The sequence below is a fragment of the Gobius niger genome (assembly GCF_951799975.1).
Source record: "Gobius niger genome assembly, chromosome: 12".
Taxonomy (NCBI): domain Eukaryota; kingdom Metazoa; phylum Chordata; class Actinopteri; order Gobiiformes; family Gobiidae; genus Gobius; species Gobius niger.
Genome location: NC_136863.1, coordinates 28,387,038 through 28,508,933, shown reverse-complemented (window position 1 = coordinate 28,508,933; position 121,896 = coordinate 28,387,038). Strand labels below are relative to the sequence as shown.

The 121,896-nt window shown below is 42.8% G+C and overlaps 1 protein-coding gene across 1 annotated transcript; it reads left to right on the top strand.

Moving 5' to 3' along the window:
- Positions 1 to 7,165: 7,165 nt before the first annotated feature.
- On the top strand, positions 7,166 to 91,489 carry hgfb (hepatocyte growth factor b). Its single transcript, XM_079567817.1, has 18 exons — positions 7,166 to 7,341; positions 28,633 to 28,792; positions 33,545 to 33,657; positions 37,096 to 37,210; positions 49,434 to 49,582; positions 58,749 to 58,869; positions 61,688 to 61,806; positions 67,080 to 67,242; positions 68,957 to 69,090; positions 70,899 to 70,992; positions 74,946 to 75,076; positions 78,591 to 78,620; positions 81,884 to 81,989; positions 82,710 to 82,784; positions 82,862 to 83,011; positions 85,211 to 85,317; positions 85,433 to 85,575; positions 90,821 to 91,489. Exons 1-18 carry the CDS (start codon positions 7,290 to 7,292, stop codon positions 91,001 to 91,003), a joined length of 2,145 nt encoding a protein of 714 aa, XP_079423943.1. The 5' UTR covers positions 7,166 to 7,289; the 3' UTR covers positions 91,004 to 91,489.
- The last annotated feature ends 30,407 nt before the right edge of the window (positions 91,490 to 121,896 follow it).

Genomic DNA, 121,896 nt, shown 5'->3' with positions numbered 1-121,896 from the left:
TGGAGGTGGTCCCTGACGACCCGAGGGGTGGATAGAGACTTAAGAAACTCCTTCAGAGGAGTAGGATCAAAACCTTGCGTGCTAGCCATCGTGGCCTCGAAGAAGAGATGATTTTCTCTCCTTTCCCATTACTCTGGTCTCTACTGTCGCCCATTTCTTCTGTATGATTTGCTTTGGTGATGAATTAATGTACTGTCACTGTCATAATAAAAATGCGTTGGTTTTATATAGCGCTTTTCTGGACACTCAAAGATGCTTTACATTGCATTATTCATTCACTCCATACTTGGTGGTGGTAAGCTACTCTTGTAGCCACAGCTGCCCTGGGGTAGACTGACGGAAGCGAGGCAACCAGTCTGCGCCATTGCCCCCTCCGACCACCACCAACCACTCACTCACTCACTACATTCGCCAGGCTTCCTGGTGTTCCCAAAAAGTCTCCTATCCAAGTACCAACCAGGCCCTTCCCTGCTTAGCTTCAAAGGTCTGACGGGATCGGGCAGAACAAAGGCGGTATGTCATGACTACATACTAATATTGCAGTGTTCATGCAGTTTATGTTTGCTGTCATGTTATGCTTCTGTACTGTCATATTTTGCTACTACAGAATGGCTCAGTATCTTTTGACTGCATTAACCAATCTGTGTCACCAGCCAGCCAAATGTCTGCTGCCCGAGTTTACATCTTTATTTTCCACAATAACGCTCAAAATAGTAAAATGTCGATGAGGGTTTGGTCGCTTAGCTAAAACATCAAGAAGAATGAGAGGAGAGACTGCCTTACCTCCATAGAACACACAATTCCTCAAACAAGTGAGACAAAACATGTCCCCAGGCCAGTTTGTGACAAGCCAAGAACTTCACTGCCAGACAACTCAACAAAGTTCATTGCAACTGTGACTTTGGCATGTGCACCTCGTGGAGGGAAGTTCTTCTGCTTCTGCAGTTTGACAAGTGTTTGTGACCCCTACAGCTAATCAGCAAAGAAAGCAAAAAAACATGTTCAGTATGTCCCTTTGAGGTGTAATGTATATGAGCAGAGGAGATGTTTGTAGCTCCTGTGAAAACTCACACTTGCATAGACTTGTATTCTGTGGTTAACAGTGCTGTCTTGAAGTGTGGGGTTTGCCTACTTTCAATGCTATTTACTATGTTCTCGTTTGTTTTAGGTATTCCTTGGCCACGTCACGTTGCGGCCACATTTGCGAAAGACTGCCAGATGGAAATCCCACTTATCGATGCTGTTCTGCATTGAGTTGCTGCCCACCGCTTTGTCCGGATAGCGATCTGAAAGCTGTGTTTCTACGGCCCCAGTGAGAGTGTGTGACTCACTGCTTCTTATTGCTGCAGATGACTGTGCGCTGTTTTCAGGAAGCCAAAGTCGGATTAGTCACTCGGAGCTGCTCTTCCTCCTACATCTGCATCTACCTCTGCGGCATGTGTGGAACAAGATGCCCAGATTGACATTACAATGCAAAAGATCTTGGCACAGTAGTATCATTCGTTTGACTTTCAGTGGAGAATTTGCTACTGATTGAATCAAGTGGATCTCAGAATTGTTTGTAAGTGTATAGCAGTCATTTAGAATTTCCAGCATCGTCATGTCGTTGGCAAATGAAGACTCAGTGTGCAATACTACCTCATGATTGGCTTGAACCACCTGTGAGACCAATTGTATCAGTTTGAGCCTTTCGAAATGGATTTTTGTGAGGCTGAACAGCATTTCATCAACAAATCTATTCAAGGAAATTCCAACAAATACTGGAGAAAACTATGACGCCATCTGTGGAAAAACCTAAGCAAATGACATCTACAAATGGAGAATGATCGTAAAACACACGTCAAAATCCATGATGGACAACCTAATAGGCCACAGTCTGAAGGTTAAGCCATGGCCTTCGCAGTGTCCTGACCTAAACGGCATTGAAGATCCCGCCCCAAAACTGCCGTTATCCTACCACGATAGCAACTGTTGCTATCCGTCATTCTCCCAATCTTCTACCATTGAAAATAGCAAAATGCGGCACAATGACGCTCATACTTAATCAATTACTGGACTAACATACTTACCGGGTAGTGCAAGAGCGCAACTACACATGACTGTGCTGGCTACATTAAATGTAGCTTGAAAGTGTGATAGTTGTAGTGTCCTCTTCGTTGCATATTGTATATTCCTCCACTGCACATGGCAACCCATTTGGCCTTGATCTGGAGGATATTGCGCTGGTATTACCCAGAAAAGGCTCTGAGTAGGCATGTAATGATGGATATGCAACCCCTAACACAGTCCTGGGTTCGACACATGTCAACTTTCTTTTTGGTCTATTCAAATACATTTCTTTTCAATAGAGTACATTTTTTGATGAGGATGGAACAAAATAATTAACAAGGGTCCAGTTTTTCATTACAATTGCGATCCTTCCACTGCTGCAGTTTTCCCAATAAGCCGTAATGCTGATGATTGTTTCGTCAGCAGGACTTGCCAATGTTTTTTTTTTTTAGCATATTGTCAAAGAGGGATTTGTCCTGTCGGGTTATCATCCGCCCGCCAGATTAGCCTCAGCAAAATGTCAGCCGCACATTAGGATTTAAATGCCCGATGAGTTTCCTCCATTGACAAGGCGCTGCCAATATCCGTGTGCGGGCTGCTGAGTGCACTTGGAACAGGCCGGAGCTGTAATGAATTGAGCGGCCGGCAAAGAGACGGAGAGAGATGGATGTGTGCGGAACACTGCAGTGAGGCACTACATATAGTAGAAACAAAAAAAAGTGCACTGAACAAACGATGTTGTGGATGTGACAAAAGGTATTCGGTATATTTCGGAAAGTGCCTCAATATTCTGTTTCTAAGCTAAGTAAACTTAAGGGGAGACACTACAGGCAAAACTCATTTTTTTCAGTTTTCAGGTTTTGGGCCAAATAGGTCTCTGAACATACAAGCTTTCACCCGGAAACAGAAAATATGTCTAATCTTCACAATAACATGTTTAAATATTGCGCTGATTCAATGTTCCCCCATAGACTTATATGGGACAATGCAATTTCAAGGGCCTTTTTCTGAAAACACATTTTTCTGTCATTGTGGCGACACTATGTCCACGTCACTCGGACCTAAAGACTTCAAATTTTCCAGCCTTGGACTGAACAATATTTGGAAGATTTTTTCGGGGGGATTTTTTATTATTTAATCCCTAGCCCCATTTATTGAGTTTTGAATGTCAAAAAATAAGGCGAATATTAAATTTGTACAAGCTTTTCCACTAAAAAACAGCTTATTTTAAAACTAAACAAGATATCCAAAATCCCCTCTGAAAAAGCCTTGGTAACTCATTCATCAATAAAATGAAACCATGAATTTGAATGTAGCTCTATCCATTATTCAGATTTCGTCGCCAAAAAGATGGGAAATTTGGGGCATTTTTAGGCATAAAACACCTTGTTCTTATATAAAAAGATAAAATGACAGAAAACTTGCAATGTATTTTTGTTCTCACATTTATGCCAGTAATCTACAGCAACAGTTTCAAATTGATATCTGTAAATATATCTTTTTTCCCTATTCACCTGCAGTGTCTCACCTTAAAAACCAACTAAAAACAATGTGTGTGTGAATCTGGACACTGACAGGAGAAGATGAAACACGGGAAACACATGATTATTATGATATAGTTTAATTGTCAAAAGAAGAGATAGACCAAACTCACATTTCAATGTTAACACTGTATGCCAGAGTTGGTCAGGAAATCATTACAATATTGCTGCGCTTTGCCATGTTTCCCACATTTTCTGTATTGGTGTCGTGTATGGAATCTCCTCGACAAGACTCTGTCATCCAAGCCTATACGGTAGCCTGTAAACGTCCCTGGAGGTTTACATTTGGACACATTACAAAACTTAATGGCATGATTTCTCAAAAAGAGGTTTTCATTACACTCTTGCCACCAACTCACCACTTTTTGTACACGAGGAGCAACAACGCAAAACGGTAGGGTGAGGCTTATTTCAAAGACCCTCGCTGATGCTCTTCATTCATCAGGAGGTAAACACAGATTTTTCGAGGTAATTTCGTTTTTGATTGGACATGATGGCCTACATGGATTCTAAAGGAAGAATACAGGGCAGCGCAATGTAAAGAGGAAAATAATGTGAACGTTGCCATAGAAGAGCAGCGCTCCAAGTGCTGCTTGTCTTGAACCACGCCTCAGTTGACATCTTTTCTAATAAGACAATAAAACCAGCGCCACCTGCGGATGTACCACGTTAAGTTTTGAGTTGCGCACGGACTGCAATAGGCGGAAGATCTGGCCCTATGACTCCAAGACATGAAACATTTTATATAAACACAATGGACCAGAAGCCCCTTATGAGAGATCAACAGGCCCGGTTAGAGTCGTGAGGCTGCCCTCCCGTGGACCCACCACCTGCAGAAGGAGCCATTGGGGGCTGGTGCAAACGACCCGGCAACGGACAAGTGGAAGAAAATGGATGGATGGATGGACAATAGACCCATTTCTCTCAAATATTGTTCACTAATCTGTCAAAATGTTTGTTATTGAGCACTTCTCCTTTGTCAGAGAATCCATCCCCCAACAGATGTGGCATATGAAAATGCTGGTTAGACCACATAAATATTGCACAGGCCCCTTAGGCTGTCTACAATAACAGGACAATGAAATGTTCAGCTGTACACATCACAATACCACAGATGTCGCATGTTTTACGGCAGTGCGCTATTGTCATGCTGACCGTGCATTCAATATTAATATCTCTAACACTGGTAGAAGATAACATGAAAAAAAGACGTCTCCAAATGCGTTTCAGATTTTGGTAGTACATGCGACCAGCCTCACAAACCACAAACCACGTGTAAACACACCAGGACCTCCACATGCAGCATGTTCACCTCCAAGATCTACCAGAGGAGCCTCAGCTTTTTCACTATAGAGTAAATACCGATCATTCCTTGGCGTAGGATTTGCATACTGTTCCTTGTTGAGAAAGTTGTCAGTGTCACTGTCTCATAACTTCAGGGCAGTCATTTATCACTCTTACGTTGTATCCGGTGTGTGATGCATCAAAAGAATCCTGTCAGTCTTGTTCTATGACCAAAAAAAGACATGCAAAAACCATAAACGTAAATAGTTGTGCCACATACAGTAGTAGACAGCGCAGTCACTCAGACACAGCTCATTACGGTGAGGAGGGGATAAGTGACTGTGTCAGTAACAGAGTTCAAATCCAAACCGGGTGCTCTTCAGGATCGGGTGGAGTGAATCCATAAAGTTGAGAAAAGAAAAGGAAGGGATTCTGAGGAACATTTTTATTTTTAAGTTGTATGAAAGCATGGCATCCTTTCAGACTGGCAGGGGAAAGTAACAGGTATACTGGCCAGAAAATGAACGTTTATAAAAAATATCTTTTTCACTACTCAAATTAAAACAACTTTAAGGAAAACAAATGTGAGTATGTTTATTTTCAGATGTTTGTCGGTCATTTTTCTCTTTAACAAACCAAAAAATCTTGATGTTGCCAAAGTGGTTCTGGGTTTGCAGGAGACAGTTACTTAGTAATATTTGAAAACAAGTAGTGGTGTGTTGAGCTGACCAGGTGAACCAGTTTCTTCCAATACTGGCGGGCTTATGCAAGCAGCTCCATAGTGACTCTGTGCTGTTTATGGTTGCCCACAATGACACGGTGTGCCTCACGGTCGTCTCCATCCGCAGTGAGTGCAGAGCTGAGGGCTCTTCAGCGGACCACCTCTGGTTTTACGTCCCCGTTATCTCTCACCGCAGAGCCCAGATGCACAAAGCTCTCCACTGGCTCAACAATCTCGCTGCAGAGATGAAGAGGTGGATCCGGTCCGTCACAGACATACGTACATACGACTTGGTCTTTGTCCAGCTCACTTGAAGGACAGGCTTCTCTGCCTCTTTACAGAACAGAGAGTACCTCTCAGCTGTAGGACGTGCGGAGCAGGATGTACCATCAGCGTCAGTCAGATGGTAACTTCTGAAGGACACTCTGAGGACACACTCACAAACCCTGGTCACCAGGTGGTTAATGATGCAGTTGAAGAGATCGAGAGCAGCCGCAAATGATAATCTATCAAATATTATATTTACTATATTTGTTTTATAATTGCACATGGTGGCGCAGTGGTTAGCGCTCGTGCTTCACAGTGAGAAGGTGCCGGGTTGACCTTCTGTGTGGAGTTTGCATCTCCTCCCCCTGTCTTCAGCCACAAGGGCCCCGCATCTCAGTCAAACGACGGTGTTGTTTCATTGATTAATCAACGCGTTCTTACGGGGTCGGGCTCTCTGACAGACAGGCAGTTTTAAATAGCGGTTCCCAAACTGAGGTGAGAGAATGGGACCATTTGCCATTTACCATTTTAAAAAGTGAGGGCAATAGACTAGTAGTAGTCCTAAACCCCAGTCTCACAGTGGCTTAGTGGTTAGTGGTTCTCACACAGAGGGACGGGGCCTGAATTGTGGTTATTATGTTCCCCTTCTGCCCTGCACTACTGACCAGTGGAACTGTTTTTTACCGTAAACGGATTCGCTCTTCGTCGAATAGCCACGGGATGCGAACTGAAGGGTCAGCACCGGCTCTGCATGTCTTGGTAGGTTTCCTCCGGATACTCCGGTTTCCCCTACCACTAAAAACAACTACAATAGGCTAATCCTCCAGCCATGGTGTTTCTGACCATCTGCCTGGCTCCACATGGGTCCCGAGCCCCGGCTGCCCACTGCTCCTACAGGTTGGGGATGGGTCAAATGCAGAGAACGAATTTCCCTTAACCTTATTATTATTATTATTTTTTCTTTCTTTTTTTAGAGTCATAAACAGTTACAAAACATCCTAAACATTTAATAGGCCAATAATGCAAAACAAGTCTCTTTACCCCGCTCACCCTGACTGTGAGAGAACTCCAACAAGTTACGCATGTACTACCCCTTTCTGGTGAGACGTGTTACTCTCACGCCTGCTTCTCCAGAGCTGAATGGAGAGATGAGCCAGAGAGAGAGAGAGGGAGGGAGGGAGGGAGAGAGAGAGGGAGGGAGGGAGGGAGGGAGGTGTGGATCGTACTTAGGAGCAGAGTCGCATCCTCCGCGCAGTGTGGAGAGACCAGTCTGACAGAACGCACGGCGCGATTGCTGCAGGCGCTACTTCAACACAAAATTACTCACTCTTTTTTTTTTCTTTCATTTTTTTTTTTTTTTAACCGCCCGTCGCGCTTTCATTCCGGTCCATTTCCACCCCGTCCCGCGCCAACAAGACAACAACAAAATGTGGATTTATACTTTCGTGCCGGGACTGCTGCTGGTCATGTGTACGGCGGGTAAGTCCCACGCAGAAGTTGTTGGGGTCTTTTACGCAGCGCGCATTCTGGCTCTTACGACAGGACGTACATGTGTTGATTGCTAGTTTAATGTTCCTAGCGTTTGTTTGTTTGTTTGTTTGTTTGTCTGTTTGTTTTTTCGAATGTGTCAAAGAGCGAGCATGCGTCAATACTTTTTATTGTCCATTTAAAGTTACAGCATGGTGAATACACAAATGTATGAGAAAAATATGGGACTTATGCGTTGCATTTAAAATAATAAATACATATTTAGTCATGTTTTCGGGTTTGGGCCACTTGAAATCTTCACTTTCAGCCAGGACCAAACAATTCAAAAGTCTTATCTACGCAATAAGTCTGACTAACTTTCATGTTTCTTCCCATTACTGTGGGGAATTGAGGAGTCAAAGGGAGTTTTGTCCAAATTCCTTCTTCCCAGACAATACAGGCTCCAAATTGTTCAGTCACATTGTACCTAACTTAATGTAATACAATGTAATGTGCTCTGTAGTAATGTGCAATAACTTGTACCTATGTAGCATGTACACAATGGAATAACTTGTATTAATGCTTTGTAAGTACATAATGTAATAGGACCCGAGACCCTTATGGTTAGGGCTTAAGGTTAGAGTTAGAATTATGTCTTGTTACATTATGTACCTACAAACTACACATACATATACATATTATGTATCTAACCCATAGGTACAAGTTATTACACATTGTTACAAAGCACATTACCTTGTACTACATTTAGCTTGGTACAATGTACCAAGGGTATAAAATAAAGTGCTACTGGGATTTGTATCCACTTTTTGCCAAGGATTTTGGATATTTGGACGTTAGAAACGTTTGCATGTGAAACGTCAACAACTTACATTTAATCCTTAAAGCCACATTGTGTAGAATTTTACCATCCATCCATCCATCCATCCATCCATCCATTTTCTTCCGCTTTATCCGGGGCCGGGTCGCGGGGGCAGCAGTCTCAGCAGAGATGCCCAGACTTCCCGATCCACACACACCTCCTCCAGCTGTTCTGGGGGGACCCCGAGGCGACACCAGGCCAGCTCGGAGACATAGTCCCACCAGCGTGTCCTGGGTCTTCCACGAGGCCTTAGAATTTTACCCAATAAATAAAATTTAGGTACAAGCATTGATTTTATGACAGATATTTTTATCATTGAAAAATACCTCATAAATGTACAAACATGTGCCTTTGCTGTGAGCGGCTCAGCTCTCCTAAGACATGACAGTAACTCTACCGGGAGTGGGTACGTCTCCAGCTCGTCTCCATGGAGATATTGACTCAAGTCAGCAGAATATGATATTTCAACAGGTTAGATTCTTGATCCTTTGTACTGATGGCAGTACAGTATAGTCCATAGGCCTTTAACATGCATTGTCCCAATGTAATATACAAAAAAATTAAAGGTGCATTATGGAACTTTTTATGTGAAGAAAAACAAAAATCTGCGACGTTTGAGTGACCCATGTGGCTGTATGGGCGGCTAGCATAGTGCTTGTTGTGTTTTTAGGTTTCTGGTAGATTTTGGCTGTGTCTGCGCACCAGCAGTAAGCAGCTAGCGTTGGCAACTTTTCACCGTACCCATTTGTATTCAAGTAGTTTATTCATGTCAGTTTTTGCAAGTTTTTGCAGTTTTGAGCACAAATGAACTAAGGTCCAGTTGTTTTTTTCTTAATGGCGTCCAAAAGTGGTGACAGCATTAAAAAACACAGGCGTAATGATGAGCAGCTGAAAGGACTGTAAGTCAAGAATTTATGATGGCAGTTGTAATATGGCCTAATCCCTGTCTATTTAATGTTTGGAGATTTCTGTCCAAAACAGCATCCCTCCTGTAGAGTTGTAATTGTACGCTGCCCTCCATCTCACATAGAACGTGAACGCAACCTATTGATCCAGGAGTGTTGTGGAAAGGTGCTGTGCTACCACCCACTCAGCCGCTGGGCCACTAAAATATGTAAATGTGCATTGGGGAACTCTTTAAGTGAAAAAAAAAAAAACACAAAGCAATGTATTAGTGAGTATTTGACCTTTGAGTGACCCAGCAGCTGTACGAGTGTTCAGCTTGGAATCTCTACTTTTCATCACGGTGGCTTCAGGATCAATTTACAGTTCTGGAAGGGTCTCACTGCTGACGGAGCCTCTCACCAGAAAACCCACGAAACAACTGATGTTGGAGTGTTGTAGAGGCGCGGTGATGGAAAGTAAGGTGTCACACTAACCACTCATACAGCCGGGTCACAAAAAGGTCAATTACAGCGAGAACCATATGATTACATACACATAAAAAGACACATTTGCATTTTTTCTCACTGTCTGACATGAAACCAGAATTAAGTTTTTAGTTGTAAGTTTTTTTTAGGTCAATAAGAATGAAAAAAATATATTTCTGTTTGCCAAATTCCAAATTTCTACACATTTTTGTATTACTTTTTACAAAGCCAAAAGTTGACATCCATCCATCCATCCATTTTCTTCCACTTGTCCGTTGCCGGGTCGTGGGGGAAGCAGTTGGAGTTGCCCAAATCACATTGCACCAGCCCCTATGGCTCCTCCTGCAGGTGGTGGGTCCACAGAAGGACGGCCTAATGGATCTAACCGGGCCTGTTGGTCTCTCACAAGGGGCTTCTGAACCGGTCTTTGTCTGACCCGTCACCTAGGACCTGGTTGCCATGGGAGACCCTACCAGGGGCACGAAGCCCCCAACAACAGAGCTCCCAGGATCATTCGGGTGCTCAAACCCCTCCACCACGTTAAGGTGGCAGTTCCAGTTGAGGCAAAAGTTGACATACATTTCATTAATATTTAGTAGCATTGGCTTAAAACTGTATAACTTTCATTTCATTTCATTTCATTTTTGATTTATTTCAATTGTTCTGAATATTCATTTTTACAAAAAAAATAATAATAATAATAATGCTGATAAGAACAATCCTCATCCAATTGAAAAGGAGCACAAAGAAGACACACTTATATTATGTGTTCCTTTCTCCCCAAAAAAAAAGAAACATTTACAAGATGGTCTGATGGAGCAACACATCAATCACAAAAAAACAACAATAAAAATAAATGTTGATTCTGGTTTCATGTCAGACAGTGAGAAAAAGTGTGTTTTTATAAGGTATATGCAAACATATGGTTCCCGCTGCAAGCACAAATATCAAGGTTTTATTTTTGCCTGACAAGTTTCATAATGCACCTTTATTGTTTTCATATAAAAATAAGACCTTTTACGTGTAGATTTAAAAAAAAAAAAATTTAGAGACAAAAGCGGAATAATGGATGCAGCCAGATTGAACTTGACTAGACTTTTGCACAGTCGGGGTGCACTATGTGATGCCTTCAGCCTCATGGTGCAGTTAGTTCAAAGACCTGCTGTCCGGGGGCTGTACCTGTACATGTTCTGAAGTTCTGTACAATAGCGATCCCTCCCCGAGCTTTTTCTTCCAAATGATCAATGTTTGCTCTTCAATACCAGAGCCAGTGCTGTGTTTTATGCCTTACTTAGTTCTTCTATTAATTATCAGTGGAAAATGGTTAATACGGTGCAAGTGCAGATGTCTTACTGTCCTGGTAGTGAATAAGTATTAAGAAATAACTATAACTAACTGGATTAAAAGTGCAGATCAGCCAGTTTTAAACGGATGCCGTTCTCCCCGTACCGCTCCCGTTCGTGTTGATTTGACTCGCCGTGCTTCATGTAGTAACAACATATTTCTGTCAGCGCCTTTTACTGCTGTGCCTGTGTGCTGCTCCTACCCCTGACCGGTTAGACACAAAGCTTACAGTGCAGAATCAATGAAGCAGACCTGGAGCGGGACATGTCCTGGCTCCGTGCCCGACTCAGCGGACAACAGCGCTTTCAAAGTGATCGTCCTGCACGGATGTTTTTTTAAAATGAAGAGTCAGTCATTCAGGAGGATTATTAGCATTTCTACTGGAGCAGATTGAAGCTGTTCTTAACCAGAGCTGTCCTTAACCAGCTCTGTCCTTATCCAGCTCTGTCCTTAACCAGCTCTGTCCTTAACCAGCTCTGTCCTTATACAGCTCTGTCCTTATCCAGCTATGTCCTTATCCAGATATGTCCTTATACAGCTCTGTCCTTATCCAGATATGTCCTTATCCAGATCTGTCCTTATACAGCTCTGTCCTTATACAGCTCTGTCCTTATACAGCTCTGTCCTTATCCAGCTCTGTCCTTATACAGCTCTGTCCTTATTGAACTCTGTCCTTATCCAGCTCTGTCCTTATCCAGCTCTGTCCTTATACAGATCTGTCCTTATCCAGCTCTGTCCTTATACAGCTCTGTCCTTATCCAGATCTGTCCTTATCCAGATCTGTCCTTATCCAGCTCTGTCCTTATACAGCTCTGTCCTTATCCAGATCTGTCCTTATCCAGATCTGTCCTTATACAGCTCTGTCCTTATACAGCTCTGTCCTTATTGAACTCTGTCCTTATCCAGCTCTGTCCTTATCCAGCTCTGTCCTTATACAGATCTGTCCTTATACAGCTCTGTCCTTATACAGATCTGTCCTTATCCAGCCCTGTCCTTATACAGCTCTGTCCATATACAGCTCTGTCCTTATCCAGCTCTGTCCTTATTGAGCTCTGTCCTTATACAGCTCTGTCCTTATACAGCTCTGTCCTTATCCAGCTCTGTCCTTATACAGCTCTGTCCTTATCCAGCTCTGTCCTTATAAAGCTCTGTCCTTATACAGCTCTGTCCTTATACAGCTCTGTCCTTATCCAGCTCTGTCCTTATACAGCTCAGTCCTTATACAGCTCTGTCCTTATCCAGCTCTGTCCTTATACAGCTCTGTCCTTATAAAGCTCTGTCCTTATCCAGCTCTGTCCTTATCCAGCTCTGTCCTTATCCAGATCTGTCCTTATCCAGCTCTGTCCTTATACAGCTCTGTCCTTATAAAGCTCTGTCCTTATCCAGCTCTGTCCTTATCCAGCTCTGTCCTTATCCAGATCTGTCCTTATACAGATCTGTCCTTATCCAGCTCTGTCCTTATCCAGCTCTGTCCTTATCCAGCTCTGTCCTTATCCAGCTCTGTCCTTATACAGATCTGTCCTTATCCAGCTCTGTCCTTATACAGCTCTGTCCTTATACAGCTCTGTCCTTATCCAGCTCTGTCCTTATTGAGCTCTGTCCTTATACAGCTCTGTCCTTATCCAGCTCTGTCCTTATCCAGCTCTGTCCTTATACAGCTCAGTCCTTATCCAGCTCTGTCCTTATCCAGCTCTGTCCTTATCCAGCTCTGTCCTTATAAAGCTCTGTCCTTATACAGCTCTGTCCTTATACAGCTCTGTCCTTATCCAGCTCTGTCCTTATACAGCTCTGTCGTTATACAGCTCTGTCCTTATACAGCTCTGTCCTTATACAGATCTGTCCTTATCCAGCTCTGTCCTTATCCAGCTCTGTCCTTATACAGTTCTGTCCTTCTTGAGCTCTGTCCTTATTGAGCTCTGTCCTTATACAGCTCTGTCCTTATACAGCTCTGTCCTTATACAGATCTGTCCTTATCCAGCTCTGTCCTTATACAGCTCTGTCCTTCTTGAGCTCTGTCCTTATCCAGCTCTGTCCTTATCCAGCTCTGTCCTTATACAGCTCTGTCCTTCTTGAGCTCTGTCCTTATTGAGCTCTGTCCTTATACAGCTCTGTCCTTATACAGCTCTGTCCTTATACAGATCTGTCCTTATCCAGCTCTGTCCTTATCCAGCTCTGTCCTTATACAGTTCTGTCCTTATACAGTTCTGTCCTTATTGAGCTCTGTCCTTATACAGCTCTGTCCTTATACAGCTCTGTCCTTATACAGCTCTGTCCTTATACAGCTCTGTCCTTATACAGCTCTGTCCTTATACAGCTCTGTCCTTATACAGCTCTGTCCTTATTGAGCTCTGTCCTTATACAGCTCTGTCCTTATTGAGCTCTGTCCTTATCCAGCTCTGTCCTTATACAGCTCTGTCCTTATACAGCTCTGTCCTTATTGAGCTCTGTCCGTATACAGCTCTGTCCTTATACAGCTCTGTCCTTATCCAGCTCTGTCCTTATCCAGCTCTGTCCTTATCCAGCTCTGTCCTTATACAGCTCTGTCCTTATACATCTCTGTCCTTATCCAGCTCTGTCCTTATACAGCTCTGTCCTTATACAGCTCTGTCCTTATCCAGATCTGTCCTTATACATCTCTGTCCTTATCCAGCTCTGTCCTTATACAGCTCTGTCCTTATACAGCTCTGTCCTTATCCAGCTCTGTCCTTATCCAGCTCTGTCCTTATCCAGCTCTGTCCTTATACAGCTCTGTCCTTATCCAGATCTGTCCTTATACAGCTCTGTCCTTATTGAGCTCTGTCCTTAACCAGCTCTGTCCTTATACAGCTCTGTCCTTATCCAGATCTGTCCTTATACAGCTCTGTCCTTATCCAGCTCTGTCCTTATACAGATCTGTCCTTCTTGAGCTCTGTCCTTATACAGCTCTGTCCTTATAAAGCTCTGTCCTTATCCAGCTCTGTCCTTATCCAGCTCTGTCCTTATCCAGATCTGTCCTTATACAGATCTGTCCTTATCCAGCTCTGTCCTTATCCAGCTCTGTCCTTATCCAGCTCTGTCCTTATCCAGCTCTGTCCTTATCCAGATCTGTCCTTATCCAGCTCTGTCCTTATACAGCTCTGTCCTTATACAGCTCTGTCCTTATCCAGCTCTGTCCTTATTGAGCTCTGTCCTTATACAGCTCTGTCGTTATACAGCTCTGTCCTTATACAGCTCTGTCCTTATACAGATCTGTCCTTATCCAGCTCTGTCCTTATCCAGCTCTGTCCTTATACAGTTCTGTCCTTCTTGAGCTCTGTCCTTATCCAGCTCTGTCCTTATCCAGCTCTGTCCTTATACAGCTCTGTCCTTCTTGAGCTCTGTCCTTATTGAGCTCTGTCCTTATACAGCTCTGTCCTTATACAGCTCTGTCCTTATACAGATCTGTCCTTATCCAGCTCTGTCCTTATCCAGCTCTGTCCTTATACAGTTCTGTCCTTATACAGTTCTGTCCTTATTGAGCTCTGTCCTTATACAGCTCTGTCCTTATACAGCTCTGTCCTTATACAGCTCTGTCCTTATACAGCTCTGTCCTTATACAGCTCTGTCCTTATACAGCTCTGTCCTTATTGAGCTCTGTCCTTATACAGCTCTGTCCTTATACAGCTCTGTCCTTATACAGCTCTGTCCTTATTGAGCTCTGTCGTTATACAGCTCTGTCCTTATACAGCTCTGTCCTTATACAGATCTGTCCTTATCCAGCTCTGTCCTTATCCAGCTCTGTCCTTATACAGTTCTGTCCTTCTTGAGCTCTGTCCTTATCCAGCTCTGTCCTTATCCAGCTCTGTCCTTATACAGCTCTGTCCTTCTTGAGCTCTGTCCTTATTGAGCTCTGTCCTTATACAGCTCTGTCCTTATACAGCTCTGTCCTTATACAGATCTGTCCTTATCCAGCTCTGTCCTTATCCAGCTCTGTCCTTATACAGTTCTGTCCTTATACAGTTCTGTCCTTATTGAGCTCTGTCCTTATACAGCTCTGTCCTTATACAGCTCTGTCCTTATACAGCTCTGTCCTTATACAGCTCTGTCCTTATACAGCTCTGTCCTTATACAGCTCTGTCCTTATTGAGCTCTGTCCTTATACAGCTCTGTCCTTATACAGCTCTGTCCTTATACAGCTCTGTCCTTATTGAGCTCTGTCCTTATACAGCTCTGTCCTTATACAGCTCTGTCCTTATTGAGCTCTGTCCTTATCCAGCTCTGTCCTTATACAGCTCTGTCCTTATACAGCTCTGTCCTTATTGAGCTCTGTCCTTATACAGCTCTGTCCTTATACAGCTCTGTCCTTATCCAGCTCTGTCCTTATCCAGCTCTGTCCTTATCCAGCTCTGTCCTTATCCAGCTCTGTCCTTATACAGCTCTGTCCTTATACAGCTCTGTCCTTATCCAGATCTGTCCTTATACAGCTCTGTCCTTATCCAGCTCTGTCCTTATACAGCTCTGTCCTTATCCAGCTCTGTCCTTATCCAGCTCTGTCCTTATACAGCTCTGTCCTTATCCAGCTCTGTCCTTATCCAGCTCTGCCCTTATACATCTCTGTCCTTATCCAGCTCTGTCCTTATACAGCTCTGTCCTTATACAGCTCTGTCCTTATCCAGATCTGTCCTTATACAGCTCTGTCCTTATCCAGCTCTGTCCTTATCCAGCTCTGTCCTTATCCAGCTCTGTCCTTATACAGCTCTGTCCTTATACAGCTCTGTCCTTATCCAGATCTGTCCTTATACAGCTCTGTCCTTATCCAGCTCTGTCCTTATACAGCTCTGTCCTTATCCAGCTCTGTCCTTATCCAGCTCTGTCCTTATCCAGCTCTGTCCTTATACAGCTCTGTCCTTATACATCTCTGTCCTTATCCAGCTCTGTCCTTATACAGCTCTGTCCTTATACAGCTCTGTCCTTATCCAGATCTGTCCTTATACAGCTCTGTCCTTATCCAGCTCTGTCCTTATACAGCTCTGTCCTTATCCAGCTCTGTCCTTATCCAGCTCTGTCCTTATACAGCTCTGTCCTTATCCAGCTCTGTCCTTATACAGCTCTGTCCTTATCCAGATCTGTCCTTATACAGCTCTGTCCTTATTGAGCTCTGTCCTTAACCAGCTCTGTCCTTATCCAGATCTGTCCTTATACAGCTCTGTCCTTATCCAGCTCTGTCCTTATACAGCTCTGTCCTTATCCAGATCTGTCCTTATACAGCTCTGTCCTTATCCAGCTCTGTCCTTATACAGCTCTGTCCTTATCCAGATCTGTCTTTATTGAGCTCTGTCCTTATACAGCTCTGTCCTTATACAGCTCTGTCCTTATACAGCTCTGTCCTTATACAGCTCTGTCCTTATCCAGCTCTGTCCTTATCCAGCTCTGTCCTTATACAGCTCTGTCCTTATCCAGATCTGTCCTTATACAGCTCTGTCCTTATTGAGCTCTGTCCTTAACCAGCTCTGTCCTTATACAGATCTGTCCTTATACAGCTCTGTCCTTATCCAGCTCTGTCCTTATACAGCTCTGTCCTTATCCAGATCTGTCTTTATTGAGCTCTGTCCTTATACAGCTCTGTCCTTATACAGCTCTGTCCTTATCCAGCTCTGTCCTTATCCAGATCTGTCCTTATACAGCTCTGTCCTTATCCAGCTCTGTCCTTATCCAGATCTGTCTTTATTGAGCTCTGTCCTTATCCAGATCTGTCTTTATTGAGCTCTGTCCTTATCCAGCTCTGTCCTTATCCAGCTGCATTAAACTGCATTATATCAGCTGCACAGTGCGGGCTGGGCTGTAGGATGCCGTTCCGCACCTGTAACGCTGAAATGTTGTTGAGGGACAGAGGGAAGCGTGGGTTCAATTCATCAGAAGTCGGCCTTGAGCAATTTACAACTGACCCAGCTCTGCGACACGCTGAGCGGCTCCTCTCACTGTAAACTCCACAGACAGCCTCCTGCAGACTGGCTGAGGGAAGCACCTCTTAACCCGGGCCACTCTCCCAGGAGGAACCGCTGTGAGGCAGAGTGTCAGGACCTCTGAGGTGGCCACTGTTTTCCGAGAGGATTTCGAGTGAAACTTCTACTATAAATAGGCTTTGTGTTCGACCCCAGACAATGATATTTTTGTTTCCTTTTTTTTAAACAATTATTTTGATTTAGAGTTGACTTCAATGTGTTCCAATGCTGCCCCAAAAACAGAATCTGCTTCTTCAAACCTACTACTAATGGTGACATGGAACACACATACTTTGCGACAGAAAATTTAAGTTTGGTACAAAACATCCTAGAGAAGATCATAAAAAACCCAGCCGCCAAATGGCCATTGTCCAATCATGCACCCTAGCAACTGTTACTATGTCGGTAAAGGCCAGCCATAGAGATCAAAAGGAAACGTGGTGTCCAATCCTAACATGTGTGCAGAGTTAGCAAGTTAAGGATTCAGATGTTGTCCACATTTAGGCAAAGCCTCGTTAGAAATCATCAAAGGACAGGCCTTTTGAGATTTTACTTCAGATACAAATTGGTTTAAAAGTGTCCTGAGCGAAATGCTGAAACAACTTCAAGTTTCTGCTTTTTGTGGGGACAGATGCACAACCAATGGCCACTAAACATCTTCAATCAATGATAATAAAAACACAGAAATTCTATAAATGCTATAAACAGACAAAACATACCTCACCATACGTTAGTATTGTGCCTGGCTTCCTTATTCATGAATGGGGAACGTTTTTTTTATGTGAAAAGAGCGTTTTAATAGTGGGCAGTTGACCTTTTAGTGACCCAGTGGCTGCATGGGTGGTTAGCATGGTGCCTTTTTCCACAACAGTGGCCTCTATAATGCTCAAAGATCAATTGTTTTTAGAGTTTCGGGTTGGTTTTCTATTCCATTGTTACGCATGCATTCTGGAACCCTGGAAGGTTGTTGCTGCCGCCGTAATCGAAGGTAAAAACGCCAGGCAGCCATTGAGTCACAAAAAGGTCAATTGACCCGTGCGTAACGTTAAACCCGAGCTAACGGTAACTATTCCGCCCAAGGAGTGACATCTGGTTTCGATCCAGCACCAGAATTAAAGCACACCTCTCGTCTCACTCATAAATTCAGCAGGTACTTGCAACATTACAAGAATGTAATTAAATAAACACATTTTAAGTGCCACTGTAAAGCTAACGAGACACATGTCCACTCTGACTTCATTCGGTGACAACAATAAACAAAGAGGAGAAGCTCAGCAGCAGCTTTACGACAAGGACCAGTCTTTTCAGAGCCAGGTTTGCACTTGTTGCAGCGTGAGCAGATAAACTGTGGATTTTAAAGCCCGATAAGCACTTTAAAGGAACAGGCCACTGTTTTTGCATCTGAGATTTGTTCTTACCTGAGCTTAGACGAGTGGATGCGTACCGTCTTTCAGCGTGCACTCAGTCAAGCAAAAAGACCAAAGATGTTGTTTGTATTTAGCCTCTCCTCCTCTATGAGGTCAAATAGGGGTGAAGTAAGAAGCGACCAAGCTCTACCATGTTTTCCCTATTTAAATACGGTTACATGAGTAGTTACACGGTCCAAGCCTAGTTACTCAAAACTAAGCATGCAGATTTTCTAAGTGGATAAAAAGGGGTACTATATTGTAAGGTGTAGTAATACCTTAACCTCTTAACTCCCGCCTGAACCGAGAGGATCTTTTTCCTCACGCCATCAGATTTTTTTCCCATCATTTTTTTGTTGGGTATTCAACTCATTTTTGTAGCTTTTTTGTAATTTTTTGTCACATTTCTGTCATTTTTTCATCCATTTTTATCAATTTTTTGTCATTTTTTTGTCACATTTTGTCACATTTTTGTCATTTTTTTGTCACATTTTTGACATTTTTTTGTCACATTTTGTCAAATTTTTGTCAATTTTTTTGTCACATTTTTGTAATTTTTTGTCAAATTTTTATCACATTTTTGTCACATTTCTGTCATTTTTTCGGCCATTTTTTTAATCATTTTTTTTGTCATTTTTTGTCCCATTTTGGTCATTTTTTTTGTCACATTTTGTCACATTTTTGTCTTTTTTTGTCACTTTTTGTCACATTTCTGTCATTTTTTCGTCCATTTTTGTCATTTTTTTGTAATTTTTTGTCACATTTTTGTCATTTCTTTGGTCAAATTTCTGTAATTTTTTCGTCACTTTTTTGTCAATGTTTTCTCACTTTTTTTGTCACATTTCCATCATTGTCTTCGTCTCAGTTTTGTTGCTATTTTCACAGCTTTTTTCCAGAAGCTTTTGGACTGGGGTAAAGCCAAACTGGAGAAAATGTAATCGGTTCAGGTGGGAGTTAAGGGGTTAAAGGGACTATACAGAGTTTAAAAATGTTAAAATTAAGTATTTTCCTCCACCTACACGTTGCAACAATGTCCTAATGTGTAGAATGAGCCCAGACCTGTTCACCACAACTGCCTCTAAAATCCTGCCCTGTCACTCAAAAAGGTGTTCTCAAACAGTAGGCTAATACAGCAATAGCTTAAAGTTGAGGCATTTGCGCTAGCAGCAGAATTAAGTTAGCATTTGACCTGTTGTACAAAAACAACATCTTAGATAGGATCCATCATATCACCCATCCATGGGGCAAAGGGGCAAAAAGTGTCCATGAAGATCCCAAGGCTTTTATTATCGCAGAGATTTCAGCCAAGGCCGTGCTTTGAGGATATGTTTGAGAGAGAGGGGGGGGAGAAAGGGAGGAGAGTGAGGGGAGAGAAAGTGCAGACCGGAGAGCAAGGTCACATCACCCATTAATAATTATTAAAAAAAAAAAATCTATTATTTCTACACTTCTTTCAGTTGTGTTTTGTTTCGTAATAGTTAGGCATAAAGAAAGCTGAACTAATGAATGAGATGCTTTTATCTTTGGCGTGCTGGATCAAAACCAGCACATAAAGTAGTTTGATTGCTATTTAACGCTCATATTTGAAAAATACTCGACTGGCTTAAGACGGCAGCAAGAGCGTGTCTGTGTCCAATTCAATTCTCTGTAACTGCATTTGCACTGAATACCTCCAACGAAAACATTCGTCTTTCCAAGTACCACCTTAAATGAATTGAGTTAGTCTGGATGTCGACTAATCCAATGGTCTAAATTAAATAGTGAGTGTTTGGATTTTTCACATACCACAGGGATAAATTGTTTCCAGAATGTTCAGATTATTTTCTCTATTTTGGACAAATATGGAACAAGTTCACGTCTAAGTCTTTTGATCTAATCTGTTCCATCTCATGTTCTCCTCGGGCCACTACAGTCATCCGTTTGCTCCTCCAAACTCTGGATGTGCAGCTGTTGAAGTAAAGTAGGGAGATTTCCAAAGAGCTTATGGAGCAGAGCTTCTGAAGAGGCAAACTGATCCAGACCCAGACCTTAGAGCTCTCAAACTCCACCTTGCCCTCTCTCTGTCTCTGATTTGGTATTGGAAGCTTATTTCTATAGCGCTTTACACATGACCAGGGGCGGACTGGGACTGAAAAACAGCCCTGGACTCTGACCAGCCTGGCCCAAATTAGCGCAATTGTGCACTTCCACAAATACATATTTTAACCTTTTACCGCACGCCCTAACAATAACGAGTGCATTTTCCCCGGTTCGGCTTTTTATTATTATTTTTTTTGATCAGTATAATCAGCAAAAAGAACGGGAAAGGTGGTCGTAGAAACAGAAGCAAAATCATTAATAGCCTATAAATAATAAATAATAATGGTCCCAAAATTGAACCTTGTGGTACGCCATGCTCCACGGAATTCCTTTTAGATTCATGTTTTTTATACTGGGCTTTACTCAAATCTTAACGACTGGAGAGCAACAATGTAAACGCCTTATTTGAAAGCTAAGACCCTCAAAAGTGATGGAAACTTTTTGTCACGTCGCCACATTTTTGTCATATTTTAGTTGTTTTATTAATGATTTTTTCTATCATTTTTTGTTGTGTTTTTCTCACGTTTTTGTAGGGTTTTTTGTCCGTGTTTTTCTCATGTTTTTGTTGACTTTTCATCCTCTTTTTGTCGCTATTTTGATGCTTTTCCTTTTAGCTTTTAGATTTGGGTAAAGCTCGGTTGAGGCAGGACTGGTGGCCCTAGAGCCAGTGGCCCTTCTGTGCTCTTCCAGAATGGACATATGGCCAGTCCGCCCCTGCACATGACACAAGTCACCCTAAAGTGCTTCACACAAGGGGAGGGGAGTTTGACAGAAATATCAGATTGCACTCAATTTTATCTGCTTAAATTAAAAATGTCTTAGGAGAGGCTCCCCACATATTGTACTTTAGCTCACTGGAGCTCACAGACTATTGCTGGGTTGCAGGTTCTAGAATGTGATGATGTCATCGGGCCCAGCAGGGGGCAGGAGACAGTTTTTCCTATTAACAGCATTACACTTTCACAAGTCATAGCTCAAAAGAAAATGTATGAATTACAAAAATGATCATTAATATCAGTCACTGGGTCCATGATCTCTCTGTACTCGACCAGAAATTTCCTCAAAAACAAAATCATGTTTCCTCCATACAATATTATTGGCCTTTAGAACGCTGTGATGTCACCTGCAACCCAGCAATAGGCCAGTGTAACGCCTCATTTGAAAGCTAAGACCGACAAATCTGATCTAAACTTGTTGCCTTTACGTCACTTTTTTGACGTGTTTTTGTTGCTTTTTTTTATTGTGTTACATATTGTTATTTTCATGGTACACTTTGTCACATTTTTGTTGCTTTGTTGTTTGTGTTTTTGCTGTTTTTTGTGGAGTTTTTGTTGTGTGTTTGTGGCTTTTTTGTTGCCTTTTGGTCATGATTTTGTTGGTGCTCCAGAAGACGTCAATAAATGATCCGCAGTGAACTTGGGATGTACCGATCCGATATTCAGTATCGGTATCAGTAGCCGATCCGGGCATTTTGAGAGTATGGAATTGGATCGGATTTGATGACTGGACGGGTCCGATACAAGATGAATCTGCGGTCATGGATCCGGTTTACCGCACTGCAGTGTATCGCAGCACTGTGGCAGTGGACCGGAGCCGCTGCAGATCCAGGACCACAGATTCACGGCCTTCATGCTATCGCTAAGCTAGGACACCGATTTGATTTATTGTTATTATTGTGTCTTGCACATCAGTAAGTGCCAAGACACATTTCAAAACAGAATTCAGATGGCTGCCAAAATAAACTCACAGAAACTGGACAATCAATCATATCAAAACAGCATCCACATCACACAGGAGGATATTTCAGTTTTTTTTTTAATCATTTTTTTATTTATTTCAATCGTTCTGAATATTCTTTAATTTTTTACATACAATAATGCTGATAAAAACAATCCACAGACAATTGAAAAGGAGCACAAAGAAGACAAGCTTAAATTATGTGCCCCTTTCTCCAAAAGAAACAAACAACATTTACAAGATGGTCTGATGTAACAACACAGTCACCAAAAAATATAATCACACCAACAGCAACAAGCAGTCGCAAGTCATATGCCACAAGCAGGGTTTGAACATTAAAACAAACAATCTTCTTCTTTCATTTAATTTCCAGTTCATATGATTTAATTATTGTTTCCTTAAATAGTCGTTTAAACTGAAACATATTTGTGGTATTTTTTTAAAGTATATGTCATGGAGTTCCACAGCTTGACTCTGAGATGGCCATTCGCCTCTGGGTGGTACTGGCAAAAGGAGGAGTAAAGTTAAATTTGTGTCGGAGACGGGACTCTTATTTAAATGAGAAAAGTGTTTGTACAGTTTGAGGAAACAAATGGTGTCTTGCCTTATACATTATTGTGAGTGTTTGGGATTTTACAAGGTCGAGTACCTTTAGTAATTTGGATGTTATGAATAATTGGTTCGTGTACTTTCTCCCATGGACTTTATGAATGAACTCTAATTGCTTTCTTTTGTAATGTTATCAAAGGCTTCAATGTGGCTACATACGTATTTCCCCAAACTTCCAAACAATAAGAAAGACAGGGCAATATTAACGTAACGTATTGTAGCCTCAAACATTAATTCGTCTACTATCGTAACCTGCCGCTAACACCTGCTTCTGAAAACGGAAAATTCAAAGCTAAAGCCAAAACCTCTTGTATGTTTATAAAAAAAAAAACTAAACTAGCAAAACTACTGTAATATATAATAGTATTTTATATATGGGTTTGAAAAGTTAATACAAGAAGTGCTCCTTCAATTGGAACATTGTCAAAGCAATGAATGTATTGTCATCTTTGAATGACTGAAGCTCATCAAAATTGTAGAGAAGTCAGTGAAACTCACGGACAGCAAACTTTAAATGACATAACAAAAAGTGCTTGACTTAACCAACGTGCCAGGCAAAATGAGTTCAGTCCGTGAGCAGATTTTTGAGGAAGCAGAAAACATGTGGTCGGGTGAGTAATGTTGTCAAAGCTTCGAACTGCTGATGGTTCCTTCAGGAAACAGACTATTCTCATGACTCGGCACCATCTAAGTTTGACTCGTCTGTGCCAAACCTTTCACTCACTTTCCGTTGTGGTTCTGAACAGGGCTGCACCATCCAACTTTTATCGCTCCGATGTTGAGGTTTGAGCTACTGCCGTAACCTGACCGCAAAAAGGCTGAGGATTTTTGTCGTTGGCCAGCTGAAAGTGGCTACAGGAGAGTGGTGTTTGAATGCTCTGCCGTGAGCTGTAAACAAACTCCACATGTGTCTGGCGCTGAGCAGACTTTCAACTATTCCCACCGCAAGTAATTGGGTCACGAAATCATCATTTCATCGCGGAGTGTGTTGGAGTGGGGGAACAAAAGCCGATTGCCTCCACTCATTGTCGTACTCGTGTAGCAATGTAGTGAGCCCCGTCTAATTGGAGCATCTTTACAGACGGTTGTTTGGCGTAAATTTGAGTTTTGTAGCTTGTGATTCAGAGAAGGCTTATAATGTGGCTGAATAGTCCCTGTTTTCATAATCTGTCCCGCTGTGAGTGAGTTGGTTTTGGCGAGTGTAGGAGCGCCAGGCACGTTTATGTGAGAATGATTATAACCAAAGATGTTTTTCCGCCAACTCCTTAAAACGACTCTTTGCCAGGACCCTGGTGTTTAACAGCAGTAATATGAGAGTCAACTGAATGAAAAACATAGGCTGTATATAAAATATTAAAACTGCTAAATGAATAGTGATGTGGGTCAGAAAGATCGCTATAGAGTTCAGGATTGTGACGTCATGAGCATCATGAGATTAGCAGCAATAATAAACTAATGGAGATTTTAAAAGGTAAAATACTGGAGTTATTGTTCACATTAAAACACTTTAACACTGCAGTGTGTCGGATATATTTAGTAGTGACTCTTTTGATACTGTTTTTGCAAGTCATCTCAAGTTGCAAACGTCAGCGTTAAAAGGGACTATATGGAGTTTAAAATGTTTAAAATGATGTATTTTCCTCCCCCTAAATGTTCCAGCCATGTCCTAATGTGTAGAATGAGCTCAGACCTGTTCACCACAACTGCCTCTAAAATCCTGCACTGTCGCTCAAAAAGGTGTTAATTCGGGTCCAAAGTGCTGTCATGCACGAGCTTAATATAGAAGGTGCAGTTACACATGTGACCTGAGGTGGCAGTAGTGAGTATGAAATAGCAAATTTGCATCTAGCCCCTTTAAGCCTAATTCTTCTTTTCAAAATGTGTTAAATCTACTTGAAAATATACGGTGCTTTCACAAGATTTAGCGATTTTGAACATTAAGGCTAAAATCAAACTTTTTAAAATGATGGATTTGGATTTAAATTCAGATTGTCACAAAATTTAAACTATATATAGAAATGGAAACAGATTATTTTAAACATGAGCTGCTTTTCCAGTCTGAAAGATGAATCTAAAATAATATTTTTATTTTCGAGTTTCTGTCAGTGGTTCCCCTGTAATGCCCCAGCCCCTGTATACTCGGATTCGCCCCTGCTCAAAGTAGATCCTGCATCACCTTCAGTCCCGCTGTCACTGGGCTCTGTGTGGCTGCGGAAAATAGCTAGTAAACGCTGTAACTTTCGAGAGAACGCCTTAAAACACCGAAAAGCCCCCGAGATTTCTGTCATTAATGCAGCTCTTACACATCGTCGTTCTAGAGGCTTCTGTCTCCGCAATATCTTCAGTCATTGTTACGAACGCTTTCCTGTCCTTAATAAACGTCTATGAATCTTCACCTCTTCACTCACTTTAGAAAACTTTTAATACATTCAAAGAAACGCGGCGTATTTCCTCCTGCCTTTTCGGACTCTATTGATTAGACCAGGGGTGTCCAAAGTGCAGCCCGGGGGCCAAATGCGGCCCTCAATTTATGGTGGCCCTCGGCCTCTTGCTGTATCGGTACACATCACCAGAGATGGACCTTTTTATTTGAAATGTAATAATTCTATACAATTCTAACCTAACAACTAACATTTTATTGTGAGACAGAGCTGGCATGGTTTTAAGCTTAAATAGAGGTGTGGGGCACAATTTAAACCTCTGCTAGTCGAAGGTTTTGCGGCACTAACTACTGATCTACGGCCCTTCACCCCGTGTACGCTTCAATATGCGGCCCCCCATGAAAAAAGTTTGGACACCCCTGGATTAGACGCTCTGTCTGAAGTCAAAAAATCATGTGGCCAATTATCATAATGCAAAAGTAGCCGCTTATACACAATGAATCCTGATCTTTCAACAAGTTCACTCAATTAAATGAATGAATGAAGGTTTATTCGGTTACGAAGCACAAAACAAAATGTATGTACTGCAAATTCATTGCAGACAAGGCGGGTAACCGAAAAGGTGTAGGCTGAAGCCGTGGCTTATTTTGCCTACGCTATTTACAAAACAACATCTACCCATCCATCGAAATAATAACCATAAAGTCGCAGCGAGTCATTGAGAGTCATTGGCCTCAAGTCCAAGTTAAGTCTCGAGTCGCAAACAGCAACTCCTAAGTCAAGTCAAGTCTTTTTGGAGCTTTGGTCAAGTAAGTCTCAAGTAAATGCTGGCACTTCCTGTCCTAAATAATTTCCGATTACAATTAGCTTAGCCCCTTTTGTAAAATCATATTGTCTAAATATTCCCATGAGTTCTGAGTAGATGATCACTCACTGCGTGTTTACTTGATGAACGAGGAGGAGACGTCTTGTGTTTAGAAAGTTTGTCTGGAAGCTAAAGGCTAATTTGTTAATTTGATGAAATAGCATTTTGAAATAGCGCCGTAAACATCTGCCCGAAAACAATCATCCCGTCTTAATGCTCGAGCAGGCCTCCGTGGTTAAAGCTCGGTGATTGATTTCCGAGGGTCTTGGCTTTTGAATGACCCAGGTGGACTTGTGACTGTTGTCTGTAACCAGAGCGCCTGCTACAAACCCTGCAATTAGGCACAACAATGAAAGGACTGGTCTAATGACGGAGAGACAACCTCACTCAGCTAGACGACTTCAATATCTGTCAATGAAGCAAAGAAGCACTCCAAGCGAAATTCCAAGGAGCAATCATTTGAAAAGAATGCCCTTTCAGAAACTCACTCACGGAGAGGTGTTTTGTTTCAGTAATCCTGCATGTGTCGTCCATCTCTTCCACTCTCAAACTACATTTTTACAGACCACATCAAGGCGTCCTCGTCCCTTTGCACCAAGCGCTTTCCTTCCAGTCAAGTCAAGTTTGTCTAAAGCACTTTCAAAAACAACTAATGCTGCCTAAAGTGCTGTACACATGACAAAATGCTAGACTTAGACTTAGGGACCATAGATGTAATATTTAGAGATGGATTATCTGCATTCCAGAACCATTCAATCAAAGCATCAAGCTAAAACCTTTTAATTTCATAAAACAAAAAACAGATAATACCAGATAATATGATGATGCCCTTCCCAGAGTCACATGAATCACAGCGTCTTTAGAAAGTGAAAACTCTTTGGAGCCACGCTTTTAAGCTGTTTTTGGGAGGTGTAAAGTCTCCATTTGTTTCTGTTGAAAGAGTTTCTTTTGGAGTCGCCCCTGGCCACTAGAGGGTGGTGTTGCAGCAATGTCAGCTCCCCGCCATAAGGACCAAAGAGAAGTTCTTGTGTGTGTGTTCCAGTTTTGCTTGTTTCGTAGTTACTCAGAAGCTAATGCTAATTGGCTGAATTGCATACTGCTAAACTGAAATCACTTTGAATAGATATGTGGATATTTTCAGTATCGGCTATCAGCTAAAATCGGCCGATTAAAAGGCCGATATCTCCTGGACTGAAAGGGATAGAGACTTCACGTTTTCTGCACCGGAAAGAGCTCAGTCAAACCTTTAAAATGAGCCTCCTTAGGCCTCAGGGGAGCAGAGAAACATCACATTGAAAATTGTTTGTTCACCTATTTTACATATTTTGGAACCATAAGAGATAGAGACTTATGCTGCGTCCACACCAAATGCGTTTTGGGCGGCAAAAACGCACCTAAAGCCCCTGGTTGAAATACGTTTTCTTGCCGCTGCTTTTAATCCTGGTGTTTAGATAAAGAAACACTGATGTGTGTCTTAAGTCCCAGAGCTGCTGTAGCTCCGGTTCACAATGAAGCTAAACCTCCGTGACTTGTTTACATCTGAGGGCCGGCGTAACATCTGCCACGGTGGCTCAGCTACAGCGTACGTCCCTGTTGGGGAAAGCTCCTGATTGGTCGACGCTCGCGAATTTCTCCAAAAAGTTCAACATTTCCCAACTCGAGTGTGGGTCGCGCTGGACGCCCTGGAGGCGCGTCCAAAGCTTACCAAGCGCGAAAAGCTTGAAAACGCGCCGCACAGGAGGCACGTGAGGCGCTGCGGGACCTCTTGACGCCCCCTCGAGGCGCGTCCTCCATGTGTTTTAAATGTAAACCTGACACTTTGGAGGCGCCGGCCGCGTTTGGTGTGGACGCAGCTTTACCGTTTTTGTTTTGGAATCTATTGATTTTTGTCTTTCAAACAAGCTCCCTCTGAAGTAACTACTAAACATAATTATATAGCGCCCCCTGCTGTCACAGTTCAACACTGACACATTTAGAAGCATCACGCACAGGATTATAGACAGTTCTAAAATTTGGCCAAAAATATCAGTGATACATACCGGCATCGGCCAATCAAAATACCCGATTACTGTTTAGTAGTTTAGTTAAATTTATTGAAAGGACAGTGTGCAGTTACATTAAAAAGATGGCTGCAATTAAATTACTTACAATATCGGCCATCTCGGTATCGGACCCCAAAAATCCATATCGACAATATTTCAAAAAGACTTTTCTAAAGTTTTGCAAGTCAAGCTTGTTGAGTTCTTACGATGTTGCATCATGTGACCCAGTCACATTCATAACGCATGTTTTATAAAGTATCGAGCGTCCTAATTCTAGTGTGTATGCATAGTGTAGATATTGGGACAGGGCAAAGTATAGTAGAACCAAGATTACCTCCAGGTTCAATATAGTGCATTATGCAATAAAGGCAGGAAGCAGGAAGGAAGTACTATCCTGTCGAATAAGAGACCTCATAATAAACTGCAGTATCCGGTCTTGTACGAATGAAGTGAAATACTCCAGGTTTGATTTTGAAGAATTACAACAAAGTTAGAATTTTTTAAAAAAGGCAATCTTATATACAGTATGTCCTCTTTAAAGGCACAATAATGGGCTTGGACTAATATTGTTTGTTTTGTGTTTTTTAGCCTGCTGTATGTGTTTACCCCCCGTGGTTTTGTGCTTTTCAGAGGGAAAGAGGAATGCGCTGCAGGACTACCAGAGGACAGACAGCATCAAACTGGTCCTCGCCTCTCCGGACCCCTCTCACCTGACCAAGAGCCGGAAGCTTCCCATGGCCAGGTGTGCGAGAGCCTGCAGCCGCAACAAGAAACTGCCCTTCACCTGCAGGTACCCCCCCCCCCACACACACACACACACACACACACACACACACACACACACACACACACACACACACACACACACACACACACACACACACACACACACACACACACACACACACACCCCACCCCCACGTCTGCATGTCTGGGATTCTTCTCAAAGTAGAAAACAGACAAAAGCTGTTCCGTCGCGTTCATTTGGGGTAGGACGATTCCTAAAAGTCACGAGTGGATCCAGTTTGACAGCCATCTTTGGTCACTAAGTGTATATCCTTTATCCGTTATTTTTTATCATATTTATCTGACATATTTATCTTTACAGCAAATCGTTTCTACGTACCTACTTTCCCGCTCACTTTCTCCGTCAATAATGGTCCAATTGACACAACTAAACACTGAGGCATAGTGTGAAGTGTTATTATCTGTGAAGATGATGCGGCTACTCCACAGCACTAATGCCTGTCTCTTCTGTGGCCAACGTAAACACAGCGCTGGAGGAGGAGACATGGATTGAACTGAAAGGCCGGTTTGAAAGGCCATAACTTAGCAGACTTGTCAAAAGTCTCAGCTTCAGTTGTTCGATCTGCTCTCATCTGTCTGCTTTAGCGGGTCAACTGTCCTCATTTGCACATTTTTGTAGATGTGTGTAGATAGTTATGTGAGAAGGACCTTTACATAATTTTTTTAAAGCGATACCTGAACAAACTTTTTTCCGATACTGGAATATCTGAAAATGTACAATATCAGGTTCATCTCCAATGTCAAGAAATGTGTGAAAAATGGGAACTAATTTTGGGGGGAAATTGGGAGAAATTGTGGCACAAACAAGGACTAAAATTGGGAAAAATTGTGGGAAAAAATAAAGAATCTGGGAAAATGGGGAAAACATTAAAACCATGGGCAAAAATAGGGAAAATTGGGAGAAATTCAGGACATTCAGGAATAAATTCGGGGGACAATTTGACCTGAAACAACAAGTCACTTCCTTTTGTGCTGTCCCTGGACATGTCCACGTGATCACAGCGCCGCCAAGTGGTGTTCCAATTCACTTGGACCACTCGCACCTTTGCAGCTCGACTCCTCCTTTAGGCTCATTTTTACGAGGGACACACTGAAAAGCTGATAAACTGCAACATCTTTTTTTTTTTTTTTCTCACAAAACTATTTGTGTGTACTCACTATAACAGGTTTTGTTCCACGTTTGTGCAAAAAAAGAATTGTAATAATACAATCATTGGTAGAAGTGCGAGCGAGTAAAGATGTAAACACGAGATCTATATAAAGTTAATCTAATAAATAGGCCTATTTATTGAGAAATTCATAAGTGCGGATTTCTTAAGAAGAAGTTCATGAATGGGGCCCAATATTTGTTGGAGCCAGGCTTTTAAGTTGTTTCACGGAGAGGTAAAGTCTGCCAAGGATTCCATATCACAGAGCCCCTTCTGGAGTCGCCACTGGCCACTAGGGGGTGGCATCGAAACAATGTCAGCACCCTTCCATGAGGATGTGCCTTCCTCGTCCATTGAACTGATCGGTCCTTGGCTCGAGGCAAATCAGTCACCTTGTGCGCCATCTGCTGGAGAGGGCATCACATTTAGCATACAATCATAAACCACAAGCCCACTTTCAGATATAACATAGTTTACTTTCAAAAATCCACAAAAGTTCACATCAAAAAGGAAGAAAAGATCAGGGAAAAGTCTGCAAAATTATAGATTTGTTGTCACACTTCTCTGAAATATCACATTTATATTGGTCTCAGTCAAACATCCTGCATCAACGTGCCTGGAACAATGACAGACTTTTATTTTCTTGAATGAAGAATGCATTTAGCGGAGCGAGATTGTGACACTCCAAAGATTTATGAAATCTGTTGTTCTGTGTGTCTTAAGTTTGCTGGCTCTGATAGCGAACATGTAAATATATTCCATCTGCTTTTGCACTTCTCGCTGAAACAATGATGACGAGAGGTCGGAGGTTAACGTAACATCTGCATGTAAACATAAATCACAAACATAATGGTCCTTCTCGACGACTGCCCTATCGTTTGTGGAAATGACTCTGTCTGCATGATTCATTTTTGATGCAAAGATCGTTCAGAGCATATAGACATGTCTCTCGTATAGTTTTCAAACCAATAACAACCCTGAACTGCTTTTTTATGAGTTTCAACGCCTTGATCTTTGCACCAAAATGTCTCCTTAGTGACAGAGTAAGCAGTCATCTTTGGTCTGTTTCATTTGGTCTGTTCCAATTCATAAAATATGAATTGGATCCGATCCACTGGTCTGTCCATGAGCTCAGATGTTTAGCAATGTCCCGATTCCCTATAACAGCTGCAAAATTGGAAAACTCTGCTCAAAACTTGAAGTTTCGTACAGCTGCTGTGTTTTGTGCCATGAAACCTGTATTGTTTAAAGTTGCACTATGGAACTTTTTATGGACGCTTCAGGATCAGTTGTTTTTAGGGTTTCTGGTAGGTTTTCTTTGCTGATGGAACTGTCTCCATGGTTACACATACATTCCATCAGCAAAACCATAGAAATAAAAAGGAGAAATGTCCGCAGTGGCACAGACGGCATGCTGCCATCTTGGTCTGGCATATGTTGTTATGCCAATGTAATGTAATGGAACTGACACAATGATAAATAAACAACAAATGCAAGTCTGATTCTAAGGATTGAGGATTGCTACTAATCACAGTTTGATATTTTGCTACATTTAAAAATATATACATTTTTTTAAGTTTTACAAACAGTAGATGGCACTTTTGTTCGATCGATGAATCATGTTATATTTTAAGTTAACCAATGTTTTATCAATCAATCAATCACTGGTTTGGTATAGCCCAATATCACCACAGGAGTTTTCCCACAGGGCTGCACCGAACATTAAGGCATTCAAAAAGAACAGTTTTATGTTAATAATTATTTGTATTTCCTAATGGGCTAATTTTGATGATCAGTAAACACACCAGCAATACAAAGTGCCGTTAAAATGTGTCAAACAAACGTTATCCAAATCTGATTGTAACACCCTATAAAGTTACCAATAATAACAATATCACCTTTAAATTATATTTCATACCTGGGAAAGGTCATTCCCTGCAGTTTCATAGTGACTGTCCTTTGATTAGAACAGCCCCAAACTGCATAGGAATGTTTACTCAGGTCGTGAGCCGTAAAGCTTTTGCTTGAAACCCCATAGTAACGCTAACTACAGCTAACTGTAAGGAGGAGGTGAGGGACAGGAGGGTGTTAGCCAAGCTCGCCTCCATCATGGACAACACCTCCCACCCACTGCAAGGGACTGTAGAAGAGCTGAGCAGCTCTCTCAGTGGCAGACTGAGACACCCTCAGTGCAGGACGGAGCGCTACCGCAAAGCCTTCATCCCCACTGCTGTCAGACTGGACAATAAGACTGTGATGTAATGCCGACTGTAACAAGTGAATTTCTCCTTTGTGAGATCAATAAAGGTTTATCTTATCTTATCTTATCTTAACTACAGCTAACTATTGCTAACTACTGCTAACCACTGCTAGCAACAGCTAACTACGTATAAAAAGACAACCTAGTATGGCCAAGCATGACATATTTCACAGTACTTCTATACTTTTCTGTGGTTTCTTTATCATGTACATATCACATGGTAATGTTTAATGTCTATTACATGTGTAATTATCAAATGACGCTTCTCCTTTTTTTTTCTATGAGCAAAACCTACCAGCCCTAGCAAGTAGGCTAGTCCAGTTAACTTTTGCAGTGCTCGCTAGCATTAGCCATCAATCATCGAAAATGATGAACGGTCCAGAGGTTTTCAGCTGTTATCAACCGTCGACCACATTTAGGTATCAATGTACTGATCGTTTTAGATTTTACTTTAGATACAAATTAGCGTCTAAAACTGTCCTCTGAGCTGAAGGCTAAATCATAGTCAGTTTTTGTGGGGTCCGATGTGTTCCAATGGCCACTAAACAGCATCTGGTTTAAGATTTTTAGGACAAATGAACCACGGAAATGATATAAAAGCCATGAAACGACTGACAAAACTGACAAAACATACAAGATTATTTTATACTTTTTAGTAGAGTTTTAGTTTTAGTAGAGACATAAATTATTAGAAACAAAACATATCCCATAAAAACCTATAAAGAGAAATCATTATGAAGAATGTTGTAACAAAACACATAATATTATGCCACAAAATGAAGATTTGTCACTTAAAGATTTCATGAGTTATTATTTTTTTTAACACAAGTAAAAGTACAGATACTTTATTACTCACGTAGAAGTAAAAAGTAGTGTATGAAAAACTTGTAGAAAGTACAGTTTCTTCAAAATGTTACATGTACTTGAGTAGATGTAATGAAAACATACCTCCCCATATGTTAGTATCGCGCCTGTCTTCCCTGTTCATTTGTATGGGGGATAGAACAGTCATTTTAAACTGTTTGCAAACAAAATGAGCACATTTCTAGGAGCAGACTCAGAGGTAAAGGCATTTCCAAGTTCTAGTTCAGAAAAAAAAACAACAACCCAACTTTAGAAATGATTACAGAAGTGATTGCTTTTACAATGTCATTCAGTTCATTATCTTCAGGACGTAGTTGGAAATATTATTATACTATGGCCAGAGAATTTAGTCACCAAATAATAATGTTTTAATCTGGCTGAGCCAATGTTTTAATCTGGTGAGCTGTGTTTGTGCATTCTCCCCTCTCTAATTACCCACTCCTGGGTTTCCTTATCTCCCCAGAGCCTTCCTCTACGATCATAAGAAAAGGAAATGCCAGTGGCTGTCGTTCGATCGGAACTCTCCAGGAATCCAGGCCGTTCAGAACTTCAACTTTGATCTGTACCAAAAGAAAGGTGCGTATCAGGCTTCGAAGTCGCAGCCCTGTGCTGTTCCGAGCTCATTTCCAAGTTCAAATAGAAACGAGTCGATATGTTTGGGGCATTGGAAAGGAAACACTGATGAAGGGCCAGGACCAGCGTGGTGTTTGTCGCAAATCATGTTCCTTATCTGTTATTTGGAGCTGGGCATAAACTATGGAAGTCCCCCAAGCAGTTCACACAAGTGCCTGACGGAACGGGACAGTGTGGAAGAAAAGGACTGGGTACTGGTGTAGACTGGCCGACATTAATATGAGGAAAAGGTTTAAATGTATAGTTTTATTTCATTGATATATAGTACCCGTCAAATGTTTGGAAGCACTTTTATTATGTGTTCTTATTTTATGATTTATTATTTACATTGAGGTGTCACTGAAGGCGTTTATGAATGAACACATGTGGGATTATGTTTTAAACCAACAAAGTTTTAAATACATTTTTGCTTGGATTTCTGCTCTGCACTTCTGACATGTTCTCAATGAGCTTCACGATGTCGGCACCAGAAACGTTTTTGACTTCACAGACTGTGAAATCATTTCAACCTGAAGAGACTCACAAAGACAGGCTGCGTTAAAGAGGTTTTATTGAACATGAAACGCGATTGGGGCTCGGACCCCGGCGGAAGATTGCATTAAAGGGGCTAGATGCAAAGTTAGCCATTTTATACTCACTACTGCCACCTCAGGTCATACGTGTAACTGCAACTTCTATATTAAGCTCATGCATGACGGCAATTCGGATCCGAAGTAACACCTTTTTGAGTGACAGTGCAGGATTTTAGAGGCAGTTGTGATGAACAGGTCTGAGCTCATTCTACACATTAGGACATGGCTGGAACATGTAGGGGGAAGAAAATACATAATTTCAACATTTTTAAACTCTGTATAGTCCCTTTAATGATATGGAATACATGGCATCGATGGATGATGGCCAGAATCTTCCCCCGGAGCCCGGACACTGGTGGTGGTGGGCGAGACCCAGGGCAGCCGGTCGACCTGATGAGCAGCCTGAGGAGAGGCCAGGTGGAGGAGGGGCGGAGGAGGGTCACAGCGCGGCTGGGAAATGGTCAAGTGATTGACCGGCAGGCTTAAGAAGGGGATCCTGGGCAATGAGTGGCTGAAGCAGGGAGAAGCAGCTACGATGATTGGCTGACGTGAAGGCGTGGCTTGAGCTGGGGCCGTGATTGGATGATTGAGTGAAGGTTGCCGTTGATGAGGCGATCAATGAAGGCTGCAGGTATGTCCCCCCAGGTTGAACTTGCACTGAAGCTTCATTCAGGGACAAGGACATTATGAAGCTCATCGAGAAAAGGCTAAGAACAAAGGGCGGCAAAGAATTTAGAATATAAAACGTATTTTGTTTCCTACAAAATCCCATGTGCTCTTTCAAGGTTTGATGCCCTCAATGAGAATCACACAATGTGAAAAGAGAGAGCCGGTACATAAAAAGAAACTGTACAAATTCAAATTTCAAAAAATATATCAGGCAGGAATTACATATTAACAAAATAAGACAAATTAAACAAAAAAACAATTCAATATATTCAAGACCAAGACTGAGTAAAAGAGTAAAATGAAAACCGCATTTTGAGAAAAGTCTTCTGCGCGTGACTGTCTCCCATAAAGGAAATGACCATATTTGGATTACATTGTCATCACGGTCGTGTTGTGTTCGAGGTCGTATTATGTTCATAGGGAAAACTGCAATTGTATAGATCTGTGTAAAACAAATAAAGAATTAAAGCCTGATGATCTGTTTTGTATCACAGGCCTCGCAACAACATACTGTCTTCCATGTTTTATCATTTGAGTTAACGTTGCGACTACACCTAAGCGTTTTAAAAGAAGTCGATGTGTCTGTGTCCTCAAAGGAGCAGGAGGACGAGGAACCGCGGGGTCAGAGAGTCTCCAAATGGACATGTTTGCTGCAGACCTGCTGGCAGAGCTTTTTACTCGTCTTGTGCAAACGTCAAGGACATATTTGGAAAACAGATCCATCTCTTGGCATTGTCTTCTGTGGTGAACCTTTCCAAACATCTCCTGTCTGCTTTGGCCATTAATCTGGCTCTCTCCCTCTCTGCTCCACCGCCCTCTCTCCGTCCTAATCGTTTCTACGAGTTTTGTAAAGATCGTTGCGGGTCATAAAAGGTTTTATTTTGTGAAAATGACGACCTTAAAGTGAACATTCATGCGCGATTGTGGCCCATAAACCTGATGTAGGGCAGGGCAATATTAACGTTTTATCATCAGAGCGCACTCCACTGGTCGCAAGGGGAATTAATAAGAAATACAAGCCACCGTTTGTAGCCAACAACAGGCTAACAAATTAGTGGCACCATGATGAACACACCGAACTGCTCAGAACTGGTCCAATGACAGGAAATGGGCTTTAAAGATGGAGAAGACACTTTTGGATTGTATCTGTGATGCAACAAAACCCAGGAAATACAGATCGGAAAGCTTCAAACCACCAAAGTAAACAGGATTAAGGCTGGGTAGCATTAAACAATACCTGAATGGAATAAAAAATGCTATTGAAAGCAGGTACCGAAAAAGGTTTTTTTTAATGCCGTTGGTCCAGGGACGCAGAAAATAAAGTTACTTTCAGATCAAATGAAATGCACAAATAAAAAAAAATATATATATATAATTTTAGGAACTAGAGACTGACCAAATGAAGTCTTGCAGTGAGGAATTGTGCTGTTGTGAATGACGGAGCCTCTGGTGACTGATTTGTTTCTGTATTAATGAGCTGAGTGGCTCAGGTGCAGATTATTGATACATTTGAAAGTTAGTTTGAAAACATAAATTGCCAAAGCTTTCAAAGTTTAAGCATGTATACTTCTGAAGAATATTGCAATGATGGGATTGAGATGATGGGACTGGCTTGTTGTCCATACTTTTGTACAGTTTGATTGTATAGTGACCATATGTGTTTTGTTGCTGGGGGAGTGGCCTGAGCCCATGCTGTTATGCAGTATGACATATGTGAGAATATCATAGCGTCCATGTACAGGAGGGCGGTGTGGTTCTATGGTTTACCAAGTACTGGTTCATTGCTGGTATAAAAAAAGAAAAGAATCCAGCCCTAAACAGGACAACTCAAAACTGCTTGAATCGAGTGAAATTTGTCTCCTATTTGCTTTCAAAGGAACAAATTCAGCTGAATTTATTCTGTGCTATAACATTCTAACCTCATAAATGCTTCTCAAGTCCTCAAAAAACTCTGCTCCACTTGTTGATATCATGAGATGGTGCTCGACTTCTCCAATCCAGCAGGTATTGGTAATTGGCCTGATTTGAACGGGCGTTAAGCAGGTAGACGTCTTGGTAATCTAGGCTCGTTCTGTGCTTGAATAAGGACAATGTGATAATGTGATCTCTATGTGTAACCCTCCACTGTCCTCCTTGGCAGATTACGTGCGGGAGTGCATCGTGGGCACGGGGCAGAGTTACCGCGGGCGCCGCTCGGTGACAGTGGACGGGGTCCTGTGCCAGGCCTGGGCGTCTCCCGTCCCTCATGAGCACAAGTAAGTCCCCCTCTCCCGAATGAGTTTGTGGAGTTAGCCACTTCTGTGGAACAGCACCAGACTGGACCATGTCATTCATGCAGATAGCTTTGCTCTATAAGCCCTCGGTCGAATGGGCTGGAGGCTGCGGTCTCGTCCTAGATATGAGGATGTCCAAGGCTGCATCTTAAAAGCCTTCTTCTTCCTCCTTTTCCTTAACCTGTGAGGCTGACGTCATGAGGTCGACCTTGAGGAACTTTGGCGGTCAGGAACTGGAGCTTCAGCTGCTCCTTCGATGTCAGGACAATCTTGACCTTCCTAACCCAGCGGAGGAACAACCAGGAAGTTACGTCGTCCTGGAACAATTTTAACAACATTTACCAACCAGACAAATAGAATCTGAGAAACTGCACAAGCGTCAGAATGATGTGTTCAATAAACCACTCTTTAAGTCTTTTTCAACACCACTGTTTAATCACGGACTCAATAGTTTCAATAGGAAACTACACGGCCTGACGATGAATCGACTGTTTCATCTCCAACTCTGCTGCTACAGTTTAGTCACAGAAATAACATGCTCTGGTGAAACATTCGCCAAATCCTGTCCTTTGGTTCACCGCCGACAGCTGCATTAGCGTTTGTTCTGTCACAGCGGGCTTTATGCTAATGATCCAGGTGGCTTCAGTTTTTAAAATGTAAACAAAAGTGCGTAATGTTGCCTTCAGTTCATAGGTTTCCCATCATAAAACGCTCAGATGCTGCTGTGGCTCCCGCGCTGCACCACCTGCTTTATACTTTCATATATTCAGGACAAAGCTCATGCTTTTATTGAAGGAAACAAACCGTGACACATTTGGATGCTCCTTGTCACGGCTGGAGATGAGGCACGTCCGGGTCAACGATAAGGGGAAGGAAGCTCCGATGCGCTTATTTATACTTTTTAGATGCAGCAACATTATTCCCTTTTTGTTTCATGTTGATGCTCCCAGTATTTGAACATATTAGATCCAAACATCTGCATTTGGACGGTTGATATTCACAGTAAATGGTGAAACCACATTATACTCTAACACTAATCGTTCCTGGCGTTCCACTAAGTGTCCGCACACCCCCGCTTGAGAATCCCCGGTGTATATATTGATGCGTAATTAGCCGGTAGCCCCGGGCCGCGGTGTCAGCGTTAGCATATGATGCATTAGCCCTTGATTGGGCTCCTGTTAGCGCTCACTCATCAGCGCTGACCTCATGCCGGCGTTTTTTTCACAGCCTCGCATCATTTCCTCCCGCCAACCGTTCTGTTTATGTAGGTGTAGGCGCACATGTGTGGACTCCGCCGGCAGTTATCATTATTCAATCACTCGGGGCTCAACGCGAGAAGGCGACAGATTTTCAGATGAGCGATAAAGCTCCGAATAAAATGAAAAGGTTGAAAAGGTCAAACGGACGGCGAGTAATTCAAGAGGAACACCGCCTGAACCGCCTGCATTAGGGCTTGATTGGAGTTTATCGGCTGTCGTCGGTGATCCGTAAAGGCCGATTTGTGGAGCGATGAGATTAACTTAAGGGGTTTTGCGGATCCATTTCACACCTCGAGCATGACTGATGCCCCTCCGAGCACCGCCGATCGCGCAAGTCTCGACGAGAAAGTCCACCGCCGAGGACGGAGGACGGAGATCGATCTTTGCATTTGAAGAAATCAGTGGACGCTTGAGGTTTAACCCCTTGACTCCCACCTGAGCCAAGCACGTTTTCTCCAGTTTGGCTTTACCCCAAATCCAAACGCTTCTGGAAAAAAGGTGTGAAAATAGCAACAAAACTGAGATGAAAACAATGATGAAAGATGTGACAAAAAAGTGACGATAAAATGACAAAAATGTGACAAAAAATGACCAAACAAAATGACAAAAAATGACAAAAAATCACCAAAAATCACCAAAAAAATACCAAAAAATGACAAAAAATGACCAAAATGTGACAAAAAAGTGACAAAAAAATGACAAAAATGTGACAAAAACTTACCAAAAAAATGACAAAAAAAATGACAAAAAATGACAAAAATGTGACAAAAAATGACAAAAAAATGACAAAAAATGACAAAAAATGTGACCAAAAATGACCAAACAAAATGACAAAAAATGACAAAAAATGACCAAAATGTGACAAAAAAGTGACAAAAAAATGACAAAAATGTGACAAAAACTTACCAAACAAATGACAAAAAAATGACAAAAAATGACAAAAATGTGACAAAAAATGACAAAAAAATGACAAAATGTGACAAAAAACAACCAAAAAAATGACAAAAAATGACAAAAATATGACAAAAAAGTGACGAATAAATGACAAAAATGTGACAAAAACTTACCAAAAAAATGACAAAAAATGACAAAAATGTGACAAAAAAATGACAAAAAATGACGAAAAAAAGACAAAAAATTGATTAAAAAAAAAATGACAAAAAGTTACAAAATGAGTTGAATACCCCCCCCCCAAAAAAGATGGGAAAAAATTTGATGACGTGAGGAAGAAGATCCATTTAGATGAGTTTTGTAGATCTTAGCTTTCAAATGAGGCGTTACACTGGCTTACAGGATTTGGGCAAAGTTGAACTGGAGAAAATGCTCTCGGTTCAGGCGAGAGTTAAGAGGTTAAGGGTCTTTCTCGCTGAAGAGGGTTGGGGAGACGTTGCGGAGACGTTGCGGAGACGTTGCGGAGACGGCTGTTTGTTTTCACCCGAGGCTACCTGGAGCCTCGCCTCATCTCCAGGGGACGTCTCGGGGGCATTTCCGTGACCAGCGGCGACTCCAACTAGTCTCCCGGCCTTTTCGAGAGTAAGTTTTCCTGTTCTCCACTTTGCTCACTTGTTCTCCTGCGTCCTCGATTCCTCCGCCGTAAATCCCGCCCACAGTGGAGACGCCATATGGCAAGTCGCAAATCTTAATCAGGCAAAAATGTAGCTGCCGTCAAAATGCAGACGACGAGTGGCGAAAAGCAAAGAGGATCTTCCATGTCTGAGTGAAAAATGTAAAGGCTGCAAGCTCAACGTAAGGAAAACACAGATAATGACAACAAATGACGTCAAGGATTTATAAACTGGGAAAATGGAGTCTTGAAATTGTGGAGAACTTTCATTTCCTCCAAAACATGATCTATCAGGTCAGTTTTAACAATGAAGCGATGTGTTAGATTTCATCTTCAAATTTTGAGTCCTTATCCAACCAGGGCTCACATTAGCATTTAGGGAGCAGCATTTCTCCCATTGTTACTGTCCGTTCAGTCCACGCTAGTAGCAGCTGCAGCTTTTCCCTACAGTATATTCTAAAAAAAAAACATGAGAGAAAACTTGCTAGTCAGATGGTCTTTTTTTAATTAATAAAGAAAAACAGGACAGCAGCGTAGCCAAAAGAACATTCTACTGACTGAAAAGGAGGTATGAACCAGGCTGAGGGGGGAAATAAGGCTGAGCTTGAAAGTGCATTAACGTATATTACAGTTATATACAACAGTTGGCTGTTGACGTGACTGAGGTGCGGAATTTCTTTTTGAAAGTTTACAGATAAATGTGACGTTATTCCCTTCCTTGCTGACCTTGACATAGAACTCTTTTAAATGTTCATATGACGAGTCCTTCCTACCTGCTGCAGAGCCACTCGCCTCCATGCTGCTTTTTTGTTTTGTTTCGATGCCGCTCGTGAGATGAGACTCTGATGGTTGTTGCCAGGTTCACAGTTTTCATGTTAAATATCTCGCTGTTTTGGCGCTAAATACTAAGGGCTCTTTGCAGTGTGCCAGGATTTTGCTTGGAACGCTAAAGAAATCTGGCACCCTATTAAACAAACGTAAGTAGATGGGGAATGCCGTGGCCGAGCGATGTTCCCCAAATGTCCAGCCCAGTGTCCAATGACCTCTAGCCCAGTAAAAAAATATGATTGAATAGCCCTGATACCCATTATACAGAAATACCCAAAAGATCCAGAATACACACTTTATACGTACAAAGATGTGTGGGGTCAAGGGGCGATTTCTTCCCGAGAGGCCTGATTGACAAAAGTATTAACCAGTCAGAGAAAAATATGGTTTTCCTGATGCATCAGCCAGAAGACCGGAGGCAAATGTGACCGTTTTATGTTGTTTTTTGCCGCAAAAACGTAAGGAACAAGGAGTCATTAGCAACTCGGACCAGATCTTAAAGGAACAGGCCACCGTTTTTCCATTCTGTGATAAGTTCTTTCCTGAGCTTAGACGAGTTGATACGTACCTGTCTGGTCTTTGTGTGTACCCGTGGAAGAGTGTGGTAGCTTCTAACTTCACCCCCGTTTGGAGCTATAGGAACATGCTGGGAGAGGCCAAATGTTAACAACATCTTTGGTCAGACAGGTACCAGACAGGTACACATCAACTCATCTAAGCTCAGATAAGAACATATCTCAGTATGGGGAAAAAAAAACGGTGGCCTGTTCCTTGAAACGATGGAGACCGTTTCAATCAACGTACGTTTGGAGCGGGACAAAAATACTTTAGATGCAAACAAGAAAAAAAATCCTCCTTGAAGAACACATTCACTAGTGGTTAATTCGGTTCCTGTCGTGACAACGTGCTCTGTGATGGCATCGATATAAAACTTTTCAAGATTTGATCGGCTGTGAGCCCCTTCACTCCCAACCGGCCCCGACACTTCGACAGTCCCGAACAGGTCTCTAGTACTGTCTGTACTTTGAGAAAAAGTCGTTGTTATTGTGTAATTCTACTCTTGTACAGTAGCCCACACATTCTCATAAACCAAAGATGGATATTCATCAAAATCAGTCATTTTATTCCTGTACAGCTCAGATTCTCCTGCTTTCGAGAAATTGTAGGACTGACTGACTAGTCAAGCTAATAAGCAAAGGAAACATTGTTCCTCTGTAGTGTGAGCAATGTATCCTTTTGATTTGTTCTGCACTTTTCTTCCACAGTGGAGTGACTCACTGCAGATAAGTGGCTGTGATTTGTCCACGGGCCAAAAGAAACGGCTTACTACGAGTGAACTCCCAGACTCTATTGCTGCAGGAAGAACGGCACTAAACAAACACCAAATAACATCATTTTAATCTGCCTCAATCATTACAAACAACTTTTACAGATCCGCATTGGATTTCACAAGATGTAGATAATAACGTTTATGACTTCCATTCTTCAAATGTTTCAGCCGACCCAGACAGCAAACTCTATTTCTGAGTGTAAACAGAGGCGAGCGACCCGGGGGCTGACGCGTCCCCCGCTCTGGACCTGTTTATCGAGCCGCTGCTAAGTGAAGCCATGTGCCTTTATTTGCTCGCATCCCAGTCTTCCGAGTCACGGGAAAGCCGGCGGCGCGCTCTCCTCAGCCCGCAGACCAGAGAAGAGGTCAGAGCGCTGTTTATTTACCCGCCGTGTGTTTGTAAGTGAACCGCGGGCCAAGCCAGGGGGAGCGGTCACGAGTCAGCAGTAAAACAATATCCCCGGGGGGCGTCTCTGCTTCTGCGGCCGCCCAGAGACTGTGGGGAGGGCTGGGCGCTGCCGGTATCGTGAAGATTAAAGTACCGAAAGCAGGTACTGAAAATAATCTTATATCTTTAGATCCGAGTTCTGAGGCTGTTGGTCCAGGGACAGCACTAAAGGAAGTGACTACTACATATTACTCTGTCAAAATGTAGCTGAGTTACACTACTTTGAGTTACTTTTTAGTTACTTTTGGCAAAATATAAACTGAAAATAGTAATAATAGAGCTTCAGGTAGCTAGCTTCAGGTTAAACAGTGTAAAAGTGAAATAACTCCTGCCCAGCTCCCGGCAAATGCACACTGTCATTGTGTCCTTGGGCAAGACACTTCACCCTCCTTGCCTCCAGTGTCTGCGTACACTAGTGCATGAATGGGAGAGTGAATGGCTGACTGGTTCCTTACTGTAAAGCGCTTTGGGCCTGATTAATGTACAAAAGCGCTATATAAGTTTAGACCATAATGCTACTGAGCTAAAGAGCAGTCAAAGACTTCCTTGTGTCCAACTTGATTTGGTGCTGCATTATATTTGGGGAGAGTTTGGCATTTTAATGCAAACCATTTAAATGCACTTGTAACATGAGAATTGTAACGGATATATTACCATATATTGTTTAAGTCAGGGGTGTCCAAACTTTTTTCATGGGGGGCCACATATTGGAGCGTACATGGGGTAAAGGGCCATGGGTCAGTGGTTAGTTCCACGAAACCTTCGAGTAGCAGAGGTTTAAATTGTGCCTCATGCCTTTATTTATGCTTAAAGCCTTAATGCCAGCTCTGTCTCACAGTAAAATGCTAGTTGTAGGTTAGAATTGTGTAGAATTACTACATATCAAATAAAAAGGACCATCTCTTATGATGTGAACCGATTCAGCAAGCAGCCCGAGGGCCACCAAAAATTGGTCTGAGGGCCACATTTAGCCCGCGGGCCGCACTTTGGACACCCCTGGTTTAAGTAATATGTTATTTTCCTTAGTTACTGAAAAAAAGTAATATATTTCTGTAACTCGTCACTTTTGTAATACGTTACCCCCAACTCTCATTTCCCCCCATTTTTCTGCCCAGGGTTTTCCCCATTTTTACACTATTTTTTTCTAATTTTGCCCCATTTTTTTCTTGTTTTCCCATTTTTGCTCATTTTTTTTTTACTACCAATATTTTCCCCCATTTCCCCCCATTTTTCAACACAATGTTTTCCTAATTTTTGCCACAATTTCACCCAATTTTCCTGCATCATCTATTTCCCATTTGTCACACATTTCCTGTAAATGTGCAGATCTTCCACACAGTATTGTTCTGTTTGATGGTTCTAGAGGACAAATATTTTAGTGTAGGCATCGGGAAAAAGACCAAGTATCGTTAAAGTCGTATGATTGTAAAAAAATGAGCAGTGCCCACCCCATTTGTGAGGACAAGGGGATGACAGAAGTTGAGGAATCGTCGTCTTTCTGCGAGTTGCAAATGCTAACCTTATTGCTACTGTATCCCTGGTTTTACAGACTGTTTCCACGCTCCTCTTCACTGTGGTTTGATCACATTGAGACCATCAAAGCGGTTCTACTACTCATTGTTAGCCGTGTAGTCCAATTAAATCCATGTATAATGTGCTCGTAAACCCAGAAGAAGCGCCGATGCTACAAAGAGTTAGCCTCTTGCTGTAAACATCTCCGGGTCACTCTGCCTCCTGAAAGCAGACGCTCGTAAACAAATCCCCGCAAAGAATCGGCATGTTAGGAATGCGTTAGGAATGAGTTTGGACCACAACTAACCATTTAACCGGCACTAGCTCAATTCTTCTGTTCCTTAAATGCCGATAATTAGAAACAGGGTAGTTGATTTTTGGCCGACATTTGAGAAAAGACACTGTGCCTCTAATTATGAAGAACTAAAAGGCAAATTGCTGTTTTCATTATTGTGACCGTGATCCTGAAAAGTGACCAGAAATGTTGTAAAACGTGCTGATAATGTCACCTCCATGAAGAACTCGGATGTTAGAAATGTATTAGAAGAGTTAAGGATTGTTTTGGAAGCAGTTTGAACTTTAGGAATTATAAAAAGGAAGCAGCGAACACAACAGCAATGCCCAGAGCACATGGCTGATTTTATACGATCAACAAAGTCTGCACTATGAGAGATTTGCTGTTCGATTCCTCAAAGGTTCTTCTTCCACTTCTTCCACCCAAATGTATATGCTGTGATTATTAGAGGTTTTAGTGTCTGCAGAACCACCTCACGGCCAGTGTTAAAGCTGAGGTGAGCGTTAGCGGCACCTCGGTCCAGGAACTTCCTTTCTCGACCGGCTTAATGAGGTGACAAGGTGTAGGAAGGTGTAGGAAGGCGTAAAGGCCATTAAACAGAACTTATTTACTATATGTACGAAGAGGGAGTAATGTTTGGGGGTCTCAGCTGTGGCGCCGTGGAGACGGATCGAGACAAGGCGGGCAGGAGGAAGCTTCCAGGTGTCTCCACTCTGGTGAAATGACAGCCCGGAGAGAAGTCAATCGGAGGATGACCTGCACAGGGAAGGAGAAGGAGGAGCGACTGTGGGAACAAACTCACCCCCCTTCCCGCTAGGCCCACAGGCTTAAAGAGCCATGCAGAGCCGTTGTATTGCCGATACGATACCTAAAAAAAACCTGTAGTATTGGCAAATCCGACGCTGGTATACAACTCTACTGTGGACCCATCTCCAAATAAATGTTTATTCGCAAAAAACGATAATTTTAGTTGGAAAAACTCAATGTATGCTTTAATTTCTCTTTACATAGCAGACTTTTTTCATTACTACAACTGTTTCATCCATAAAAAACCTGAAGTCACTTGGCAGGAGGATTTTCACTGTTCATCACTACATTGCCCTGCAGGAAGGCTTGCTTGTCCATATAAACAGATATATTTTGAAGGGGGACGAGAGTGCCTCACTGGGTCAGAGAAGTGCAGTAAGAACTCTTCCAGGACGTCGGTCGAACATACCAAATTATAAAAAAACGCTCGCCTTCCTGGACACATAGATGTGCAAAGCCCTGGTTCTCACGCCTCGTTGTACAAACTGGAGTTTCTTTCATGTGCAGTCAGAAGGGGAGGAACTTTGATTTCACTCTCACTCCCTCTTTTGTCAGCTGTGGTAAGGAGACTGCATCTCGGTTCTGTCGGTCCCCAGGAGGGGCCATACGTGAACTGGGTGGTTTTACAACAAGTTTGTGGAAATGGCAGTTCAAATAGTGAGTGGCTAATATGTGTGAGTGACTCAAAACAAAGTGAGTGCCGCACTGTCTTTGGGTTTTAGCTTTTCAGTGCCAACAATCCAGACCATTTTTAATGATATTTGTAGCATCACAGCATATTCTATGTTATAGCTATGGACACATGCTATGGCTCGATTGAAAGACGAGACTCTAAGCTCTCTGTAGGTGAAAACCATTTAATTCTACGCTTCTCGGTTCCTGAGAAATCCAAAGCTAAACAGAGGCTAGTTTCTAGATTCGGCGATAACGGGGGTTTTATGCAACACTCTCCTTTCTGATTAGCTCCTCTCTCCTCCTCTCTCCTCTCTGGACAGACACTAACATTATGTGAAGAGGCAAATGCCTTAATATGACCGTTTCAAGTCAATTTTCAACAACAACACTGTTGACACGTTTTGAAACACCGCGTGTTTTCGATCTCTTTCACTAATTGTGTGTGCATTTAAACAGCCTGGTTCTCAGATTGAAGACTTTAACAGGATGTTTCTCCGCCGCCCATGGACCAATTTTGACCATTTAAAAACTCTGAGAAATGTTAAAATCTCAACTGTTTCGATCTGTCCATGGGAAGCTGCTCTGCTTTAACAAACGCGCCCTAGAGAGCGAGAGAGAAGTGTTGGGTTTACAGCTGTTCACTGCGCAACAATACGCCCCCTCGGACAAAAAAGAAAGAAAGAAAAGAAACGCATAACACATAAGCACACATAAGGTGGATTAGAGTGTCTAGTTTTGTAATAATAATTAAAAAAAACAATGCAAAAACGGCACTCAACGCATGGGAGCGAAAAAGAAGTCTTTCCCTTTTTGGCACTCAGTGTGTTAAATGGGATTAAAAGCAACAAAAACACCACAATAAAGTGCCCCAAAAAAACGATGAAACGGTGACAAAAAAAGCTACAACAATGTGTTGAAAACGCTACAAAAGATGACGAAAAAAAGCAATGAAAAAGTGACCAAAAAGCAACTATATAACTTTTCTAATTTGACGACAGCACAACAAAAAAGTGACAGAAGAGTGATGCTTAAAAACAGGTCAAAGTGACGGCAACAACGCGAGGAAAAAAATCAGTTTAGATCAATTGTGTAACTTTCAAATGAAACGTTACTCTGGCCTGTAGGCTTTGAGCTCCAACAGTCCAAAAACAGTCCAAATCAATTCACAAATTATCTTTTTTCCTTCTACTTCTTTACAGCATCATAACATGGCAGGTAGCTCTAAAAAAGTTGATTTTGCATGACCACCCTTTCAAAAATGACTTGCCTCCATCTCAAGGCTGGTTACTGAACAGCTTCTATACAACTGAGAACTCACTTCAGCCGCCCATTTCCAAGGACACGCCGGTTCCATTCACTTCAGGACATTATTCAAACTCAGAAAAAGAGAAGCTATTTCACAAGCTTTGGTGCACTGGAAATTAACCGCCATCGAGGGTCAAATTATTGATAAAAAAGAATGCATGTGTTTTTTTTTGTCCAAGCCGATCGATGGAAATGAATAGATCTCGCGGCAGCAGAAGTTTGCCTGTTATTGACTTGGTAAAGTTCCGCCGCTGAAGATGAGTCACAAATGCAGAAGTGGTGGGTAACAATCCGCACGAGGCATGAGCTGCGTCAATACTTACGTACTTAGCATTCATCACCATCTACGGGGACGCAACTGGAGGAGTCACAGGGAGCAGTGATGGCTTTGGCAGATGGAAAATGAGACTTCAATTAAAGCCACGCTGCGGAACATTACTGATTATATTCTGCGACGTGTCAGAAGGGAAACTGAACTGTCGAAGAAAACACGAGGTGGTCTTGACACTGACACTGTATGGCTTTAAAGCGAATGTCTGTGAGATTGCAAAGTGAATGTAGGCACCTGTTGTGGGCAGACGGAGGGAGCGTAAGAAAAAGCAGGGTAGGGCAGCATGTTTTTGTCCATCATTAGCACGAGAAAAGAGCTTATGGTCTGGGTGAATACTGGATTCTGATTGGCTGGTGGGGGCTAACATGCGTGCATTATTTACGTATAACCACACACGTAGTCCGGTAGTTAAATCACTGGGATATCACTCCGCTGTGGGCATCGCCATAGCAACACATGACACAGCAGAATCAGATAAACACTTAATTAGTGACTGACAGGAACGTATGAGATGGATTTTGTGTTAATTTCAACGTTTTTGGCTAAAAAAAAACTTTTGATAAATGGGAAGTAGAGGAAAGTAAGCAGCTAGGTTAGCCTACTGTTAATAAAATACGAGCTTTCCATTTCTATTGAAAACAGTTAAGGTACTATTCATTATTTTCAGACGTACATAAAATGATCCCTGCACTTAAGAATATTGGCTGGATTAGTAAAGTCAAACAAAACATTTTGGGCCAGGTATAACTTTCTACTGCAGCTATTTTCATAAACAGTTGAGCTCGTTGAGCTACAGGTTGCTAGCTAGCTTTAGGTTCAACAACGTAGAAAAAAAGTGAAATAACTCCTGTCCAGGAAAAATGGAAAAGTGCCGGGTTATGTTGTGATTCTGGAGATGCAGCGTGTGTTGATGTTGTTTCGTTGAGCCTGACTGAGATCCTCGTAGCAGCGAGAGAATGGCTCACTGTGATGAGCGTTCAGAGTGACCGGCTAAAATCCCACATAATATAGTCCCTGCAGTTTGGCATATTTAGCGAGTTTAGTAAATGAAAGCAACATATTTGGATGGATTTAAAGTTTCAGTTTGTGGGACCAAGGTATAAACGACTCCACTGCAGCTGTTTCGATAAACAATTGAGCTTCAGGAAGCTAGCTAGCTAGCTTCAGGTTTAACAGTGTAAAAGTGTTTAACCTGAAGCACCACTCCGCTGTGAGTCATGGTTTCTTGACTCCTCATCGTGCATTAGAGCTGTCTAATGCACAGCTCCTCGCTGTTTAATCATTACTTAACCTCCTAACCCCCACCTTAATACAGTGCATTTTCTCCACTTCATTTTTAATCTAAAAGCTTCTCGACTGGAGGACAGCTTACTGCCGATAGCCCAGTGTAACGCCTCATTTGAAAGCTAAGGCCTATAAAAAAAATGTTTTTGTCTTGTTTGTGTCGACTTTTGTAACGTCCCCATTTTTCACAACCCATACGTCCTTGGCAAGTGTGGGTAAAAATATCCGCCAAGGCTTGGAAACTACAAAACAACGCGCTGCAGCACCGTCTGGCAGAGGTCTGTTTGGGAGTGAGGGGACGGAGGCAAACTGCAGCTCATCAGACGTAAAAAGAAACAAAAGTCGAATAAGTTTGAGATCAGTATAGAAATTAGCTCAACAAACTGAGGAGCTGTTTTATTTTAGCAGTTCATCATCCTGTCTTCTGTCCAATGTAAGGGTCCTAGATGTGTGTAAAACTCCATTGCAAACTCAGTCTGGATTCTGAAATTAAACCTTACATGTGTGGAACTGAGAGTGAAAAAACATTTCTCTAAAGACTAATGCTACATCATTATTTTCAAACAGATTTATGTCGAGGCGGTTCAGGAAGAAGGACCTGCGAGGGAACTACTGCAGGAACCCAGACAACTCCACAGTGGGCCCCTGGTGCTTCACCACAGACCCCCAGCCCCACATGAGGCACCAGCAGTGCGGCATTCCCCAGTGCTCGCAGGGTGAGTGACACAAGGCAGGGCTCCGGCTCTTTCAATGAGGAGTTTTACATGAAAGCTAAAGGTACTGCAACAGAAGCTGGGTCACCATGAAGTACATGCATAAGTGGAGCTGCAAATCTTTATTTCAGTGATTTGAAATGATCTCTAAGTGAGAAACTGGTCCATAGACTTGTGTAATTGCTCTCCTCCCCATTTATATTCATTAGGGACAGGACAAAAAGGCGAGAAACGAAGCTACAAGCCTCCACAGTGCTCCTGGGCCTGTCAGTCACAACCCAAAGCTAAGACTTAGAAAATTAATATAATATTACACCAATGTGGTACAAAAATCTTACGCTGGGCTGGCATTGAACACTAAACAGCTTCTGCACATATTCCGTACGGTTTTCTTGTAAACTTTGTGTACGTGATGGAGCCCTCACAAGGCCATGACTTCACGAGGTTTCACACACTAACAACTTTGTACACATGGTGTGGAAGAAAGCCAGATCAAACTTACAATTCACCGTCAGAAGTCCATACATGATGCTCCTTTCTGGATTTCTGCGAACAGAAATCCACATGATCCAAATAAAGCAAAATAGTTTTCCTTTTCCATGATCCTCCATAGCCGTGTGTGTCATCATATGTGTCATCCACTCAACTCAAGTTAGTGGATGATTTTATTCTAAAATTCACCAGATTCTCTTCCCTTGCTGGTGCCTGACTTCCTGTTCGTATCATTCCCTGGGCTGCAACATCCGCCAAATATAGGTTTCTTGCAGATGATTTCCGTTCACCGTACGGTCTCGGTATCTTGGGGGCTAATGTGAGCCACCAACATTGATTTGAAAGACTTTGGATTCCTTGCAGCTGCTGCACTGCAACCATTCAGGATTCAATGGGAATTGGGTGATATACTCACCATTGTCACGTGAATAAGCTGTGTCTACAGAAACAATAAGGGCCCGATGTTCAGCCCGGCGCCACAACCCTGTTGCTCAAAGCGAAGTTGACAACAACTACAAACAACGGTGCCCCAGTGCTTTCGCCAGTCGCCTGAGGGCGTTGCTTAGGTGAAAAATAGAGGCAGGTGTGGTGCGCTTTTACACCACGCAGCAGGTTTCTGAAGTTGTTTTTGTTTTCCATGTATTACTGAATCCTCTGGAGTCGCCCCTAACCGCTAGGGCAAGCTAGCTTAGTGGTCGATTAGTGGTCGATTTTCTTCCCTATTAAAAGTTCATGGGCCAAACCTCCCAATCGTGGCCCAAAGTAAAGCCCCACTTTCCATCATATCTGTCCTGATTTTGGGGTTGGGGACATTTAACCCCTGATTTTTGTCACAATGTTTCTTAAAAACATCGCGGGGGCCAGTGGTTCCATTCTCGAGAGACGGATTTAGCAGATTTGTCAAATTTACCTGGAGCGCGCAAACCACGTCTAAACCAGAAAAACACAATTTACAGTTTTCCTCCTGTTGCTTTGACACATTTCTCAGATTAGAAGAATATTTGGGCCCCCATGGTTCTGATATGTTCCTTTACAGAAAAACTTAGCTCCGATTCATTACCTTGTGACGTGATTCTGCATTTGCGATATTGTATTTTGAGAAATGCACTTTTGAAAACCTTTGAAAGTATCCCCTCTAATCTAAAAGCCTAAAGAGCAGATGACCCTGACTACCACCTGGAGAACCCTGACCACACTCAGAGAACCATTGGGGTGGGGGGTTTCACTGTCTCTAAAAGTCTTCCCCAGTGAATACAGGATCATTCAAACAGATGTCAGATACAGTGGACATAAAAGCACGTCTTGCACGTCTCACATTCTTGCTAACCACAGTCAGTTCCACCAAACCAGTTGTTCTGTTGACATTGACTCAGGGACTTTCTACCTGAGGGTGAACCGCCTGCAGTTATCGACTTGCCAATGATGTCATTTGTACAGTTAAAATAATGATTGTTTACAAACCACCTCCGAATAGAATGTTCCCAAACACACCTTTAAACAGCTGCAGGTTTTTAAAAAAATACTTGTACGAGCATTGCATGTGACTTAAAGGGGACAAATTATGCATCATTGTTCACTTGTCGAGTATATTAGTTTGTGTCATGGTTTGTAGTAAAGGCAAGTTAAGTGCTGGTGACTAAAGAATGTGCAAGGGCATCATCCTCTGCATTTGAGCCATCCTTTAAGCAGTGCCTTTGGGGGATCTGGTAGTAAGGATGCACTGATACTGATATTGGTTCAGATTTGAAATATCCGATACTGAACCTGTTTTTGTTTTCACTTAACACTCAACTGTCAGCAACTTAATTTATGTGTAAAAGTGCATGCCAGACCTTGTTTAACCTGTAGCATAGTTGCTGAATGACTTTTACTCTCCACCTGTAGTCCAAGCATGGCCTTATAAATAAAAGTATACCAAAAACCCAGCCTCCATCCCACTCGAGAATACAGTTCACAATGATGGGTCGAGGCGCTACAGTCAGTAATGACCCTCAGAGAAGCGTGAGGTACAGTGTCAATCTTATGGTGACAGTGATGTACAACAGGTCTCCGTAGTCTAGAATAGATGCAAAAATGTGTGTTAAAGTTTGTTCACAATATGGGGCATGAAAGTGAGGGAGTCATCCATCAAAACAGTAAATTATTGTCTGCAGCGTAAAAAATGTATTGCCCTAATTCATTAAAGGGATATTTCAGGATTTTTGGCCTCATTTCCTAGTAATCCAGACTGCTGTTGATTTCTGGAGATGTATGTTTTTTTTTTAATCCATGCAGTCCTTATATTTGAAGAGTTTAGTGGTGCTAGGCTAGTGCTAGGCTAGTGCATGCCTATGGTAACTAGTAGCCTGCATTAAACCTCTTCAAAATCATGGGGTAGTCCTCCAAACGTTGCCATATCTGATTTGTAGAAAGCTCCTTTGTGAATTCCACGTGTAGTAATGCCGGCCACAGGTAAACAGACTACTATAGATGCGGTAAGCTAGCACGGTAGTACAATGGTTAGCGCTCTTGCTTCACAGCTACAAGGTCCGGGTTCGATTCTCACCAGGACGGGGCCTTTCTGTGTGGAGTTTGCATGTTCTCCCCATATATATATATCTTCAGAAATCAACAACACTCCGGATAACTGTAAAATGAGGCCCTTTAATGTACATGATCAACAAGAGGGGTCCTTATATTGAACCCTGTGGCACCCCCTTGTGGACATTTCAAAATTCAGAGCACAGACCTTTACACAGGCCCACATTAAATACACTGTCCTGTCACTCAAATAATTTGTGAACCAGGAAACAGCATGATCAGACAGTCCCAAACAAAGAAGTCTATGCTTCAAAACAGCATGATCCACAGTGTTAAAAGCTTTTGACAAATCAATAAAAAGGGAAGCACAATATTGCTTTTTTATTATGAGCCGATGGTACTGTCTGTGCTTTTTCCTGAAGCCGGATTGCAGTTTAGAGACAAGTTTATTAGAGTACAGTAACTCTTTTAGTTGATCACAGACAACAGATTCATCAAATTCAAGACATTTGATAATGGCCTGTAGTTAGTTAAAACTGCTGGATTACCTACTTTTAATAAAGGAGTAACACAAGCTGATGAGTGAGATGTCTTTAAAAGGACCTTATGAGGATGTACTACATAATCAGTTGCTATTTTCAAGAGGTAGTATATTAATGTAACACTGGATTTTCTTGTTGTGAGCCTGCAGTGTAAGGCACCAGCTCACACTACACACTCAAAGCAACCATTTACTCTACCCCCGTCCATTCCACTCTCCCCATCAGCGCCCAGATTGCAGCCTGATAGTTTGAAATGAGGTGCGGCGAATGGAGCAATAGGCACGTCGCGTTCCCCACCGGCTAATGCCGCTCTCTCCGCTCTAAAGTGCACCCGGTTTTCTCCATTTCCCGGGGCCGGCTGCGGCAGCGCTCTCCAGGTGTGTGCCGCCATTTAGCCTGCCTGGTCTCATCTCGTCACGTCTCTGCTTCTGGAACGCTCCAAAGCTCAAGAGGGTCACGCTGGAACGTTGTTGGGAAAGATTAGTGCCGTCGTTTTGGGTCCCATTTGTAAATTGTTTGCTGTTTTTACTGTAGCCGGTCCCAGATGTGGTAAAGCGAAAGCCGATGCACATGCGTTCCCAAAGGTGTTTTTTTTTTTTAAATCACTACATGGTGTCAAAGAACATCAGTGTCAGGAATGGTCTGGGATGGATGTGGGAAAAGGGGATGGAATCACAGAAAGGCTCGTTTTTGAGGTTCAACAATGCTACAAAGGTACAGTTTATGAAAGAACTGGCATTTACACCATGGACAGAAAAAAGTGTGGAGCTCTTATGCTTTACAATTGGATTGGTAATAATAAACACAAACATACTCACTTAACTTGTTTTAGACCCTGTCCATACGACGTCAAGCTGAGGACCAAACGCAATCCAGTGTATCATCCATACGAGCCCGGCGTTTTGGGGGTTTGTAGACAAACATTTTCCAAACTAGGTCCCAGAGTGGAAAGATCTCAAAACGCCGTTTACGTGGCTCTGTTGTTACAACGTCTCCGCAACTTTTTACTAAAACAATGACATCACAGCTCCAGAGTGGTGTCTGTGATCCATAATCTACTGACCTTATAATGAGTGTTCCTCATGGATCTATGATTGTTTGACTCCGCTCCTCTTTGCTCCACTGCAGTCCACAAGCCACAGGTGACAAGTAGAAAAACACGGCCGAGTCAGTCTGTGTTTTGGACTGACAGTCAAAATCACTGACAGGTTTTTCTTTCTTTAGTTCCGTTACGCCTGAAGGATAAACTCGACTCCTCGTCTCTTCTGTAGATCCTAAATCCTTGAATCAGTTTCATTTTCACTGTTTACCATCCATCCATTTTCTTCCGCTTTATCCGGGGCCGGGTCGCGGGGGCAGCAGTCTCAGCAGAGATGCCCAAACTTCCCAATCCACGCACAGCTCCTCCAGCTGTTCTGGGGGGACCCGGAGGCGACACCAGGCCAGCTCGGAGACATAGTCCCACCAGCGTGTCCTGGGCCTTCCACGAGGCCTTGTCCCAATAGGACATGCCTTTAACACCTACCGCGGGAGGCGACCAGGAGGCATCCGGAACAGATGCCCGAGCCACCTCAGCTGGATCCTTTCGACGTGAAGGAGCAGTGACTCTACTCCGAGCTCCTCCTGGCTAACTGAGCTCCTCACCCGATCTCGAAGGGTGCACCCAGCCACCCTGCGAAGGAAACTCATTTCGGCCGCTTGTATTCGCGATCTTGTCCTTTCGGTCATTACACAAATCTCATGACCATAGGTGAGGGTGGGAACGTAGATCGATCGGTAAATCGAGAGCTTTGCCCCCGACTCAGTCTCTTCACTGTTCACATTCCACAAAAGTTTACTGCGCATGCGCCCTCTACATCTTGTACTATTATCCATGTTAGCGTCTCAGCGCCTCACACAGGCCTGGAAGATGAATTAGACCATTTTATGATCTCCAGGACTTACAACCTGTCATTTGGGTGGGATAGTTTTATTCCGGGCTAAAGCACTTCAGCTCAGCCATTTTCCTGCTACTGTCAGTGAACAAAACCCAACGACAATCCATCTTCTATTACAGGCAACATATTTATCCCCAGATAAAAGAAATAGATTTTAAATGTACAATACTGTAAATGTACATGTCCATTCTATGGCAAAACAAACCCGTCTCCAAACTTATTTCCAAAGCAGATCCAATCTTACGGCAGGCCTCCAGTGATTAAAACTCTGTGACTGAACTCTGAAGGTTTTCTTCTGCAAATATCAACAACGTGATAAAGTTGAATTGAAACAGTCAGCTGCAGCTCCAACTCGAAGCTAGCTCAAACCCTTGTGCATCTTGATTCATGTCATACAACTTTTCACGACTTTGAAACAGTTTTTGCGGTTTTAGCCCATGTACCTATTTGTCTCTTCCTTTATGTTACAACCACAGCGGTGAATGTTCGACAGAGAGGGCTGAACATATGCTCGTCTAAACAATAGTCAAGCCGCTGAACATTACGGCCGCAGTTTTGTTTACGAGGAGTTAGCAGCTGGTTTCAGTTCGTGGCAGCTTCTACGGCCCTTCCATGACGTCATAAACACCCACAGCCCGACATACTGCGGACCTACATCAGGTCTGTTTGGAACAATGAGAACAGGGAGAAGTCGAGAGTAGTTTGGAAAAAAAAGACACCAAGCAATTCATTTTACAATGGTAGCTTTGGAAGAGGCTGGTGGTTCTGCTCCTGTGGTGGAGATTTACTTAGCTACTTAGTCTTTGAGGAGTCTTGAGAAACCTTGGGACACAAAGAACAACAGTTAATTTAGTTTCCTCCACCACTTTGCTTAAGGCTATTTACTTGTTACTAAACTGTTGTAGTTATCTTATTTAAGTGTAATTTGCCCCATGGACAGATTTCTTGAAACTAGACTCTCAAATCAAATACAAATTCTCTTATTTCAAGATTATCTTTTGCAGTGAAACTAAACTAGATATCAGAAATCCCTTTTGAACAAATATTTGTGTCCATCCATCATTTTGTATTTTTGCATATAAATATTGGCCATTTTGGCCATTGTTATTCATAATATGCTCTATTTTATATGAAAACAAAATGAAAGGAAACTTCCAATACTGTTTTTATCCTTAGACTTACTGTATGTCAGTAATCTATAGCAGTTACCCCATTCACCTTAAGTTCATCATAACACATTATACAGAGTTCATTCAATACAATAAAAATGATGATTAAAGTGAAAAATAAACTTGTCTCACAAACTCTACAAAATATGTTCACAATCAGACTCAGTATGAGCTCAGAGGAGTAGAGATGTTTCATTTCAAACAAACATCATGAGATTTTGTGTTTCTGTTAAAGGATCTGTATCATGCAATTTCAGCCATATAACGTATAGGCATTTATATGATACATTGTACCACTACCACCATGGAGCACTAATGTTTGTGATAAATATAAGTGTTTTCTGAAGGAAGACACAACTCGATTCGATTGAGTTAACTCCACCACCTCTCTCCACTCATACAACTTTTGCAGTATTAGAAATATAAATACACAGCAAAAAGTAAACTTACTTCACGATGCAGTTATAAGGAGTTGACATCTATAACACAACTTCATAAACACACACGCTAACACACACAAGCTAGCACACACAAACTAACACGCGCTTGGATTGACTCACCACTCTGGGACTCGCGTTGGTTATAAAAGTTAATGACAGTCACAGAAAAACACTATTTTGGTGATAGTCGACGAATCCCGGAAAGAAATTCCAACTTCTGGCGAGTGGCCTCTTCTTTAGAAAGGTTCAATAAATTCACGTCCTTGAAGCCAAGCGCGCTTTTCTCTGACATCATCGTTAAAAAAGTTACAAAAGCAAACAGCGCAAACATGCCATCTGTTCACACGGTCAGGGGGTGCGTTTGTTTTGACCGCAGGGGCAGCGCTGACCTGGAAGTGCCTCGGGCACATCCTTTGTTCTTTTTTTCCCCCTTTATTTCTTTCTTATAACAGAAATAATGAAAAAGGTATTTTACAAATTAAAATCAGGCCATAAGCATAGAATTTAGACATTACATTACGACACAACTGAGCAAGTCAGTGGTTTTCCAGGAGAGGGTGGATTCAGGAGGATTGCTGAGAACTGTGTGAATGAAGCAGTTGTTTTTTGATAAGGAAATAGCATAACAACATGGTTAAAAGCTCCAAAAAGTCGATTTTGCATGATATAGCCCCTTTAAAGGGGTCGATCTCTGGCATAACTATACAGAGGATCTCAAATTATGTCATTCTCTCTTCCACCTATAGAGAATGTATAAAAGTATTACACTTGGAAAATACATGAACTCTAGTTTGTTTTAGACTGTATCAACCTACTTAAAAAATCATTTTGATTGTTTGATGTAACGTTAGAAAGTTAACAAAAAGCATGTGCCGTAAAACATTTTTTAAAAGGGTCGGCAATGTAAGCATTAGCTTCAGTCTATACCTTTTCGGTCATTTTGTATGTTATGAAGAATATACTTAACTCAATATAAATAATTTGTGCATAATTTTGACCGAACAAACTGAACTGAATGATATAATCTGTTGTAACGTATACTGTCATCATTGTCCTTTTACGCGTCTGACTCCATATCGTTTTAATAAGAAACCCTTTGATACAAACATTGTGAACCCACTCATGACATCTTACCTTACAGCGTCCACAGTCTCCCGCCGCTGATGCCTTTTATTGAGATGGAAAGCAGAAAATTACTGGAAGAGATTTGTAAAATATTAGCTGGCTCTAATCGAAAGCATTCACCCCGACGACCGCGCACACAGCTCTATCACGACAGCAACAAACTGGTAAACATCTGCTTTGAATCTGCGGCGCTGGGTTTGTTTACACTAGACCAGAGCGCGCACTGCGGCTAATCGTGTCGTCTTTGAACTAAATGAGATGCTATGGCTCCGTTAGCGTGGCCCGCTATCTGTCATTCCATACGTTAAAGGTGTTGCCACTGTGTTATCTGACCCGCAGCTATGTTTTTACAAGAGATGTTTATTGCAAAATGTTCCTAATTACGAGAGAGTGCCAAACCATGACCTGTAGTTCGTTACGTAAGAAAACGGAGGCTTGCTTTGTTGTTGCTCTTTGTGCTGCTCGTGCTACGCTACTTTGTTAAGTGGAAACATTACAGGCTTTGGTGATTAATAAGATACGCTCTTTGAAACTTGGCACACATCTCCCTCCACACTGCAAACTGTTGTTGTCTTTATTCAGGCTCACAAAGCTCTGAAATCCCGTCTCATAACGTTTGTTTTCAAAATGGTGCACAAACTGAGCATGGATACATGTATAATTGTCTCGTGCAAAGCGTTTTGTGAAGGGCACTATATAAATAAAGTTCTTCTTCTTTGGGATATGCTTGAGAAGGCTTTTCGCAGTGGTCACACTCTCACATCATCAATACATGATCTTGGTGAAAAAACTGGATCGTTTGACATTGCTGAAGCTTATTGAAACAACACCACAGCCAATGGTGCTGTAAAAAAGCTCTACAACCAAACACTAAAGCCTGTGGCCTTTTCATTGGTCAGGCAGTGCATATTCTAACATTGTTTACTTTTGGCATTTGTGTCCAGTGGAGTGTATGACATGCAATGGGGAGGACTACAGAGGACCCATGGACCACACTGAGAGCGGGAGGGAGTGCCAGCGCTGGGACCTGGACGAGCCTCACAAGCACCTGTACCACCCCAAAAGGTAACACACAAGCACCTGTCCCCCCCATAGACGTAATATTACTCCTTGCTCCTCCACATTTGCCATAATAACTACGTTCGAGGGGGAAATCATGGTGGATTTACAGACTCCTCCTCTGCTGTGACGGAGCATGTTCCTAAAATGGGCATAAGGGCGGGATCTTCACTGTAGATTCAGCCCTCGCGGGGCACGTAGTTCAGTCGTAGCCACACCTCCGCCATTAGCTCTAATGCTAACAACATATCAATCAAAGTCCTCATCAGTGTATGAGATTTCTAACATTTTTTCCTACGAAAAACCAGCCTGGTTTCTTTAATTGTAACTGACCCAGCATTATCACAGGAGCAATACGTAGTCGTAGGTGTAGCAAGTTCCCCCCCCCAAAAAAAATAGAAACCAGGCTTTACAGTTGCTTAAAACGTGTGGAAAGTGCAATGCTATCTAGTAGAAAACTAGCTTGTTTTGCCGCCCACATATGGAGGTACTGCAGCAATGGCGGACAATGTCGGCCCCGTAGCATCATGTTTTTAAAGCGGCGCAACCTGCGGCCATTGGTCCCACCCCAAAAGGTAGCACTCGGCACCTGTACCACCTCAATAGGTAACACCAAAGATCAAAGTCAGATGACAATGTTGATAGTTGCGATGCTATTGTGTGATATTTTAATAGATATATTTTAAATCTGAATGAAAAATGTATTTATAGTAATAGTTTAATTTGACTGTTTCTTATTTTGCTGCAAAAGCACTCGGGTCTGTATTTTTCCTGGATTTTGAGGCACAATCGACATAATACAGAAAAGTTCTCCTCATTTTCAAAACTCCATTAGCCATCGCCCAGACCTGTTTGGAGATGTTCTGATCTAATCTGTCATCAAATTAGAGAGGCTCTTCTCTTGTTTTTAGCATGCTTAATTCCTCTAACTACCTGCGGAGACGCAAACCTACACAGTCCATGGAAAAGTATTTCCTATAGCAGAATTATGCTTCACACTGTATGTGCACTTTGCATTTGGAGGAAGCCCTGCCTTTTTCCAGCTTCCTTCCACTCTTAATTTCCTCCTCAGTTCTTGCCGTGAAGCGAGAAGGCTAACCACTCTGCCACCATGCCGAAAAGGCACTGGGAGGTGTGGGAATGGAGCGAGCTCATAGAACACCATGAGCTAGTTCACAAGGTCAAACACACAGCCGCCATAATTCAAGTTTATGCAATAATTAACCATAATTGAGGGGCACTTAGTCTGGAGATTAGGCGATTAGGAGACAGTCTCTTTCCCTTTCGCTCAAAGAATTTTGCACTGTAATAATGTGGGACAAACTGAAGCCGAGCTGGGAAATCCTTTCAGAAATGAATAAAAAGCTGCTTGTTGCAAAATAAGATTTAATCAAGCAATGGCTTAAACTGGATACATCAGGTATAATGGTGGCTTAAAGCAAGACACTGCATGGGAATAGGGATAAATACTTTTGGAGATATCAGTTTGAAACTTTTGCGCTAGACTACTGACATAAATGTATGTATTAAAAGCTACCTCAAACCTCTTCAGCATGGAGGACGAGATAACATAGAGAGAACAAGTCAGTTTAGGGTGATGTTGGCCCTTTAATAAATACACAGAAAGCTGCAGTGATCATGATTAGTCGTGAATGTATGTTCCAGGTGGTCTGGATTAGAGAGAACTTGTTAACAGGCCCTTAATCATCCTCCTGTTTGTGGAATCGCGGCCCCAGACGGCTCATCGCGCTAATGTAATGTAATGCAGCGTAATGAGTGGCCCCTGAGCTTTAGGGCCCGAGGCGGCAGACAGACCTGTGGGGACCAGGGGCCAGGGTGACACTTACAGAACACCTGTAGTACTTCGGCTCATTATCCATACTCTCCCCAGAGCTCCGAGCGCAGATGGAGACGGCACAATGTACTTATCCGTATTATAATCACATTGGACCTGCGATCCCTCTGCAGTATGGGCGGGGAGTGGAAAATCCCACACCGTGTGGGGCCGCAGAGTGTGGGATATGTTCTCCCGATGTCAGAGCAGCTTTTCTTCTACAGCTCCTGTCATCTTACAATGATATGAGTGGTCTCTACACCTGAACTTTGGGGGACAGCTCCATGAGAAAGGTTTGAGAGGCTGTACCTGGTTTTATACTCGCAGTAAAGTGAAATTCAGTTCCATAGTGTGTGCATAGCCGGGGCTTGCAAACATGACAGTAGGCTAAAAACAATGTTAATCTCACGGAGGTTAATGTCATAAACATTACCAAAAATATAGATATATTGTTAACTGCTCCTAGTATGGAGCAGTTTATGGGTTCTTGGCTTGTTACTAGGGATGGGCAATTAATCAAAATGTAATCAAAATCTGTACTTTGGTCGATCTCAGTAATCATCCTGTGTCTTAATAGTTAAGTTTGGTTAAATCGGGCTTCACGGTGGCACAGCAGTTAGCACTTGTGCCTCACAGCATAGGTTTCACCCTGTTACTCCGGTTTCCCCACCACTAAAAACATGTACAATAGGTTAAACCTTTAGCCAGGTGTTTCTGACCATTAGCCTGGCGCCACATCTGGATATGGATGTCCAAGCGCCGGCCTGCGCTGGTGGCTCACTGCTCCTACAGGTTACCCCAGCAGCATTGAGGATGGGTCGAATACAGGGACAAATTTCTCTATAAAGGTTAATAATAATAATATTATAACTTTCTTAAATCAGCTACATTTATATATTTTTTGTATGAGATTAAATCGAATCGAGATGAATTGTAGTTTCATGCTTTGAGAGATGATTTGACCCTGAAGTGTGCTCTCGTCTGGTGCAGGTATCCCGAAAGAGGCCTGGAAGATAACTACTGCAGGAACCCAGACGGTCGGCAGAGGCCCTGGTGCTTCACCACGGACCCCCACACGCCCTGGGAGTACTGCCACATCAAAACCTGCGGTAAGTATGCCAGTAGGTCAGCCAACACCGCACACTATTTTCTTTGTTAGCATAAAATTCACAAAGAACTGTACTCCTGATTCAATGAAACAGGTCACTCGGTGCAATAAAATACATTTAAAGACTTCTCAATTCACGAAAAATGTGCAGGCAGAAATATGAACTGTTGAACAATTAGTATAGGAATGTTTTGTACATATAGTATGAGACGTTTTTGCTCAGTGTACTCCTAATTAGGGAGTGGACAACGGATTTAAATTAGTCCAAGGCTACAATCCGGCATGGTGTGATCATTAACATGCACCATCCCTACTAAATAAACCATTAAAAAAAATTGAAGTCAAGACGCATTTGGCCTACATCCAAAATGAGTGCACCTCACTGCTTTAAGGAAACTGCAACCTTATCAACGACCTAACTTACGGCCTAACATATGCGCTTTGTAAACACAGCCACATTTAAGTTAACAGTTAATTCCATGACCTGTGGAGTTCCCCAGGGGTCGATTGTGGGACCCCTTTTATTCAATCTATATATGCCTCTATTGGGCCAGCAAACACACAGCAATAATGTGTCCTGCCACAACGATGCAGATGACACTCAGATCTCTGGGTCACTGATGGCTGGTGAACATGGGCCACAAGAGAAAGTCACATTGAGTCTATTTAAAAAAAAAAGAAGAAAAAATCAGGTTAGAAGTCTAGGCGTAATCATGGACTCAGACTTAAACTTACACAGCCACATCAAAGCAATAACATCAGCAGCCTTTTAGCCTTTTAAAAATAACAAACCTGACTTAGAACAACAGGTAAAACAGGTGTTTGAACATTCTGAGACCCCCAAGGTGACAATATCTGTAGTTGTTTGCAAAAGACATTGTATTGGATAAATGATGGCAGCTAACTGCGATCATTACACTTGCGTTTTTGATTTCACATTCAGCTCCAGTCGCCAACACAGACTTGAGTGGGTTGGCTAAGAGGTGCTGTGTTTATTTGCCCTGCGCCTCCGCCACTCCCGCCTGTTTATTGTTCTGGGGGGGTCTTACATGTGGCCGCCCGACTGCTCCACATTACCCTGTGTTCGCTGAAAAAACAACAACAGGGCACACATGACGTTCATTAGAGCTAAAGAGCAACAAGGCCTAACTAACGAGGAAACTAACTTGGCAGAACATCACTACACTGCTTTATACATTAACAGTTAACATGTATGGCCTTTATTGCAGCTTATACCTATCATTTTAGGGCTTAATTTTACAAGTCAAACCAGCCCGTTTGCTGCCTGGGGAAGATGAGCTCCAGGGTCGGGCCATTCCGTCAATAAAACCTTCTTGAGGTACAAGAAATATCCTTAATTCCACCAACATACATCCATCTCAGGATAAGAAACAAAAACTGTATTAATAGTTTTAGCTGGTTCTGCCTTTGCATTTGACTGCTGTAGCTGACTGCATTCAATGAAATGTGTCAAAAATGTTGATGTTGCCATAGCCCTGCGAATCGACCTTTGCCGCCTATACACCCAGGCTTCTGATTGGCTGGAGGGTCTGCTTATGCGCAATATTGTCTTATCAGTTTGTTTTAATGAACAAGAGCATTCAAAAGTGAATCTGCAGCACGAAAGGAGATACTTTTCTTTTCAAAGATACTTGTGTAACCAAGCAACATTGGAGAAGTTCACTCCGGAGAGGCAGTAGCCAAGGTGATGTTACACGGGACTGAAGAAAATGGAAAGAATTCTGTCCTCATTCTTGACTTTATTTACCTCATTCTTTGCAGATTCTGTTCAACATGTTCAGAACAAACAAGAAAAGGCCTCTAAAATCTGGTCCCTGATCTATAGGTTGCGTTCAACTATAGTTAACGTGGATTGTTGACGCTTTTGGCTTGGTTTATGGCGGAAAGTCTTTGTAATTCTTGGGCCTTTCCACATAAAACCAAAACTGACACAAAGTTCGACATCTTTTCTGTCATGAACGTGTCCAAAACTGGTGTCAAAATATTGGCTTGACAGAAGTCGGTGAAAGGACTTTAAGCCAAAAGATGAATACAGCAGGATTGGAGACCTAATCCTTCACAAATAATGATCAGGTTGACCATTTGTTTATCTTCGGTTTGGAGATTACTTTACTTAAGGCGAGACACGGCAGGTGAAAGTATTGATTTTTCACGCAGTGGTCGAAGTGGAGATTTTTATCTATTTTCCTCCCTTTACATCTTAGTTTTCATGTCAGAGTATAAAAATGACAAAAGTCACCCCGCATGATGTTTATTTTATGATGTTTTGTCCGTCTGCGAGGCGCGGGCAACCCGGAAGTAGCTGCTGCGCTGCGTAGAAACGCCGTCTTTCAAGCAGGTTTTCATTCATAAATATTGACAGATTTTACATCCACGTGTTCTGCTAAGGGTCCCTGTGATGACGATTTCACCCAAATATGGTATTATTCCTCCTACGAGACGCTGGTGCGGAAGAGTCGAAGAACGGGCCGCGCATGCGCACTCGCTACAAAACTTCAGGGCTGGTTTTCTCTGAATGAGAGAAAGTCGCACTCGGGCAGAGCCTGAGCCCTTATAGAAGCTCCCACAGACTCCAAACTTTACAGTCTGAGACCTAACAATATTTTGAAGGTTTTTTCAGAGGGATTTTTTAATATCTAATTCCTAGCCTGATTTATTCAGCTTTGAAACCAAAAAAACAGGCGAAATTTGAGTTTTTACAGATTTTTCCACTGATGATTAGTTTATTGAAAAACTAAACAAAATATCCAAAATCCCCTCTGAAAAAATCTTAGTTACTAATATGTCAATAAAATAAAACCATAAAATTTAATTTAATTTTGATTTCGTTGCCCAAAATATAGGCAATTTTGGCAATTTTAATGCTCAAAATGCAAAAAAACATAAAATGACAGAAAAAATGCAATACATTTTTTTCTCATATTTATATCTGTAATGTTCAGCAAAAGTTTCAAATTGATATCTCTACATTTTTTTTTTTTCCCTATTCACCTGCAGTGTCTCGCCTTAACTTCCTTTCTCCCATTAAGTTCACGGCACCTGCCCGCCACCTGACATTATGGCATCATCAAATTCTAGAACGTGAACGTAATCTATTGGCCCCATCTTCCCTTCTTGGCACCTCTCCATTTGGACCGGAGCCTCACTTTCCCCCGATGGGCCCGTCCCAGGCCGCGGGCCGGCACAGCAGCGGCTCGGGTACGGCTTTGTTTGGGAGCGGACCAAGTTTACGACCCAGTTAGCTCTAATCAAAACAAGGCAGAGGACGGGGAAACACAGGCGTCTTTTGTGGAGCTTGCAGCTGACTGTTTCATGTCAGGTCCGGGCGCTGGTTCGCGTTGGGGCTGGGGCCGGGGCAGATAACGCTCCGGTGCAGTGTCCGCTGTGAGGCTGTTGCCCTCTCCAAGGCTCTCTGTAATGAGCTGCCGAAGGATGTATATGACAGGATTTCCTGCCCACCCCTCCATGTTTAGAGCAGATTATTCTGGAGCATTTTTTAACTCGTACAGGGATTTGTTGCGACTGGGAAAGAAATGGAATGAATGCCGGTTGACGATGAAGTTGCGAGACAGTTTATGTAAAAGACAAGGTTGTTTTACACAAAGACTGTCAGAAAAATCGCAGTTTGAATGGTCGTAATTAGCAAAGGATGCACTTCTGCCTCCATGGAGTTCTGCTATGTTAAAAAGTAAGATATCTAAGGTTTTTTTATTTTTTATTATAGGAACAGGCCACAGTTTTTCCATCCTGAGATATGTTCTTACCTGAGTTTAGACGAGTTGATGCATACCTGCCTGGTCTTTGTGCCCGTGGAGGAGCTTGGTCGTGCTTAACTTCACCTCGTTTGGAGCTATAGGAATATACTGGGAGAGGCCAAATGCTAACAACATCTTTGGTCTTTTAGCGTGACTGAGGGACCACAGTTCTTCCATACTGTGATATGTTCTTACCTGAGCTTAGATGAGTTAAAACAGACCTGTCTGGTCTTTGTGCCAGTGAAAGAGCATGGTTCCTTCCAAGTTCACCCCCGTTTGGAGCTATAGGAATACATTGGGAGAGGCCAAAATACTAACAGCATCTTTGGTCGTTTTGCGTGACTGAGCGCACACACAAAGACCAGAGAGGTACGTATCAACTCGACTAAGCTCAGGTAAGAACATATTTCAGTATGTAAAATCGGTGGCCTGTTCCTTTAAACATCCGATCTGTGTCTCCCAATCTTAGGTACATTTATTCCAAACCAATATGGCTAAAATTTGTTTGGAAACTAGCATAAAGTGACTTCCACAACCCCAGTCCCCAATCAGGTGCTGTGTAGTGCTATTGCAGCCGTACAGCTTAGTGACTAAACTCTGGAGGTTCTTAGCTTTCAAATGAGCAATGGCATGTCCACATATAGTCAAACTCGTGTCTCATCTGCAACTTAGATGAACCCTCTTTCCAATCACTAATAGTGCATCCTACAAAACATCTAATCATGGTACTGTACTGTGAGGTGACATTTTATTGTAAAATCACTGAGGTCTCCCAACTGACTGACAAATAAACTGTTTATGTTATTGATAGCACGGTTTAAAAGAGAAAAGTTAATGAGAACCTACAAATCTGTTTAGTTTTTCATGATTTTCGTAATAGTATACGTAATGTTTCTTGGGGACATAATGCTAACTTCCTCTTTGGTAACAACTGTTTCCTGTCTGTGTTTTGTTCCATTGGAGAGTTAGCCCTGTCTTGTTGAAATAATAGGCTTGATGTTTAAACAGTTTGTGGCCGGAAACAAGCAGCAGTTTGATAATCGCTCACAACGTGTTCAAAACTCTACAAAGGATGTAAATAGAGACTTCTGTGTTCATAATGAAGTGTTTTAGCCTCGAAGCTAAAGGCTAGCACTAATTTAACACTAACAAATGGTAAAGTAGCACTGTCATCTGAACACAGTTTTATGATACACATTAGGCTTGATGTTTATTTATTAAGATTTCTTCTTTTTTTTATTTTTTTATTCTTAATTCACGTTAAAATGTGCACAAAAACATTCTGTACACAAGCTGATTTAGTTCCAATTTGGCCTCTCTTGTTTTGACCCAATGTGATATTTTTCGTTTGAATTGAGTAGAATTGAATGGTTTTTTTTTTTTAAATGGTTTGCATTCATAACACAATCGCAATTTCATTATGGAATGTTGCACTTCTTTTCCCATGTGCAGCTTTCTATATTATTTTTCCCTGTGTCCTTGTCCTTGTCCTTGTCAGACACTCCGGCCAAACCATCGGTGGAGACCACAGAGTGCTACCAGGGCCGCGGGGAGGGCTACAGGGGCAGCGTGGACACCACCCCCACCGGACTGTCCTGTCAGCACTGGGACAGCCAGTACCCACACAACCACTCCTTCATACCCCAGGCCTACCCCTGCAAGTGAGTACTGGGCAGGTTGGTCACTTGGATGTTCTCCCTGTGACTCTTCGGGGCGCTCTTTCCCAAAGCCCATTATGGCTCCAGTGTCCTGTTCCCAGCGGGTGCTAGCGAAAGCTCCTGGGTATTGCATTTCGTTGGTAAGCTAAAATGGAATAGTCATGACTTAATACATGTACTATGTTTCTATTCCTCTAAATCTGACCCGAGAGGCAAAAGCAACAAATCACACTCAAAGTCAGAAGTCAAAGTTGCTCAAACTGAAAAACTATAATAATCAAAATTCACATGTATAAAACGTTCAGCAAATTCGTATCGACTATTGTACAACGTTTCTTTATAATTCGAGGGAGAGAGAGCTCGTACTTTGAGAGGATATGGAGATTTGACATTGCCGAGAGCTCCATCCAAAAGTGTGTCTGTATGCGGAGTTCAACTTTGGAGCAGTCTTGACATACAACATCCTCAAACTATTCGCAGATTCAAACTGGTATATAGACAGATACTCTTTCTCTGTCTTTGCCATTGTTGGTAAAAAAAATGTAACAATGTAATAATCGTCTTTTCCATGATGATCAGCAAAATCAGTTTGAAGTCCATAGTTTCGCTGACTAAAATCCAGGATGTAACAGTGAAGCTCATTGTGTTGAATATTAATGAAAAATGAGGATGGGATTAAATAGAGCTGGGAAAGAATCATCGAAATCACAATTCCTACTTTGGTCAATCTCAACAATTGTCATGGGACTTTATAGTTTGGGAGTTTGGACGAGACAATGGGAGATTTTTGTGTGTTAAATGAAACTAGAGGGATTTGTATTTGTTTGAGCTGAGGTTTGTATCGAAGATTTGTCAAGTTCATGAATCAGCTACATGTATTTATTTTTAATCAAAACTCAAATCGAACATCGAGATCAATTAATATGAGAAAAAAAAATTGTGATTGATGATTTTGCCGTATCGTCCAGGCCTAGGATTAAATACGTTTTCGTCTTCCCACTCCCATTCAGGCAAAGTTGGAGCCTGCTGTCTTTTTAGTGTTAAAATGTATGTTAATATGACACGTCACGAACCATTTGTCAACCTCGTGCTCCGCTGTGGAATGGCATTGCCTGAAATACGATGAAAACATGAACGCTAGACAGTGTCCACACAAAGAGTCCAGCTACTTTGTTTGCTTCTTCTTCTACTGCAGAAGCCATTCACTTCGTATTTCCTGGATGTTGTTGTGAAATAGACCAGAATAAATGTACTGTTTACTGTAAATGTCGACATTTGTCCAGTTTCTTTGCCTTCAAATGTCCAACGATGTAATGAGAACATTCTGTGGACACTAAATGTTTATTTACCTTCCTAATTGTCCTGGCTGAGTGATATTGATTTACACGATAGAGTAAAAATGAAACCTGTTGACATCCAACCCACATTCTGCTGGCATTGCTTTTATTTATCCAGTCACTGAGAAAAATCCATAAATCATCATCAAGTCATGATTTTATATCACAAATAACGCTCCTCATATTTCACTTTTTGATAGAGCTTGGGATTGTTTGGTCAAAACCCAAAAGATTCCTCGAGGGGATCCGGCCACATTCCAGAATAATAAAGCCATGTACATTTCAAATGTAAAACACTGGAGTCATTAACATTTCTTTCTATCCTGAGCTCTATGGATTCCTTTTTTTATGTGTTCCCCCATGCTTCTGTGTCTGTCCAGGGACCTCAGGGAGAACTACTGCAGGAACCCGGACGGCCGGGAGTTCCCATGGTGCTTCACGACAGACCCACGAGTGCGCACCATGTTCTGCACTCACATCCCTCAGTGCGGCGCCCACAACAGGCCGATGAAAGGTATGACAGCACCTGAAAACACACTCTGATAGGTTTCCACAAGTGCCATTCAAGAACAATAAAAGGTGGTTTGTTTCAGTTCCACACCCCCTTTTAGACACTCTTTCAGACAGGTGATAACTAGAGGTCGACCAATGTATCGGGCCGATATTAGGGGATTTTACAATATCGGCGATTGGCCAATCTTGCGCTGAAAAATGCCGATAGTTCCGGGACCGAGTGATGGAGACTTTCCCTTTTTTGCACTGGAAAGAGCGAAGTCAGGGCTTTAAAACCACAACTTCCTAAGTCTCAGGGGAGCAGAGAAAGTTTCACTAAACCTCAGTGAATATGGACATGCTGCATGTCACTATAAAGTACAGAACCTGGAGAATTCAGTCGCCGAGTTAGTTTTAAGTTCGTTCCACAATTGTATGTTTGATCGCCGCACAACATCCCGCGGCTAGCAACAGTATGCTAATGCTAACGGCAACTAATCAAAGCTGGGACAGAAAGCATGACTGAATCACCTAAAGTAAAATCGGCCCCTGCTGGAGTGGCCAAGTATTTTTGTTTTTACAGGATTATAGATCAGACATTTGGGAAAATCCCCGTCCAAGCGCATGGGCACCGGCCAATACAAATCCCCCAAAAAATCGACATCTGCCAATCTACAAAACCCATGTTGGTCGACCTCTAGTGAGAACAGGAGGCTGGGCCGCTTCAGCTCCTGCTCTGGGGCATGCACATTTATATACATCATTGAGATGTGACAATGTGAAGCAGGGGCAGATAAATTCCACTAGTTTAGATTACACTACACATCATCCATCGCTCAATAAAACTTTAGGTGAAGACGATCAACAAGGTCTGTGTTTTGCTTTGTTTACAACATGCTCTGAGGTGTCAAAAATAAATGTATTCTACAACAAAAGATAAAAACAGGAACCCCAGCTTTAATGTGTGGATCTGCGTCTTTCTGTAAGATCCCAAAGCCTACCCGTTGCAACCAACCAAAAAGTTGCAAATGTGACAAAAAAGTGTCAAAAATACAACAACAAAAGGAAAAATCTCAGTTTTGTAGGTCCTAGCTTACAAATGAGGCTGACACATTTTCTACAGTTTGGTTTTTATCTTTTGAAGTAGTAAAGCAACACCACAGTTTGTCGTACCATTGGCGTCCTGTTAAAAATGGCGTTTTACATCCTAACCTTGATGGTTATTGGCGATGGCACGCAAAAGGAGGCAGGATTTCAGTACATACTTGCTCGAGGTTCGGTGTGTGACTCTGACAGTGTCCCTTACAGAAGATGGGAACATGTGTCTGAGTGTGGGAAGCCTCTCAAACTGCATAGATGTCAGCTTTATAACATACCAGAGTCCACGGTGTCTCAGTAAATTTGGGTGGCACAAAGAGAGGGACTTTTGGAAGACAAACATGTCGATCTGTGGCTATTCACAGAGTCCGCATATTCCAAATGTCCCCTGGGCGTATTTCTGCAAGACGTAGGATCACACTGGGATTATAAAAGACTTGACTTTGCTATGTTGTGGTTTGTACTGGCGCTTTTGAAACGTTCCCACACCGGCTGCATATTTATAACCCCTCTCTTTTATTGAGGATTTATTCCAAAAAACAATATTGGAGAAGAGTGTTTTGCATTTCTCTCCACATTTTGCACATCAAAGCCACATACATATGGCGGTATATCTCTGGCTTCTATTGGATGGGGTCGAGAAACAATGGCCCCTTTTGTCCGTGTTTGCTTTTCCCGATCTGAGAGCCAGTCTTTTCTCATTACGCGTGTTTCCTGTTGTGTGCGACGCAGACTGCTACGAAGGCTTCGGAGAGAACTACCAAGGGGATCTGTCCCGGACCCGCTCCAACCTGCCCTGCGCCCCGTGGAGCGACCACGCCAACAGGTGAGTAGGAAACAGGAACCTTGATGGTCACCATGGATCTGTGAGAGAATAGAGGATCTCACCTCCTCCCTTTCACCACACTTAGCGTCGACGTTACCTCCGTGTTTGTTTCTGAGCTCATGGGCTGACCACCTGGGCAGTTTGGATGGCCTAAAAAACATTTTAAACAAGTTATTTTAGGCGATGAACTGCCTCCTGGTAACAAAACAAAAGGATGACCTTCACAAAGGGTGGACTGGGTTTAGTTGAGTCCACTTGACTGAACCCAGTCCAGTCGACGATTTCAGTTTTGCAACCATCAATACTTCCTGGATGAATGAGAGCCTTCACAAACAATCTTCACAATAAGGTGTTTAGTTATTGCTCTGATTCAACGTTTCAAGATTCACATGGGAAAGTGTAAATGGGATGGGTTAAATGCAGAGGACAAATTTCTCCAAACGCATTATGTTGAAACCAAATATTCACGGTTCCACCTACAGCAGGGCTGTCAAACTCGTCTTGGTTCGTAGGCCGAAATCCAGCTCCCACAGTGGATCGTGGGTCACATATACTGTAATGGAAACAGGAAACTATTGAGAAAATGCTTTTCAATAAATTACGAATAATATTTAGCTGTGCTTTTAAAATAGTGCTGATTATAAGGCTTTGGACCAGCCCGACTCACTGTAGCCTCATATAATTATAATTTCAGTTGCGCTTTACAAGCCTGTGGCACAAGTTTCTGCTACACTGCAGTCATTATTCATTCACACCACACTTGGTGGTGGTAAACTACTATTTTAGCCACAGATGCCCTTGGGCAGACTGACCATCCACCACGAGTAATGTGTTGTTTATATCCTGATTTCTGTTTATGTCAGTGAGAGGCCACTGGACACATGTGGATTTCTTTCCTTTTTGTTAATTTAGCTGCCCCCTAGTGGCTGGAGTGATCTTTTTTTTTATTTTTTTTATTCATATCTTCGCACAGGAATAGGTTAGAGGCTTTCTTTGACATACTCATGGATTTATCCTCTACAAGTCGCGGGCTGGGTTAAAGCCCGCAGGTCTTGTGTTTGACACATGTGACTTACAAACTACACATTTTCCAGTCTTGTTGGGCTGGGTTACTGCTATTTATTTTTTTGATACGGGTACTTTAACAACACTTGATTTACAATGCCAATACCTGAACAATATTTTTTATTGATCCCTATACTAAAAAAATATTTGTCATCTAGAACGAGAGAATTGAAAGTTAATGTGTTTTTTTTTTTTTTTATGTTAGCGCAGAGGTATTTTTCACTCTCGAGCTTGATTAACCTGATTTATAGTTGTATAGTTTTTAACCCCAAAAACTCTAAAGTAAATCTTTGCAACTAATCTGTATGTGGCCTGGGCAGTGGGCCCCCGCCTAACAGGGTAGACCAGGCACTGGGCTGGGTGGGGCCTGCCAGTGAAAATGGGGCATGGCTGAATCAGTGACAGGTCAGAACGGGGAACACCTCACCTATATCATGCTGTACAATACATCCAAGTGGACCGTAAGGAAGAAAATAATATGTGACCCTGGTTTGATGGGGTTAAGGGGTCGCTAACTCGAGTTCTGCTCTAATTTGTTGTGGTGTCTTTCAGGCGACTGTTTTTTGTGCTGTATGAGTGAGTGATGACGAGAGGCTGTGTTTGTCATTATAAATCTGAGCCAATCATATCGTAGCAGACACACAGTAACAGTATATTTGTAAACTGTTTTAAACCAAAAGAATGGTCTGTTGCCACTATCCCATGGAGGGTTATCATTCCATCCATTTCCCCAGAGATGACCTCACAAGACAAGACCGATACCGGCTTCACCTCTGACCTCTGACCCCCCCCCGGGCTCCTGTACTTCAAAGCCCGTCGCTCCCAGTCAGGTTTGGGCAGGTTAGCGAGAGGCAGAGTACTTATTGGACAGTGTGGATTGCAGTCTGTGTGGGCGGGCGCCGCGTAGTGTCTCGCCGTCAGAGTCCACGTCTTCAGGGAGTCGGCCGGCACAGCTGCACCGTCGCACAGTCCAGATAACATCGCAGTCTAATATAGAGAGCAATGCTTCACACTCTATCTGCTCCCAGTCTGCGGGTTGAGACCGGGGTTAGCGATTGTGGGGTGTTCCTGCTCCACCGTGGTTATTACAGTTTTTCTCAATAAGTTGCGTTCACGTGACATTACAGCATTATAAAGAGCCTATAGTTTAAAATGGAGGTGGAGCAGCTGAAAATTCCATGGCGGTAACCATGGGAACTGTCAAAATGCACATTTCTAGTCTTAGTTTATTGTTAACTTCTCTGTAATTCCTGGGCTAATTCATATGAAATAAAAAACAGTCACAAAGTTCAAAGTCATCTCTTAGAGCTCATATGAACGATGGTCTAATTATTTCCTCATAAAGGCGTCCAAAAGTGGAGACAATATTCAGAAACATGTGCGTGATGTTGGTCAGTAGAAAGGACTTTCACCATAAGAATATTGTGAATCCAAACACTATCAAACATTGATCAGTTGGAGATAATGTTCCAACTGAAATAAAAATCATGAACATGAACACGAACTATTGCTTTGACACATTTCTCAAACCAAAAGAATGCTTGTAAAACAGCTCACTCAAATTTGAAGTGTGTCTTATACTCATTATTGCATTTGACACAACAGTAAAAACTCTGAGTCTGGCTCAGAGACTGCAGCAAACACCGGCTTAGTGCAGTGCATTAGAGTTCAGACTTTAAAGCAGTACTAAGTAACTTATTTACCTTAATAAATCCTTTCCGTAGTCCATGTGGGGGTAATACAAGTGTTTATAGGATGATTGGAGGGTCTTTCATCTCCCCCTGGTGTCTCTGGCCAGAAAACCATGTTTGCAACTTGACTGCCCCCGGTGCGGAGAAAGCAATACACACTAATGTAATCACGAAGAAGAAGCTAACATGCTAACGGGCAAAGCTAACTGCGGGCTAACATCACTTAAAACAGTATTTACAGCCAAGTTTGAGTGAAAAAAAATATTTCCATTGTATAATTGGATGCACAGTAACCCTCTCTCCCTTCGCCTTTCCTGTCAGCGTAGTATTTACTCTCCAAGACAATTAATAAGTTAAAAAATCGTAACTTGCTACTACACCTGCAGTTGCGCTTATGGCCTCTAGGGGGAAGAGTTACTTAGTACTGCTTTAAACATACTCCAGGCCTATGCAACAGACATGTAAACGATTGTGCTAACTTACCACTGGTTCACAAATACACATTATGCACTGTACTAGTTTGTGTTTTACAGGTTACTTTACCTACTGTGCTACTGTAGTATGACACCGACTCTTGCTTATTTCAATGTCGATGGACGTCAATGGAAACTGCTGTCTTTAATCACTACAATGAATCAAAAAAACAACAAATCCTGTACACACACATGCACGTGTCCATTACCACTTACTCATGTGTGAAAACTCTGAAAGAAGAATCAATTCACTGACAAAGTATTAGTGTGTGAACAGTAATAGTTGGATTGACCAAACTCTGAAAGTGCATGTGTCATGTCTGTGTGAGAGCCGTGTGAGAAAAGGTCTGAAAATGTGTGAACTGTCCCTGATCGGGGCGGCTGCCTTAGCTTTCGCCGTGTGGAGATTAAAACATGCGTCGTCTTCCCCTTTGGCAATATCTGCAATATATCAGTTTATTCATTGTTGAGACTGGATTTGTTCATGCTTGATGTTCATTGATGAAAATGTGAGTGAGAAAAAGCCTCTTCACACACTTTAGTCTCTGGTGTAGCCTGCTTACGCTAGTGTCAGGTCTCTGATGTGGAGACATGTTCACTAACGAATAAACATGACAACAACAGAATGTTTGGTTGGTGTGAAGCCTCTTTAAGCCTCAGTCATGCATGATGTGTGTACTTTTAATGCAAAACATTTCATGATTTGGATGTGTTTGTGTTTCAGCGGGGAGAGGGGGATGCAGATGCCGGGGTTGGAGGGGAGCGCGTGCCGAAACCCGGACAAGGACAAGAACGGACCCTGGTGCTATACAAATAACACGGCTGTACCTTGGGACTACTGCAGTATCAAACAATGTGAGTACAGAGGGGTGTGACATGCTGCTTTTACCCCATTACCAGACTGAATTGCATTCACAGGGCGCAGAAACAGCGCAACTCAGCAGGGGGCGGTATTGGTGTTGGTGGTCTTAAAGGCGAGACACAGTGGTCAATGTTGAGATGTTACTTTTAATGTCAGGTAAATAATTGACCAAACTCACCCTATGTAATACTAATGTCATGACCTTTTATCTTTCCCACGCTTATTCATTCACAAATATTGACAAAAATTGTATCCACGTGTGCTGCAAGAGGCAACAGAGGCGCTGTAATCTAAATATGGTCATTTCCTTTCTGGGAGACAGCTGCTGCTAAAGATGGGAGAAACAGGCGCACGTTACAAAACTATAGGGCCTTTTTCTCCAAGTGAGGTTTTCATTCCACTCTTCACTTTTATATCTCCTACAGACTCCAACCGTACAGTTTTGGACTTAAACATTTTTTTTAAAATTTATTTTAAACCCCCCAAAAAAGGTGACAATTTGGTGCATTGTGTAACTATTTATCCAGACAAAAAACTTGATATATGTGTGTATTTGACCTTTCAGTGACCTTGGGTCGCCTGGGTGGGGCGCCTTTGCTTTGAATCCCCATGGCCTCAAGGACGCCCCAGGATCTATTGTTTTGTAGGGTTTCTGGTAGGTTTCACTGCTGATGGAACTGTCTCCATGGTTACGAATACATTCCATTCAGAAAACCTAAAAAAAAAAAAAAACAGAAAGAAAATTGATCCTTGAGCCACAGGTTCACTGAAAAGACAAATGCACACACATAAAAAGTTACATTATACACCTAGAATTTGTATATATATTTCTACAATTTCTGTATAATTCTATTCTTTATTTATACAGGGAAGGCCCAATGAGAGTACGAGACTCTTTTTCATGAGTGCCCTGTTTTATCGCATAATGATACAATATTTTCATTTTACATCGTCAATTAAAACAAATACAATTTTGTCTATACACTGTACAAGGGTCTCCAAAAGGCGGCCCGCGGGCCAAACCCGGCCCAGAGATGATTCAATTCGGCCCCTAACTTGTAAAGCACATATTCCTGAGTTGGTAAAAAAAAAGTCTCTAGCCCATTCCCGGGCGGAGTTATGAAATCTTAAAGAAATAACCAGAATGCTCACTCCAGCCAATAGGGGGCAGCTTAAATACAGGAAATAATTCCACACATGTCCAGCAGAGGGCACTGACATAAGAAGCAATCAGGATATAAACAACACATTATAATCCTGTGGTAAATGGACAGTCTGCCCCTGGGCGGCCGTGGCTACTACCAAGTGCTGAGTGAATGAATAATGACTACAGTGTAGCAGAGACTTGTGACACAGGCTTGTTATAAGTGCAATACAAGTATAAACCGAGATAATAGTCCTGTCAGGCTCATTATTATTCATTTATTGAAAAAAGTTTCCTCAATAATATTTTCCCAATCCAAACATATTTTACTGGAGCTTCTGTTTATGGACCCCGGCATTAGACTCCTGATATATTTTGGCCCCAGCGAAATTGATTTTTTCCCTATTCCCCTGCAGTGTCTCGCCTGAATCTCCGTTGCCGGTGCATTTGGTGCAAATCTGCCCCCCGTCCACTCGTTTGCAGCACACACTCCTGTTAGTGTTTGTATATTTCCGTCAGAATTGAAAAGTCGGTTCTCGGTTTGGACTTGTTGATGGATTCGCTTCCAGTGGACCAAGACTTGGGGTTCAGTCCGTGCGTTTGTGTCACGCAGCGTCAGCTCCACACAGCCTGTCAAAAGAGACTCCAGTTCCATCCCAAAGCCACGGTGAACATCGGCAATAACCGCTTCCACATGGGGGCCCCCCGACCAGAGCGGAGCCTGTGCTCAGAGGCAAGATCACTGAGGAGACCTGACACTGTGCCGCTGTGGACTAACACTCTGACAGTGCCCGGCTCCCTGTGGGGAAATCCATCCAGTGCTTTCACAACATGCCGCTGGGGTATAACCTGTCAGGAGCTGCGGGACCGTCTCCTGTTCTGAGGCCACATCACAGAGCGCCTTAGGGAGGGCGGAGGGGGGGGCTGCTGACTTATGACTCTAATCAATCTGTTAATGCGTCACCTTTCCAATCAGTTGCAACTAGATATAGCGAAGGCGTTCCAGGCAACTTAACTTAACTGGTACATTTCCGACCTTCGACTCGGAAACGTGCCTCGGAACGCTGCTTGAGTTGGAACTGGAAGATGAGTAGGTGCTACACGGGGCTTGACATTCACTTTTTTGGTCACCGGCCACTGAGGCTAGAGGTTTTCTACAGTTACTAGTCACCAGCTGATTTCACTAGCCAAAATAAAAAAATAAAAAAACACATTTAACCTCTTACCTCCCACCTGAACAGAGCACTTTCTCTCCAGTTTGGTTTTACCCAAATGTAAACGCTTATTGGAAAAAAGTGTATAAAAAAAAAAGAACCGACAAAACATGACAAAAAACAATAAAAAATGTGACAACAAATTATTTTAAAAATGACGAAAAATTGACAAAAAATAATAAAAATGTGACCAAAAAAATGATAAAAATGTGACAGAAAAATAGATAAAATATCCATCCATCCATCCATCCATTTTCTTCCGCTTTATCCGGGGCCGGGTCGCGGGGGCAGCAGTCTCAGCAGAGATGCCCAAACTTCCCGATCCACACACACCTCCTCCAGCTGTTCTGGGGGGACCCCGAGGCGACACCAGGCCAGCTCGGAGACATAGTCCCACCAGCGTGTCCTGGGTCTTCCACGAGGCCTTGTCCCACTAGGTAAATAAAAATGTGACAAAAAAACAACAACAAAAATGTGTCAAACTCTGACAAATATGAGATGAAAAAGAATGTGGAAAAAGTGACAACAACGAGGCAGCAATGCGAGGAAAAGGATCTGTTTTTTTAGTTTTAGTCCAATTTTAGTCGTCAAAAATATCACTTTCACTAAAATTAAGACTAAATATTTTAGTCGACGAAATTAACACTGCATTGGGATAATCTATAAGAGGAACTTCCACACTGTCTATAGGAAGTGGAAGCTTCAAACATTTTGTCTCCAGACCAAAGGACTGCTCACAGTACTGCGAGGGGAAGTGACACAATGGTGAAAAGAGCCTTTTATATCTTGTGTGAAGAAATGCAAGGCAAGGCGTGTTTATTTACACTGCACATTTTGTACATTTGTGTCTTTTTAGCTAACTGTTGTAGCCATTTTGTTTACATACGAGTTTATTCAGCTGGACCGATTTCTTATTTTGAAGTGGGTAAAAGTAAAAATGGCAGACTGCTGTGGTGTTGTGTATTTGAACATTTTCTCCCTGGTTGTGGCTGTACCAACGTGCTCCTATAGATCGGCGAGAAACCAACAAGATTATTTTGGCAATGACTTATTACCGTTCAGCGTTTTGTTAATTTGGCGTATGCAGTAATTTGGACTTTTTCTGAGTTGTTGTAAATGTTGCTGACCTGCTGTCTGTCTGCTCCACAGGTGAGGTCCCACAGAACACCATACCACTGGGTGAGTGGCGTACTCTTTGTCTCCTTTACAAATGTGTGTCTTCAATGGGTAGTAGCAAATGCAAATACTAATCGACGGAAAGGGTGAAACGCCATAATCAGATGCTAGAAAATATCAAGACTACTGTGTTGGGTAGGCTACATTTTTAGGGTCTAATAACCAGTGGAGTAAACAGGATGAGGTTGAGTGCATCAATGGCGTCCAAAGCAGTAAATAATGTTGTGTCACAGGTTTTATTTTCACGTAATGTTGTCAAACGACCAGAGGCGGCAACTGACGCATCTACAGTGCTCTATATATATCTATAACAGGCTCTACAGGCTCTCTGGAGGTCATGGTCATTCCTCTCTCCCTATTTTCCCAATAAGGATTAGTCATGTGTGGCACAAATCAACAAATAGTTCAAGAAAACATGATGGACATTGAGGGATTGATGGGAAGTCACTGGCTAGAGGTAGGTAGGTGGGTGGATAGGTGGGTAGGTGGGTAGGTGGGTGGGTAGGTAAGTAAGTAAGTAGGTAGGTAGGTGGGTAGGTAGGTGGGTAGGTAGGTAGGTAGGTAGGTAGGTGGGTAGGTAGGTAGGTAGGTAGGTAGGTGGGTAGGTAGGTAGGTAGGTAGGTAGGTAGGTAGGTAGGTAGGTAGGTAGATAGATAGATAGATAGATAGATAGATAGATAGATAGATAGATAGATAGATAGATAGATAGATAGATAGATAGATAGATAGATAGGTAGGTAGGTAGGTAGGTAGGTAGGTAGGTAGGTAGGTAGGTAGGTAGGTAGGTAGGTAGAGAACCAGAACAAAACATCCTGGAGCGTTGTAGAGACCATGATGGAAATAAAGTAAAAGTAAAGGCACCATGATGACGCACACACATCGCGGGTTTTTATTGCGCTTAAAAAGTTGCATCGTGCTCTTTTAACTAAAGACAGGCCGATTATACGTTGAGCGCCTCGTTCAAGATTTTGGCACTCTCGTGTTGGCCTTTAGCTTCAAGAAAAAAACACTTACAGCGATGAGCAGGAAGTTTCCTCCAGTGAATTCCTCGCTCCTGATGTTTTTAACATGATGCTGTCCATCAGTCACTCACTGTCTGCCATGGAATCTGACAATCCGGACAAGACACTGTTACTACCTCTTAGGGAAGTAACGAGACAGGAAGAGGAGCGCCTCCTGAGAATGCACTCGGAAGTCACTATGTTTTCACACATTTGGACGTTAAAGCCATGAGTCCCTTTGGTTCCCGTCATCAGCTAGATCTCCCCATGCAAACTCCTCACACAAAGGCTGACAGTCCGAGAAAGATGGAAACCCCACCGCGCTGCTCATTCACAGCTGTCTCGACATCTACACGTTCCGTATAAAGTCATTACTTAGCAAACATTCGAATAAGACAAGAAACAACAGCACCCATGTGTTCACCCGGCGCCTCCGTAATCTCCCAAATTAACCACCCCATCTCATCTCGTTAGGCATTATCCCCTTGTACAATGGCGTCTGCGGTAAATCATCACTTCCGCCGTTTCAGTACAGCACCTGCGAGGACAATATGTCACCTTTGCAGCCGGCGTGACAGCTTTATGCCGCCGTATCGACGGAGATTTGAAAATCACAGTAACTCGCGTGACAGGCAGCAAATGGTGGAAGCCAGCTGCAAATCCGACCGGGCCAAATCCTCAAGGCATCTGCGCTCTTGGCCGTCCGTCAAAGCTAATAATAGCCGTTTCATAATTACAGTGCGCCGCAGCATGTCACTCTCCCTGGTAAAAGTCGCCTCGTCGCTGGGTGTTTTTAGACATTTCAGTGCACTGTCGCTCGCTCAGATTGACGTTCTGGTTCTCATTTGGTGTTAGTCACTCCACCGCGGAATTCTTAATGAACAGTTTGAGAAATCCATGAATGCACTATCTTTAGCCGACCATAGCTGATGAGGAAGAGGAGTAGTTTTGCTTGGTCTAAAATGCAACTGTGTACACTACCGTTCAAAAGTTCCTGGTCACTTAAAAGGTCCTAATTTGTTTGACTTTGTGTTGTCTTGGCCTTTTATATATAGTGGTAATTTCTGTGTTTTGAACTGTGTTGTGAAGCACTTTGTGGCTTTTTGTCTGTGAAAGGAGCTATATATATATATAAATGGACATTATTTACTTACTTGTGCTGATTAGAGGTCGACCGATAGGTATTTATAGGTAGGTATTTCGACCTCAAAAGACTCAGACCCCGGCGGAAGATTGCAGTAATGATATGGAATACGTGGCATTGATGGATAGCCAGCATCGCAGCCCGGACACTGGTGGTGGTAGGTCGAAACCCGGGACAGCAAGATGACGGCGACGAACAGAGCCGAGGAGAGGCCAGGCAGAGGAGGGGCGGAGGAGGGTCGCAGCATGGCTGGGAAACGGCTGAGTGTTTGACCGGGGAGCTTAAGAAGGGGATCCTGGGCGATGAGTGGCTGAAGCAGCTTGATCTGGGGCCGTGATTATGATTGGTAAAGGCTGCCGTTGCTTAGGCGATGGATTAAGGCTGCAGGTACATCTTCAAGGTTGAATTTGCGCTGAAGCTTCATTTCAGCTGATATAATGCTGAAAGAAGGCCTATTGCTCCTGAACCGAAAGTGATAGAGACTTCCTGTTGTTTGCATTGAGAAGAGCACAGCCAATGAAAATGTTTGTACACCTCGGCTGCTTGGATTGTATTTTATGCATTTTTGTCTCTTTGTCTTCCTCTGAAGTACCCACTAAATATGACTGTCCTGAATAAATGCCTCTAATAAAGCGTCCCCTGCTGCCAAAGTTCAACACTGACATATTTTACAGTTTCGAAGCATCATACACATGAATATAGACGAGACATCTTTTTAAATCGGCCAAAAAAGCCAGTTAAAATCCCCTTAAATTGGGCGGAATTGGCACCGGCCTTAGGAAAAGCTCGACCTCTAGTGCTCATGCGAGAAGCGATAAAAGTGTCCTTCCTTTATGCTAGTCGAGTGTCTGGAGCATCAGCATTTGTGAGCTCCATTCTACTCTCTACATGGCCAGAAAAAGGGAACTTTCTTCTGAAACTCCACCATTTATTCTTGTTCTGAGAAATGAAGGCTGTTCATTACAATACGTTCAGTCATACGAGACTTCACGGAAAAACATAACATTGTCTGTGTGACCTCCAAACCTTTGAACAGTAGTGTGCATTATATAAACCATACCACACTGTACTACATGGGTTAGTACGTACATGTATGTTTATTGGAGCTGGATGTGTTGCAGGAGAGCTGTCGTCTTTGAGCTGTTTCGTCCATAAGAGGCCCAGGATCGTGGGAGGCAGTGCCATCAGCATCACTGAGGGCAGCTGGATGGTCAGCATACAGAAAGGGTAATACTCCACTGGCCACCACTACGATGAAAAATACCACTACTATATATGACGACTACTATTACTACCTCCAGTACAAACGGCAATACTGCGACTCTTAAAGTTTTGACCAAGATACTATAATTACACCAGCCTTTGTAATTAAATGAGTAATTGTACCCTTCCGTCCAGCCCTTTTCTGTTTATTACAGCATTACAAGTAGGACCAATACTTGGTCGCCCCATTTTTTAAAAATGGAGGGAAAAACATTTTTTTCAGCTGAAACAACCAAGTCACTTCTATCAATACTGTCCCTGGACCAACATCAAAATTTGGATCTAAAGGTACAAGATATTTTCCGGTGCCTGGATTGGATACTTTCATTTGTTCAATACCAAGCTGGTATTGTTTACCCGTACCCAGCTGTAATTATATTTATATTAAATGTTTTATGATATGTAAAACCAACAATATGACTGATTGCTCTCAGTGTCCCAATGTATTCCAACGTATGTGTGGGGAAAGGGATCCAACTTGCAAAAAACAGCAAACCCAGGCACTCCAAACAAATATGCACAGCACAAGGAAGTACTTAAAAGGCCTTTCATTATTATATGGCCAAGCCAACATGTTTCGACGACCAGGTCTTCATCAGGGCTTAGTATTATAAGATATATTATATTTATTTCATTATAATATGACTACTATTGATATCCCATTGGTTTGTTTTCCTTTTGCAGATCGATGCACTGGTGCGGCGGCTCCCTGATACGAGAGGAGTGGGTCCTGACCGACCAGCAGTGCTTCTCCTCATGGTATTAAACCCCGACTGAAAGAGAGCGTACTTGTTTGTGTAAATAAATGGACTGATATAAATATATTTCCTTTGCAGCGTCCCGGACTTGAGCGAGTACAGGGTGTGGCTGGGCATCTCCAGCGTGGAAGAGGGCGCTCCTGATTGGTCGAGGGGTCAGGAAGTCAGCATCGCCCATGTGATCTGCGGCCCCGACGGATCCAGCCTGGCCCTCATACGGCTCTCCAAGTGAGTGTCCAGTTCTACTCTCTTTCAGTCACTCTTATGTTTATGTCAAAAGAAACAAAAAAACACACAAACCCTCACAGTGGCCTCGTCCTATAGCGAGAATCAGCTTAAAGCGAATATAAAGGGACTCTATCCTATTTCCACAATCCCAGCATAAGCACATGTCCCCAGTCAGTCCCAATTAGTGCAGCCTCCAAGCCCCCAAAAGAACAGCCAGCTCCTCCTGCTTTCTGTTCAAACGTGGGAGCATCTGGAACTCTGCTCACAGCCACTCATTTAAAGCCAAGTTTTATTATCACTCTCTCAAATCCCATATCATTCAGAACAAACTTTATAACTTGTCGGTGTTCTTGCGTTCAGACTGCAGGCTGAAGTGACCCAGTTCAACCTGTATCTGATCCTTTCATGACAGTCTGAACAACACAGATCCAATGTTTTCAAATGCGACCCAGGCCACTTGGGCATGTCCTGAATCCGATACGGATCTGATCTTTTGCTGTGCGACTTGAGTCTGAACGGCGTGTCGCATTTATCCGACACGCTTTAATGCCATTCATGCTGCGTTAAAGCAGACGGGGGGGGGGGGAAATAACACGTGCACTTAATAATAATAATAATAAAAAAAACAATGCATTGGTTTTATATAGTGCTTTTATGGACTTGCAAAGATGCTTTACATTGCATTATTCATTCACTGTATGTGGTGGTAAGCTTCTACGGTAGCCACAGATGCCTTGGGGTAGACTGACGGAAGCGAGGCAACTAGTCTGTGCCATCGGCCCCCTTCCATCCAAGCACCAGCCAGGCCCTTCCTGCTTAGCTTCCGAGATCTGACAGGATCAGGCAGAGCAAAAGCAGTATGTCCCCACTTGTTATGGATGTTAGAGTGAAGCTGCTCACCTCACTGTCCAGCGCTGGACTTCACGCTGGCACGTTTGTTGTTAAAGACATCGGTGCCTCTGCTCCAGAAAAGTCCAAAGAACTGTCTCTCTTCCTTCTTAATATTATTAGGTAATTAATGTATCAGCTCTGTTAGTTTCCCACAACTTTAACATTGGCAGATCCGTGGCACTGTGTTTCAATCTGTGTTCACTTTCCCATTACAACTGTGCATACAGTATGCGGCACATACAAGCTGTATCCTGTTCAGACAAGAGATCACACATTTGATAGGAATATGAACAACCTTACATAAAATCTAACAGAATTATTGAGCATTAAGACCTGCCTTGGGGAAAAGCGTGTCGTCTGACTGCCCAGGCTGACTAAACTCATAGAGGTTCTTAGCGTTCATTTAGTGAAACTAGTGCTTCTCCCAAGTTCAGTCATAGTGTCTTTAAACCACAGAGCACATTTTGATGTGATGGGTAACAAAGTTAATTTAATGTATTGGTCACACACACATACTATAGTGAAATTTGGATGGATGTGAATGTGCTCTAGTTTAGGTAAGCTGACCGTCGGGCTCCTCTCTGAGAGAGAGACAGTCCTGCTGGGTAAGTGTGATGTGAGCTGATGGTTAGCGCAGCTGAGAGCTGATATTTGGCGAGGCAACTCCTGTTGCGATCTTCCACTATACAAAACAACTTGATTTGATCTGATCTGAGCGCAGCTCTCAGTGGTGCAGCTGTAAAAGCTTGTTAGCACCTGGGATGAAAGGCTAAAGTCTGTGATAGGTGCACCCCCAGGTATTTCAAACTTTCTTCTCTTTTCACTGGTGTTTCGTTGATGTTGATGGGGAGGTAGCGCTCCTCTGTTGACAGACTCTCGTCATCGCCAAATACACAATGATTGCTGTGTCAGTTACGAACTTGACAGTAGGTTCTGATGTGGCATATCTTCTTTTGTAAAGCGCATTGTTGTCTTGTGTATGAAATGCACGGTATAAATAAAGATGCCTTGCCTTGGACACAGTCATGGGTGTAAAGTAAGTAGAGCAGGGGGCTTAGTACACACCCTTGAGGGACACCAGTGTTGAGGGTCAGTAAGTGAGGACGCACTTACAAAAGGGCAGGTGTAAACACAGACAGTATAGTTTGGCCAGCTTCTGAGCTGTAATCTATGAAGAAAAATAAATCACCAGACAATGTTTCATTCTTCATAAATTTGATTTTCACAATATATAAAAAAAACAAAAGAAAAAGTATTGTACACATTTTGGTTTTGATTCTAACTGGAGTTTCTGTTGTTTGTGTCCAGGCCAGCGCTCCCCGCCGACAGCGTCCACACCATCCAGCTGCCCGTGTTCGGCTGCTCCATCCCTGAAGGCACCGTCTGTCGAATGTACGGCTGGGGAGAGACCAAAGGTACACAGCTACATCTATCTGCTTCACTCTCCATTTGAGTTTCTGATGAGCGCTTTTAGCTCCTTTTAACTCAAAACACAAAAACATCAACGTATGACTCTTTATCGTCTTTCAGGAACCGGCCACGACGAAGTGCTGAAAGCCGTCAACCTCCCCATCGTCAGCAACGAGAGGTGTCAGAATCTGCACAAAGGGAACCTGCACATCAGCAGCAACAAGATCTGTGCGGGCGGCAGGAAGAACGAGGGAGTGTGTGAGGTAAGACAAATAAAGTCTCTTTCTCCAAAACTCTTATTTCTGTCGTGAAAAGGCAATTAATCACGTTATGTCCTGAAGTCTATTTGTTGTATGTTTACATTTTGGAACAATTAGGAAAAGCTTATATAATGATAATGATCCTCCTCCCTCAGCCCTACGTAACCAGGAAGTGCAGAATTTGTCTTTTGTGTGGAATATAATGATTTTTTTCCCTTTATATATTCAATAGATTATATTTGTGAAAAAAGACCACTGTGTATCTTCGTCTTTTAGTCAATCTTGAACTATAGCAGCTTGTTGTTGTTGTTTACTTACCATTTTGGTAACACTCTCACTCAGTGCAAATAGTTGCCAATCAAATTATTTAAGGAAGTTGTGATCGTTTTCATCAAATTGGTGCTTAAACCAGGACTTGATCAGGCAAAATAGAAACAAAAATAGGACACAGACAGTATTTCTTAGATGCACAAATCATAAAAATGTAATTCTAGACAGAAAACACGGCCCTAAAAAAAAACAAAAAACGGATACTGCCCCTTTAATGTTCGACAAAAGTTCATTGATCCGAGCTGCGTTTAGCCCCTCCCGACGTTAGGAGTGAAATCCCTTTTAATCCAAGGAAGATCCCGATTTATAATGTCTCTTGGTCCCCAAAAAGAGCCCTGTAAAAGGCGTACAAACTAGTAGCGCAAGGTCTTAGCTGCAGCGCACGCCCGTGTAGACACACTACGCAACCTGAAAACAAACATAATGGATCGCTCTCACTGGTCCTGCTGAGCAGTGTCCAGACACTCAAAGTCCTTCAGAGTCCAAACCCGGGCAGTAAGGCCTGATCCCTCCAATAGTCCGTCTGGTTGGCACCATTCGCAGTGCCGTGTGACTGGGCTGAGGGTGCACGCACACACATGCGTGAGGACGCACTATTAGCATGCCTGCCACAGTTGCCGGGGCAATCAGCTGGGCAGGTAAATAACAACACAAAATACACACACAAAAAAATAATGTCAAACATAAATTATACGCTGCCTGTGCTACAAACTGATTGCTGAAGAAGACAAGTGCAAAAGTATGGCCCCAGAGAGCACATGTTTATGTAAACAAACAGTCTGTTTACCAGGCAAAGATGGAGCAGTGCAGGATTTATCAAAGATCTGCTTCCACTCCTCAGACTAAATGAACACATTGAAGGGATAACAGGAAACCTTTCTTTTTATTTTTTACACTCAACAGAGCCTCAGTCTGAGTCAGTGTTGAAGCTCCTCAAACCGTGAGCATGCTACAGTGGTTAGCATGTAACATGTAACAGACAACATGTGGAGAAGGCTCTGAATGCAGCCGATGGAGAGGCACATGATCAGGGGAGCTCCACACCTCCACAGGACAACGCTACCTTAAACTGATCCAAACTAACCCTGATCTTAACTTTTAGTATAGTGGAGCTCACTAAAGGCGTCCTATTGAGAAGGTGACATCACTTCCTGTGGAGGTTTGGAGCTCCACCGATCACGTGCCTTTCCATCGGCTGCATTCACACAAGCTGCTCACCTCTATGAACCTGAAAAACAGCTCAGCTCTTTCCTCTGTCACATGTTGGAGTGTGGTTCATCCTCTTGGAGGAGTTTGCAGCAGCTGTATCCATGTTCTCCAGGGCAGGCCTTGCTACTTTTAAGTCGTGTCAGTGACTCTCCTGGACTGCTGCTATTCTGCTGCTAGAAATTCAGGGATGAGTTTGGAACATAACTATACATGCTCCCTTACTCGTTCCTTATTTATCAAAAACACAAAGAATAAGAAGAATATATTTTTAATCTAAGGACATGTAACAATAACATGAGAAATAATTACAAATAATCGTACAGTTCCTGCAGTTTAAACCTTCAGACTGACGGTTTCTGAAGATGAGATTTTTTTCTTCGATTCAAACATCATCGTAGCGTAAAATCTCCCCAAAGTCAATAGATAAAACTAAGTCTCCTTTAAACAAGCGCAGATCTTAAGCCTGTTGGATTTGGAAATCTCCCCGGTGTGTGAATGTACACAGATATTAGCGCCTCGGCCCGACTCCGAACCCAAAGCGCTGAGGAATGGGGGGGGGGGGGTTTGATCTAAATCTCAAACAAATGTGCTTTAAATCCGTGGGCTTACAAATGCACAGGGCTGGGTAAACAGAGCGGCGCGGGGCAGTTGCAGCGGGTTTCGTCAGTGATCAAAGCGGTGCCCGGTGTGGTTTAGGAGAGCGGGGGTGGGGGGGAGCGAGAGGCCGTCACTGAGCGCGGCCGCCCCGCTGTGATAAACCAAGGCCATGTCAAAGTGCTGTGATCGCCTTTTGTTCTGCAAATCTGTGCGGGAAAATGATAGAAAGCGCCGCGCAACGAAAGCTCAAAGTAAATTAAACGAGCATTTGGAGAGAGCTTAGCGCCCAAAGAGGTTCATGATCGAGTGAAGTGTTAACCTTTGATTGTGAAGGCTCCCAGTCGTCCAGGAGTCATCTGTCGTAGTAGAGGTTACAGTCGGTCAGTAAACACCCCCGGAACTCATTTGCTCCATTTGTGTTGAGTTTGATCACACACAGTTTTAGTTGAGTAAATCTACTATACTTGTTGTTGGAGAACTTTACTTTCCAGCACAGCAATACCATGGTTATAGCATGGTGACTAATGGTGTAATTACATGGCTTAATACTTAAAGTCACACCGCGTAGAATTTTACCCATTAACCCCTTAACGCCCACCTGAACCGAGCACGTTTTCTCTAGTTTGGCTTTACCCCAATCCAAAAGCTTCTGGAAAAAAGGTGAGAAAATAGCGACAGAACTGAGGCGAAAACAATGATGAAGATGTGACAAAAAAGTGAGAAAACTTAGACAAAAAATTGACAAAGATATGATGAAAAAGTGGCAAAAATGTCACAAAAATTGATGAAAAATGGACAAAAAATGGGACAACAAAATTGACAAAAAAGGACAAAAAATGGACAAAAAATGGGACAAAAAATTGACAAAAAAGGACAAAAAAATGACAAAGTGACATAAAAATGACGAAAAATGGACAAAAAAATGACAAAAAAATGACAAAGTGACAAAAAATGACGAAAAATTGACAAATAAAGGACAAAAAAATGACAAAGTGACAAAAAAATGACGAAAAATTGACAAAAAAAAGGACAAAAAAATTAACAAAAAATGACAAAAAAAGGAATGGAAAAAACATGTGACAAAAAGTGACCAAAAAATTACTATTTGACAAAAAAATTACAAAAAAGTTTAAAAAATGTGTTGAAAACCCCCCCAAAAAATGATGGAGAAAAAAATCTGATGACGTGAGGAAAAAGATCCATTTAGATGAGTTTTGTAGATCTTAGCTTTCAAATGAGGCGTTAAACTGGCTTACAGGATTTGGGTAAAGCTGAACTGGAGAAAATGCTCTTGGATCAGGCGGGAGTTAAGAGGTTAAATAAACTTGAAATGCAAGCTTTTATCTTATGACAGATATTTTCATCATTGAAAAGTACCTCACAAATGTACAAACAGACATTTATGAGGCTCACCTCTCCTAACATATGACTGTAAACTTTACTGGGAGTGGGTACGTCTCCAGCTCGTCTCCATGGAGATGTGACGAAAGGCAGTAGAATTTGAGATTTAAACTGGTTAGTTTTTCATCCAAATCCACTCTTTTATTACACACAGCAGTAACAGCATTTTCTGTGTTGAGCTGGTCATTAGGAGCATGTTTTTGTTTTGCCACATCAGTATAGTCCTAAATGTTACGCAGTGTACCTTTAATAATATCATGTGTTCAGACGTGGGTAGAGTAGCCAATATATTTACTCAAGTAAGAGTAGCGTTACTTTGAAATAATTTTACTCAAGTACAAATACAAATACTTACTCGAGTACTGTACTCAATGACTAACAAAAAAGTAAAATTATGTTTTCGTTGGGGGACAGTGATCCTGTAAACCTAATAGTCACATAACTGCTCGCAGATACAGTATGTTGGTAACGCTTTATATAAGGTGTGCTCATTAAGTATTAATAAGGTGTTAATAAGCATTAATAATATGCTTGTAAAGCATTAACACACTGCTTATTATCCTTTTACCTGTTAATATACTAATAGGCCATTAATAATACGCTTATTCATAGCCACCCTTAGTCTACCCCTGACCTTAACCCTTACCCTAAAGTGATACTAATGCTTATTAAGCACACCTTAATCTTGTGCGATACCAATATGTTTTTAGAGGCTTGATAACTGGAGTCACTTTCTTTTCAACACAAAAAACGATGAGTGTGTAAACCATCAGCTATGGATGTATCTTTTAATGTGGAAATCATGATATTTCCAAAGAAAATTCCAACCAAAACGAAATAATTCTAAAGAACAAGGAACACGAGACGGTCTACATCTGCATCATAAATCAAAATGAAGCATTTGCTGCTTAAATCACAGTGGAAAAGTGCTTTATAAAGTCAATATTCATTCACTCCACACTCGATGGCAGTAAGCTGCTATCGTAGCCACAGCCGCCCTGGGGCAGACTGATCATTTACCATGTGGCTATAATATGATCTCTTATTTTGCCAGTGTCCTCTGCTGGACACGTGTGGAGATTCTTTCCTTTAGTGGCTGGAGTGAGCAAACTGGTTATTTCTTGAAATATCCATAACTCCGCACAGGAAGCTAGAGACTTACTTTTTTTTAAGACATGCTCAGGGAGCTCCTCAAAGGGCCACATATTCCCCTCTGGGGCCCGGACCCCCCTGAAAAACAGATTAATCTCAGTGGGACTATCCTGGTTAAATCACCTTGCGTATGGGCTGTATGTGGCCCGCTCGATGATTTAATGTGGGCCTTGACCTTGACACATGTGTTGTAAGGCGTAATAATACCTTAGGAGCCCTTTGACTTTACTGCGCGGACGCCGAAGTGCTCCTAAGGTATTATTACGCCTTACAATATAGTACCCTTTTTATCCGCTTAGGAAATCGACATGTTTCATTTTGTGTGACGGAAAAGCTTGGTCGCTGACGAAGCTTCTTGGATGAGAGTCAAAACTTCACCTACAGAGTACAGATGACATCTCAAGAACCTTTGTCTACGATACATACAGTATTCATGATCATACAATAGACGTATATTTTTTAAGGATATATCAGCCATACTTTTTCACCTTACCTCTGTGTTTAGTCTTCATCACATTGACCAACTGCATCGGTTCACCGAGTCATTTCTGTTCCGCAGCGAGACTACGGCGGGCCCCTGGTGTGCCAGGACGGCGACATCAAGGTCATCGTCGGGGTGAGCGTCCACGGCCGGGGCTGCGCGCGGACCAACCAGCCCGCCATCTTCATCAACGTGCCCTTCTACGCGCACTGGATCTACAAGGTCTTCAAGCACTACCCGCCCAACCTGGACACGCCGTAGACACGCGTACACGAGACCGGACTACTGAAGGACTCCTGCCCCGCCGAGTGGAGCCCCGCCTAGTGGAGCCCCGCACCGGGACGCTCTTAGACAAAATGCCAACTGACACAGATGAATGTACTGTCAAGACTCATATCATCAATTCAAGTCATTGTATTAGGGACATCATATGCAAAATTATCTTTATTATTATTCCCTTGTCAAAAAAAAAGATATAGATAGAACCTGGAACTATCCCGCTACACTTTCAAATCCCATAATCCATCACCAAACCTGTCCCGAGCAGTTTGGCGCTCAGTGTGTTCGTCACTACCCCATTGATTTGTTAGAATGCCGTTAGCTCAAAGTGAAAGCTTGTACGGGCCTTGAAGCGGCTTTTACAAACGCTTTGAAAGTGGGAAATAAAATGCCCAGAAGGATTTTCACGAGCCAAATACATGTTCGATATTTCAGTGTTTCCGGATTCTTCAACTCTGGAGGAGCAAAAAAAAACAGGAAGTAAGAAAGGATGACAAGGCTTATTTCCTGATGGCAGTGTTTCCCAACCAGGGGTATGAGGACCCCAGGGGGCAATTAGCAGGGGGTCCTTGGAACTATTCCAGATCAAAAAGATGAAACTGGATAATATTTCAATAGGAATTAAGGAAGAATAGTCATTTGAACACCTGTTAACCTCTTGACCCCCACCGTAACTGAACACATTCTCTCCAGTTTGGCTTTACCTGAATCTAAAAGGCCAGTGTCTCATTTGAAAGCTAAGACCTGCAAAACTTATCTATATGGATCTTTTTCCTCATGATGTTGCCGTGTTCTTGACACTTTTTTGGTGCGTTTTCCTCCTCGTTTTCGTCACTTTTTTCTCGTGTTTTGATTCTCACTTTTGTCGCTTTTTTGTTGTTTTTCTTTTGTGGCTTGTTTGTTACATTTGTGTGACATGTTTGTCGCCTTTTCATCGCTTTTGTTGTTTTTTGTTGTGTTTTCAAGAAGTTTTTATTTGGGTACTGCCAAACTGGAGGAAATCTGCTCAGTAGGCGGGGGTTAAGAGGTTAAGGAGTACTTTGAGATAAATTTAAAAAAAGACTCAAAAGACATAAAAAAAGATTGGGAACCATCCTTTTATGTCTACTTCCTGTCCACATGTTAACGTAAATAGACAAAAAACAACAACAAGAGAAGAAAACATATATAAATAGACAAACAAAACTGAAAAGTCAAATGTCAAACGAAATGTAAAAATGTAGTTTTTTCCAAAGAACACACCCTAACTAAATTGGAGATAAGAGTAACTCAAGTTATAGTACTGTCACTTCATGAAGAAAAAACTACTGCAGATACATGAACTTGAGTTAATGTGACCGCATTTCCACCAAAGTCTGTCCCCCACAGTCTCACTATGCAACACCATTTTTGAAACACAATGGACCTTCTTCTTCTTCTCCCCCAAGTCTCATCTACATTAGTCCAATCACATTCCACCATTTTTCTAAAAGCTGGACTCTGTAACCTCGCTAATTCCCACACATGTATCCATTAGCTTGAGTCCTCCTCCTCCTATTGCTTATGAATCCTCTCATACAGTTACAGACTCCTGGCATTACTTGAATCGCTGAGAGACCAAAGACGGACAGGTATCCACTGGTGGGGCAGAGCTAAAGGACACTGGGATAAAGCTCCGCAGAAAGGCTTTCTGGAAAGTGCTCCTTGTGTACATAGTATTTTATTGAGTGCGTTTCTGACACTCCGAAGTGCATTTTGGGTCTTATAGATCCGCCAGCAGAATGTCGTCGAAAGGGTAACTTGTGTACAGTTTGTCAGCTAACATTTCAGCTTTTACCCATCGTCACTGTCTTCTTATAACCGAGACACTGTGTTCGTGTATTAGATCAGAATCGTTGGATTGTTTGAAGCACAGAATGTCACGTTGAAAAATAATAATGTGCCTGGGTTTGGTTTAGTAGTAGTTCTAGTAGACGCAGAATGGAAGTCGATTAAAGCCACTCAAAAGGCCGAGAAGCTGCAGGTGAAAACATCGATTTCCACACAGGCCAAAAAAAAAAAAAAAATGTTATTCAGCTGCAGCGTCTCGTCTCGCCCGACTGTAGGTGATTTTAAAACATTTATGCATTTAGAATAACGACACACTATAAATTTCCCTTTCTGATGGTGAGGGGCTCCTTTGCATCCATGAAATATGCATTTCCCACTGTGCGTATGTGGGCTCCCTGGAGGCTGACGCGTGTTTAGGTTGAATAATAAAGGCGCTCTGTCATTGGATAAAGATGGAGTTCTGTGTCGAAGCTGCTATATCTGACGGCCCTGTACAGCCCTGTCGTGTGAAGTATACTGACTGTATTCTGTCCAATAGAAGCATATTATCCATGTTACCCGCCTATGTTGTCTGTGTAATAAGTATATTAAATTTTATATCCTTTTGTATCCGTGCCTGTGTTATTTATGTCATAACTAGTAACTTTTGTGACGGAATGCAGCTTTCACAGGCTATCGGACCAAAGTATGCTTTGCACACGTCGCAGGGTGTTTTATAAATCCGCCCTCCATCTAGAAAACACACAGACTCTTAAAGGGATATTTCAGGATTTTTGACATAGGGCCTCATTTCCTAGTTATCCAGAGTGTTGCTGAATTCTGGAGATGTTTTTTTTGTTGTAATTCATGCAGTTCTTATATTTGAAGAGTTACGTGTCGCTAGGCTTGTGCAAGGCTAACACATTTCTATGGTATCAGCTAGTCTGCATTAAAAACAGTCTGACCCGCTCCACAGAGCACCTGAGGCAAATCACTTATAACACCAGACTAACCATATAAATGTCTGTGTCGATAGAATCATTTTTGGAATATAACTGACCTTGCATCACATGAATGATCGCATTTTGAGGGACTATTTTCTAGCAGATCACTCCGCCGCTGCGCAGCTTATACAACCACGAAGTGGATGCTGCACAAATATGAGTTTTTTTTAAATGCAAAATGGTTAAAATTACTCTATGGACACAGACATTTATATGGTTAGTCTGTTTTTTAATGCAGGCTAGCTGATACCATAGAAATGTGCTAGCCTTGCATTAGCCTAGCGCCACGAAACTCTTCAAATATAAGAACTGCATGAATTACAAAAAAATATCTCCAGAGATCAGCAACACTCTGGATAACTAGGATATGAGGCTCTATGTCAAAAATCCTAAAATATCCCTTTAAATCATTTAAAAGTATTATATTTTATCAAGCCAAATTTAAGGCCTTAAAAGCATTAAATTTAACGGAAATAGCATTACATTTTCAGTGCATGGGCCTTACATTTTCTTTATTCCTTGTGTTAAAAGTAGTCACATAATATTTTTGTCAAAGTATGCCTTAACATATTGTTAATTTGAGAATCGATCGCACTACTTCAAGTCATTACGACAGTACGGTGCAGTTTGCGTCAGAAGCAACAGGCTGTGATGTTGTGGTTACGCTCACCGTCAGCACCTGAAACCAAACCTCAGCGAAGGAAAAACTTCATGATGAGAGTCTGAAAATCAAGACCGCGTTGGAAATGGGGCCAAAAACACTCTCAAATGACTTGGACTAGCAACGCGGGATGCTAGCGCTAATGAGAGATGGAAGGAATGCAGCGCGAAGAACATGTTTTGTGTTTGTAACTTAAAATACTGTGTTTTGCGATTGAAGTGAAGGCAGTTTATTTAACCTGGGCTGCATAAACGCTCTATCTCTGTTGTGCGGTGTTCACCTGCCATGCACCCGCTTTGTTGATTTGAGTGTGGGAGGCGAGAACTGCGCTAGAAACGTGTCCAGAGTCCCGACGCTACAACTGCGGCATCGACCAGCAGCATGACTTTAACCACGGCCCTTTGTCATGTGACCGATACGCTCCTCCAGAGATCCGAATATGCACTGCTGCTGCTCCCGGTGACTGAGCGCAGGAACATCATCGTTTATAGCCCTGGTTTGGTCCTGGTTTAGCCCTGGTTCTGTCCTGGTTCTGTCTAGGACATTGTTAGACTTGAAGTCCTTCCTCTAGCTCTACAGGACTGAATGACCAGGATTTAGTCTGAAACTGACTGAAATACTGCCCACTTTTGATAAATTACTTCATACAACCAACTTGGTCTAAAAATTAATAATAAACATTTGTCAAACTGTCCAACTATATCCTTCTGCTAACTTCATTATTTTGACTAGCAGCTAATTTCATCCTTATTAGCCTATCATTTAGATTTTTTTTTAAATTTAAAGTGTAATTTATTTAATAGAACGAGAACAAATTGCATTTATTAACCCGCGATAGAGGCAATGCATTTCACCGTGATGGCATTAAAACGGTATTAAAAAAGTCTTACATTTCACTAGGCCAAAGCTGGAGCTACCTTGTACAGCTTGACATACCTGTCTACAATTTTGAGACGACCGACTAACCAATGCCTTTTGCAGTTTTTTCGTAAATAGCGTGTGAGCAGCTTTAGGAGACCGTCTTTGCATATAATAACTCTGACAATGGCAGCAGCAAAGACAGTGACATTTGTCTCACCGTTTCCTCCGGGAGGACGACTTCATCTCAAAGTTCTTCAGCAGAAGTGCGTCCTGGTCTGACCCAAAACCGCTGTTGGCGTCTTGGACATGGGACGGTCGCGCGGCGAAAAGCGCTCCTTTGCCTGCGCTCTTCCACGTGAAGCAGAACTTGAGCTTGTGCTGTAAAAACACAGATGTCTGATGACCTCAGAGCAGACATAGTGCAGACAGTGACGTTATTCATGTCCAGTGCAGAACTCTTTTGATTTGTGCCAAATTTGATGAACAATGAAGCTATAATTACTCCGCTGGGTTGGGAAATGCCACCATTCTGAAGCTCATGTCTTTCATTATCAAAACTTTTGTCTCATCTGCATGTTTTAAAGTGGCAGCAAACAGCCAAAGGGGCGGGTGTGCTGTGTATAATGTGGAAACAAAAGTCACCGCCTGGATGTTACTACTCCATCAATGGACATCTTCTTCCCTGATGGCATGGGTATATTCCAAGATGACAAAGCCTGGATTCCCATTGTGTGAAAGAGTGGTTCAGGGATCATGAGATGGATTGTCCACACAGTCCAGATCTGAACCCCATTGAGAATCCATTTGGCTCGTTTCCCCTGGATGCACCTGTGGACTCTGCATCTGCACATATAAGAACATATGTTGTTCGTACTCAAAAGAATAATAGAACTATATTTCTGCTTCGATCCACATTCATGCAAAAAATGAGGAGTAAAAGAAAAGTGAATCTAAATGAGATGGATTGGCCAAATACAAACACATTAAATGAGGAAGTCGGCCTATGGTTGTTCACGTTGGTCTGCATTTCTAATAGCAATAACTGCATCTGCTCCCCCTCACTCCGGAGGCTGTTCCAAATTCCCATTGGTGGCAGCCGGACACTCGGCTCTACTTCTGAAGTCAATGAAGTGGACTCGTGAGGAAGGATCGTGGTCATTGAGATACACCCAAAGATTGACATTTGGAGTCCTGCTCCAGCCAGTGCAAACTAGACGGCACTAAAACTAATTAGTGGCTGTGGAAGTAGGAGAGTGTCCCTTTAGGTTTGTTAGTTCATTAAATATCGGCACATGCACATGACTAACGACTAGCTATTAACAAGAATTATACATTCAACAAAACAACAAAATCAAAGGAGCGATAAAGGATGAAATCAATTGCAAAGGTAACGCAACACTTCAAAAAATGTTTACCTCTACATAAGGAAGTGAAATCATAATCACCAAAAAATACTGTGGGTGTGTTCATGTCCAAGATGTCCAAGTGGCTTATAGGATAATCACCGGTTAGTTAGCGTCACATGCTAAAGTAGCTATGATAGTTAGCATTGAGGCTTCTTTTCCTAACTCCTTCCTAGCTGACGGCCCAATTCGGATGCTTCTTATCATGGCGGACGCTGATGCACATCCGGTTTGGCGTGAGACCTCTTACCAATCTGCTCGTTTCAGAAGGGGCCCAAGTTGCTTTTCTCTGACTCGCTCGGCCGCCTGAGCTACAAAGGCCAAAGGGATGATGGGAAATGAAGTGAGCAGACTGGCAGATGATGTTTGGATCACAAACGTGTTGCCCTGACCCTCCTCTTTTCTCAGATCTACTTCTGCAGAAATGCCATAATACCATAATACCTACATTTAAATAAGAAGAAGTTTGTTATTCTAGTCCTAAACTGTAAGAGTCTATTCTTCACTCTGGTGGTGAGGTGTCTGTCTTGTCTGGTGTGTGGGAGAAGCAGAAATGCGTTCATCAACTTTTAAAATAGTTTTATTCACAAACTCTTTCTAACAATCAACAAGATGCTGCGTGATCTGAGGCTCCTCTCTGTTCTCGGGGCTGTGATGTGTCTGCCTTGATTCAAAGCGCAGAAGGAAGGCACGCACATCCCAAAAAACCTAAAAAGCATGCCGGACTGAGCCAAACATCAGTCTGATGAAGGGCCAGGAAGCCCGAAACGTCACCTTGATGTAAGCAATACATGTTATTGTTGACTTTAGGAATAACTAGGCCCCTGCTGGAGGAGCGAAGGGGCCGTGAAGCAGTGCTGAAAGATAAGAAGGACCAAGACCATTAAGTTTTTAAAAACCATTAAAAGAACTTTAAAATCTGCCGTGCCTGTATATTTTAGCACAAATGCCAAATAAATAAAAATAAATAAATAAATTTGACTATTTTTTATTCCTTTGACATAAAACTAATGGAGAAAACTGGCCATAAATCTCAAAATGAGTAGGAAGTAGGAGGTTAACCTCTCACTAGGTTCATTTACAAACTGGTTTTATTCAGGTATTGGATCTGGCAACCCTAATTGTGAGGCTATTTTTGATTTTCTTGCCTTCCTGCTTCCTTCTTGCCTGTGTAACCAAACACCAACATCTCTCTCAGTCTAACCACACCACATGAAATCCACTCTCGCCCGTCATTCTGCATCACGGCAACAGCCCCCGCTCTTCTCCCCACAAGATGGCGCCACAGCAGCATCGTCCTCGCCTTCCAATCCCCCTCCCTCTTCCACCCCCACCCCCATCGCATCGCACCCGCTCCTCTTCCATGTGCTGCCCTCCATTCATGCCTTATGGGAGAATAAATGACCGCTTTGCTATCAGCCTCCTCCTCCGCCTCCTCCTTCTTCTTCTTCTTCTCCTCCGCTGCACGAGGCGAAGAGTGCAGAGATAGGAGCAGGTACGGAGGGAGGAAGAGGAAGTGTGGAGAGAAAGAAGGAGAGAGAGAGGAGGGAGAGGCAGCGGCGAAATGCTGAATCCATTGATGCCGTATTAGAGAACTTATGGGGCAAGCAGAAAAATGCACCAAGATCAACATTTTTGTTGGGCTGCGTACGTGGCGGGGAGGAGTGTGCAGTGATGATGATGCAGAGTGTTTTTTTTTTTTTTTTCATCCCTACAGTATGTTGTTCGGCGGGAATCTGAAGCTGAACAGGGACAAAACTCAATCTGGTGATACGGATTTGGAATGTTTGCTGATCGATTGCAAACGCACCGTAAATACGAGAGAGGGAAAATGAGTGTCACGTTTGTTGTTACGGCGTTTAAACCTTTTAAACTAACAGTAGAACATGTGATGGGTTCAGGTGAAAGTTAAGAGGAACAGTTTTTTCCATGTAAAAATATGATGATTTATGTGTGAAAATGGTCACAGTTGGCCACAAATTCAAAAAGAATTTAGATTCAAATGTATTTGTTTTATATTGTTGACATTTTAGTTTGTTCAGAGGATTTTGGATCGTGTTCAGTCTTTGAATAAACAAGCTATCAGCAAAAGACAAATAAAGGTGTGTACAATTCTAATTTCGCTTTGTTTTTGGGGGGTTCAAAGCTCAATGAGACACTAGAGTATTAAAGGGCATATGACAGGTTTGAATCCTCTTGAAGTGATGACTTATTTAGATACCATCTGTTGTAAGTCATCGTCATTGGAATATCATTAAAAAGTGCAGGTATTGTTTTTAGCACAGGAGTGCCGCAAGGCTGTGTAAGCTCACCGGTTTTATTTACTCTGTACAGATGGATGCAGGAGCTTTTACCCAGGTAACCATATTTTAAAAATGTCTGATGATTCAGTGATTTCCACAAGGAAAGCAAGCACATCTGAATATTTTAAAGAAATTCAAAGATTTGTAGAATGGTGTAATCACCTGCTTTTAAACATGAGACCAAAGAGATGGTGTGGGATCCCAGGGAGATCAGTGATCACAGGCCAGTGGTCATACGTGATCGCTCAGGTGACCTCTGACAAGTACTGAGGGGTTTTATTGACAATACGCTAACCTGGAGCACACACGTTGAGTATCTGTGCAGGCTGTATTTATGGTGTAGACAACATTTTTTTGGATAATTTTCTACCATTCATTGTCGGAGAGTGTAGCAGGTTACAGCGTTACAGCTTGGTATGGCTGCCTTTCCAGTCAGCTAAAGACCAAGCTGCCGCGCCCTCTTGCAGAGCCTCTATCAACTGGCCACTCTGTGCTTCACCAGGAAGAAGGCTCAGGGTCCCCCGCTGCAATCTCAACAGATTTAAAAACTCTTTTGTCCCAGCTTCAATGAACCTGTTGAACAAAACTAACTTTGATAGGTCTATGAACAATGGAAATGGACCACCTCACACCCACATCCTCCCACAAATACAAACACATTGTCACATTCACACTCTTCCCACCACCTCCCCAGAGACACACCACACAAGCTCATCACACACTCAAAGTAAAACAATGCAATGGACATAGGGCTAAAATAAGGCTGAGATAAGGCGGGGTTCAGATAAACCAGGTAAAACACCATCCAAGGAGTCGTCTGCATCGGGAGTGGCACCTCGGCTGCAGCCACAGGGCGCCAGCACAGGGTGGCCGGACAAGGCATGGTAGAAACACCACACCTCCTCCTAGCGCACCGTTCCATGGCCACCAAAGCTCTGCTCGGTGATGGCAGTCCGGGGTCTGCTGGGGTCGAAGCACCGGGCTGGCCGAGTAGTTCATGCCGGCGTGTGACAGTATGAGCCAGCTAGCGTAGTTTTCCTACTTTTATGTTGCAGTCCAACATTATCTTTAATGTTTATAGGTCAAGGGATTTAGTCATGTAGCTGCCTGTTTGTTCTCCTGCTGCCTTGTTCTGTTAACTTAATTATTAGTTAACTAAATCATGAACGTGACAACTCAGAATTGGAAATGCCAACAAAAGATTTTAAGTGAAACAAATGTGATAAAATAAATCATGTACTTTTGGAACATTTTCTGTCCTCTTTCTCAATGAACGAACCTACGAGCCTTTTAGACGTCTGGAGCCTTCTCTCCGGCGGCGTTGTCTTTTTGGTTTATTTATTTTATTTAAATCCTGCTAAATTATACCACTACCATGCGTGTTGGCACATCACAGTTGTATGATTATATTCTTGTTGTCTATGTGTATTGAAATTTGGCTGCAGTATGGGTGAAGAGCCAAAGGCAAATTTCTCACTGGTGGGACAATAAAGTTTATCGTATCTTATCTTGTACATTGGGAGACCAGGCAGCCTCTACACTAGGGCCCAACTAATGTAGCGGCCGGCTGATATATCGGGCTGATATTCTGGTATTTTCGATATCGGTCGATATCTCCAGAATCCCCCTCCTGGAACCGCCACCTTAACGTGGAGGGGATTGAGCGCCCGAATGATCCTGGGTCTCCCAGGGCAAACAGGTCCTAGGTGACGGGTCAGACAAAGAGCGGTTCAGAAGCCCCTTGTGAAAGACCAACAGGCCCGGTTAGAACCATGAGCCCGTCCTTCTGTGGACCCACCACCTGCAGGAGGAGCCATTGGGGCTGGTGCAATGTGATTTGGGCAGCTCCAATGGCTGCCCCCACGACCCGGCAACGGACAAGTGGAAGAAGGTCGATGGATGGATCTCCAGAACCAAAAGTGACAGAGACTTCCCGTTTTCTGCCCTGGAAAGGGCTCAGTTTGGGCTTTAAAATGAACGTCGGTCACCAGTTTGTTCACCTATTTTACATATTTTTACGTTGCAGACCTTTTTGTGTAATTTCAGAACCATAAGAGACAGAGACTTACCTTTTTTTGGGGGGGGGGGGGAATCTACTCATTTTAAAACATGCTCCTTCTGAAGTACCTACTAAACAAAAATATACAACGCCCCCTGCTGTCACAGTTCAACACTGACACGTTTAGAAGATTCACACACAGGATTATAGACCAGATATTCCTAAAAATATCAGTGGTGAATATCGGCATCGGTCTCAGAAAAACCCATCGGTCGACCTCTATTTTCCATATTTTTTATGATTTTAGCCTTTATCCATCCATCCATCCATCCATTTTCTTCCGCCTTGTCCGGGGCCGGGTCGCGGGGGCAGCAGTCTCAGCAGAGATGCCCAAACTTCCCGGTCCACACACACCTCCTCCAACTGTTCTGGGGGGACCCCGAGGCGACATATATATTTTAGCCTTTAATATAATATTATATGTTTAGCTATAAACCATTTTAATTTGATGTTTGTTTGTTAATTTATTTTTCAACTGCTTATAACATCAGCCAGAAGGTTATTTTACAGTTGTTCGAGCGGACGTGTCCAACAAGTAATATTTTGTGATTTTTCTCTATGAATACGAGCTGCCCATTCCCTCTGCATGAGGCCACGCCCTCACACTCAGAGCTCTGCTTTTTTTCCAGCGATGAGTTAGAATTCCATGGGACTAATGATAATTTCTTCCATAGAATTCTGACTCACTCATTTCTCAAAGATATCACATGGTTGGCACGGCAACAATTTAAAAGAGTTCACCTCTTCGTACGTCCCCTCCTGTCAGTGTCCAATAAGGAAGTGAAGCAATAAATATCACCCAAAAAATGTGAAACGAAAACTGGGTTGTTGTTATTTTTGCTAAATCTTCAGCATAATTGCGTTGACTATATATTAGCAAATATTGTGTGTGTGTCATTATACAAGACTCGAAAATGTGTGGGTGGCACTTGATGATGTTACAAGAGTGAAATAAAAAAGTAACTTAGAGAAAATGGGCTTTAAAGATATGTAATGTGTGCAATACTGGCCGGGGACGGCTCTCTGTAGCCCTTTCAGTTGCACACGGCTGGACTGTGGATGCTGACGGTGCTCGACGTAGCACCGACGTGTCAAAAGGTGGTGCTTTGATATTGTGCATACAAACGAACAAACCGACCTGCACCTGCACTGATGCCGGTCTGGGAGGAGTGGACGGAGTGGGTGGGCCTGGGTGTTTGTGAAAAGCTTATACTGTAATATAACACCTAACAACACAGATCATGCTGTTACTTGTTTGGACTCTTGAAAGGCTTGCATTCAATCACCTACCTGTATATGTTATGCTGCTGTGAAAAAAACAAAAACTCTGCACTGTTTTCGCTATAAGCACTAAGAAGTGAATGAAAACTGTTTCCTCATTGTTTGTTTGTGCTTTGGTGACAGTGGAATAGTTTTTCCAGCCTGCATTTCTCTAACACTTAACGTATATGTCGCCACTTTCCTCTCTCCCTCTCCTGGATATTAGAACACTAGCCTTCAATATTGTGTGGTTTGGAGTATACACTAGCCTACCTGTCTATCCAGCAATCATGTTATGGCCAAACCCCCTTTAGAACATGATTGTAATCCAGTGCGTTCTTCATTGCGTTTCTTTTGATCTCATTTAAAACAATGTGCCTGGCACAACCTCTCATATAAATATTTTATATATTAGGATTAAATAAATAGATTAGTCAGTTAAAAGCTAAGCTAAAAAGGTGAGTCTTGAGCCTGCTCTTAAAAACATTTTCGTTCTCTGCAGCCCTGAGCTCCTCCTCAGGTCGTTCCAGAGGCGAGGGCCTCACCATGAGTCTTTTTGTTGACTTTAGGAATAACTAGGAGGCCCCTGCCGGAGGAGCGAAGGGGCCGTGAAGGTTCATAAGGTAAAAGCAGTTCTGAAAGATAAGAAGGACCAAGACCATTAAGACATTTAAAAAACATTAAAAGAACTTTAAAATCGATCCTGAAACACACGTGGAGCCAATGCAGCGATTCTAAAACTGGTGTAATGTGGTCCCGCCTCCTGGTCTTCGTCAGGACATGAGCTGCTGAATTTTGTAAAAGTTGTTAACCTGAGATCCTCTTTTTGGGAAGACCAGAAAGCAGGGCATTACAGTAGTCGATACGACTGGTGATAAAAGCATGCATTAGCGTCTCCGTGTTGATCTGTAAAGCCCAACAATATTATTCACACAACAGTGTGTCAGAAATGTCGAAGCAGAGATAGATCTTTGTTTATACAGCGCCTTTCACAGACATGGTCACAAAGCGCTTTACATGAGACAATAGTACACTCACTCCAGACTCAGTGGTGGTAAACTATGTTCCCGGGGGGAGACTGACACGTCTGTACCAACGGTCCCTCTGACCACCATCATACATCATTCATCCTGGCCTATTGTACGTGTTTATAGTGGTAGGGGAAACTGGAAACCTACGCAGACACGGGGAGAACATGCAAACTACACACAGAAACCGAACCCGGGACCTTCTAGCTGTGAAGCGAGAGCACTGACCTGCGCTACCGTGCCACCCACATGTTAAATCAACATCATAAACTAAAGCCAATGCCAGCTTCAGCTAGACCTGCAGTCTGGCCATGAACACAAGATGACGTCGCTCACCACAAGCTGAAGGTGAATAGATTTAAATGGAAAACAGTACATTTGCACTGATGTTTGTCAAAATGGCTTTTTCCCCACATTGTGGCAACGACGTCTCCAAAGTTCCCAGTGTTGCACTAAACAACAGTGTTACTTTGTTCAGAACTTGGTGGTGCATGATTCCTAAACTGATTTACTGACCTTTTAAATCCCCAAAACAAGTAACCAGGCAATTTTCACCCTCTCTTTTTATCATTATTCACTAGTTTGTAAGGATAGAGCTCATCAACAATCATCATTCGATACACAACGCTAAGTTTTGTCCAAAATGTCAAGTCTTGCCCTTTCGTCCCACTAGCATTAGCATAATTAGCCTGAACACAATTCCAACCCATTTTGAACTCATTGCTTCTTCTTTCAAGCACTTTTTTCCCCCGGATGAGGCCGAGCACAGAGGCACACTGGGTAAATGAGTGTGCTTGTTTGGTTGCTGCTCTCGGGATCATTAGCCTGGTGTTACGCCTGGGTTTCATGGTGGACTGAGCAGGGGTCAGGTCTGTCGCTAAGTGTGTGAGCTGTGAGTGTTCGCCCGTTTCCGCCAGCCTTGTCTCTAAATACAATTCAAGGAGCAGGAAGTGAAGGTTGGGGACAGACAGAAAGCCAGTGGTTCTCAAACTGTGGCACATGCACCACTGATGGCACATTGGCTCAGAGTTCACAGGTAACAGAGGGCAAATCCGACCAAAAATATCGAATAAAAATACCTACATCAAGAATATACACTACAATAACATACTGTGTATTTAAAGTATTAAGAATACAGTACTGAGTAATGGAACACACTACAAAATACATTTTCAGGCAAGGATTCTGCAACGGAATACATTGTAAAAGTATTCTCCCCCACACTGGAGTTACGTGTCCAGAGAAATCAGACAGGAGGATTTAGTTAACTCAAAAACCATCCAATCTGGTGATATATAAATCTCCATGTTCAGGTTGTGTCAGTTCATTTGCAGATTTTCAACTGTGGTGCTCTGCCCTCCATCAGGGACAACTGCAGGAACTACAGGACCTGATTCACCTGCAGCACCAGGAGGACCTGATTCACCTGCAGCACCAGGAGGACCTGATTCACCTGCAGCATCAGGAGGACCTGATTCACCTGCTGCATCAGGAGGACCTGATTCACCTGCAGCACCAGGTGGAACTGATTCACCTGCAGCACCAAGAGGACCTGATTCAGCACCAAGAGGACCTGATTCACCTGCAGCACCAAGAGGACCTGATTCACCTGCTGCACCAGGAAGACCTGATTCACCTGCAGCACCAAGAGGACCTGATTCACCTGCTGCACCAGGAAGACCTGATTCACCTGCAGCACCAGGAGGACCTGATTCACCTGCAGCACCAGGAGGACCTGATTCACCAGCAGCACCAAGAGGGCCTGATTCACCTGCAGCACCAGGAGGACCTGATTCACCTTCAGCACCAGGAGGACCTGATTCACCTGCAGCACCAAGAGGACCTGATTCACCTGCAGCACCAGGAGGACCTGATTCACCTGCAGCACCAAGAGGGCCTGATTCACCTGCAGCACCAGGAGGACCTGATTCACCTTCAGCACCAGGAGGACCTGATTCACCTGCAGCACCAGGAGGACCTGATTCACCTTCAGCACCAAGAGGACCTGATTCACCTGCAGCACCAAGAGGGCCTGATTCACCTGCAGCACCAGGAGGACCTGATTCACCTTCAGCAGCAGGAGGACCTGATTCACCTGCAGCACCAAGAGGACCTGATTCACCTGCAGCACCAAGAGGACCTGATTCACCTGCAGCACCAAGAGGACCTGATTCACCTGCAGCACCAAGAGGACCTGATTCACCTGCAGCACCAAGAGGGCCTGATTCACCTGCAGCACCAGGAGGACCTGATTCACCTTCAGCACCAGGAGGACCTGATTCACCTGCAGCACCAAGAGGACCTGATTCACCTGCAGCACCAGGAGGACCTGATTCACCTTCAGCACCAAGAGGGCCTGATTCACCTGCAGCACCAGGAGGACCTGATTCACCTTCAGCACCAGGAGGACCTGATTCACCTGCAGCACCAGGAGGACCTGATTCACCTTCAGCACCAAGAGGACCTGATTCACCTGCAGCACCAAGAGGACCTGATTCACCTGCAGCACCAAGAGGACCTGATTCACCTGCAGCACCAGGAGGAACTGATTCACCTGCAGCACCAGGAGGAACTGATTCACCTGCAGCACCAAGAGGACCTGATTCACCTGCAGCACCAAGAGGGCCTGATTCACCTGCAGCACCAAGAGGGCCTGATTCACCTGCAGCACCAGGAGGAACTGATTCACCTGCAGCACCAAGAGGACCTGATTCACCTGCAGCACCAAGAGGACCTGATTCACCTGCAGCACCAAGAGGACCTGATTCACCTGCTGCACCAGGAGGACCTGATTCACCTGCAGCACCAGGAGGAACTGATTCACCTGCAGCACCAAGAGGACCTGATTCACCTGCAGCACCAAGAGGGCCTGATTCACCTGCAGCACCAAGAGGACCTGATTCACCCATCTACTTTTACTTAAAAGAAAAATGAAGGACTTCTTCCACCACTTGGAGCCACACAATGGGCTTAATCTGCTCTAATTGTATGTGATTGTAAGTAAGAGTTGCGCTGCCTCAAGACAAAGGGCATCTTAAATTACAAACAGAAAACGGCACCATTATGCATTTTTCTATTTCACATTCTGTCAAACTTCATAGACATTGAGCCCTGTCCAAACAGACCATTTGTATTTCTGAACATTATGCACTCGCGCCGGCGGATTAACCCGCCGCGCTGCCCCAAATGTGGCGACTGCAGATAAATTTCAGAGCGGGCCTCGTGCTGTCCGTCTATTGAAATTCAGAGCGCGGCGGCGGAACTTTCACGTGTGGCCACAGCCGGCTGCCGATCTCATCTCAGGACAAGACGAGTGCTCAGTCCGCTGTGCTGCAGTCTGTCCCAGCACGGAGGGGAGCGAGAGAGAGAGAAAGAGGGGGTAAAGAGAGCAAAAAGGGAGAACATAGACAGGCGGGGAGGAGAGAGGTAACAGTGCACCGAGCCAACGGGGCGCTGCGGTGCTAAAAATGTGACGATATAGTTTTAGTCTGTATTTTCTATTTTCTGCCGTGTGTGAGAGCGTCCAAACAGAGCAGATTCACTGGGATGTCATGAGTCAAAATGTTTGAGGCACGATTCATCTGAGGAAATACATGTTACGATTACTGACAATCATCAAAACTATGGAAGAAAATACTGAGAGTTTGTCATACACTGAAAACTACTGTCTCAAGGTCAAGGTAACTTTAGTCATACCCGTAGGTAGAATTGGTTTGCAGCTGAGAGTTGGCTTGCGATTAGCTAATTTAATTTCGAAATTTTGCCATGCTATTGACCATAAACATATTTAACTGAAATGTTATTTTGAAGGCACACACTAAGTGACACACAATTGTGAAGTGAAATGAAATTTATACATGATTTAGATTTGTGTCATGTGTATAAGTACCGGCCCCCCTTTCCTTTTAGTGAAACCAATTGCCTTCAGAAGTTGCCTGATGATTTCTGAATGATCACGTGTTGACCTGTGATGGTCTCAGAGGTCTGTTGAGAGTCTATTGTGGAGCAGAAGCATCATGAAGTCCAAGAACACACCAGACAGGTCCGGGTTAAAGGTTATTCAGAAGTATAAAGCTGGGTTAGGTTATAGAAAGATTTCCAAAGCTTTAACATCTCTCAAAGTACAGTTAAATACACCATCCAGGAATGGGACAGCACTGACCACAGCTGTTACCAAGAAGCCTATGATGACCCTGGATGAACTGCAGAGAGCTACAGCTCAGGTGGGGGAAACTGTCCACAGAACAACTATTAGTCGTACACTGCACAAATCTGGCATTTATGACAGAGTGGCATTTTAAATATAAAACTATAAGAAGTCCCGTTTTCTGTTCTTACAAAAATGGCGTGTTCTAGCCACTATGCCTTAAAGGCCAGATTTGTTCATTAAAAAATCATCAGGCAACTTCTGAAGGCAATTGTTCGCAGTAAAATGAAAGGGGCGGTACTTATGCAACCCACTGTACATAAAAACAAACAACAGTACAGAACACAAGAAAAATCTAAAATCCAATAACATCATCATTTGAGAATGCCCTAAATACCGAGCACCACAAACACAACAAAATACAATTACTTTCAATACAATAATAAAATTGGCGGGAAAAATACAAATGATTTGGTTTTAACAATCGCTGTCGTATTTATCATGACTGTGTGAAGTAAAACTGTTCTAAACGTTTACAAATGTTTGTATCTGGCTCATTTACAAAGATTAAATAATAATTGGGTTGTTTTAATGGTTATACAGAAAGTATGTTACCTGCGACCTTGTTTCCCGTGGCTCGACCTGCAGTTCACAACCGCTGTCCAAACAAAAGGCTCCACCAGTCTGTCCCATGTCCTTTTAACGTCCTTAATCCTTACGAAGCCCACAGGGTTTGTGCACAATGGTGACGGCGCATCGATGATCGGTACATGAGGAGGCACATATGGAGGAGCTGTATGTTGCTGTGTTTTCCTGCTGGATCAATATTCTCTGCGTTTGGGGAGTCCATGATGAAAACCTCATAGTCTTCAGACAAACATACAGCAGCACTGAGCTGTTTCCTGCTAGCTTCTATCCCAGTGTGTGGAGACCGCTGGATGAGTGTGTGGTGGGCTTGGTTATTATAAGTTATTCGCATATCACATTTGCAGCACTAATAATTAATAATTTCTAATAGTAAATCAGCCCATTCCCCTTGGTATTACATATAGGAACCAACTATCTTAGTCCAGATGGAATGGGTGCATCAAGATGGCCCTAGCTGCCTTGTGTAACAGGGTTCTGGGTGCAGCTGTGTGTGTCCAAAATAATAATAATAATAATAATAGTAATACATAGGTTTTATATAGCGCTTTTCTGGACACTCACAGACGCTTTACATTGCATTATTCATTCACTCCATACTCAGTGGTGGTAAGCTACTGTTGTAGCCACAGCTGCCCTGGGGTAGACTGACAGAAGCGAAGCAACCAGCACGACCACTCACTCACAACATTCGCCAGGCTTCCTGGTGTTACCAAACAGTCTCCCATCCAAGTACCGACCAGGCCCTTCCCTGCTTAAAGTTGCGAAGTTGAATGTTACCCATAATGCAACGCAAAATTAAGTCGCTCATCCGCTGATCAGATGAAATTTTGGCAGAGCAGAACGGCCAAATTCGCTAGCAGCCTGCACACCCCGTGCGCCAGGAGAATATCTGGCCCAAAGTCTGCAGTAAGAAGAACTAGAGGATAGCGCTCAGTGAACCGTACGTCCCACAGCAATGTTTCTCCTAGGGCAGCTTTACTTCTGTCTGTTACCTAACTGACCTGGTCATAAGCTAATTCGAAAAGGTAAATTTTGAGCCTACTCTTAAATGTTGAGACGGGGTCGGTCCATTAGTCTCACGCCCTACTAGTCCGAAAATGTCCTATTGAGTCGGGGTTGAAAACTAAAATTAGGTTTAGGCCTGGTAAATTTTCAGATTAATGAGACGTCGGACTAATGAGATGTCGGACTAATGAGACACTTCGGACTAATGAGACTTCGGACTAATGAGACTTCGGACTAATGAGACGTCGGGCTGGGAGTTTATTCCATAAAACTAGAGCTTGGTAGGGAAAGACTCTGCCTCCCACAGTGATTTTGGAGACTCGAGGAATCTCTAGTCCCTTAGTTTTGAGAGTGCAGTGCTCTGGCTGGCCGGTAAGGGCCGATAGCCTCTTGGACATAGATCGGAGCCATACCTTTTTTGGCTTTAAATGTGAGGAGCAGGATTTTAAACTTGATTCTAACCTCAACAGGAAGCCAGTGGAGAGACTTTAGCACAGGTGTGTTCTCTTCTCTTTGCCCTCGTGAACAATCTTGCAGCTGCATTTTGAACTCATTGCAAACTATTCGGCGGCAGATCAGCTGGGTTTTGGGTCAGATAAATGCGCACGTACCCGGAGGTCAGCACTCGTTGGCATGTATTAGCTCTGGAATTGCCACAGTTATCCAAGTAACGGACGAGCGATCAAAGGAACCACAACTGATTTAATGAGAAATTTGCAGTTTCACCGGGGTCCGCCCATTAGTCCGACGACCCATTAGTTTGACGTCTCATTAGTCAGAAAATGTATATGTAAAACTGAAATTGTCCATCCCAAAATTAGGTTCAGGCAAGAGTCCACTGACCTCAAGGTTGGGGCCAATGGTTGTTTATGGTACATGGTTTGTTTAATGTATTTCAAAACCAACTTCAGTGAATACATTCTAAATTATATTATTGGTTACAAATGACACATGCCTTAACAATAAATCCAAATGCTTGTACAGTGCATTGTCCATTGTCTGATCGGTAAAGTTATTTATATTGTACCATCGAACTGTGGGTCCCGCACTGTGAATGAACCGAATTATGAGATCGCCGAACAAGAAGAGGAGGGGGGCGGGAAAAAACAGGCACGAGTTCTTGGAAAAGCTTTTATAAACCACAAGACCCCATTACAGATAATCAAATGCCGTCTGAAATATCAGCCCTAATCTGGTTGGCTTTGGTAATGTCATTGAAGCCAATCTCAAAACTCTAAGCCTCTTCAAGTGATTTGCATTCGGACACATTTGCAGTGGTTTCATGTTTTAAAACTTAAACTCCTCCTCCTCTCCGAGCGGTAAAGGATGAGCTCTGTTGTCTGTCTTTCACCGAGGAGCTGGACTGTATTAGTATTTCAGGCCATAACGTGACACTAACAATTCTATTCACACTTCCTGTAGCTTCAAGGTGAACCTGCCTTTCATCCGGCGTTGAGCTCAAAGATCAACAGCCGGGCAAAACAAAAACACGACAAAATCACTTTCCTTGACAGTCGCCCGTTAAACAGCCGCTCTCCCCTCCGTGGATTTAAGTGCACTTTCAAATGGGTTTTGACAAAGCAATTTTCACACTGTTTTGAGACAATTGTTATCCAGAATAAATTATAGAGAGCCTCAGACACCTTTACTTAACCATGTGGAAGGGATGTATGTCTATTCTGTAGCATTAAGAGAATTCCTGTGTCAATTTCCGTGACTGGTAGTGCTGGTTCCATTCAAATCATTTCATGAAAGTCATCTTATGGAACTTTGACGTTTTTGCTGCTCCCAGTGGACTCGATGATGCTCCAGGATCAGTTGTTTTTAGGGTTTCTGGTAGGTTTCCACTGCTGACGGACCCTCTCCATGGTTACACATACATTCCGTTGTTCCTGGAGCATCATAGCCCCCAAAGAAATCTCTGAGGCTGATCCTACAAATGCACATATACGTTTGGTAAGTGGTGACGTCACAGCTCTACTTCCGGGCTTGCATAGACCGGCATATGTGCGAGAAACTACAAAAAAAACTCTTCAATACCACAATCAATATTTCTGAAACTCAACAGAGAGTTACTGAACAAACTTATTTATCAGGCCCATTAGCCAAAAATGCTGAACCTAGTGCTATAAAAGTAATATTTACCAAAATTGCTGTCCGAGTCGGCGAATAATACTTTTTAGCAGTAAGTGCGGCATTTTTGGCTAATGAGTCTGAGAAAAAAGTAGGTTCAGTAACTCTCTGTTGAGTTTCAGAAAAATTGTTTTTAAGAGTTTTTTATGGGGTTTTTTAATTGCCGATTGGCTAGGACCCGGAAGTGGAAGTCGTCATACTGAACAAACGTGTTGTGTTGGCCGTGGAATCATGGACCGGATTTAAATAGAAAGTTCCATCTCCATACAAATGAATAGTGAAGCCAGGCGAAATACAAAACGTATGGTGAGATATGCTTTTCATGGCATTTCTAAAATTTCTGTGGTTTCTTTATCATTAACATCTTATGAGATAATGTTTAGTGGCCATTGAAGGTGTATCCAACCCAACAAAAAGCAAAAAACCTGACTGAAATTGAGCTAGCATTTAGCTTTTAATACGCTAATTTGTATTTAAAGGGACTATACGGAGTTTAAAATTGGTAAAATTATCTAATTTCCTCCCCCTAAATGTTCCAACAATGTCCTAATGTGTAGAATGAGCCCAGACCTGTTCACCACAACTGCCTCTAAAATCCTGCGCTGTCGCTCAAACTTCGGGTCCGAATTGCCGTCATGCACGAGCTTCTGTATATAAGCTGCAGTTACACGTATGACCTGAGGTGGCAGTAGTGAGTATAAAATGGCCAACTTGCATCTAGCATCAAGTACAAACTCAAAAGGCCTGTGCAAGGATTTGTCACTAGGCTTTGGCCTCACCCAAATGTTTTCTGCTATTGTTTTCCAATCGACCACATTTAGAAAAGTGTCCCGGACTATCATCCTTTTCATTTCTATGATAGAGGCCACTGTGATCGAAAGTAAAGCACTATGCCACATGTGTCAAGGTCAAAGCCCGAGATGATTTAATGTGACCCTTTGAGGAGCATGAATTCCTGAGCATGTCAAAAAAAAAAAAAAAAAGTAAATGGTATATGGTCTTAATTTATATAGCGCTTTTCCACCTACATTAGGCACTCAAAGCGCTTTACAGCAAGGATCCACTCACCCATTCATACTCTCATTCATACACCAATGTACGCAGACACTGGAGGCAATGTGGGTAAAGTGTCTTGCCCAAGGACACAACGACAGTGTACACTTTCAGGAGGTGGGAATCGAACCCCTGACCTAGAGTAAGTCTCTAGTTATGGATATTTAAAGAAATAACCAGTTTGCTCACATCAGCCACTAGGGGGCAGCTTACATTTAAAAAAGGAAAGAAGTCCACACATGTCCAGCAGAGGGCACTGACATAATAAGAGATCAGGATATAAACAGCATATTATAGCCATGTGGTAAATGGTCCAGGTAAATAGCCCCAGGGTGGCTGTGGCTACAATAGCAACTTACTGCCATCGAGTGTGTAGCAAATGAATAATGGTTGCTCTTAATGTTCCACAGCAGCAAACACAGTAAAGGGTGCTCTTGGGAAAATGGGATCAATAATTGCAAAAAAAATAAACTACAAACCCAGGCAGTCCCATAAACATGAGCAGCACGAGAAAGTACTTAAATGGCCTTTAGCGTAATGGCTAAGCTGACATGTTTCGACCGAAATAGGTCTCGATTGATTGAATGCACTCAAGTCCTGGCGAAGACCGAGAGTGGTCCAAACATGTCGGCTCTGTCATTCCTGGCTAGCCCATCAACACGATCACTAACCAAGAACAAACTAAAACCATATTTAAACCATCTGCAATGAAAATCATAAATGTAGCATCATTATTGTACTTGTATTGTGTGTAAAATGGTATGTTTGTTTGCTTTTTTAAATGATTGAATATGCCTTTGAAGCCACCTTACCAAAACTGAGAGTATTTCACGGCTGATTTATCCCGCTTACTCCATTGGTACCTAAATCTGCTATAAAAGCTATCAATCAAACTAACTTTAACTTTATATGGAAACGAAAAACACACTATATAAAACATGCAATCTGATCAAATCCTATGAGGACGGAGGGTTACAAGCTATTGACTTCGACAGCTTGAATGGCACTCTGAAGATAAATTGGCTTCGCTCCTTTCTAAAGAACCCAAAATGTATATGGTGTACTAACCCTGATATAATATTTTCAAACTTAGGTGGTATTCAATTCTTACTGACCTGTGACTTCAATATAAAAAAATGGCCTATTCACCTCTCCTCTTTCCTTCAACAAGCTCTACTTTACTGGAGATTAATTTACAAGCACAATTATAGCCCACACAATACACCCTTATGGAACTGCCAGCCTATAACTGTTAAAAACAAGTCTTTATTCCAATTGAAATTGTTTGAAAAAGGTATTTGGTCCCTTATTTGAAGAGTTTTCTATGAAATATAGTTCACAAACAGAAAAGAAAGATTACCTAAAAATCACTCAGGCCAAGAACAGAACAAACTATTTGTAATTTCCCATTCCTCCAAAGGCCAAGGAAGTTCACTTTAAAGTACTTACCCGTCCAAAGACCTTCTTCGACATCGTTTTGGGTGGGAAGTTAACTGTTGTACTTTCTGTGTTGTAAATATCGAATCTACACACTTGTTTTATGATTGCATGTTCTCCAAAGTATTGTGGAATGACATCCATTAATGAAGCTTATGCGCAAATTCAACCTGGAAGACCTACCAGCTGCATTCATTCATCACCTCATCACCGGCAGCGCACTCCGATCATCCAATCACGGACCCCGCTCAAGCCGCACCCTCACAACAGCCAATCACCGCAGCTGCTCATCCCCTCACCAGCCGCTCATCGCTCAGGATCCCCTTTTTAAGCTTCCTGGTCAATCACTCAGCCGTCTGCCAGCCGTGCTACGACCCTCCTCCACCCCTTTCTCCGCCCGGCTCCTCCTCGGCTCCGCTCATCAAGTGGCCAACCCAGGTCTCTTCCACCACCACCAGGGTCCAGGCTCCGGGGAAGATCATGGCTATCATTCGTCAAAATAAGCACCTTCAGGGCGAAACAAGACCCCTCCACTCCTCCACTTCGCGTCGGGGTCCGGTTCGCCCTGTCGGTACTTATTTTCCCGATAATGACCAGCGTTCTATACATTATCCCTTACGTAATACGGAATATTCCTGCCATATTTGTTGTATTGCACATGTTAAAAATAATAATAATAATTTAAAAAAAGAAGAAAAAAATGCCTTTGAAGCCATGTCAAAGATGAATTGAAGACTTGGACTGGGCACCGTTACATTTTTTTCCATGCCAGTACTTTAATATTACTTTGTTTTCGATACCGATACCTGAACGATACTTTTTCAGATGCCGATATGATAATATTTGTCATCTAGAACCACAAAACATACACAGGGTATCTGCAGGGCTGGACAAGTCAAATGTAAGACCTTTAAAGACAACAACATCTCAAATATAAGACCTGTTTTTAAATGCAGATACATGGAAAGTAAAGAAAATCCCAGTCACAAAAATCAAAGTGTCAAACCAAAATAAAAACAGAGCAGAGCCATTACCCCATTGACACGGGCCAGAGGTGTCACAATTGAAATGTTTCATATTCGACAGATCAGCGCCTTTTGCTGCAACAGGATTTGCAACAGCTACACCTTGGCCACGCTGCTGACTTCAGTCGTGTTTAGGGCGGATGCAGCTCAGGAGGAGAGCGTCTTTCTGCCTCGCTCAGCACTCAGGTCAGCACGTCACTTCACCTTCTCGGACCATGTAAATGAGCAGTTTTCACATGGGCACGCATCTGTGCATTTATATGGCTATTTTTAAACTAAATTGTGAGCAAATAATTAGGTCAAACAATTTACCATTTACCAAAATTGAGGAAGATTGCGGTCGCTGTATCGGACTGTTGTGAAGAGGGAGCTGAGTCGGGGCAAAGCTCTCGATTTACTGATCGATCTGCGTTCCCACCCTCACCTATGGTCATTAGATTTGGGTCATGACCGAAAGGACAGGATCACGAGTACGGCCGAAATGAGTTTCCTTCGCAGAGTGGCTGGGCACACCCTTCGAGATCGGGTGAGGAGCTCAGTTACCAGGGAGGGGCTCAGAGTAGAGTCGCTGCTCCTTCACGTCGGCTAGGGCATCTGTTCTGGATGCCTCCTGGTCGCCTTCAGGCATGTCCTATTGGGACAAGGCCTCGTGGAAGACCCAGGACACGGTGGTGGGACTATGTCTCCGAGCTGGCCTGGTGTCGCCTCGGGGTCCCCCCAGAACAGCTGGAGGAGGTGTGTGTGGATCGGGAAGTTTTGGCATCTCTGCTGAGACTGCTGCCCCCACGACCCGGCACCGGATAAAGCGGAAGAAAATGGATGGATGGATGAATCGGAAAGATTGTGGAAAAAATAAGGAACAATTGGGGGGAAACACCTAGGGAATAAACTAGGGGGAAAATTGGGGAAATATGAGGAAAATGAGGGAAACATTTTTGGTAAATGAGAAAGAAAATAGGAAAGAAATGTATGCAAAAAAAAAAGGGGGGGAATTGGGAAAAGATAGAAAAAAAACTCTGTATTAGATACTTTAATTATTTCAATTTCAGTAGTACCTAAACCATTTTCTATCCATCTGTATCAAATATGTAGACTTTGTTGTGGAAAACATATATATATATATATATATATATATATATATATATAATATATTTATATATATACACATGATTTATTTTTATTTTTCTTGGCCCGTCTGCTGAGGGATCCTTCGGCCCTGGGTCTCTATAGCCTGTCCGTCCATGGGAGTGGATCTCTCCTTCTGTGGTTCTCCCCAAGGTTTCTCTTTTGTCCTGCCGGGTTTTTGAGTTTTTCCTTGCCGTACTGGAGAGTCTAAGGACGGGGGACGCCCACGCCGCTCATCGCTACCTTTGGACATTATATTTGCCTGGATTCACCTGAACTTTTAATTGTCATATTTATTGCTGTGTTTTATTGCCTTGATGTTTGTTGCAGCCCTTTGAGGCGACTTCTGTTGTGATATTGGGCTATACAAAACCATTAAACTTGAAACTTGAAACTTTATCTGAAGGAAAACTTGCATATTTGTCTCACCGTAATCCACAGCAAACCTTTTAAATGGCTGTCTCTGATTCTTTTTCCCCTTTCAATCTGCAGTGTCTCCCTTTAGAAGTAAACATACTGGTATCTTATGACTGGATCTGCTCCTGTCATAGCAACATTTGCAAGGTTGCCATCTCCATCTGCCGCTTTCAAAGAAGAAAAAAAAGTGTTATTTATATCTTTGCCTCTATAAGTCACCCTCACTTCCAGCACTACAGGAACTTGGCACAGCGACCTGTGATACAGATGATTCTCTAACCTCAACCACATTCGTAACCTATTGAAAATTCCCACAGAAGCACCGTGCAGCGAGGAGAGGTCAGGAGTAGGAAGACTCTAAAGGCAACAGAGCTTTGTCAGAGAAAGCAACAGTTACTGGAGGAACACCGGAGAAGCAGAGACTTTATTCATTTGAATAGAAATCTGTCCCATCCTATAAACAGCATAATCTATTATCTATCTATACAATGTCAGATAATAATGATATTATCTGACATTGATATAATCTGATTTCTTTCCGATCTTTCACACATGTGCAGACTACAAACTAATGTCACAAAGACTGACCCAGTTATCTGGAGGCAGAGCAAAATCGTAAGAACTTCCCCGTTTCTCCTCTGCATTCACATTGTGATGTATTTTCTTTAGTGAAAACACAAAACTACTCAAACATGGGAACAGTGTATTAATCGATAATAGCTTGGAAGAGAGAGCCTGAAAGAGTTTTAACACCAGTTTCCTCATGTTGAGTTTGGATCAACCAAAAACAGCTTGATGGGAGGTGAATGTAGCTGCACGTCCACAAGCTCACTCACTGGCTGAAGTATAGACGGATTTTAGACAAACATTAGAAATGTGACTAACGTGTGCATGCATGCTAGGTGCAGAAACCAGGTGCTTCCAGTATCACAGATCAGTCATTTATATTAGATTTCAATCGTTCACATGGGTTACGTGCAAATAATGGCAATGAATGAACCACGGTTAAGACTCCAAAATAGTTCAAAGTACGTAAAAAGTTTATCATTTGAAGACGCAGCGCTTATTTAAGGAAACTCATTTAGGTCTACAAGTATGCAGCTCTGTAGATGTACTTCTTAAATACTGCAATTAACATTAGTTTGAAGGAGTGGGCTATAACACACACACACTGGAGCGCGGTGCGTCACGGCCAACCCTGCTCTGACGAAGCATGTTCCTTAAAAGGGCATAAGGGCGGGATCTTCATTGTAGACTCACATGACATGTAGTTCAGTCGAACCTGCCCCATTAGTATATAAAATTTCTAAAATGTTTCTAGCGAAAACCCGCCTAGTTTTTTTAATTGTATCTAACCCAACGTTATCACAGGAGGAATATCTAGCTGTAGAAAGTTTTTTAAAAAGTAGGCACCAGACTAGACAGTTGTTTAGAACATGTTTAAAGTGGAACGCTTCCTAATGAAAACAAACTTGTTTTGCCGCCCCTATATGGAGGTATTGCAGCAATGGCGGACAATGGCGCTATGCTCCTGCCGTCACAGTCATAAAACAGTGCAACCAGCGGCCAGAGGTCACGGCACTTCAAATGCTTTTCTTAAGCCGTGCAGCACTTGATCCATTTATAATAGATAAAAGACACGTAGGTCATTGATGCAGGAGGGAGGGAAATGTGCATCTTAATAGTGTGTTGGCGACACAGTTTTCCTGCTCAGACAGAAGCCGGATCCTGACGACAGTTTCTCCTTATCAGCAGCTCAGACCAGACTTTCACTGCAGATGTGCAAAACTGTGTGTATGTTTTAAAATGTAAGTCCTGGATTGTTGGTAACTCTATTTGTGCAATCAGAAACGCGATACAATGGCATTGTGCTTTTTTATATGTGAAAACAAAAGCATGTGAATCGCATAACGGTGCTACTACAATACAGTTTTCCAGCTGTTTTGCACCGGGCCTGAGCACGCTTGCAGCTAATGTAGTGAGCATATGTCACATGAAAACCGTCTATAAAACGTCCATAAGCCACTGCACATATGGTAGAACATTATTCCGTCCTGTGGTGTGTGTTTGGAGGTGCAATCATTGTTGGTCAGCTCCACCTGGATCTGCAGGTGGGCCTGATTTAAGGGACGACGGGGAGATGTTTCAGTTGCTCTAAAAATCCTAATCTGCTCTGGCACATGTAGAACATGTAGTTTTGGATTATCATATTTCTACAGTGAATATTTAAACTTTTATAATGGGGGTCGCGGCTCCAAAAGGTTGAAAACCACTGTGTTTGAGCCATATGAACCATCTCAGCTCTGAGAACCTCAGGGAGGGGTCCCCTGTAGGTCTCTGTCAGGACTAAACATGGTGAGACTGTTTCAGTTTCATGCACCTCAAATCTGGAACTGTACTTAAGATGTGAGACAGCCTCACCTCTAACAGTGTTCAAATCCAGGCTGAAAACAGTTCTTCAGTCACAGTGTACGGCAAAATACCTCAGCCACAGTATGTAGTTTCAGAATCTCCCACTTTAGTAGTTCAAGGTTACGTGAATCGTATTTGTTTACACACATTAACATCAACCCCAGCCAAAGCGCTTCACATAAAATACAGAAGTCAACATCACAAAACAAGATATACATCAGGAACGAAGCAGAAGCCGAGAGAATAAATGGCAGAGACGGCTCAAATTGTGCTGAAGGCCAGTGCTAATGGGTGTTTTGAGAGAAGATTTAAAAGTGTTCAGGGTCAGCGCTGTAGCAAGGTTATCTTATTGGAGGATGGGTGTGATGTGGTCAAACCCGTGTGCCCCCCTCAGGATCCTGGCAGCACTGTTTTGAATGGGTTTTGGAGGCTTTTGCCAGGGACCCTGACGAGGAGCGCGTTACAGTAGTCCCGTGTAGTAGCAAGTGTCATCGGCATAGCTATGGTATGACGGTCCATATTTGCCAATGACGTCGTGGGCCAAGGGCAGCGTATAGATGTTGACGAGGGTCGGCCAGAGGACTGACCCTTGTAGGGTAGGACCCCACAGGTCACATATGTACCATATAGGTATGAGGACTCGACTTGGTGTCCCCAATGCCAAATACTACTCAGCTCTGTTAGTGAGACAGGATCCGAACCACTGACAAGCTGTGATCTGACACTCCAACAATGTGTTTGAGGCGGTGGTGGACAATTGTATGGTCAACGATATCAAATGCAGCTGTGAGATCCAGGAGCAGGAGGAGCGATGGAAAGCCCTGGTCAGCAGCCACCGTAGGGCTGACTAGGGCTGTCTCAGTACTGTGATGGGACTGTTTTGTTTGAGATGGTCCTGAAGTTGGTGCATAGATGACCCTTTCCAATACTTTAGCCAGGAAAGGGAAGTTTGATAGAGACGGTAAAATGTCAGGCTTCTTTTTTTTTAGGTGCGGTTGAATTATGGCAGTTTTTAGAGCGGGTGGAACTTGACCAGTGTAAAGGGACTGATTCATTATCGGTCAAAAAATTGTGACATTGCATTCGGGCCACAGGAGCGCGCCATTGTCGAAGTTGAGTGATTATTTACGTTAGCTAAGGCTACAGAAGAGTTTAGGTAAGAAAATGGTGAACAGTTGAAAAAATACAAAAAAATACACTAAAACATATGTTTCTATAGGTTTCCTAGGTGGAAAAGATGACAAACACACATACACATACACACATACATACATACATACATACATACATACATACATACATACATACATACATACATACATACATACATACATACATACATACATGGAAAAGATGACAAACATACATGCATGCATACATGCATTCATGCATACATACATACATACACCTGTGTAATAGTCATACTAATTAGCATGTTGATAAGCCACACCTTTTTGGGGGAGGGACTCTCTGACAAAGGGGGAGTGCTCACTGACACAGATTTCAAAAACATTCTCTGTAAACACGGAGCCAGCTCAGTAAATGTGTGCGTCCACATGGAGCCAGTCATCTGTGTAAAACCGCTGCAATTCACCCCCCAGACCTGCGTGCGGCGCTACCACAGAAAATAAAACAAGATGTAAATGGCACAAAGAAGAAGCAAAAACAGAAGTGTTGCATTTGTATTTTTGTTCAGTGTAGAGTTGGGCAAATTGACCAACACTAAAGCAGCTACAGAAACGTTTTATGTCATGACTGGCTGCATTGCTGTTAAGATGGAAGACTGTGGAGGAGGTGCATGCATTGTAAAAGCCACAATTGTTCCCCTGACCAGCCCCAAACCAAGGGTTTAATGGCACCATCCAGAGGCAAGGAGGATCCATGTCCCTTTATTTTTATTTTTTTTAATGTAGGGCTGTCTGTCATATTCTTCTATGGTACTTTGTAGGTGCTTGAATAAAATGGCGAGGAGGCGTCCCGATACCTCTGATGAGAACTTGCTGCCGACCATGTTTGCCCTGTGAACAAAGCCCCAACACAACACAGTTCAGGATCTATAGGGTAATGACTTCACTGTTCACGTGATTTCCTTTTTCCTTCCCAAGTGATGATTATAATATTATGTTAAATAATAACTAATGATAAGGCGCTCCTTTCTGAGCCAAAGGTTAGGAATAATCAAAAAAAGGGAAGGCCCAGGAGAAGACCAAAAAGAGAAAACTAAACACTGGCCATGATTACAAGTTTTGCAAGGGGGGGTCTGGTCCTCCTAAACTCCCAGGCTCAGGAGGTGAATTCCTCCTGATTCCTCCTGGATTCCCCAGGCTCAGGTGGAGGAGGTGGATTCCCAGGCTCAGGTGGAGGAGGTGGATTCCCAGGCTCAGGTGGAGGAGGTGGATTCCCCAGGCTCAGGTGGAGGAGGTGGATTCCCAGGCTCAGGTGGAGGAGGTGGATTCCCAGGCTCAGGTGGAGGAGGTGGATTCCCCAGGCTCAGGTGGAGGAGGTGGATTCCCAGGCTCAGGTGGAGGAGGTGGATTCCCAGGCTCAGGTGGAGGAGGTGGATTCCCAGGCTCAGGTGGAGGAGGTGGATTCCCCAGGCTCAGCTGGAGGAGGTGGATTCCCCAGGCTCAGCTGGAGGCAGATTCCCAGGCTCAGCTGGAGGAGGTGGATTCCCAGGCTCAGGTTGAGGAGGTGGATTCCCAGGCTCAAGCTAACTGTTACATGTTATATGTTACAAATAATAAGAATCCTATGATTGGCAAAAAACAATGTTCATAAACAGGGCATTGCTTCTCTTGCGCTGTAGCAGATTTATCATTTTATAAAGCCGTGTTAGAGGCCTGGATGCATCAGCTGTTGCCTACCATTCACCAAAACATCCGGTGGAAGTAAACAATAACAGCGATCGCTCGTATACCATTCTGACATGGACTCATGACCTTCTGCCACAGATCGGAGGACACTTTACCTCAATCCTTTTGGTGCCACAGCAGCAGAGGTGAAGCAGTGAACGTGTGACTAGTTCTGACTCGGTGTAAATGTGTATGTGTGCAGGAACCTGCTGCTCACCCTGGCTCCTTCCCCTGATGTGAGGAGATGGAGATGT

Coding starts and splice junctions, on each gene's coding strand:
- hgfb (XM_079567817.1), top strand. CDS start 7,290: ATGTGGATTTATACTTTCGTGCCGGGACTGCTGCTGGTCATGTGTACG. Junction 33,658..37,095: donor TGATCTGTACCAAAAGAAAG/GTGCGTATCAGG, acceptor CCTCCTTGGCAG/ATTACGTGCGGGAGTGCATC. Junction 78,621..81,883: donor ACAGAACACCATACCACTGG/GTGAGTGGCGTA, acceptor GATGTGTTGCAG/GAGAGCTGTCGTCTTTGAGC.